Raw genomic sequence first — 144,179 nt, 5'->3', positions numbered from 1 at the left:
GTCTCTTTAACTATCAAGCTACTTCTTATTTCATGTCAACAATGGTAATAAATTTATTTTTATTAACTTTAACTACAAATTAAAAGAAATAATATTAAAAATCAGTATTTTATAAATCAATAGAATAAATAATTTAGAAAATCCACACACACACATACACATATTAAAAAAATGAATTTTGATTTCCAAAATTTATAAAAAAAACAAATTATGGAATAATTATTTTAGTAATTAAAATTTATGAATTTTCATATGATATGCATCTTCAAAATTTTAATCAATTAATATATTTTAAGTTAAGATTAGATAGTTTTTTTATAAATTATTAATTTATATTTTAATTTACATTTTAAAATAACATATTTATTGTTTAAAAAAATAAAAATATTGTTTACCAAACATTTGAGAATTGATTTTTTTTTTGTTGATTTTTTTTGTTAATGTTGAAAATAAAAAAATAGGAAAATAGAAAATTTGTTATAATAATTCAAATATAATAGTTGCAAATGTTTTATGCTTTGTACTTTAATAGATATATAACAAAATAATATTGAATTTTTACATGTATTAATTTGTAAAAATCTATATAATATGTGCATTGGACTCTTGATTGATGCATTATTAATACAATTGTATAATGCCTATGTGTCTTACTATATTAGTTATGATATATTTCTTCATATATATCATTTAAATATACAAATCCTATGTATTTATACATTATTTATAGTTATTTTGACATTAAACTTACTGCTATCAAAATATTTAAAGAATTTGTATGCATTTTTTTAACATATCTGAGTGTTTTCATATTTTTTATCCGTATCCATGAGTTTAAAAAACGTATTTGTATTTATATCTGTCCGATACGACACCCGATACCGATACTTTAATTCTTATTTGAAGCCCAATACCTAAATATAATGGAGGACTATGAGGCCTATAGTTGCATTTGCCTCAAGTCAAGACCAACACATACATGCACACACAAAAATATATAGCTAGCGGAGTCGTTTAATACATGGGAAATATTGGGGTTGAAGAAAGTCTTTATGTGTATGGTAAGGTTTGTATATTCAGAATCGAGTGGTGGTTCAATTGACATGTTGGCTGGGTAGTCCCAGTGGATATGCAGAACCAAGTCTTGCTATTACCATCTACCTTCAAGAGTTATGTGTGCGTTAAATACCAAAAAAAAAGTTTGTATATTCAAAGCGGGGAGGAGGCATGCATCATTTATGTAATATATTCCATCGTATCTATTACATTAGATTGAAATAGGGAAGAAAATATGTAGCAAATATTCCTTCTATTTATTAGCCTAAAGGCCATTATCCATGATGGTGTTTGGCATTGATGTCATTTTTTGAAAAATTATGTCTTAGAAATCGGGGGAGTGTGGTTTGAAGAAACGTCAAATTCAATGTCTTCTTAGAAAACAACTCGTTACTACTAGTGGTGCAATAACATGGCATCAATGTGGCATCGCCTTGGGCATTCAATAATGTAGATCCATGCTTAAAATGGTTATGCCGCACTGATATCAAACAAAACTAGTACTGTTTTCCCACAAAACAGTTTATGTGGTAGCATCAATACTAAACTAAAAAAAGGAACCATTTTTTAAGAAAATTGTACAACAAACCCTCATGCATACAACACATTGTTCAACAGTTTATGTGGCAGCATCATACAACATTGTTTTCTCATAAAACATCTCTGAAGCAACGGCATCGATGCCAAATGCATACCATGTTGTTCCATATGGTACGGTCTTGGGAATTATATGGACTTGTACAGATCTAATATTTAGGGTTGTTCGCGAGTCGGGTTGGGTCAATTTATTGAGGTTTTTCCAACCGACCCGATTTGGTCGAGTTACCTAAGATGGAAACCGAAACCGACCCAGTGTAAAGCAAAACCGACTTGGTCGATTTGAGTCAGTTTGGGTCGGTTTCGGCTCTAAGTTCATCCATGCCCCCCATGGCCACCTAGTTTTCTAGAAATATATTTAAAACTGAAATATGTATTTTAGAAATATATATATATATATATATATAAACAAAAATATACATACAAATATATTAGAATATATATTTTTAGATATTTCAGTTTTTAGTTAAGTAGGAACTAAGTCGGTTCGGTTCGGGTTGGTTTCGATTTTCACACAAAAAAGTTGAAACCGACCCAAACCATCGGTTTATGAATTTGTACAACCTGAAACCAACTGATACTGATGAAAACCCGATCGACTCGGGTTGGGTTGGTCCGGGTTGGTCGGTTTGGTCGGGTTGGGCCTTCTTGTCAACAGCCCTACTAATATTTTACATCTTTTTGCACTTGTCTGCCGTGGCCCAGGATTTTATCATTCACGTTTCTTACTTTTTTCAGGGTACAACAAGAAGGAAAGTAATAATATAAATGGTGTAGTGCATCCTATGATCCTAACAAATCCTCAAACCCAATTCTCTAATTACCACAAAAAAATAAATAAATAAAAGGATCCGGATTCAAGTCTCCTTAGGGGCAAGGAGGTGCGCCGTAGTGGGTCGAGCATGGCCCTAGCCGTTGGAGTCTTGGAGACCCCCCAATGGCCAGTTTAAACTTTGGGGGTACCCCTAATAAGCAGTTAGACCTGAGACCTGTTCATGGGCCAGGTTGGGTTTGGGCCGGTTTTTGCCTCTTTATCAATAGAAAATGTGTAGGCTTGAGCCTAAGCCGAAAGCCCGACCTATATATAAAATGTCTTATTTTTTAGTGTATTTTTATAAATTATTGTTATATCAATTTAGTAACAATTTAATAAATTAATAAACTAATTTATATTTCTTATTAATAAATTAATATTTATCAATAATTTAAGAAACAAGTATATATTATATAGTTATTATATATAACATAAATGTTTTTTTATTATATATAGTAGTGTCGGGCCAAGCTTAGGCTTGGGCCGAGCTTATTTGTGAAAGCCCAAGCCCGAGCCTACGAGCCTAAAGTTTTGTCTAAGCCCAAAAATAACGAGCCAGGTTGAGCTGGGCCATCGAGCTACCTGGCCCATGAATAGGTCTATGAGCAACTATATAGGGGGTATTTATGTATTTTGGCTTAAGGGAGATAAAATGATAGTAGTGCCCTCTCCAACAACTATACAATAGCTACTTTAGAGGGGAATTTAGATAAAGTGATAATTGAATTTATAATGACCAAAATACCCCTCCCATCAACTGAAAATCGACTAGTTTTTAGGGTATTTGGGGAATTAAATTATTTTCAACTCCTATAAATAGCCTTATCTAGTTATTCTCCACCATTCCCATCACTAATTATCATACTCAGGGGTGGAGCCAAGAATTTTTTATGAGGGGGGCCAACCACTGGGTGAAAAGTGAGGGAAAGGAATAAACTTATATAGAAAAAATGTATTGAGTGTGCAAATTTCTGGACCGTGGGGGGGGGGGGGGGGGTGGGGGGGCTCCCCTGGGTCCTCCCCTAGCTCCACCCCTACTCATACTCTGTTATACTCTTATAGTCTCATACATCATACTCTCAGATGTACTCTCATAGTCTTATACTCTCTCTATTCTCCAATTCTCAACATGATTCAAGTTTCAACAAGAAGAAGGATTGCTCGGGTATCTCAAGTTAGCAATTTGAGAGACTTTAACTATTGAAGCCTGAAGTAGATGATGAAAATCAAGGAGATGAAGATGTAGGTGGAGGTGGAATTTGAAGAAAAAAGATGAAGTCAATATTTTTTATTTTTTGTATACTCAATATTTCAATTATTATATTTTTTTCACTTTTTAAAATTATTGTATTTTTAAATCTTATTTAAATTAGTTGTTATTTTTCAACAATATAAATTTTTATTTTCAATTTATAATTGTATTATATTTTATTCCATTTTCTATATTTCATTCATCCATTTTCCATTGTATTGTTCAAATTCAAGAAATAAAATTTCTATTTTTTCCAATTTGGTGTCTCATTTTGTATTTTTTAAGTATTTTTTTCATTTCTTTGTTGGACTTTTTTTTTTCCAATTTGTTCCCAAAGCTCAAAGGAAAGTGAAGTATTTTAGTTTTAGTGTTTACTTAGCAAAACAATGATATGTAAAAAAAAAAACAGTTTGGCCCAGTTTGGCCCAAGCCAAAAGCCCGACCCGTAACCTAGCCTGACATGGGCCACACCCACAGCATGACCTACAACCCACTTGGACCAAGCATGTGGCATGGACCGGCTCAGCCCGGGCCCGGATGGGCTCAGGCCGTGGGCCATGCTAGGCTAACCCCACGAAGTATCCCAAGGGAGGGGCCTGGCTCGGCCCATGGGCTAGTATGGCACGGCTTGCACTTTGCATGGGCCACATGTGAACCATACTGTGTCGGCCCATCACTGCCCGGTTTTCACCTCTGGCCTTACACCAGCCTCATAGTTCATCACATTTGTTGTGCATTTGGAACATCTTCCCATGTGTGACAATATCAAGTACAAGCGATATTCTCAATGTATTGTTGAAATTGTTGTGAGGTTGGTGTAAGGTTTGCTCTCTGAGGAGCAAATCTTGATTCTTTCGGAACATTACATGTTATTAAGGGTGTCAATGAATCGGTTTTGGCTTGAATTCTGTCCAGTCCAAAATCAATTTGGATGGATTGGATGGACCAACAAGATATATTGGATTGGACCAATCTGGTCCAAAATATTTATTAGATTGGATTGGACCTGGTCTGTCTGTAACAAATTTATATTGGATTGGGTTGGATTAAGCCAATATCTAGTCCATAAATATAAGATAAGAATATATCCATCAATGGTTTGGATTGAAGCCAATCTAAATTAAAATAAATTCGAAAATAATAAACAATCCAAATATTGAATTGGACCAGTCCAAATTAGTCCAAAACATTCATTGGATTGGATTAGACCTGATCCATTTATAATAAACTCACACTAGACGAAATCCAGTCCAATTCACATGATATAATGAAAACATATTTTTAGAATCAGAAAATTCATAAAGATACTTTTGATTTTAATGTCGATAACAAAAAACACGTACACAATTAAAAAGTTTTTTTATATTTCTATTACGAAAAATCGTCCACTCCCAAAAGTGGCCCAAGTTAGCTATAAAATCAGCCAGCTAAACATGATGTCTCTACACATGCTTGAACATGATGTCTTTTTTTCTGTAATTATAGACTAGGTGCCAAGAAAATGTCCTTCGTTATATTGCCTATGTTACAAAGTGGATTGGAATTTCCGTTTTGATGAAATCGAAATCAAATATAAATATTTCAAGCTGCGGGACCCACAAATAGCTGTATGCCTGTACATAACTGTGCATGACTTGATTACGGAACCCACAACAGAACAGAGCCTTTTTGAAGGCGAAAATAAATGTCCATCCACCCATAATTAGACCCAATAAATGGCCCAACTTCAAAACTAACAAGCAGGCCCATAATTTAGTCCTCATCTTAGCATATATGGACAATTCTTAGGGATGGTAAAAGAGCGGTTTCGGGAGGGTTTTGTAAATTCTAGATCTATCTATCTTGAATTCGTTATAAAATCCGTGGTGTATTGGATTTTGAGAATTCTAAATCTTTTGTACATAAAAATGCAAAATTCTTTCTGATTTTACCTTTTCTGTATCCAATTTCCTATTGTTTCTTGTCATATATAATCAATAAATAAGTATAATGTAGAATCCCCAAACCCGTCTTACCCTAAAACACATTCTTCAATAAAAAAACCGCCCTATTGGGGAGGTAGGGATGGGTACCCACCGGGTAGGGTAGAAATTGCCATCCCTAACAATTCTTAAATACAATTCCTTGCTTACCCCAATGGAAAATAGATATATGTACAGCTCAGTGAGCTTTTCAATAATTCAATTTATTTGTCATTTTCTTTCTTTTTTGTTTCGATGAGAAAATTGATCTAACCAGGTGGTGTGATTAACCATTAAAACCATGATCCTGATTTTCTATTTTGTCGAATTCGTTCGAAAGGAATCAAACAAATCAAACTGAAAATTCCAGTTAACCGAACCGAAAAATCCAATTAACTTGCTTCGTTCGGTTCGGACTTGGCCCAGTCCACATCTTCAAATTAAAATATATACCCAACCCTCCATAGGACCCAGCTGGATACCTGAGCTTTTTTTTGGGCCTACAAGCGCATACTCAAAAATGAAACCGGATTCAGTCAATTCAAAGCCCATTCGAATAGTCATTATAGCCTTGCATTGAGAATATCTCCCCATGAAATAAAGCATAGAAGCATGGAGATGTTACCAATGCAAGGCTATGATGGCTGTTGGAACAGCATTCGAATGCGCTTTAAAACTGACTGAAGCCGATCTCCTAAAAAATTCATACGCAAAGTCTTCAACAGACGATGCACATCGCATATATAGAAGTAGACTCACATAAGGCGCCTCACACGCACATCCTAGCTATTTACCATTCAATTATTTCCAACCAGGGCAACCCAACCCAATTCTACCTCACAAACAGTTCTACTTGCTATAGAATTTGTATCTTTCGTGAGAAAGAAGCAAATATCTTTAATATCATATTTGCCTTGGATTCTTGAATGGCCTCGTCTTCTTCCCATAAGGAGGAGGAATTGAGGAAAGGAACCGTATTAACACTGTAACAAGCTAGTTTTCTAAAATGCTGGACTGATGTTACTCATCGATTACCGTGAAAGGAAAAGCACAACAAAAGTGAGAGTAGAGAGAAGAGAGTACAATAAAGATGAAATAGTAGGGTATGATTTCCATCAAGTGATTTGGTCAGGTCAGGTCAAGATTCAAGGAAGCCAGTAAAATTAAAGTTCAGAAAGGAATTGCTTTATAGCGTATGGGGCCCTACAGAGGTAAATGTTAGTTATGGTTGAATAAATGGAGTCCTCTTCGTCGGCGACCATGAAAGGCCATCAAATTGTTAACCTCAACAATACACGAAAATGTTAACAATAAGTTTTGGTGATAACTACTATAACCATTAAAATATTGATACAATCATACAATATTTATATTACTCTATTCAAGATCAAAATGTTAATACATATCGACATTTTTTTTATGTTTTATTTTTTTTTTAAATTAGTTCAGAGGGATAGGTTTAAGTCCCGACTATCCTTTGAATCATAGACAAACTCAATACAAATACAATTTTTATAGGGGTGTATCAGAAAACGATCCATAAAACATATATTGACCGATATGTATCGATACTTTAAAATTTTATAATAATAGATGTATATCCAGTTAAAAATACTAGATGTATCAATCAATATTTTAATCCAGGGACTGACCATTTCGCATCTTCTTTCTTTGCATTTCAAAGCACAAGCCATTGATATCTCTAAACAGATTTGCACTCTTAAAAGTCCTTACTTTTTCTAAATGGGCTTGCTTTTTTCCATTTCTTTTTTTAATTTGTAACTCTTCAATAATCACCACGGGAGACAGATTAGCTCGGCCTAAAAGTTTGATTGAGGGAGAAAATTTTTTATTTTTTAAAAGTTGAAAAAAATAAAGATGTTCACAAATAATTCACAAATCATATGGTTATAGTTAAAGTCTTTCGGCCACTATTTAGGCCCCACAGTGTTTTTTGGCAGGCAGGTCCCACAGAGTACAGTTAGGACCTATGCAACAATGGGTCAAGAATCAAGATGAGGTCTTCCTTCAGTTCTTGTCCCACTGTCCCACACTACTTAAAACCCTTTCAATTGTTAGGCACTTGGGCATAAAAGGATCCAAGACTCTTGTCAGTCTTGTGCCCACTATCTACTAAATGCAATGAAGACAGGCAAAATTAATGTTCAGTACTTTCTTTTTTCTTTTTTGATTTAGTTTAAAGGAAAGAAACTACAAACGACCATTACTACATAGGACTAAAACCAAAAATATTCTCTCAGATAATAGAGAGCACCTCAATAGGAAGCCGGAGATTCAAAATACTTCGAACGACAATTCTAATCGAATCGAATTCGAATTAGATATTTGACAGCATATTCAAATTCGAATTATATTCTTTAAAATCTGATGGATATTTGTTGGATTCAGATCAATCAGATTTTTTATTGGGTTGGATAATCCTTTACGCAATTTGATCCAATCCTTTTGCAACTCTATCCTCAGACCTGTTATAAATAAAGAATCTAATTCAATAATAAGAACACTAAATCCATGTTTCTAAGACCTTCATACCATCTTCCCCTAGTGATCCCCGAAAACACTAGTTGCTTAGCTGTTTGAAGATAGCATTTATTTTAATTTGTTATTTAGGTTGTGTTTGGAAACGATGCAAATGGATTGTAAATCTCGGTTCAGGGTAAATTTACATTCTGGTTCATTTTTGCCTGTGTTTGACATAAGAAGATAAATTTATTAGTACAAAACTAATTCAATTTTGTAATTTATGTGAACTGTTTTACACTTTTACATATTTGCATTCACACTTATTTGCATCGTTTCCAAACGCAATTGTGAGGAATATGAGGCTCAAAGTATCGGTACGATATATTCAAATGCATCGTATCATATCAGTCACTTGCTAATATGCCTTTTCTAAAATTAATTCCAAAACCGGCTGTTTTAAATGTTAAATAATACTTAAACCTACACCTCTCCCTATTTTTTTTTTAAACCCAAAAAAAAAGATGTGCCTGTGATGCAAAATACCGATGCATCTAGGGGTGTCCACGGTTCGGTTAAAACTAAACCATGTGCAATTTTTGCAAATCGAACCGGTGGTACTGGTTTTCCATTTCTCCAAACCGAAACCAAACCAATACTAGCAATCCACCGATTTCTGTTTTTAACTAGTTTGATTCTTTGGTTTTTATATTTATAATATGTATTATATAAATATACATATATATATAATATTATATTATAAATAATAAATGATATATAATATATTATAAATATTTTAAAAATATATGATATATTTATAAATAGATTATTATAAATATAATATAACTATATATTTATATATATATAATGAATATATATTTATATATAATATATAGAAAGTATGTAATATATATATATATATATATATATAACTGGTCGGTTCGGTTAACCACTAATTTTTTTTTGTAGGTTAACCGAAAACCAAATCAATCCTTCGATTTTTCAAAAATTTCAAACCGAAATCGAACCGATCAATTCGGTTAACCATATTTTGCAATTTGATTTTCCCAGTTTAATTCATTTTTTCTGTTTTTTATGAACAACTCTAAATGCATCCTTCTGCCGTATCAGAGTGTATCAATACTTTAAACCCTTAACTTAGTCTAAATTTTTTAATTGAAATAACAATTAAAAAAATGTCAGTCCCAAATGCAAGCAGCCAATCCTAATAACGAATGGAAATATTTTACACGATAGGAACATATATGGGACTCTCCAACACATATGAAAGGTAATATTTTTCTATAAAACGAAAGATATAAACAGATTTCATTTTGGATAATAATATTTAATGGAAAAATAAAATTGTTTCCAGAATTTTCAATACTCTGTTTCTGTTCTTTTAACTCAAATATAAAAAGGTCGTTAATTTCTTATAATTAGTATTATTTAATAATTAAAAAAAAATTAACGAAGCCTTAACCAAGAAGTAGTAAAGGAAGCTTCTCAATTTCCACAATTCCAAGTTTGCTTCTTTCTCCTGACATGCATCGATGAAACAGTGTCAAAAGCTAAAAGCACAAATAACATAAAGAGGCAAAGATTACTTAGATGGCACAGAATGTATATAGCAAATCCAAAAAGGTTTTCTTTATCCGATTGACCATCTTCCATCTCTAGTTCTCTACCCTCCCAAATAACAAGAATCAATGTTTTAAAAACTGATTTAGAATTGGAACTGTTTTCACCACCGATTGTTGGTTAGATTATCTGGTTTGAATTATGGATGGTTAATTTTAATTAAAAAAATAAAAAAATAATAAAAATCGTTATTTGGGTTAAATGAATCGATGGTTCATCAATAAATTGTTAATTAAATTAATGATTTTTGGGCAAAGAATAAATTAAGGATGAAACAGAATCAGTTGCTTGAATGAATTTGGGGCTAAATGGTCCGACCATTGGAATTAAAGATGATTCGAAAACACTGATAAGACCAATACAGTGATAGACCCTCTTTATTCTTTCTTATCGTGAGATGTGTCGTCGCCCTTGGGGTTTCGGTTTTGGTATGTTGGGAATTTAAACGCCCCTATGTCTCCTACTATTCTATGAGCTAGATTTGACTTGACCGTATTGATTTTCTTGCCTGTAGAAACGCAGGCAATATCTTCTTCTTCCTTTGTTTCGTCACAAAATATGTACTCAACGGTGGAGTTTGGATTCATTCTACATGTTCTCCTAATACACAACACATGCATTTGACAGAAAGTCAGAAAAGCTGAAGCTAATAAAGTAAAGACAGAAAGTCAGAAAATCCGAAGCTAAGAAGTAAAGACTTTAGAACCGACAAGGCATCTTCTTCTTGCGTTTGATCTCTTTTACCCAGTGTTGTAAGAATCGGATAGGAGTAAAAACCGCAATGCTCTCCAGGTCCTGATTTATGAGTTTATCGGTTAATCGGATGGTTTGTCCATTTAATTCGCTAAAACTGTTATTTAATTAGGACCCGTGGATTCTCGATTTTCACGGTCTGACCGTCTGGTCTGAATAGAGTCTTAAGTTAAAACCAACGTTTTAAAAGACGACTCGGAAATGGAAGTGTTATGGGCATCAGTTTTTAAATCAACGGTTTGATCGTTTGGTTCAAAGATGGTCTGTTTTAATAAAAAAATAAAAAAAATTGATCAAAACCGTTGAATGGGTCAATGATTCAACTGCCCGGGTCAACAGTTTATTAATTTTTTTAATAATTTTTTACCATATTCTGGGTTTTAAATAAAATGGAACTGATTGCCTAGACTATTCTCGGGCCAAACGGTCCAACCACCCAAATCAACGGCAGTTCAAAAACGTTGGTTAAAACACTGCTTTACCCTTTTAATTTTGATACACATCACCAATATTCAATATTGAATATTCCATTTTAACGTTGGTGAGTGGCGAGGGCAACTTTAATTATGTTGCATTGCGTAGGATCAAACTCAATGTGTGAAACTCCCTTTTTTTTATATGGAACCCAAATTTCTTACAAGTAAAAACTCTGCGTATACAGCATCTAATCACATATTTAAAATATCACTCATAGGTATAGGTTAGTTCGGTTCGGTTCTATGATAGAACTTGGAATCTCCCCAGTGAAGGTTAGTTCTGGTCTTAGTGGTTTTAGAGTCGATTCCAGGGAGATCGAATCAGCCCCCCACAATGTCTCACAGCACCTCCTGTCGTGTATTGAAAACATTTTCCCATTATAATACCAGAAATGATGATGTCATCATCAGGAGATGTTCCCAATACACAGCGGGGATGTGCTGTGGGATGTTGTGGGGGGCTGATTTGAACTTGATTCTAGGGTATATTTGTGGAATATGTTCTTTGTTTATTCTCCCTCTTGAAAAAAAAAACATGTTCTTTAAAACGTGATTTTTGATAAATATGATATATATAGTTTAAAACTTATATTATCTTTAATTTTTTTATTGATTAAATTGAGTAAGTTAATATGTAGGTTATCATTATATGGTTCAAAACTTATAATTTAAATTTAAATTTAATGAATATTGCCTTTTACATTACTTATTATACACATTCAAATATTAACATGAAGACAAATGATCAAATCACTTAGGCTATGCTTAGTTTGAAGGAAAAGGTAGGGAAAGGAAGGGAAATGCAGGGAAACCCCTACCTTTTTCCTTCAAACCAAACATAACCATAAAGTAGCTCAATGTTCAAGTGAGATCATGGCCTTTATAAACTTGAGTGCTAGGGTTCAAATCTTCACATCCTCAAAAGTATTTCGATATTTATTTCAAGTCAAATTCGGTTCTAAGGCAGGTTTCACCAACATCGGTTCCACCAAGGCCAATCAAGTTGATTCATCAGGTCTATTCAGGTAAGGTATCCCTAAACCTTGAAATTGGCCCGAATGGGAATCTGTTCCAAGAATTTGAAACCAGACCCTATCCTATAACAAATCATATAGGGTCGATTCAATATCAATTCCATATCATTCTAGGTAAAATCTACCCAAAATTTATGGAGAGATCCTTTCAATGTGCAGCTGGAGGCCCATTTGCAGTGTGGGACAGGCACAATGGCAGTACACGAAACCAACACCACTACATGAGAATTATATCTGGCATAATGCAAATCTTTTGGTGGGGCCCTACATGAATGTCTCTGGGCTTGTTCATCTTACGTTAATTAGTCTTGTTCATACTCTTAATAATCTATATTAAGTTATTAAATATTAACTCATATTCTTAATAATCCATGTTAAGTTGTTAAATATTAACCCCTTACATGAACACAAAAGAATCCGGATGTAATAAAATACCCTTATAAATATGGTTTTTAAAATCGACCTGGAAATCGAATTGGTCAGGGGTCTGATCATTCTAGTTGAATGATCGGCTCGTTCTAACAAAAAAATAAAAATACTATTAAAACTGTTTAAACAGTTTGAACGGTTCAAATGATTAATTGTCTGATTCAGTGGTTTACTGATTAAAAGCAACGATTTTTAGAGAAAATCCGATCTTAAGGAAAAAAAAGAACCGATTTTCAGTCTGACTGATCTATCCGATCCGGTTTTAAAAACCATGATTATAAGTACATTTAGTGATCAATTGATAAATATTCTGACATCTGTTTTAAAATTTGCTTAAAATCTTTTAAAAATTAGGTGAAGAATATTTAGTGGACGGGTATCAAAAATTCACTGAATGCTTATTCAGTATTCATCGTGTATGTCTATTGATCCAGCACTGCAGTACTAAAAATCATGAGACAAATGATATTACTGTGCCCGGACAAACATCAGTATAGTACATGTGATATGATGAATTTCTGGATGTTACCGGTTGGTTTAATGTTTTATGTTCCAAAATCGTATGGTTGTACTATAATAAAAAGACGGTTAAGAAAAACTTGTGGTTGGGAATTGGTATGGATCATCTATATGTATTTTTGCTTATGATTTGGAGTTATTTATAAAGCTGTAAAACAGGTCGTGCAGCTTTCCTTCAGAGATAATTTGGGGGTCGCCCAGCATGGCCCATGTGGTCTAAGTTTGTGCGGGTTCATGCCGTGCCGTGTTGTATTGCGGGCATGTGTTGGGCAGACTGCAGGTCATGCCTGGCTAGGACATAAGCCGGTTCTTGGACGTGGGTTGAATCAGGTCAGATTAGTTTTTTTTATAATTTTAATTTTTTTTACTTTTTTGTCAAATAAAACTAAAATATTTATCTTTTTTTTGGAAACTATTTGAATAAGAAATCTAACAAAGAAATGAAAAAAAATACTTAACCAAATAAGAAGTCAAAGAGACAAAGATTCAAAGTGAATAATAAATTGGAAGAAAAGTAAGAATTTTATTTCATTTAAATTTAAACGATCAAAAGCATACGAGGTTTGGGTGAATGGAATATGAAAATTGAAAAATGGAATAAATTAATAAAATATAAAAAATTCAATATAGTTACAACTTGAAAATAAAAAATTATGTTATTAAAAATATCAAATAAATTAAATAAAATAAAAACTAATTTTACAATAATTTGCAAAAATGCTATACAACTATTGAGTATACAAAGAATATTGGCTTCATCATTTGCTCCTATTGTTATTGACTTTGATCATTTTAGGAATTGAAAATGGTGGAGGATAGGGTTATTTATAAGAATTGAAAATAATTCGATTACCCAAAATACCTTAAAAAATAATCATTTTTAATTGTTAAGAGGGGTATTTTGGTTATTATAAAGTTATTTATCACTTTACCCAAAATGCCCCTAAACTAGTTATTATATAACTACTGGGGGGCATTTGTATCATTCTTTCTCCCCCTCAAAACCAAAATTCATAAATATCCCTTCTATTTAGTTGTTTGTAGTTGTTTAGGGTATTTTTGTAAAAAGTAAACCCAAAACCCCAATGGCTAGTTCATCGAGTAGGCTGAACGTGGCCCGCTATGGGCCCATGATGAGTCGTGCCAATATTTGGGCTGCAGATGGCACGACATGCACAGTTGTGTCATGTTGTGCTAGCCTATGGACCTAGAACCCCAGGCCCAACATAGCCCGAACAATCATGCCAGGCTTGTCATGACCTGTGTGCCATGTTGTGCCGCCTGCAACCCACCCAATTTACACCTCTAGTTATTTAAAAGCTTTCTCATGAATTGAATGGAAGAATCCAAGACAAGTCAGAAAGGAAATAAGCACATACTGAATAAGTACACAATTTTGGTTTCTCCAATAAATGCTTATTTCAGATTTATTTTCCAAACAAAGTAAGTGCTTATTGATAATAAAAACCAATTTTTTGCATGCCAGACTTAGTCTTATTTCAATTAAAAACAGCAAATTATATTAATCAATCAACTCAAAACATTTCAGTTTGGAAATAGCATTAGTAACAAACACAATCTTATATATGTGGCCTTGAGGCCTTATACACCCATGGTCGAGCCTTATGAATTGTAGAAACAAAACCCGGGGCCAGGGCTAAAATACCATTATAGTAAAAAGACAACTTTGCACTTTTATTTTTTTGCAGTAATTTCATTCAAATCTGTGACAAGTATTATATTGCATGTCAAGTATTTACACACGTACTCCTCTTTAATAAAAGGACAGGTAAATGCAGTGAAATGGTCAGACACATACATTCATATTCTCAAACACGAGAACCAGAAATCTTATTATCATGAAACAGAGAATTTTGCACGGCTCCAAATGGGATAATGTTGCTAAGAGCACTTCCAAAATAAAGTCAATTGCGAGATTTCTTAAAATCCCATATTTTGAGACGGGGTGTTGATGTTAGGTGGGGCTTCACTCACAATACAAGTGGTTAGGGATAGAGATATTATGGTTATGATAAAGGTAATTGTAAGATCACAAGTGCACTCTCTCTAAGGTGTTGTACTGCAAATGAATAAGATTGAATTAGGATAAAGGGCATATCCAAATAAAACATGGATTTGAATTTTATTCATATATACTAGTATAACCTTCTATAGTACCCCAAAAAACTTATATGATATATTATTTAAAAAAAAAAGGCTAAATTATAAGGACCCCTCTACTATGACTCAATGAGAATTACCTCCTGAACTTTCATTTGTCATAAAGACCTCCTCGGACTTTCACTTTGCAACAACTCTGTAAGGTTAGGTCATTACTAGAGAAGAAAAAAAAAAATCCTTAAGGTTGTGTTTCGTTGTAATGCAAATAAATTTGCATTGATGTAAAATTATGATAATGCAAATGATTTGATTGTAAATTCTGACTTATTTATGTATCAAATTTTAGCCTATTTTGTTTGATTGCAATACAAATGAAGTAATTTGAGACATGAAGCAGAATAAAGTAAAACCCAAAACAAAATTATAAGAGAATTTGCATTCTCATTTATTTGTATTAGTTCAAATAAAATTGCACTGCAACCAAATGCAACCTAAAGAGAACAATCTCCCTTTCATATGTTTTTATTAGGGGTGGCAACGAGACAAGCTTTTCACGAGCTAACCAAGCTGAGCCGAGCTCGAGCCCAATTTACAGACTCGATTAATAAATGAGTCAAGCTTGAGCCTAATAGAGCTCGGCTCATGAGGCTCGCGAGTTGAGTTCAAATATATATTTATATATAATAAATATAATAAAAATATTATAATTCTTATTTTTTAAAATATCAAATAAAAAATATTTTTTATATATATAATATATTTTATTTTTATAAAATATTTTTCCTCAAATTGAACTCGAGCTGAGCTTGAGCTCAATGTTCTAGCTCAAACCAAGCTCGAGCCTTGTACAACCTTGGCGAATTGAGCTCGAGCCTCATACTATTTGGCTCGGCTCGGATCGAATCCACCCCTAGTTTTTATTATGTTGCCTTACACTCTAGAGTCTATTCTCATATAGTAGTAGGATATTTGTCTCTTTGGCACCATAGTTGATCCCAATTGTGTTTCATCTCATCTTGGCTCTATAGCTTTTGGTGTTGCAATCATTTTTGTTTGGCTACTTTGGTATGCATCGCCATCATTTTTTGTAGCTGGTGTTGCAATCACGTGCTTTGTTTCAGGGTGGTACTTGTACTCCCTCTTCTAGTTTGAGTGGTTGAATAGCTTGATTTGCGGGTTCCTACGATAATGTAGTGTCCCATTTTTTTTTCAATTAAATTAGTATTTTTAATTGTTCTAAAATTGTGAGTGAAAGGGTAAAATCGTTCAAATCTATACTACTTTAAAAAGCACGAATAGCCTCAAGAATATTTCTGAATTTTTTTAAGGACAAAAGTTACCTCTCTATATTTAAATTTGTTGATAAAAAATGAGGGCAAATAGGATAATCAGTTATTGATATTAAATGAGTTGAAAAGATGTAATTTTAAGATATTCAATGCATTTAATTACCTCTCATTAAATCCAACATTTAAGGAATTAACTTACATTCACCTTCATTAAATCATATATTTAAAACATTTTTGTTTCTTCTCATCATTAAGTTATATTAATTAAATCCATACATAATAAATTAATAATTTCAATAAAATAAAAACTTATACTTTTAAAATCTACCTTGGAAAAAAATACTATTTTCATCTAGGTGGTGGTAAGAAATTAAACCATTTTTATATAAAAATATAAAAATAAAAAATAATTGGGAACATTTTAGCATCATATATTCGACATATTAAACAATAATAAGTATGATAAATAAGGAATGTTTTTATTAATGATAGAAATTGAATGTAAAATTTAAAACTAATCGGATATATTCTGTCATTAAATCCTATGTTTAAGAAATATTTTTTTCATCATTAAATTCAGTGGATTAAAGACACAACACTAATTTTAATTGTATGTAAATAAATATTTTGAAAAGTAATTTGAAACCCATGTTTATCAAATACTTTTTAACGATATGAAACCCATGTTTTTTAAGGGGTAAAATTCTAAAACCTTCCCTAAAGTTGGGTAGTTGCAATTAGGGGTGAATTCGAGCCAAGTCGAATACTTGGCTATTTGAGCTTGGCTTGTAAGAATAGTATCAAGCTCAAGCTCAATTCGAGCTAGAGACTTGAGCTCTAGCTTGGCTTGGTTCATAGCTCGGAAGTTCATGCTCGACTCGGCTCGAGCTTGACTATATGCCATGTTTTTTTAAAATAAAAATTATATGTATAAAATTAATTTTTATTTTTTAGAAAAAAAATTAAGAATTTTAAAAATTAATTATTGTTATACATAAAAAATATTATTATATATAATAAAATTATTTGTTATATATTTATGTATGTATATATACAATAGGAATTATTTATTTAATACTAGGCTCACGATCCTCACAAGTCAAGCTTCATTGGGCTCGAGCTCAGCTCGATTAGCAAACGAGCCTAAATACCAACCTCAAATTTGGCTCAAAGCTTGGTTTAAACTAAGCAGAGCCGAGCTTTTCATGAGCCGAACTCAAATAGCTCATGAAAGGCTCGGCTCGTGGCCACCCCTAATTGCAATCACCTCCTCTAAACATTGTAACACAGTTGCAAATAAACCCCTTGTCTTATAATCCTCAAACAAGAGGCATGAACATGTCCAAAATAACCATGTAGTTAATTTGACTAAAATGTTTATTTTCCAAATTTTCCCTTTATATCAATCACTACCTCAAACCCTTCCAATCTCTTTTTTGAAATTGAATTATTTTACAAATTTTCCCTTCATACGAATCCCTCGAAGTTGCAATTTAAACTTTTTTTTTTTTGTTGTTGTTCATAAAATTTGTATCGTTTGTTATGCAAAAAATAGCCTCAATAGTAACTGCATGGGTATTTTGGACATTTGAATGCCTCTTGCTAGAGGATTTTAATAGAGGGAGTCTACTTGCAATTGTATTAGAAAGTTCAAGGGAGGCGATTGCAATTACCAAACTTTAGGGGAGATTTCAACAATGGTCAAAAACTTTAGGGGAGGTTTCAACAATTTATCCTTTTTAAAATTAACAATAAAAACGAAAGTTTTCTTCCATCCAAGTGGTGTGTAAGCCAATTCAACCATCCCGATTAATTAGGTGAATCCATGATATCGTAATTAATAAAAAAATATTTAAAATAGTAACAATTCACAAAATAAAAAATGGGCCATTTTTCTAATATTTTATTAATCATATTAAAGAAAAATAAGTGTCATAAATAAGAATTGCTTTTAATGATAATGGAAATGAAATACAAATTCAAAACCAACCAAAAAATGAAATTGATTTTCTATTTGGCCCAGGTCAACAATTCAACTCTTAGGTCAAATGTGTCAATATTTGATGTCATAATTAAATAATAAAAATTAAAAATGAAAAATACATATATTTTCCCAAAAAAATCTGAGCGCATCTCTAATAATTGTATATTCATGCTATTAAATAAAAACAAGTTCCATAAATAAGAACTACTTTTATACACATGAAAATATAAAAAATGTAATTTGAATTTAGTCCCTTTGTAATTGTGATGCCAAAACTTGTAATTTTAACTATTATTTTTCACCTCATTCAAATCCCTCTCATTAAGTCATATATTTAAGGTGTTAACTCCCATATGGTGGAATAGGGTGTCGATTCCCATTATTGGGGGAATAGCCATTCCAGGCTTTCCCCTAGGAATGGGATTCCCATACAAGAGTCTATCAAGAAATAAAGAACTCATGAGAAAAGGCCCCTAAACCCTAATGTTAATAAAATAATAAGTTAATAGTAACAAAAATAGCAATAATATATTAGTAATAAAATAACAAAATATTAAAATATTAATATAATATAACTTAAGTAATAATAATAAAAATAAATGCATAATTAAACAATAAATTATTATGATAGTAATAATAAGATGACGATGATGATGATGATGATGATAATAATAATAATAATAATAATAATAATAATAATAATAATAATATCATATTAGTAAAATGTTTATAAAATAATCATACTATAATAAAATATTAATAAACCAATAAGAAAATAAGAATAAAATATAATAATAAAAATATTTTTCAAGTAATAATAATATAATGATATTTTAATAAAATATTCATAAATAAATGATAAAACTAAAAATAATAAAAACAAAGTAATAATAAAAAGCTAAAATATTATTTATTAAATAATAATAATAATTAAGTACAAATCATATATAATATAATTAAAGTAATAATAAAATAATAACATATTAATTATTCAATAATAATAATTTAATTCTAAAACAATAATCAAAATGATAAAAATTAATAAACTAATAAGAAAGTAATAATAAAATGTAATAAATTAATAATAAATACTAAGGTATTAATTATTAAATATTAATAAAATAATAATAACAAAGTACTAATAAAATCATAATTATATATTCATGAAATATTAATAAAGTAATAAGAAAATAATAAATAAACTAATAGAACTACTTTTGGTCATGTCAATCAAATGGACCCTAAATCTCTTTTTTTTTTCAACATTAAACCAAATAATGAAATTGTCCTTCTGTCTAGGTAATTGTTAAGCAATTCAACCATCTAGGTCAAATGGGTCAAGCCATTATGTCATAACTAAATAATAAAAAATAAAGAAAGATAAAAATGCAAAATATACAAAAAAAAATACATAATAGTTGTAGAAAACATTTAAGACATCTCTAATATAGAATTATTTTAAAGACATAGTATTACTCTCTTTGGGACATAATATTTGACTGTATATTACTATTTTCATCATCTAAAATTGCAACGTGAAAAGCACATGCAACTTTACTAGTAAATAGAAAAGGTAGTTTGAGGATTTAGATAAATTGAAACATCCCAATAAGAATATTTTTCCAAGCTAACTAACAGAAGCTTAATGGAGAGGATATTTGTTGCAAAGTGAAAATTCAGGGGGTAATTGTCATTAACCCCATAATATTGGGGGATCCTTGCAATTTACCTATAAAAGCTTCATAGGATATACAGTAGTTTAACTTACACATATGGCATAACCAAGGAAGTATTAATATTATATAGTACTTGTGTAAGAGAACGTGCTATGCACTGGTGCAAGCAAGTATTAATCATATATATAAATATAGGGACAATGACCAATCAGCCCAGATCAGTATTTTATAGCCCCAAAGTATAGGAGGAATGCATCCTGACCGTGAATTGATGTCAAATTCGCGGGCAGGATGTGGTTTATAGGGGGGGGGAGGGAGGGCTAGTAGTAGCGGGGGTGGAATTCAGAATTCTGTATCGCATGTATCTGTACTTCTCCGTATAAATATAAGAGATAATGGAAGTTGGATTCAAACTTTTATGACCTGCATGGATCCCAAGACAAATATCCACTTTATATATAGATAGATAAATACCAAATTAAATAGAAAAAAAGAATAGCATGGAATTTGGGGGGGGTGTCTAATTAAAGATTTGCTAAATTTTGAAAGGTCCTGGTTGAAGGGCTTAAGCCTCATTTGATGTAAATAAATCAGGTACCCAACTTGCATCCCTGGATTACAATATGAAGCGACCAGCATAAATCTATCCTATTAAACAGAAAATATGAAATCACATGTTGTAAATTGACAAAAATAGTTTTTTTTTTTTTGTAATTTCAAATCATTCTTAATTTAAAGATTTTAAATTAAAATTATGAAGGTCCATAAAGGATTGAATCAAATGATATCCGAATTCAATCTAATCAATAAATGGATTAAACTCTTCAAACCTGATATAAATGGTCTTTCAAATCTTGAAATTAAATTTGAATGAGATTAATTCAATGAATTTATAGCCCTACTTGAGTGGATGTGGGAGGATCTTTCTCCTAAAGCCAAAATAATATTGATAGTTTTGTTCTAGATTTTTAGTACAACTTTTTTCGGTTTGTTGTTATCATAACATGTTTTTTGTGAATCGAGATATAAATTTTAGGGGTTTTAACAGTTCAATCCACCCAATCAGGACCGTGGATTGATGCTAAATCCACGGGTAAGATGCGATTTGGGGGGGTCTACTAATAGATCAGGAGGTGGCTGTAATTTCAGATTTTTAAGGACGAGTACAGTCTACTTATCCCTAGATTTTGTGCCACAACGTACAATTTTCAATGTAAATTGTAAATATTCCATAAAGAACGGTATAATACTAGTGTTAGGGCCATACCCTAGCTAGTCGAATTGCCATGTGGCTGTTGTCGCATTATGGAATCGCCTGAATTTCTCGGCATTGTTAGTAAGTCAGCATGTCGCACATCGGAGTTGGCGGATGTACCTACAAGTGAAAGCCTCAAATAGGAGCAGGACACACAATGTCCCCACCTCATCAATAAGCATCCCTGGCAAGGATCATGGGATCATTTGAAGACCACATTGCTTGGTTTGAACTAGCTTGCCCTCTACAACTTAGTCCAACCGACCTTTTCGTCTCTTGCTGATTTGAGCATCAGAGTGCTTTCCTCGAAGATCTCATCTTCGAGACCTTTGATTGCACTTTAGTTGTAGGTTTAGTTCAATGCATCTCATCCTTCCACCTAGGCTCATCTAAATTTGTTGAATTTCATTTTTATCAACTAGTTAAAAAGTAACAATAAAAAATGGGTAAATTTTTTAAATTACCCTTATGATTTAGTTAATTGACTAAGCATACCTCTACTATTTCACTATTGTCTAATGATACTCCTATTGTTTTCGAAATTTTGACTAGCTCTAACTTAACATCCATTAATATTCTGTCAAATCCAATATTACCCTCGTCCCTTCCTCTCAACCACATAAGTTACTCTTAATAACTTGATAGCATCATCAATATCACCAATTTAGCTTACAACAACTCGATTATTACTGCACAACATCCCTGTTTCGAGTTTGCATATTCTGCCATTTTTAACTCCTCTGCAACATTGCTTTCTACAGTCTCGATAACGAGAGATCGACAAGAGAAACGGTTGGACTTCTTGAGACTGATGAGAATTATGGGAGAGGGAAGTGGAAGGGAAAAACAAATGGAGAGGCCAGGAAAGAATTGCAGAGGGTTGCCTTCGTCATGTTACTCTTTGCCTCTCACCTCTCTTTATCTCCTTTGTTCTCTCTTCCTCTCCTTCCCGTTCTGAACCATCAAAACCCAGTCATAAATTCTTTCTTACAAGCCCGGCAAGCACACGATTTGACCTACATTCCCCAAGCCCAAGAGTGGTTTGTATTGTACACATCTGGATAAAGCTAAGAAAGGATTTATCCCATTTGCGATGGTAAGTTTGTACTTCACTTAAGACTTAACCCACCGAACCCCAAGACCTAGAGATTCATTAAAACCAACCCAGATCTCCCCTTTTACCTTTTGAAAGAGGCAATGGTGTTTTTGGTCGTGGGAGACCCAAATCCAGAGAGAGAACTCCTTGAAACCGTTGCTTCCTCAAGAAGATTTTCCGTTATTAATATTCCATCACCAAATTCAAAGATATCTTCTATGATTCCTGGCTTATTCTCACTGCAACTCCCATATCTGCTACTAGAATACAAAACCCGCTCCTTCTACTGCGGCCGATTCCTTCTTTTCTACGGAACTAATCTAGACAGCGGAACCAATTCGAAACTGCAGAACCAATCCGAACTGATGGTGCACAATCCGGTCGGTCCTATCTGTCAATGGCCTTGCTTCTGAATGGAGCTACAGGGAACCTGAAACGGGGAAGATGAGGGAACTCCAGGGGAAACCCGGTGAGATTGCTCCGAAGCTGAAGTTAGTATTCTCTCAAAGGCAAGATAAATCCAGATGGCATAAAGTTCACATACCTTGTTGTTGAGGGTAGGGGGCCTTTTATAGCCACTTCACACACTCACTCTGAACCTTCTATTAGGTCGAGTATGATTATTTCTGTGTTTCTGCCAGTTCGGGTGTCATCCACTCTGTTGGGACAGAACCGCCACTGCTCATTGTCAAGCGTCAGATCCCAAGTCAGTCAGATGCACCGCCCCTGAATACGAACTTCCTCGGTGTCAGTCATGGTACGGCTGTTCAGTTCAGCGTCCTGAGGCGAAGTGCTGGAGTGGTGAGCAAGGTGAAGTCTTGAGTTCGGATAGAGGTGTGTCCCGAACTGCCATGGGGTAGGCCAGTTCGGGTTATTCGGGTTATTGCCCTTTATGTTTGGCTCGGGGCCTAAGGGAGAGTTCGGGCTCCTTGTAGGGAGTTTGGGCTCCTAGTAGGGAGTTCGGACTGTTGGTAGGGAGTTCAGACCGTTGGTAGAGAGTTCGGACCACTGGTTCCTCCCTTTGGTGCTCGCGCCTTGGACGCGTTGTTGTGCCGAGCTATTGCCTTTGTCACGTGTTGCTTAATTATGAGGTCGAGCCAAATCTTCCTTCATTAATTGCCCCCCACTCCTTGTGCTAAGGGTCTTGCCCTGGCGCGGGGAGTTCGTGAGGTGGCATGTGGATTTATCCCGTACTTCGAATTTCGATAGCGCGATGTGCGTTGTCAGGGTTCTTTGGGTTTCTCGAGCACCCAAAAGGCGGGAGACACGTCGACCTGCCTACAAATGCTGACAGACGTGGCAGTACGCACTTATTTCAAATTTCAAAAAAGCGTGCCACTAAGAGAAGTGACAGCGGGTCTTTTCGAATTTGAAAAAATGCGCCGCTACCGTTTGTAAGGCGAGGAGACGTGCCCTGGCGTTCTGTCAGTTTCAGAAAGACGTGCGTTGTCGTCTTGTCAGTTTCAAAAAGACGTGCGCCGGCGTTTTGTCAGTTTCAGAAAGATGTGCGCCAATCACGTCTCGGTCTCAGGGGACGTGCGGTCAGCGTGAATGCGGGCCGTTGGATTGGCTTTGATCTGCACTGTTGGTTCTCGGTTACTATGGGTATAAATAGTGGGGGACCCTAATCGCTTTGTCACTTCTGCGTTTTGTTTCTTGAGCTCGTGTCCAAGTTTCAGCTTGTTTCCAGGCTTTTTTTCCAGGCTTTTAGTTCACCTTCAACGACGAAGGGAGACCGGAGGTAGGAGATAGGTTGGAGGCTAAGGCAAATGAGAATGATAAGATGATAGGATAGAATGATAATTCCCTTATGAGATGGACCATCGTTTATAGGAAGTGGTCTCGAGGTCCCGAAAGGGAGGAGTCAAAAGTGTTTGATTCCCACTAGGAAAGGGAAAATTAGATTTATTGTCGATTATTAAGGAGCACTGCTAGGGTTTCGCCACATGTCTTATGAGATCTCTTAATGACAAACTTTCATTTCTTTCGAGGATTCTCATAATTCACGTGTGCTACTTCCTTTTGTGACCCATTTAACAAACGTGGCACGGATGACATCATCATTTAGCGGGTGCGCTTCTATTAAATGCCCGAGGCGCCTTGTCACGCGCATAATTTAAAGATGCACGAGTAACCGATATTTATTCTCGGTTTATAGTGATTCTATGGTTCTGTAATGGTCTCGAGTTTATCGCAACTCCGTACGCGTCTAAGGTTCATCGCAAATCCATGCACGTCTAAGCTTTATCACAAGTTTGTGCATGTCTAAAGTTAATCGCAAATTTGCGTTAACCGAAATTCATCGTGACCCGTCTCGAGTACGAGTTTGTCACAATCATGTGATAAATCATATACTCATTGTAGTCATAAGCAATTGATGAATTATAAACACATCTCAAGCATCCATGTGATATCAATTCGGTATCCTCTATACTTTGATGGTCTGAGATATCACTATGTACCTATAATGCCAAATAGACGTTTTGGCATTTCCTGAGCCACAATTCGTTGCCATCAGCAAAAAAACATAACGTGGCACTGGATAATAGGTAGTAACACTAAAAAGGTTTCGTAGAGCATTAATACCAAACAAAAATCGTTACTGCTCCGACAAACGTCCTACCTAACAATAACATTTTCAAATAAAAAAATTTCAGCCTATAAAATCATGACCTTCTGCTACCCGTTCAAGTTGTATTGACAGCACATCCGGACCGGGAACATGCTAGATTTTTCTAATGCACTGATATGATCTCAAGTTATGGGTAGTCTTCGCTGAAGAGTTCTTTACGATGTGACGTGAGTATCCTCCGTGTCCTCCTGGCTCCCATAAAGACACTCTACTCCATTTCCATGTCCCTCTTTCCTATAACTTAAGACACTCTATTTTATTCTTGCCTTGACGCAGTTGCGGAGAAGACATTTATTCCTCATCAGAATGGGGGATTTTTTATTTTTTTTACCTTTAGGCAATTATTTAAAAAAATTAATTTATTGATATTTTATAAATAGGATTATGAGAATTTAGGGATATTTTAAAATTTAGATTTGATAATTTGAGAGTATTTTATAAATAAAATTATAGGATCATAGGATTATAAGAATATGAGAAAAACTTAAAGATACTTTAAAAAATAATATTAAATCTATGGATATTTACTAATTTATCATCATATTCAAGGAATAATATGTAAACCCCATCCCTAATTTGAAGCAAAAATATTTTCTCTGTCCCCATCTTGTCTTTGCCTCATTCATTTAAGATTTGAGAAAACTTATCCCATTTGGGGTGGGGCAGGGTAGGGCCCCAGTTTTATAGGGAAAATTGCCATCCCTACAATTCTAATAATTTTTTTTTTATAATTAATTAACTACCAATAAATTAAATAACTATAAATTACAACATTTTATGATAATTTCTAAAAAAATATTGAAATTGCTATTGATTAGTAAGTAATGTATAGAGTGCTATGTAGACGACATGGTCGTCAAAACTCAGTTTTCACAAGAGTTAATACAAGACTTAGATTCTGTTTTCCAAATCCTGCGACACTTTAGCATGAAGTTGAATTCCAACAAGTGTATCTTCGGCGTCACCTCGGGCAAGTTCCTAGGCTACATTGACAATCGGCGCGGTATTGAGGCCAACCCGGACAAAATAAAAGCCATTCTAGATATGAAACCACCTCGGAAAGTAAAAGAGGTCCAGAGGCTAAACGGCTGCATAGCCGCTCTAAGCCGCTTCTTATCTAAGTCAGCAGACCGCTGCCTACCCTTCTTCAAGGCAGTCAAAGGCAAAGGGTTCGAATGGACCCATGACTGCCAGTTCGCATTCGACAAACTAAAAGTTTACCTCGCTAGTATACCAACCTTAGCCCGGCCCGAGGTGGGCGAGGTTTTACAACTGTACCTCTCGGCGAGCGACGAGGTGGTCATTTCGGTACTAATAAAGGAAACAGACCGGGTCCAACGACCCATATATTATGTTAGTAAAATTTTGCAGGGAGCAGAGGCAAGGTACCTGAAGATAGAAAAACTAGCATACGCCCTAGTAATAGCAGCTCGGAAACTCCGCCTGTACTTCTAGGCTCATACAATCATCGTCCTAACTGACAAACCTCTCAGACAAGTTTTACTCAAATCCGAAGTCTCCGGTCGACTGACGAAATGGGCCATTGAACTCAGCGAGTACGATCTCCAGTACAAACCGAGAACCGCTATCAAGGCCCAAACTTTGGCAGATTTTATCGCCGAATGCACTTTCAGCCACGAAGCCCCACAGGTCGAGCCCGAGGTCCCCATTTGCGGCGAACCCGGAGCTCCTGAGCCCATAGAGTTCGAACCCCGTGAAGTAGCATCCAGTGTGGCATCTCTCCTGATCAGGTGGAGAGCGAATTGAGATGAGGAGCCCTGGATCCTTCACGTGGATGGTTCCTCGAACCGGTAGGGTAGCGGAGCTGGAATAGTCTTGTGCGGCCCGAGCGGCACAAAAGTAGAGCACGCGCTACGCTTTGAGTTCGCGGCATCCAACAACGAGGCAGAGTACGAAGCGCTAATCGCCGGGCTGGACCTAGCGCGAAAGTTTAAGGCAAAACACTTGGTCATCTACAGCGATTCTCAGCTCGTGGTAAACCAAGTTACCGGCGAGTACGAAGCACGCGATCTCTCCATGATCGCATATTTGGCCAAAGTAAAAGAAGCCCTGCTCAACTTCTGGTCACACATCATCAGTAAAATCCCGAGGTCCGAAAACACTGAGGCCGACGCCCTGTCCCGGTTAGCCAGCACGAGTCACAACAATATGAGAACTGTGTACATAGAGGACTTACCTCGACCTAGTATTCTTGGGGGGACAGAGGAGGTCGCTCCCATCTTAGAAGCAGAGCCGAGCTGGATCGATCCACTCGCGAGCTTCCTGATAGACGGAACCCTCCCTGTAGAACGCAATGCCGCCAAAAGGGTGCAGCGCCAGGCGGCCAAATATGTCATAATAGACGAACGGTTATACCGACGGTCATACACGCTCCCCTATTTGCGGTGCCTGCGACCTACCGAAGCCGAGTTTGTACTCGCGACACTCATGAAGGCCTGTGCGGCGGACACTTGGGGGGCAGAGCACTCGCCCAAAAGGCACTTCGACAAGGATACTACTGGCCAACGATGAAGGCAGAAGCTGTTGAGCTCGTCAGAAAATGCGACAAGTGTCGGAAGCATGCTAACATCCACCATCAACCTGCCTCCGACCTCAAATACCTCGCCAGCCCATGGCCCTTTGCACAATGGGGCATCGACCTCCTTGGGCCATTCCCACCAGCAACAGGCGGGAGAATATTCTTAGTTGTTGCGGTAGATTATTTTACGAAGTGGATAGAAGCCGAACCTCTGGCAACTGTTACGGCCCGAAACATACAGAACTTCTTTTCGAAGAACATAGTATGTCAGTTCGGATTACCTCGGGTTCTAATTTCCGACAACGGCAAACAGTTTGAGGATATCAAGTTCCAAGAGTGGTGCCAGGACATGGGGATTCGGCAAAATTTCACGTCAGTCGCGCACCCACAGGCAAACGGTCAGACGGAAGTAATGAACAGAGCCATCCTGCGCGGACTGAAAGCACGTCTGGATCGAGCTAAGGGATTATGGGCCGAAGAGCTACCAAGTGTCTTATGGGCTGACCGAATGACCGAAAAAGTAGCCACGGGAGAAACCCCCTTCAACCTCACCTACGGCACTGAAGCGGTGATCCCGGCGGAAATCAAAATACCAACGTTGCGATTAGAAACATACGACGATCGGACGAACGGAGACGAGTTACGCACCAACCTCGACCTACTGGACGAGGTAAGGGACCTCGCGCACATCCGAACAGCGGCATACCAGCAGCAGGTAGCTCGCTACTACAATAGCAGAGTAAAGCAACGAAGCTTCCGAGTCGGCGACCTGGTCCTCCGGAAAATTATGGTGCCCGAACCCGGCATCGGCAAGCTTGGACCTAATTGGGAAGGGCCCTATAAAGTAAAAACAGCGCTCGGGGGCGCATATGAACTCGAAACCTTGGAAGGCAAACGAGTACCACGAACGTGGAACATCGTGAACTTGAGGCGATACTACCTATAAACCACCTAGCGAAGTGGACGAAATCAGGCCATGTGCCACAAGGCAAGCCGAGGAACTTCAGCACATTATCAGCTCGGCAAAAAAATCAGTTCGCGGCATAAAAAGACCACGGAAATTTAAAAACCCGGCAAAGAAACAGATCGGGGAAGATGAGCAAGGGGAAAAAGACACTCCATTGCAAGAAAGAGTACACTGGCAAAAAAAAAAAAAAATTACATGCCCAGAGCCACTTCTTTGCCATCGGAAGGCACTTCAACAACACCCAAAGGCCCTGCCTCTCCTTCAGAGTCCGGCTCGCCATCGGCAGCATTGGCCATCTCCTGAGTTATGCGTGAAGTGGTTATGGCACTTACATCGAGGTCGGGGTATGTATTCCGGATCATCCACCGGCTCAACTTGAACCCCCTCCTGTAAGAGTCCACCATCAGATCGTCAAAACGCGGGGAGGCAATGTAGTCTTCAACTGCCTTCTTTTTGGCGTCTTCAATGCCTTGGGAGAAAATCTGTGTTCTCTCCCTAATGTCCTCCTGAAGATACTCGACTTGATGCTGCAAATCCAACTTCAAGTCCGCCATGTGCTTGACAACTACCCCCATGGCCTCGGCGTCACGCTGAGACCTCGCCTGTCTGGCCATCGCGACGCGAGCAGCCTTTTCAGCAGCATGAGCAGCAGCCTCAGCAGCTCGCTCCTGTCGCGAGCTCCTCTCCACTTGGGCCGCCAAGGCATGAATCGAAGAATTCACCTACCAAAAGAAACAAGTGAGCAAAAAGACAACAGAAGCAACGGAAATAAAAAAAAATCACTTACCACCATGGCATGTGTTACGGCGCGGCAAGCGACCTGATTCAAGGGAAGATCGGTCCACGCCGCGACCTCCTCGGGGAAAGTAGCATCCCTACTCTTTTGAAGAGCGTAGTTCGGCATCAACATGCTCCTAAACTCCCCTTGAGCTCCCGAGCCTGAGGGCCCAGCCCGCGTATGAGCAGACCCGGAGTGAGGAGCACTTGAGTACGCAGGAGCGCCCGTATGAGTGGTTTCAGCGAAAGGCGCCCCGGCAGTCTCGTGCACCGGTGGAGTCACTTCGGGCTCCCTGGGCAGATCCTCTGTCGTATGGTCTGGGGCTTGGGGCTCCTCATCCAGGGGCAGCTCGTTACGAGTTCGCTTGGCGACCTGCTTCCTCCTCTTCATACCTTGGAACAAACGCCCGCCGCGAGTTCTCTCCGCATCCATCACACCTGCAGAACGAGTTCGACATCAGAAAAAATGAAGGAACAGAGCAAGCAAGAAACCGCATAGCCAGAAACCTACCCGAACTCAGGCCGGGTGCAAAAAGCTTAGCCTCCGTTAAGTAGTGGTGGCACTTTAAGCCTTGCCGTGCCCACTGCCGAAGACCCTTCACCGTCTCTTTATCAAGAGTTACGCCCGAGTCGGGAGCGGCCTCACCCCACCCAGTCTGAAAGGGCCATCCTTGTGCACTTCGCACGCCGAAGTAGTCCCGCTTCCACGCCGGGACCTTGTTAGGGAGATCATGCAGAAGCTTAAAACCCTGGCGAGGTGTAAGGTAATACACCCGTCTCCCCCCAGGAAGAGGACCCGCCTGTCTCTTGAGCATCAAGATAGAGGAGAATATCTCTAAGTCCAAGGGGAAGTTCTGCTCGCAAAAAAGGGATATCGTCCCCACCAGGTTCCGAATAGAGTTCGGATGAAGCTGGCCATTGGTGACACCGAAGTGGTTTATGACTTCGACGAGAAGGGGATGGAAAGGAAGTCGCAACCCTGCGGCGAGCTGCTCTCGAAAAATCACGATCTCGTCGGGACCGTGTTCCCAAGGAAAGCTACCCGAAGGAATGAAATATGTGTACCCCCCAGGAAGATTGTAGGACAGAAGTATGGATTGAAGCCCCTCAGACGTCATGGTCGAAGGACCAAACCTGTCTAGCATCCGACCTCGGCGGGAGGTAGACGCCAAACTGCCCGAAGCAACTCGGCCCACTAGTTCATAGTCTTCAAGCTCCACCTCAGGATCACTGAGGCAGTCTGGGGACATGGCTCGGTTGGTGGAACCTATGTCGGCCCTACTCGAAGAATCGTCTGAGCTATCAAAGCTAGACATTGGGGAAAAGATAGATTCAAGAAAGTACTCACCGGAAAGTTTGAAGAACAAGCTAAAGAACCGTGAAGACTGTATAACCAGCCTTGACGCGAGCTGGAAGAGACTCAGACGCGAGTTGGAAGGTTGGACGCGAACTCGATAGACAACCGCAGAAGTGACAAACCAACCGGGGTCCCCCACTATTCATAGCTATAGTAACCAAGAATCGATCGTGCAGACTGAAGATGATCTGACGGCCCACGTTCTTACCAACCGCACAACCCTTAAAGTCGAGACGTGATTGGCGCACGTCTTTCCGAAAAAAGTGAAACGTCAGCACGTCTTTTTGAAACCGACGTCGCTTCGACATGCGTCTTTTCGAATCTGACGCACCGCACGTCTCCCTAACAGTCGACGGCGTACGTACAGCAATGGTGTGCCTTTTTGAAATGACCCGCTGTCACGTCCCAGCGGCGCGAGTTGGTTTGAAATTTAAAATGCACGGTCACAACCACCAGCGTTCTTGAGTAAGTCACATTTCCAGCCTTCTCGAAAACCGAAAAAACCCTAGCAAAAGCGTCTCATACAGTGAATGTTTGAAAGACGGGACAAATCTACAACCACCTCGTGAAAACTCCCTGCACCATGGCAAGGCCCTCGGCGCAAGGAGTGGGGGGCAATTAATGAAGGAAGATTTGGCCCGACCTCTTTATTATGAGACACGTGGCAGAAACGACAGCTCGGCAAAAGGGGTCAAGCCTAGGCGGGAACAAGGGGACACTTCGCCGAACTAACCCACCTTGTAACAGCTCGGGATGGACTTCGCCGAACTGACCACCTTGTAATAGCTCGGGGTAGACTTCGTCGAACTGCCACCTTGTAACAGCTCGGGACACACTTCGCCGAACTGACCCACCTTGTTACAGTTCAGGATACCTCCGAGCTCAAGACCGCCTCGCTCAGCACTTCACATCATCTTCTAGGCACCAAAGCCATACAAGTCGTACCATGCCTAGCACCAGGGAAGTCCGTGCCCGAGGGTGCCACGCCTGACTGACTTGGGATCTGACGTTTTGGCAGCAGCACTCTAAACGGCCACCTGCCACCGCCACTGACGCCGCCATCTCCAGTTAGACGGTTAGGCAGTGACGGTTCTGTCTCAGCAAAAGGGACGACGGCCGAGTTGACAAGCGCAAGGGTAATCATACCCGATCTGACAAGGGCCTCGGGACGAGTACGCGAAGCGACTATAAGAGCCCCCTGCCCCCCGACAACGGAGGTATGCAAACTTTGCGCTATCTGGTATTACCTTGCTTTTGAAAGATTCTAACTTGAGCTTCGGAGCCTCTACACCGGGTTCCTCCCAGAGCTTTCCCATCTCTCCCGTTTCAGTATCCCTGCTACCCCGTTCGAAAGCAAGGCATCGGACAGCTAAGACCAACCGGATCGCGCTCCATCAAATAATAATAAATTAATGTAAATTATTTACTTTTTAAGCCTAAATTATTTACTATTAATTAAAGTAAATGTAATTATAATAAATTAATATAATTATGGTAAATTACATTATTTTTAATTAAAAGTAAACCATTTGTTGTTAATTAATGTAAAACCAAGTATGGTTGAAGTCAACCAAGTGGTATAGATTGGTGTGGATAGATTTTGCCTTAATTATTTATTGAAATAATAATCATAATGGATTGCTATTTAAATAATTATGAAACAAGTTCTGATAGATTAATTTCCTGATTTAATTTTCCTAAAATGTTTAATAATTATGGTTTTTTAATAGATTAATTTCTTAATTTTTTTAATTACTTATTTAAAAAATAATTATGGATTATTGGTTAAAGAGTTTCCCTAAATTATTTGTTAACTATAATTATTGATTTATAGAAATTAGTGGTAATTAGTAATATCTTTTATCAATAAATTGTTATTGTGAAGATTTAATAAAGATTTATTAAATTATGATGATTATTGTAAATTACACTAAATGTTGAAATTTTGAACATTTATTAACAACCAAAAGTTATTAAATAATGGATTGCTTATTAATGTTTTGTAGATTATTAAATTATTTAATATTTGTTAAATAATGGTTTATTTCCAAAATAATTATTTCATAATTTTTGGTAGAATATTTTCCAGAAATTTTTAATAATTTTCATAAGGTAATGGATTATTTAACAATAGATTATTATTTTAAGAATAGGTTATTTAACAATAATGGAAGATGCCATGCATGAATATATAGGAAACATGAATTCCCCCTATTCCATCAATTTGCTTGAAATCACATCTATAGATTTGAATATTGTTTGACTTGAAAATTCCAATATTAATAAATTATGATCATATTTTTATGGGAAAGTGGAGAGAAGAGGAGAATACCATTTAAATGTTAGCAGGCTGTGGAACCAATGATAAGGTTCAATGCTAGTATTAAATGCATGGGATTCGCATCTTTTACAGTTGTGCTTATGAATTTAGTACTAGTGTGGAAGTGGAACCTCATCGTTGGTTTCACACTCCTTTGAAAAACTAAACCGTTAAGCTAATTCGAATTCCAAGTAAGGGAGAGAATAAAAAAAAAAAGTAAGAGAGGTGAATTATAGGGAAGAGAAAAAATCCAATGAAAAGAGAGAAATAAAGAGAGAGGATGTTGAGATGAAAAATTAGGAGTTGATGAAAAGGACGAGAAAAAGAGAGAGTCAGAGAGAATTGAAAATTGGGGTAATTAAAGACGGAGAAACAAGGTAAGTCATTATCATGAACAGGCAGAACGTTCAACTAATCCCGATTCTCTCTGCGTGGTTTCTTGAAAACACACAGTGAAAAGCAACTGAAATCAAACACCCAGCCGTCTGCCTTCCCAATTCCCAAGCGGGCCCAAGTTAGTAAAATTGAGCGCTGAATGAATCTCTAATACGAAGAAGTGAGAGAGATAATCTGATAATGCGACAACATTCATTCACCCTGGGTCTGGCCTGCCATACTGTTTTCTCTGTGAGTGAGTCAGGACCGAGACTGAACTCTGTTTAATGTCCAATCTATTGCGGAATTAAATATTTTTTGACGGACAGAGAGTTGAGACAGAGGCAATTGTGAAGGAGCAGCTGTCAAGGCTTCCCTAAAACCAAACAATTCTTTACTACTCCCATATATATATATATATATGTTCAGGCAAAATTTTATTTTTTTGGTAAAATGTTCAGACAATAGCACTGATATCTCAATAGACGGGATTAGAAATTCCAATCGAACACTTTTAGAGCAAGGAGGATGATGGAGGCTGTCCTCCCGAGGACACGACATCACAACCCAGTCTATTCTACCGTACCGATATGCCTGGAGGACGACGGAGAAATGAATTCTACTTTTGACGCCACTACTGGTGGTTCATCGGGAACCGGATCTCCTACCTATGACAACTCTGCTCATTCTTATCCACAATATACTACCTCCCGTGAATTGGGAATATCTTTCTCTATTTGTACTATTGCAGATGACGAGATGTTGTACTGGGATAAACGCTAGTGGGCAGGTGATCCGGCCTCCTGGTGCAGTGGTGCTGCCGACTGCCAAGAAAAGTCAGAGTTTCCCAATTTAATTTTTTTTTTGTGGTTAATAAATATTGAATTCACGGGCGGCGGCTCAGCTGCGTTGGCTTGTGGAGTGTTGGAGCGGGCGAGGGGCCCACTCCAAAGATGCAAGTGCCTTATGCATATATAATTACAAAAATGACCTTTGCTTAGTTAGAACTAGAAGAAGTTCAAGTTCTCTGGCTGATGATGAGTTGACTCTCGTGCCCCTTTTAATTATTTTACAATTAAATTAATGGTATAGGCATGCAATGGATTGGCGTTGGCCCGGGCTCTGCTGCTGCTGTTGGCTTTAATGTGGATCCCCATCCTAACCATCTCACTGATCCAACGGTCTAAATCATTCACGCCAACCAGATTTTTGGAAAGTTATTAATATTTTCCTTCTTTATTGCTGCGCTCACGGTCGTTATCATCAGACATAGGCTCTGTTTTTATTTTTAAGGAAAATTATCTAAAATTCATCGTGAATTTTCAGTATTTCTCTTAAATTCGTGACAATTTTTTAAAATGTTTAAAACTCATCATGTTATTAATTTAATGTTAAAGTATAAAATATTATCATTTTACCTTTCGTAGAAAAAGATAAAATATATAGAAAATAAATTAATGAGTATTGATATATTAATATTTTAATATTTAGACTTAAAAAAGGAAAAGTTCAAAAAAATATTTTTAAATATAAACTACATTAAAACATAGAAATTATAAAAAATATAAAAAAATTGCAAACAAACTAAAAAATTATTTTCAAATTATAGAAACTATAGAAATTGAAACACACAATCAGAAAATAAAAATTGTAGAAAAAACACAAAAAGTTATAGAAAAACACAGAAATTGTAAATAAATAACAAAAATATAGTAAAGTTTATAGATTGTAAAAAATAGAAAAATGTAAAAAAACAGAAATTATAAAAAACTTTGGAAATTATAACAAAAACACTAAAAATATAAAAAATAAGAAAATTAAAAACTAAAAAAACCATTTTTCCTTTCACTCACTATTTAAGGGTAATTTGGTCTATTTGTGCTGACATGAACACAAGAAACATTAACGATGAAAGTTGGATTTTGAAAAATAAAAACTTAGTGATGACTTAAATCTTGAAAAGTTGTGATGAGTGTAAGAGAAATCTTAAAAATAATGGTGAGTTTTACACATTTTCCCTATTTTTAATAATCACATCGGGTAGAGCCACGAAATTTCCTAAATGCATACTTTATTTATTAACAATCATAATTATTTAATTATGCTGAATCAATGGTTCCATTTTTAGGTTGTGGTTTGTGGAGTGGAGAACCGGGAAAAACCCAGAGACAGCGAGAGAGGTTTTCTCACTTTAGTCAGTCCATCCTTCGTGAAGAGAGGAAGAGAAAGAGAAGAAGTTGCATAGCGTATTCTAAGTTCTAATTTTTCTGCTAACATAAATCCTACAATTGTTTCAGTTGCGCTACAAATCTTTAGTTCTTTCTGTATTTCATTTGTCATTTTCGTGGATTGGAAGCTGGGATTTCTTCATGAATCACACCCCTGGTTCTTTGATTTGATTCTTAATTAGGGTTTCATGCTTTTGTTTCTGGGTCGGCAGATTACGAGATTTCTGCGTTGATTAATCCATCGGTTCCCGGTCAATTTAACGCGGAAGTCTGCCCCTTTTTCTCTGTTAACATTTTCTCTGACTCTTCTATTGTCGATCCCAACTCTTATCGAGTGCTATTTTATCAAATCTCGATGGGGAAAGGAGGACAAGATCATAGAAATCAGAATAGTAGTGGATCCATATCCTCCGACATCCCGGCGTGGGCGAAAGACGTCCAAGAGTGTTTGAAGGTGTACAACGTCGACAAAGACCGGGGGTTGACGACTGAGGAAGTCGAGGAGCGGCGTCGGATCTACGGTTGGAACGAGTTGGAGAAGCATGAGGGCCCGTCAATCTGGAGTCTGATTATCGAACAGTTCAACGACACCCTGGTGCGCATTCTACTCGTCGCCGCAGTGGTGTCGTTTGTCCTCGCTTGGGATGACGGCGATGAGGGGGGCGAGATGGGAATTACAGCATTCGTGGAGCCTCTCGTGATCTTTTTGATATTGATCGTAAATGCCATTGTTGGAGTATGGCAAGAGAACAACGCCGAGAAAGCCCTAGAAGCCCTCAAGGACATTCAATCCAAGCACGCCAGCGTGATACGTGAAGGGAAAAAGATATCCGGTCTGCCAGCCAGGGAACTCGTTCCGGGTGATATCGTTGAACTCAGGGTAGGCGACAAGGTTCCAGCTGATATGCGGGTTTTGCATCTGATAAGCTCCACTGCGAGGGTCGAGCAGGGTTCACTGACGGGGGAAAGCGAAGCGGTTAATAAGAGCAATAAGGTTGTTCCTCAGGACAGTGACATTCAAGGAAAGAATTGTATGGTTTTTGCCGGGACCACGGTTGTGAATGGAAATATCATCTGCTTGGTTACCCAGACGGGTATGAACACGGAAATCGGGAAGGTGCATTCTCAGATTCATGCGGCCGCGCAAATGGATGAAGACACCCCATTGAAAAAGAAGCTTAACGAATTCGGAAAGACCCTCACTGCCATAATCGGAGTGATCTGTGCGCTGGTCTGGCTCATCAACGTGAAGTACTTCTTTACCTGGGATTATGTGAACGGGTGGCCATCGAATTTCAAGTTTTCTTTCGAGAAGTGCACTTACTACTTCGAGATTGCAGTGGCATTGGCAGTGGCGGCCATTCCAGAAGGTTTACCGACAGTTATTACAACTTGCTTGGCACTTGGTACACGAAAGATGGCTCAGAAGAATGCGCTTGTACGGAAGTTGCCTAGCGTGGAAACTCTGGGTTGTACTACAGTCATTTGTTCTGATAAGACAGGTACCTTGACTACCAATCAAATGGCAGTGGCAAAGCTTGTGGCTATGGGTCCTCGTGCAGATTCCGTTAGAACTTTCAAAGTCGATGGAACCACCTACAGTCCTTTTGATGGCAAGATACATGAATGGCCAACTGGTTGTATGGATGCAAACCTTGCTATGATTGCAAAGATTGCTGCTGTTTGCAATGATTCAGGTGTTGCACAAGCTGGGAATCACTATGTCGCCAATGGAATGCCAACCGAGGCAGCATTGAAAGTAAGATCTCTACATTTGAGATTCTTCCTGTTCATTCTTAATTTCTATGGTCACCAATTATATCCTTTCATTCCAGAAATCTAATCTTTCAATGAACTCTTAAGCTGAGGCACAAATTCCCAAACCATAGAATTTTGTCTACAAGTCCTTCCCGTTCTATAAAAGAAAAGAATTGTCTATGAAAACATTATTAAAAACATTATTGATAATTGAATTCTATCTCTTGTAGAAAGATTGCTTAGCCAGTGTTAGCTATGATCATCTTTGAACAATCTCTGGCAATCCATCTTGGGCCTGCTTGTCTTTTGGTGGTGGGATGTTTCTCACTTGACTGTGCAAATATACAAACAATATCATTTAGATTAGGTTTTTTCCTTGTTCAGAAAGGGGTTTATACTTTATATATACATTTCCAGTGGAGAATGATCTTAGCTGGTGGTAGCCTATAACTATGATGACTTTGAAGTTTGAATAAGCTTTGTCAATTTGGTGAGAGTTTCTCACTTCACAATGTATATAAACTGATAACATCATTGAGATTAGGTCTTCTCTTTGACTGGGGAAAGAGTTTACAGAACATTCTTCCATGACGAAACATAAAAGGGGTTGGACTGGTCTTCCAGCATATCATGATTCTGTGTCACTGCATGCTAGACATTTGGCATTTTATCTTTATTGAAGCATGTGCAAGTAGGGTTTCTGTGTTGCTTTGTCAACTCAAGTCCTTAAGATTGTTTAAGCAAGTTAATGTGGTTGAAATTCTTCTATGAAGTCTGAACGATTTCTTTTTCTTCTTTCAGGTCCTAGTTGAGAAAATGGGTCCTCCTCAAGGGTTTGATACCTCATCTTCAGGCACCGCAGATGTGCTACGTATGTTGACACTTATTGTTACAGTATCTGTATTTTATTTTGATATATTAACATACTTGATCACATTTTTTCCTTCTGTTTTATAAAAAAGGTTGTTGCCAGAGATGGAGTGAAATTGGACGTCGTATTGCAACTCTTGAGTTTGACCGTGATCGGAAATCAATGGGAGTTATTGTGAGGTCGGAATCAGGAAGAAATTCATTATTAGTGAAGGTATGCTCTCTGGTTGTGGCTGGAAGGCTGGAGTTTCCATTTATTTTTAGTGCTTGCTAATCTAAGTAGTACCAATTACCTAGTTTCACTTTGTGACATGATAAGTTTCACGTTAGGACACAGGAAGATGGAGAACTAAGGTATTTTGTCCTATAAGAGGCAAAATACAAATCAATTTAATTTCTGGTTTATTGTTCTTCATGGTCCATCTCCCTAGTGAACTAGAATATAAGTATGATTAACATCCCTATGGTTCCCTGTGCAATGACTATACTGTTTCAACTTGTTTTGGTTTTTCCACACCAATTCAAATATCTATATGCTTTCTATTCTTTGAAGGTTCTATTTCAATAATTAAATTTGGATCATATTTGTTTTTTCATCTGTTTTACTCATTTTTGCTACCAATAAGATTGTTTTTCAGTTTATTTACTATTTTTTACTGCTTGTAATTTGGGAAAGAAGCATTCCTAATAGACCTGTTACATTATGGCAGGGAGCAGTAGAGAATGTATTGGATAGAAGCTCCCATGTTCAACTGCTTGATGGTTCTGTTGTGACATTGGATCATAGTTCAAGAGATCTTATTTTACGATCCCTTCATGAGATGTCAACCACTGCACTTCGCTGCTTGGGTTTTGCATACAAGGATGAACTTGCTGAATTTGTGACTTATGATGGTGATGAAAATCATCCGGCTCATGATCGCTTACTTAAACCATCTAATTATTCAGCTATTGAGAGTGACCTTATCTTTGTCGGGTTGGTTGGGCTAAGGGTGAGTAGACATGTGCTATTTATTCTCATTGTTTGGTTATGTTGATGTTCTGATCTGTTGGTGGATTCTCTTGGACTTACGATTTATTCTTTAACATTATAGGATCCTCCTCGAGAAGAGGTTCACAAAGCAATTGAGGACTGCAGAGCAGCTGGTATCCGTGTTATGGTTATCACAGGAGATAACAAGGAGACAGCAGAAGCAATTTGTTGTGAAATTGGTGTATTTGGTCCTAACGAGGATATTACTTCAAAAAGCTTAACAGGAAAAGAGTTTATGGATCTTGCTAATAAAAGAGATCATTTAAGGCAAAGTGGTGGGCTTCTATTCTCTAGAGCTGAACCAAGGCATAAACAAGAGATAGTGAAGTTGCTGAAAGAAGATGGAGAAGTGGTTGCAATGACTGGTGATGGGGTCAATGATGCTCCTGCTTTGAAATTGGCTGACATTGGAGTTGCAATGGGCATCACTGGAACTGAGGTATTCTTTTTCATTGATTCTCATGTCTGTAAATATCTTATGGATTTCTCACCTTTTTACTGTTGAAAGGTGATTTTCCCTGGTCCATGTTTGGTTGTGTGGGGTACATGTGTTGGGCTCCATTGATATTTTATGGTTTTTTTGGGCCTCTATTGACATTTCCTTCTCTTCAGATTAGCTTCCAATTGTGATAGTATGATAACATCAGTTTCTAGAAAATTAGCTAACCTGCTTTCCAGTATGAGTGTATGAGACTATGAGCTTCACGGACAAATAAAATGCAATTTATTCTGTATAGAAACATCTATATAATTTTTGAAGACATTCTAGTTTGCAAGCGCTCATGCAATATTCCTGGGTTTATGAGAAGATTTGTACAAGTGTTGCATTGCGTTCAAAGTGCACTTTTTATTTTTCTCTTGAGCCAGTGCATGTGTGTGTTTATGCTTTTGGTATACTGGAGGATTTACCAGGCTATTGATGAATCTTTTAAGCAATACAATCATCTGAATCACTAAACTTGTTGAGCTTTTTGTTGTCTGATTAGTGTATTTTTCATGGATTTGCTTTCTTACCAAATAATGTGTTGCTATGTCAATTTTCACCTCTCCCCAATTTTCTATTACCTGTGTGTCATTTATAAATCCTTTATTATTTTTTGAATGCCATCCTAATGCATGTTTTTTTTTTTTCTTTTTCTTTTCCTTCTTTTTTCTTTTTTGCAGGTTGCAAAGGAAGCTTCTGACATGGTGTTAGCAGATGATAATTTCAGAACAATAGTTGCTGCTGTGGGTGAAGGTAGATCTATCTATGACAATATGAAGGCTTTTATCAGGTTTATTTCTCTTTCTCTATTCCCTCTTATCTTTTTCAGTTCAGAATTGGTTTGACAATTCACTTGTTTTCCAAGGGTCACAAACTGTGGAGATACTTAAAAGAAGTTTCTACAGGGACTAGAACTAGAACATAATTTATAATTGGGGAATTTCTAGATATACGTTTTTAAATTCATCATACTTTGATGTCCTGAAATTTTCTTTTTTCAATTCTGAGATTGAAAGAATGGGTAGAAGTGGATTGAGAAACATACATATGGAAAGAACCCTCAATCAGTCATCCCAAAAGAGGTTCTCTTTCTATCCCTTGTCTGCCAGCCCATTTGCAGATCTGTACACCCACTGAACTGCAACTATTGTTCCTTTTTAGCTCATCGATCTCTAAGGGTAAGGCACTTTCCTTCATTTTTAATCCACCCTACAATCACTTTTGACTCCTCTTCAACAATGACATTTGTGTAATTATTTCTCTTTGCCAACTTTAACCCCTGTAGAACTGCTAGGGTTTCTGCTCTTATCACATTGCTATCACATGGCCTGCAGGTCCTGAGTAAGAGAAAGTATACTTCCATGCTCATTTCTGGTTTATAAAGACTGCCCTAATTCCAGAGGAGCCTGGGTTGCCTCCCATCAAAGTTAAAGCTTGATTAACTTGTCTAGGGGTGGTATATATAGGTTACACAGTCACCCTAATGGCCCCAGTTTCTAGTATCATTGGTAGTGAAGGAACTGAACAAACCCTAACCCAATCCGCACTCACTGTTATGAGGTCAATGAGAACTCTTCTATCTTGGGACTTTTCCTTGAATAATCTTCCATTTCTTTCCTCCCAAACAGCCTATAAAATTGCAGCTCTGGAGCATCTCCATAGAATATTTCCACTTGTGGGTTGGTTAATGAAAGTGCTGCTGAAAATGAATTGCAAATCTGAAGGAGTCATCCCCCTGCACGTAAAGAGAAAAAAAAAACCACTCCCAAATACCATAGACAAATTAATAGGAGATTAGTAGATAGTAGAAAATTTCCCCGCTCACATTGCAGAGAAGGCAGACATGAGGACATAAACACCAATGTGGGTAGAACTAATTTATAAGGTTAAACTTGTTTTCCATTTTGCTTCTTTTAACCTTGGGCCAGGCCTTTTCAAAGTTTAATAAAAGCTCTAGTTGAGCCTGCCCAAGTTGCAACCCTGTTGAATTTTTGTCATAGTGGTCCCAGTTGTCACATTAAGAAATATGTTTATATAATTATGAAATTATTGCAGGTATATGATCTCCTCGAATATTGGTGAGGTTGCTTCTATATTTTTCACAGCAGCTTTAGGTATTCCAGAAGGGTTGATCCCTGTCCAACTTCTGTGGGTCAACCTTGTCACTGATGGACCCCCTGCAACAGCCTTGGGATTCAATCCACCGGACAAGGATATAATGAAGAAACCCCCTCGAAGAAGCGACGACTCATTGATTACTGCTTGGATTTTATTTCGCTACCTGGTATGCCAGTTATCTTTTTTTATTCACTTTTTTTTTTTTTTTTTCTCTCAAAGCCAAGAATATCTCATGCCAACTTTTGGATTCTGACCTCTTCCCAAGTGCCCTTTGAAATTTAGATTTCATTCTTAAACTTTTGCAGGTTATTGGGTTCTATGTTGGGATAGCAACCGTTGGAGTTTTCATTATATGGTATACACACGGCTCCTTCTTTGGTATTGACCTGAGCCAGGATGGCCACACTCTTGTCACATATTCGCAACTGTCCAACTGGGAGAAGTGTCCTTCTTGGGAAGGATTCACAGTTTCTCCTTTCACAGCAGGGGCACAGGTGTTCTCCTTTGATGCCAAACCCTGTGACTATTTCCAGGCTGGCAAAGTGAAAGCTATGACTCTCTCCCTCACCGTCCTGGTTGCCATTGAAATGTTCAACTCCCTTAATGCATTGTCTGAAGATGGGAGTCTCTTGACAATGCCCCCATGGGTTAACCCGTGGCTCCTTCTGGCCATGTCACTATCTTTCGGTCTACATTTCTTGATCCTTTATATCCCATTCCTTGCCCAAGTGTTCGGCATTGTACCCCTCAGCCTAAATGAGTGGCTCTTGGTGTTGGCGGTGGCATTCCCAGTGGTCCTGATTGACGAGATTCTTAAGTTTATTGGGAGGTGTACAAGTGGGTTGCGCACATCTTGCAGAAGGAAATCAGTCAAGACCAAGGCAGAGTGAGAAGCGAATGAGTTAAACTTCTCGAATAGAATCATTAGTCTTGGTCCACCTTGAATTTGCCTTTGTTCTAAATTGAGGCTTCGCTTGGACCCTGAAGATCTAAGTAGATTGTGAACAAGGGTTTGGGACTTCCTAGTGCATTTGGAGGGGAGATTCACTTAAATCACTGTTTATTTTGCTCTAGTTTATCTTTTCTAATTATTCCTGAATTAATTTTTGATGTCAAAAGGTGCAAAAAACGGAAGCACTTGTTACACTTCTAACCTTAGATGTTCACACTTCACACTTAACTACCTCAGGGCTTGTACCAATTTTTTTTGCGGGAGAAGCTACTTTCATTTTCCCTGTGGATGCGAATGATGCGCAAATTGAGGAACTAAAACGTAGACCATTACAGTGGTTAAAGATATCTTGTTTTCCTTAACACGTTCACCTGTTCATGTACTTATGAGTTGGGCCAAGATGCAAAGTATTGGGCGTATATCTCTGGATCATTGATAAGCTGTTTTATGAGAGTTAAGAGAGAGAGAGAGAGAGAGAGAGAGAGAGAGAGAGTATTAGCCTTTTTTTATGCTTCAAAGGTGATGTGATAAGATATTAAGATCTCTGCTAGAAGATGACACCAAAATGATAGAAAAAACTCAAAAAAGAGTCTCAATCATTAACCAGCGGTGGCTCGGCTTGTAAGTTTTCTCGCGGGTTGTAGCGGAGACTTGCGATCAAATTGTAGCCCCCCGGTTGTGTATGGACTCTTGACTTTCCAGTACGAATGAATGATCCGTTGCAATTAAAAGAAAAAAAAAATGTTAAAAGAGAAAGGCCACAACCGTTGCCTGGATTGAATGAGTTGATGGTTCGACCACCCAGGTTAGTGGATTGTTAATTAAATCAATGGTTTTTGGCAAGCTTCTGATTCAGGGGTGGCACGAAACTGGTTGACTGGACAGTTTTTTGGCTGAACAGTCTACTGTCTACGTCAATAATGGTTTGAAAACCATGCCAGAAAATGTTTATTTTGTTATTCTTAAAGCCATTAAAAATCGTAGAAATTTTATAAACTTGAAACCAAAACAGGATTACCAACTAATAGATGCCTATATGAACAAAATGTTGTCAATATCACCAGTCCACTTAAGATTCCAGTGTTGGCATAGCGAAAGAGTTTCAATAAGCACTCTATGATATCAGGATATGCTATGGGAACACTCGGAAGTGAAATAACAAGATGCAAGAATATGATAGGAAACCCAAATCTCACATATACATCAATAACATTAACTCCACTGCTCAATTTGCTGTAAATATTAGAAACATAGTTTCTGTTTAATTATAATGTACACTTGTATACAAAACATACATGAGCTTGTAACATTTATTAAATTTATGTAGCTTACTACTCAAGTTAATTGATATACAATTCCACATGATCTGCTATTACCAAGGTTTTAAAAGGCCAAAAGACATAATTGAAGCATAATGGCCCAAAAAAGGTGTGATGTAAGCCTCAAAGGCGTTCTGAGGCATAAGCCTCAAAGCTTAAAAAAAAATTGATAAAAGTAATAAATAATATACCAAGATAGAATCATAGAAGATACAAATATCTATAAGACAAAAGTTTATAAACAATAGGTTTTAGCATTTAATCATTAAATAAAATAAAAAATCAACTAATAATTATAAACATTTTATATTTCATGTTTCAAAATGCAAAATTCTCGAATTATTCAAATGACCAATTTAGAAGAAAGGAAACATATGAAAAATCACCCATATAATTGATATTAGATTTATATGGTCATCCAATAGTTTAGAAGAAAGGAAATAACTTAATTAATTTGATTTATGCACCAAAATCAATAAAAAGAAAATGAATCCATTAACAAAGGAAATGATAAAAATAACAAATTTATGATGTTAGATTTAGAATAATAAGAAAAAAATATCACTTGATTTATCCAAGAGAAACTAAGAATTTGATGGTCCTTCTTGCAACAAACTCTCCTAAAACACTAAGAGAAACTAATAAGTATGTATTTGGTTCCGAGGGCATTTATTGAAAAAACGCTACCACATCAGTGCCACATAGGCGTTGGCGTTTATTGCATATTAAGCAAAATGAAACAATTGTTTAGTTTCACCATTTATCAAATAAACGGTAAAAAACTGAAATGCTTTGATTTTTGTGCGTGGAGAATTTGGGGAAATGCCAAATTCTTATTTCCCCCAACGCCCCAATGTTTCTTGAAACCAAATGCTGATGTGCCACACTGTAATGGGTATTAATCTGAAGTGGAGAATAAAAAACGTTTAAAGTGAAACCCAACCAAACAACAAAAACAAAAAGCGTTTAAAATGAAAAAGTATAAATAAACATTTAAAATGAAAAAGCACAAATAAATGACACCCATAAATGTAAACGGAACCAAACACCCTCTAAAACATGATTTGCCCTATTTGTTTTTCATTTTTACTCCTTTTTTATCTGGCTTATAATTATTGAAACACTTCTACATCTCATTCCGACAAAGACTTAAGCTTTGAAGCAAAATTTGTGCATTTTGAATCAAGGTGTACACCTTATGCCTCAAGGCTTGCGTTTTATAAAACAATGACTACTGTAAATTAATAATTTAATATGAATTATGCATCTAAAACTAAATAATATATCAGATACACAAATGTATGACCTGTTGTAGTTTAATAATATAAATGGTTGGACTATGATACCTGAAAGACATGAGATCAGAAAAACTAACAGCCAATCAACCGGTATCATGGTATTCATCAACATTTAGGAGGTGATTTGATTGGTAAAAGTTCTTCTGGTATCATGTATACTAAATAATTATTATAAGTTTATTTTTTACACTGGATCCAGAAACCCACTAATAGTGGCATGCACCTCAGCCCCAAAATGAATGAATATAAAATCGATATGAATCAAAACGTAAGAACCTTCAACCTACCATGCTTAATTATTATTATGCAAAACCGAAACAAGTTTGCACATAGATTCAGTTTGAAGCCATTTGGCAAGAATACATTTTTGTGTTAAAAAATGAAAGTAATATTTTTTCAACTGCTTTTACACTTAAAGTTGGTCAATGTAAAAGATAATTTGATTCTAGCCTTTAAATTTGTATTTGGACCTATCACAACTAAACAAGAGCCTAAATTTATGAGTGCAAAACTATACTGGGTTTGCATCCTTTCTATTTGAACAAATTTGCATTCATATCAGTGCATTCACTTTTGCACTCTTAAGTCTCAAGTCCTACCCAATGCAGCCTTTGGAATTTTGGGGAGAGAGGGAGTGAGGGGTGATTGACGTATGGATCCTGAGTTCCAATTTGCATGTGATTATATGAATCTAACTGATACATATTACGACATGAAATAACTGGAGAATATCTGAATCCATCACCCCATCGATCTCCTAATCACGCTCTATCTGTATGGTCACATGGCTGATATTATATTTCCTCCTTATATAGTCTATCACTTTATCCAGCACCATATCTGCATCTGCATCTTTCTTGATCTTGACATGGCAAGCCAACAGGATTTTCCCTACAGTGATGGCCCATATGTGCAGCTCATGAATTGCCACCACCTCCTCCATCTCACAGAGACCCTTTTCAAGCATCGTTGCGTCAATCTCTCTTGGCGTGCTCTCCATCAAAACCTCCAGAACATTACGCAGCATCTTGATTGTTGTACCGAGCACAATTACTGAGAACAGGAGGGTGCATATTAAATCAATGATCTTCCACTGAGGTTTGTACCAGATGATTTCTCCTCCTACCATCACCCCAATACTCTGGATGGAGTCCCCTAGTACGTGAAGATAAGCCCCCTGGACATTGATATTCTGCCGCTTCTGTTTCTGACCTGTGTTGGCTCTATGTACATCCACATTATAATTATCAACAATCAGAGGTTCAGAGTCATCAACTTCATGAGGGTGGTTATGCTCACTTTGATGTATGTCTTGCCCCCCGTGTCGGCAATTTGCAATACTGCTTATCGCATGGCCATGACCATGACTATGAATATGTTCACCGTGGCCATGATCATCCATAGAATAATTATCAAGCAGAGGTTCGGAATCATCCACTTCATGAAAGTGACCATGTTCGCTTTGATGTATGCCTTGTCCCGCACGTTGGTGATTTGTAATAATGCTTACCGCATGGCCATGACCATGACCATGTTCACCATGGCCATGATCATGCCCTCCATGGCTATGATCATGATCATGACCCAACAAAATAGCCATGATAATGTTAACCAGCAAACCAAAAGCAGCAACAAAGAACATTAGGGAGCCCCGAACTTCACCAGTGTCATGTATGATCCTAGCAATGGCTTCATAAACTAGTATCCCGGTAAGAAGCCATATCAACTGGATGGAAACTAAAGCACCAAGGATTTCAATCCTGAAGAAGCCATAAGATTGACGTGGATTTGCTTCCCAACCTGATGCCCACAATGAAAACAAAGATATGGCAAAAGCTGCAACATCCGAAAGCAGATGTGCTGCATCAGTTAAGATTGCTAGACTGTTAGCTTTAATACCACCAACTACTTCTGCACTCATAAAGATGACGCAGAGTATAACTGCTATGAAAAGCTTTTTCATGGAAGCAGATCTCTCTCTGGCATCCTTGGAGCTGGTTCTAGCATCAGAGAATCCACATGCTGCTGCCCCACAATTCTTACTCCCTCCTAAGCTTGGCTCTCTAGCAGGCATGGCTCTACAAATATCAAGAATCTGGTTGTGTTGTGGATTTTTTACTTCCATCTGAAAATTTACACCATCAATGTAAAGTAAAAAACGTGAATATATATTGATGCTCTTATGCACGTGATAGAAAACATACGAGTCTATGCCAGGTACTGCACGGTGATATCTCAGAACAAGTTTTCTATTTCATCATAGGTAAGACTGTCAATTGTGTTCTAACAATAGAATCAAACAACAACAATTGATCAATAATATACCAGTCAAGAAACTAAATAACAACATAACATATTAGGAACCACCAGTAGAGAAAAGGTAAAAGTTCAGAACGTGCAGACAATTATTATATTTAAAATGTTCAAAACCAACATATAGCAACCAATCTTGCATCAAAAACTTGGTCCCAAGTTATTTCTTTAATTGATTTTTTTCATTAGATACATTTATTTCTTCTAAAGCTCTTCAAACTTTAAACAAGAATTAGTAGGGCTGTAGTGGCATTTAGATAAAACTCTGCCGTTTTTGGTAAATAGTATGATTCTGTTTCTCAATGAAAGAATTGGAAGGATTGTACTCTCTTTTGTTCTCTTTAATATCTTTAATAAAACTACTTATTCATTCATCAAAAAAATAAAAAATAAATAAAGAATTGGAAGGATGAGGGAGCAAATATGATTCTTTTATAAAGCTAGACTCTTTTTGTCTCTGCAAAGTGCAAATCACCCAAGGATGAAGACCCCATCCCACACACAAAAGAAGGGAGAAAGACAAGAAAAAGAAAAGAAAATGATTCTGCTGATTCTTCCATATTGTAACTTGATTCTCATTAGCAGAGCCACGGGAACCAATCACTGGAATCATTCCATAGAAGTTGCAATAATGTGTCCTATTACAGAGATTAATTCAAATCTCTAAAGTTTGTTAAACTAAAAACTTGATTGCAGGAAGAAACTTATATTTCCTCAATTTTCTTGGAGGATTCATGCTAGTAAGCCAAACATCTACATCTTAGCCATTAAATGTCTAGATTACAAACATACAAGTAATCCAAGAAAGAGAAGGGCTGAGAATTATCATCTGTAAAAGACAACTGTAGCATGCTGACCAGGATCTGTTTCAATATGTACCTGGGAGATTCTAGATAAATAGTGGATCTAAGCAAGCAAAGTGAGGAATAGGTACATACTTTGAAAAGAAACCACTATCTATACCTAGAGAAATCTTGGATCTTTCCATGCAAAACAAGTTTACTAGTTGAGTCATCTAAGAAAAAAGTCTACCATGTAGCAAAACTGTTGGGCCCCAAAACCCCACATGACCCCTTTTCTACCCTCTACTCATGGGGCAAATTCCAGTCCAAGAGATTGATAAACCCAGTCCAGGAGCCCTTGACAATGTCTAAAATAAGCCCATTTTTTACAGGTATTTTGTAATTTAAATTAATAAATACCTAGTTAAAATACTCATCTGGTGGCACCCCTCTGTAGGCTAAATTAGAATTTTATGGAAACGTTATTAGTTACTAAACTTTGACCTATGTAGTCTGGGCAACAGAGGACCATCAGGAGTGTTAAGTGTTTAGAAATGAAATGGGAACACTTCTAAACATTTTCCCTGGACCATTGGGAGATGGGGACTAGATGAGCTGAGTTAGTAACCGTGCTACATGCCTTGAGGCAGGGAAAATCATTGAACTACAGGAATCTAGTGGTTGAAGGGGATTTTAAGGTGGGGGTTAGTTGGATGAAGCACAATAAACAAGGGGCAATTAGGGAACAACTCTTTTGGGGTCAAATATAAGGGAAAGAAAATGGGAAAGTGGTAGGCAGCTAGCTGAAAGCCTAAGCTAAGGGTTGTATTGGTTTTCTGGAAAACAGTGTGCATACATATCATTCTTTTATATAATCAAGAAAGCCTCTTTTTTTTTTTTTTTCTGTAAAACCCCATGTTACCGATCAACAACAAAAAAAAAAAAAAAATCTAATCTCTTTAAGCATGTAAGATAATCTCCATAGACCTCTTAAAAAGACTTTGCCCCATCTGATTGTATTTGAAGATTTTCCTTCAATTGAACGGAATGAAGTTTTTTTGCAAGGTGGCACTATAACAATGGAAAGAATCTGCAATTCATACTCTAATCTTCACCCATACACTATAGTCAACCAAATGTATTGCTAAAAGTGCAGCCGTCATAATTGCAGATTCTTTTTCTTTTTGCGTAGTAAAAGGTAGAGAGAAATTTATTAGAAAAAAAAGAAAAGGTAAATCATTATAGTAAAAAGAGGGTATTGAGATAATACTAAAGCAAAATTAGAAGTCCCACCCACAGTGAGACTTCTACAAATGCACAAGACCGTAGACAGCTTATGCATAAGTTTCAATAATGTCCAAGGCATTCAACAAAACTGCTACCGAAAGATGATCTATCAACATCTTGAAAGTCTGATGATGTTGATATCCATTTTGGGATAAGAGGTCCAATATCTGCATATAATATAACATCCAAGAAGGCATCTCTTCCTATCAAAGATTTGTCTACTCCATTCCCTCCAAATCCCCAAGCAAACAACAAAAAAGGATCACGCTGTAGAATATCTTTGTCCTAGGATCTCTTCAGAAGCCACCAACAGCAAATTTCATAAGGGAAAGAGGGGCTGAACATTTGTTGGTGAACTAGAACAAAGAAATATGTTCAACAAAAACCACCTTGCTACAGTGTAAGGACTAAGAAGAGGTGGGTAACTGACACCTTATTGAAATCACAAGTATGGGTTTGCTGCCAAGTGAGAAATTAAATTCTGGATGTGGGCAATGCAGCCAACTGATTTTTTTTTTTTTTAGTAATGCCTTCATAAAATGTTTTACCATGAACCTCCCATTGGAACACATCTTCCACCAATAACATACAGATCTGAAAAGGTCAATTATAGTAGCTCCAAACTTAAGAGGGAACCATATTCCTCTATCTTAACTTCAAAACATCGTATTACCATAATGTCTTTGGAGTTGAGTCTGCATAATCATGGACACGGATCACATAGTTTATCCCCTCCCTCATCCACCATCCTCCCAAAATCAAACGTAAGATCCCTCCCCATCTATAAATTTTGTGAAACTAGTAAATTCTCAATGAAAATTCATTACTTCCTTCTGAAGACCCACCTTATAAAGTAGACAAGGATTTCACTCCCAATGGGGAAACCCACTGTCCAGAAAAATTCAGGGGCCGTTTGGCAAGTCTTTTGGAAGATCTTCTGGTAGCTCTGACGGTCAAAATACGCATTGAGCTTTTGCATGAAGATCTGAGCAGCCCAAAGCTAGTTTGGCTACCGCGCATCTTTTCCTGAAATCAGCCCAAAATGGGCTTCTCGCGTCTTTTCGGCGCACCGACTTCTGGCAGCTAGATATGTTATGAACCAAACAGAAAAAAAGACCGCGGTGCGGTCTGCCAGGCTTTTAAACAGCCAAAAGACGGGAAAGATGTGCTAAACGGGGCCTCATAGTATTGTTGATGTATCAGTTTTCCAGGTATAGAAAACATGTAAATATGATGAAGTGTGGCAATCTAAAACATTGAAGTCTGTAAAGACAGTAAATAACAGAGATCAAAGATATGCAAGAACCAACTCAAAGCAAAAACATCACTTTGGATCAGATTACAGAATGCAACTAATCTGATTTAGACTTGAACAACTAACACTATTAGAAAGGGCCGAATTCCATATGGAACAAATGGAGCTAAAATACAATATATGCAAGAGAAACCCAGCCCTATCAATCTATTGAAGGAATGAATAGGGCATATGTAGCTAAATATGAGGTTGCTGATTTTGCAATAAGAACTCTCCAGTTTGCAAATTGTAAGCAGTGGCAATTAAGGGAAGAATTATACTTTTCTAAAAATCATCAAATTTAGTGATTAAATACCAGTAACTCAACCAAAACTCAAATTCAGTGCCACTTTTAAACAGTGAACTGAAATATTTGTTGGTTCTCTTTGTTTAGTAAATCAAATCACAAAAGTACATATATTAAAGACCGAAGACTGTAAAATAACTGAACTTGGGTTTAGGAATGGGTAGACCAAATTAGTGAGGTAACGGATGAGGAAATGACTGATAAATATACAGATAAGAGGGAACTTCCGAAACTTTGCAACATAAGTTTTATCAATTGAAATCCAACTTTACACAGTAGAATAGAGTAGATTTTTTTTTTTTTTGATGAATAACCGAAACCGGTTTATTAGATTAATATAGAGAGAGTACAAAGGTGATAAAGGGAGAGATAAACTCTCTTAACTCTCCCAAAGACAGAAAACATAATTACAATACAGCCCAAAATAAACGATCCCTTCCCACCCCCTGCTTTGGTAGTGTTGATAAAAAATAAGTGTCTCAAGAAACACTATAAACGCATATGGTAAACTAAGCAACAAACAACAGTCCACAAGGAGCTAATTCATAATAATTACAACTAGACAAGTATTTAATGATAAAACAGTATATATATATATACACCCTGAGATGAAAATTGATAAACCTGTTTAGTGAAGTAAGTGTGCTAATGGACTCTCAAATTGATGAAGTGGATTGTTTTATTACGCCAAGTGGGTCAAACAAATTTTCCAAACTTGCATAGTGTTACTATACATTTTCTACCAACTTACCTATAACAAATTGCAGTCTCTAAGTTTTGCATTTACATGCTTATGCCTAGAAAAGAAAATAACCCCTTCAACTGTTCAGTCTTGATCCAAAATGTCCAATAGCTTAATATACAGGCTGAAGCTATTGTCGTTTACCTGGATTCAATCCCTTCGGGATAAGATATGACCAAAGGTGAGGTTGTTTCAGATTCAGGCGCAACTAAGACCTAATTCATCACTTTTGTACCCGATTTTACTGTTCAACTTAGCCAATATTATAATAAACAAGGAAATTTATTAACTACCCGAAAAACAAAACTGACATGTCACAAGGAAACAATAGAGAATAAAATACATACAAACCCTAGCAGACCAGTGATAATAATAATAATAATAATAATATATAGACTGAATTGAAGATAGACTCAGAATAAAAAAAAAAAAAAAAAACAAAGGAAAAGGAAAAGGATGAATATGGCATACATACCTGAAGACTGGTTTTATTATCCTCTTTCTTAATGTTATATTATAATAACTGCAAGAACAATGATCTTTGAGATGGAACATAATTGCAAGAACAACTTGGCATACATACCAAGTTGAAGATTTTCTCTATGATCAGACATTCAGAAATTCAGACACTCACTCTCTCCCTATCTCTCTGAATCAGTGTCAGACCATCGCGGATGATAACATATTGAGATATAAGGCAACGCAGGAGCGGAATCTGATTTTGGAGTCGGAGATGAATAGATGATCTTTAAATCAGAACCGGAGACCATGGAACGTCCAAAATCGTCGGAAGCGTTTGGGACTTGGTGCGAATTATTTCCTGCTTTAGATAACACGAAAGCAAAATCTTTTTTGTCATTTACTAAAATACATCAATCGATTTGGTAAAACGTACCTTATAGTTTTTATTTTATTAAAACATTTTTATAGTTGCAATCAATTTACTTAATCTTTCATTAAATAAAAATAGAAGATGATAATTTTAGCCCTAATATCCATTTAAATAAATTTAATAAAAAAAATTAAAAACAAAAATCTCATTTTTGTTGCTAGTAAAACATGGACAATCATTCTATTTTTCTCTATTTGGTCAATTTTGTTTTCAATTCAAAAAGTGTTGAACTTTTGGAATAAACCATGGTTTTGAAAAACGAATCAGTGATTGAGAACCGGTTAGGGGTCTGGTTATCAGTTCGAATGGTCTGATCGTTCGACCCAAACGACCTGCTCGTTTTGACAAAAAAAATAAAAAATTGGAAAATGGTCAAAACCGTTCGAACGGTTAACTGGTCAATTCAGCGGTTTGTTGACCAAAATCAACAGTTTTGAGGGAAAAAGCAATTTTGGAGGAAAACAAAATCGATCAGGTGACCTATTCCCGGTTTTTCTGGTCCGTCCGTCTAGTGCAGTCCGATTTTGAAAATAGTGGAATAAACAACCATGAATCCATACTCTTAAACATTTTTCACTCAGTTTAGGAGTATTTTGGAATAAACAACCATGGGTCCATGCCCATAAACATTTTCAAATGGAAAAAACAAATAGTTCTTAATGAAAGGTTGATTAAATAAATGGGTTGCATAATATAAGAGATATTTTAATAAAATGCAAACTATAAAATAGGTTTAAATAAATCTGTAGAACTATAGGGTGTGTTCTAGTAAATGGCCTTTTTTATGGATAAAAATAATTCTTATTTGATAGTCGACCTAAAGCCCTAACTCTTTTTTGAGATTCTTTTAATATAGAGGGGTACCTATTATGATAATCTTCTACAAACCCTTGGTTGATTGACACGAGGGGTCTCTAGATGCATCTAAAATGTAAAAAGTAAGGGTAAAATTGAGAATCCGGGAAAAGTGCATGAGAGTGAGTTTCAGATAAAAACCAAAGTAAAATTCTTGTTTTTTTTTTACCAATTTTGTTTTTTAAGCATAAAAACCATTTTTTAAATAATCATCAAATTTATTCAAATGCTAATAAAAACTAGCAACTAAATTCATGCAATGCATGCGGTTAAATAAAAATTTGGTAGGAGATTCTAGACAATGGTTTTATGTGCATATTAATTCATAAAAGATGTAGTCATAAAATGTTATTCAACAATTTTTATACTATTCAGGTAATTATGAATATTATAAATATAAACATCATGTTATTGTTGCTCCAATCATTAAGCATCTTTTTTCACTATCTTATTAAATAGCTTGGGTATTCTTCTTATGACTAATCAAGCTATTTAATAAGATGACGAAAGAAAGAAAAATGTCTGATGATTAGAGAAATAATATGGTGCCTATTGTTAGGAATAAGGGTGATATACAAAGTTCTAATAATTATCAATGGATTAAACTTATAAGTTATACTATAAAACTCTAGGAGAAAATAATTGAATAAAAAATATGGTTTGAAACAAATGTATCAAAGAACCAATTTGACTGTATGCTAGGGTGACCAACCATGGAAGCTATATTTTTTTTGAGACGATTGATAGAAAATTTAGAGAGGAGAAGAAAGATCCTCATATGATGTTCGTTGATATAGAAAGGGGGTCCAAAATAGGTATATAGATTTTTATTATATACAAAAATGTGAATGTAGTGTGAAAGGTTTTTGGACCAAAATTACCCTCTATTTCTTTGTTTGAGAAAGAGTATACAAGTCACTTTATTATAACTTTAATGTTAGCTTCAATGGCTACTAAAATACCCATATTTGTGTATTTAATTCATCTCTAATTGTAAGAGTTGAAAATGTAACTTTAATTATTACTTTCCACCTCATTTAATTTCATGTAGTTAAGTCTTATACTTAACTACTTGAGGTATTAAATCCCATTTTCTCTTATATATTTTTAAGTTATTTTTCACTAATAAATGCTATTAATTAGATCTATGTTAATATTTTTAACAGTATAAATCCATAGATTCAAATTTGACTCAAAAACAAAACCATTCTTTATCTAAGTGGTGATTAAGCAATTCAACCATCCAAATCAAATTGATCAATCCAAGAAGTCATAGTTAGGTAATAAAATTTTTAAAATATAAATAAATATGAATAAGATTGCAGAATTTTCTTTTGATTAAAATACTCATTTCTGAATTAATTTCCAATTTAATTGTGAGGTTTAAATTGTAAATTGAACTATTACTTTTCACCACATTCAATTCACTCTATTTAAATCTTACACTTTTTTTGATAAATGAACAAAAAAAAAGATGCACCAAAAAATAAAACATTACAAAATGAAGAATCTATCAAAGCAGTATGTGTGCAAATGGATTGGATCATGATCTGATCCTTTTTGTTGAATTCGGATATCCCTAGTCCAAATCTTCGAATTAGATCAGGTTGGATAATAAGGTTCGATAAAAAAATTGGATCAAATTTGGATCACTCCCTATCATATATAAGTATGCTATTTATTTATTTATAAACATATTATTTATGTTGCATGTTTGTAATTTTGTTATATTATTTATTTTTTATAACAAATGTATATATATGATGAAAATAGTTGAAAAAATACTTGCATTTTTTTCTTTATTTAAATTGTTATATTTTAATTTTCTTTTAATATTTTATTATTTTTTAAAATTAAATTGGAACACATCAGATCCAAATATCTGATTTTCTCATCAAATTTGTATTCAAATCCATTTTTATGAGATGTGATCGAATATGCTATTAATAGTATTGGATCAGATTCGGATATACCTTGATTCAAATCTCATCCAATCTATTTGTATCCCTACCAAGTAGGTAGTTTTGTCAATGATACTTGAAACTTTACAACTCAATTCGATTATCACATATTTAGATGAGGTGTTTATGTAATCAGATTTGGATTTTGCAATGCACATCCAATTAATAATAAAAATTATAAAATATAAAAACAAAAAAGATGCATACAAGTTTATAGAAAATTTTGGATATATTCTACTATTATTATCATCATCTAGAATTTTTGCATGTGCATGCTTACTAGTTTAATTAAGGATATGTATGAGAGAACACAGATGGGAAAGATTTCAAATTTTACTGTTTGCCCTTATCTATTTGCACTAATCTTAGATGAATTAATTAAATATATTCAAGAGGAAGTTCCACGATGCATGTTGTTTCTGGATGACATTATTTTAATTGATGAAACTAATGAAGGACTAAATGTAAAATTAAGTTTATGAACAAATGCTTTAGAAACAAGAGGTTTTAAAATAAGACTAAAACAAAGTATATGCCATGTAAATTTAGTATTAAAAGGAGTGTAAATTAACATACACTTATGATTGGAAACCAAGAGATAACTCAATGTAACTATTTTCTATACCTTGATTTAGTAATTCATAACAAGGGAGAGATTAAGGAGGATATCACCCAAAGAATTAGAGAATGATGGACAAAATGGAGGGGTGCATTTGGACTTTAATGTGATAGTGTGAATACCACTTAGACTAAAAGGGAAATTCTATAAAACAGTTGTGAGGCCAGATATGTTGTATGGAGCATAATTTCAGGCAGCCAAGAAACAATTTGTCTAGAGAATGAATGTGGCAGAAATACGAAAAGCAAGATGGATGAGTGGAAAAACTAAAAAGGGTAGCATTAAGAATGAAGTTATCCATAAGAACCTAGGAGTAGCTCTAATAGGTGATAAAAAGAATAGACTAAAATGGTTTAGGCACGTGCATAAAAGACCACCAACTCCATCAGTTAAAAGAAGTGTTTTGTTACACATTGAAAGGGCTAGAAGAGCTCGGATAGACAAAAAAGGACATAAGTAGAAATAGTAAAAAATGATTTAAGCACTAATAGTTTAACTTCAAATATGGATTTAAATAGAATGGATTGGTGAATTAGGATTGATTCATGTAGCCCGCCCACCCCATATAGTTAGGATAAGGCATGGATGATGCTGATGATTTAGGTAATTATGATATGAGAGGAAAAGGTGAAATAAACAAAGAGTTGAAGAATCGTATCTCACAAATAAAAATATAAAAAGATAAATAAAAAAAAGGATAAAAGGATTTTCAAACCTGAACAACCCACCTAAGCCTAGGTTGAAAAGCTTGGCATTTAACCTTGGTTTAGGTTTGGACTTGAGGTCAATGTTTATAATTAGTCTTGGGTAGATCCAACCATCTAAATTATATAGAGGTGGCAATCTTACTTGTCCTTGTTGGGGCTCCAACTTGCATTGCCCCAATTGGAGTGGGTCTTTGTTTGTTGATCGAGTTTGATGTGGGTTTGGCACCCCACCTGATCACAAATCATAGAGGGGAGGGGAGGGGTCCTCTCACCATAATGGTCACACAAACCTCTTCCTCCTTTCATTTCTCATACATGTGTTTAGTTATTTTTTAAATTAAATCATCGAAAATATAAGAGGTTAAAATAGAAAAAAAAAACATCTATAGTCTTAATTGTTTGTAATAAATTTATTATTGCTCTCACCAATAAGATCTCTCTCCCCCCTCTCTCTCTCTAATAGTCAATATTTGTAACATCTTCTCTCATCCCATTAAATTCCAAAACTAAGCAAGGTTGCCATACATATATAGTTCTTTTTACTTTTTTTTTTAATTTTTCTTTTTTTCTAAATGCTATAAACTCCGGCCATTACAATAAATGACAACAGTCTCGGGTGCTCATGAAAATGAAATTTACTAATATGTGGCATTCTTGGGCAGTTGCAAATCAACGAGAAGCTTTATTAGAAATTTCTTATTGAAATCTTCCCATAGAAGGTATTATGGTAATAGCTAGTTCTAACATATACAGGCTAAGTAAGTAAGAAACTGTGAGAGGCTGGTTGAAATTGAAATGAACCTAAGTTCTAACGTTAGAATTAGAGAGCGTAAACATTCTTATATAACTAACCATAATAAGAATGGTCCTTCTCGTCACTATAATATATTCTCTTGGCATAAATTCCAATAAAAGGTAGATAAAAAGGATGGTCCACCATAACAACAACAACCAAGAAAGAAAGGAAGGAAACCCACTCAGTCCTTGTAAGGCAAATTTTGTCATTACACATATTGTTGTACGGCACACTTGCAACCTATTCTTCCATTTGGTATGATTAAAGGGAAAAACTATGATGCAAAAAACATATGGTATGGAAAGAATTTTGATTAATCAAAAACCCACTCATGAATTTTGATAAATAATATCTGATTGGCTACCACGTTTATGATTCCAGTTGATTGGTCAAAAGTTTTTCAGATATCATATCTTTTTCATATCATAGTCAAAACCATGATTAAAATGATCACGTGATTTAAATTACATCATACCTGAGATGTATTTGGAACTTTTAGGTTGATCGATATAAATTGTTATTTCTATTTAAAATTTCAATTATAAATCTCATGATTAATCCTACGCATGCATTTTATAGTTAAAGTGTTCATCATTTTGTACTGATTAACTCAAAATATTTCAAGTACAAACAAGAATGGTACTAAAAACAATCTCCATTGATTGTTTTTCAAATGTGGTGTGGCTTGTCATCAACAAATGTGATATTTTGTGGATCACAACCATCTGTGGATGGTCTAAAACTGTGGAATAAAACCCTCAAATGAATAACCCATAGCCATAGGTGTGGTGTGTTCTGAACAAATTGATAAAAAAAAAAAATTACATTACAAAACTGTGGAACATACTTGACCTTAGGGTCTAGATGTAAAACTTTAACCTAAACTCAGGTTGGGCTTGGGTTAAGAACCTGCCTTGAATTAAATCGACTATGAAGCAAAAATAAAATAAAATAAATTAAAATAACCTAAGCATACTTGACCTTCCTTACGTGATATTTTTACACCATATATATGCATACTCCTGGGTTCGATCCCTAGTGATGACAAGTTAATAATAGCAGTAGGACAGTGTCAGATCTGATCGGATTTGATAGGACTTGATTTGAATTTGAATCTTATTGGTAAATCGGATTTTCATATTTGATTCGATATCTGACTTATTTTCTTTAAAAATAATAAATTATTAAAAGAAAAATAAAATATACTAATTTATATAAAGTAAAAACAAAAAATACAAGTATTTTTAATTATTTTCATATATACATATTTTTATAAAAAAATAAATAATATAACAAATTTATAAAAATATAATATAAAAAATATTTATAAATAAAAAACTAGCATATATATGCATTATATATATTTATATTTATAAGTATATAGTATATATCGGATTGGATCTTCACGGATCGGATAGGGGTGATCTGAATCTAATTCAAAGATCCAAACAAGAGTGATCCAAATTCGACCAAATAGGATTGGATCATAATCTAATACATTTGTACTCCAAAATAGCAAAAACAAAAATAATACTAAGTTCAATCATACAAACGGATGGACTTTAAAGGCTTGATATGTTGGTCCCTTGTATCTAAACCGTCCAAATATGTAGGCCTCTTGATAAGTTTGAACATTAAAGCTTTTGAAGGTTAGATCCATTCACTTGTAGAGGTTCATATCAACCACTGATTTAAGTATGTATATGTTTGGTTCCGTTTACATTTATTGACGGTGCCACATAGGTGCCATGTCAGCAAATGTCTCATTAATTGCATTTGTGTGCCGAAGTTTGCAAAACTGTGCACCTTTCCCATTTCAGGAAGCTTCATTTTGGAGCTTCCTAAAACGAGTAGGCATTTATTGGCATTTTGCTGATGCGGTGCCTAATGATGCTTATGTGTCATAAATGCCCTCATTAAATGTGTTTCTCGGTTTTATAGTCACACAAGTACAAAATATTTACTGAATAAATGTAAATGGAACCAAACACCCTGTGTGGTTAGCTGTGTTGGGTTTGATAAAAGATAAGCTCGCTCAACTTTCTGTTTCTCTCTTACTAGAAATAGCCTGAAGTTACAGTTCTGGAGATATCATCCATTCTAAATAGCACCATGTTTGTGCTTGGGCCTGTTGGCAAGGTAGATTGTTTATTGTGAGTTTGTGACATGTTAGTATGTTACATGAGATTAGGGTGACAAAGAAAAACCGAATAAAAAATTTTGGTTAATCAAATTGATTGGATCGATATTTTGGAAAAATCGAAGGTATTGATTTGGTTTCAACTAATTAACGGTTAACTAAATCAACCGATACACACGTATACACACACATATATATATATATATTTATATTATAAATGAGTATATATGTATTATGTATTATAAATATATATTTATAATACATAATATATATTATATTTATAATATATAATATAATATTTTATATTTATTATATATTAATTATACATAATATTGTGAAAATCGAAAAACCAAAAAATGATAAATCGAACCACTGGTTAACTAAACCGATTGACCAGTTAACCAATCGGCTTTAATTCAATTTTGGTTACCGGTGGAAAACCGATACCACTGGTTTGATTTGAAAAAAAGCCCAACTGGACCATGAGCACCCCAACATAATATGAAAGTAACCACTAAACCAAATGTACAAGTGGCCAAGTTAAGAGTTTCAGAAACAAATCAAAACTATCTGACTTGAAAACAAATTAGTTCTTAAAAGAAAAAATTGAAAATATGTTTTTGATATATGTGTTATTTATTTCAAAACTCATATAAGAAAAAGAGGTGTTATCATGTTTCATAAATCATATAATAGCGTTTTAAGAATCATTATTAATTTGGATGATTTCAGAAAACATAAATAGTTTTTTAAAATAAAACCAACTTGTTTTCTGCTTCTCAAAATAAAAATACCATTTAAGAGCAAATTTCATTTTTTTTTACTGATATGGCAAATTAAAAAATAAATGAAAATAAAAACATTAATAACGTAAAACGCCACCTTAGATTTATTTTCCCAATATTTCCAGTCCTGGGTGTGATTTCACGCACGCCTAACGGTCCAAGTCCTAACACACATTTGATTTGAGGGTCAAGTGGTCAACGAACTCCATGTTCGACGGCTACTCTGCAATAAATTTGTTTCCAATGACTTTGGTTAGTCATCGCACGATTCCTCTAATCTGCATAACTTGTATTTGCAGCTAGCTAGCCAGGTTAGAATATTATGTCGATCCATTGAATTAACTTTGAACGGGCAAAGTGAGTAAGCGACAGCGAGGGGTGCAACGTACAAATAGACAACAAACTACAGAAGGCTGATACTGATACTGAGAGTCGTCCTTGTGTCCACTTTTCACGCAATGTGAACATGGCCATATCGTTCACAAACCCATATCCAAATCCAAATCCAAATCTACCAGTAGTGTTATCGAAAGTTCACATACACTGTTACTAGTAGTACAAAAAAGAAAAAGCTTCTTCCGATAAAACGGAGAACTTGAAAAAAAATAACAACCATATCACTGTAGAAATGGATAGCCTCAATCACATCACAAGTGTAGCTAATTATTTTTCTTTACGATAATAATTGGTTTGGTGGAACCAGGAATGGACAATAGAGGCTTGGTGAAATTTTCTATAATGCACTTATGGAAAGTATTGTTCATCTCAAATGCAATCCAAAAGAAAATTTGGTTTGAATTTAAAATTAAGATTGAAAACATGAATCCTATTTAACTTCGGATTGGGTTAAGATTGTCCAATATTCCCACCCTACAAAATAAATGAAGTAAATAAGTTATTCCAATTCGAATCCAACCAAACAAATTGGATTGACCCGAATTGGACTTTCAACAAGTCAAATCGGGTCAGAGTTGAGATCAAGTATTAATATTAGGAATGGCAACGGTGCGGGGGTCATATTCTCTGTCCCTAATCCCGATTTTGAAATTAACCCCATCTTTGTTTCTGATCTCCATCGGGAATAAAATTTATCTTCTATCTCCGATTTCCGATGGGGATTTTATGGAAACCCGAATCTCCAAAATGTTTTTAGATAACAACATTTTAATATAAATTTACTTAAAATAAATATAATTTATAAATTATAAATAATATTTTGATATATATATATATATATATATATATAGATAAAATAAATAATATAATAGTATGTTTAATATGGGGTGGGGACCTCAATCTCCATCCCCAACCCCGACCCCGACCGAAAATTCCTATTAATCTCCATTCCCGTTCCCACCTTGCCAAAACAATCCTCATTCCCAGCTCTTAATATGATTCCGCCCCCACCCAAATAACATTTTCTTTGAAAAGTTGTGGGGTGGGGCTGGGGAAGCAAGTATTAGTCCAACCTAACTGTTTTGTGTTTTCTCTTTTAGCATATATCTTGTTAAGTAACACCTTTTTGACTTTTCCACAAACAGGGGTATTGTAGTATCACCCATTGAAAAGTAAGCTCCAGAACACTTCTTTCATCTGTACATCTTAATTGCAGCAAGATTTTTATACGCCAGAAGTGATTGTTACCAAACAGCCCTTTACTAAAGCATTACCACAAAGCTTATAATGTTACAATATTACGATGTACCTAGTATCGTTTGTTACTAGCAGATCTAAACTCAACAGCAACACCATAAATGATAGTCATGCCAAACACTACCTAACTGTAATGAGGTGATCTCTTGGGAATCTTGAGCTGTTCAAGGATATTCCTTACATCAGCAGCAGTTTTGACAATAATTTCAGTGATGTAACCTCCTACCAGACGATTAGATTGGTTCCAATTGTTGTATTTGAGTTTTGGAGGCATTTGTTCTTCATTCCACAAATTCAGTACTTCATTTTCAGAGATTGGAATGTGAGACTTGGGTCTACCAATCTCTCTCTCTCTCTCTCTCTCTCTCTCTCTCTCTCTCTCTCTCTCCATTTTGATCTTGAGTCTCAATCAAGCGGAAAACTGATCAAATGTACAAAGTTGCTAATGTTTATAATTACAGAGTAAGGATACTTTAGGATTCGAGTTATGGATGTGGTGGTCGTTGAGAATTATGTATATAAGGCATAGTTTGTTTCGGTGCAATTTCATTTGCATTGGTGCAGAAGTACGGAAATGCAAATGAGTTAAGGTCCAATTTTATCTTAATTTTGTTATAGGTTTCGTGTTATTTGTTTGGAGCGCATTAAAAAGCAAAATAAAAATTAAAGTAGAACAATTTAAAAGCCAAAGCAAAAATTTGGTGGTGCAAATTAAAGTAGAACAATTTGGTGGCTGTGTTTGGTTGCAATGTGAATTTATTTGCACCAATGCAAAATCATGGTAGTGTAAATGATTTTGGTGCAAATTGTGATTTATTTTTAATTTAAAATTTACCTTATTTTGCTTGATTACAGTAAAAATGAAGTAAAATAAGACCTGAAACAGAATAAAGTAAAACCCAAAATAAAATTAAGCCTAAATTTATATTCTTTTCATTTGCACTCCCATGCATCTATACTAGTACAAATAAAATTACACTGCAATCAAGCATAGCCTATGGCTCAATTTAGAAGGAGTACAACTACAAATATACACAGTGCAAATATATAAAAAATAATACAAAATATAAGGTTTGCGCTCTACAAATTTGTATTTATACTCCTTCCAAACTGAGCCTATTGTGCAAAATTTTCGTTTGCAATTTGCACTCCCATCCATTTATAATAGTGGCTCATTTTGAAAAGAGTGCATATACAAATATATATAGAGTAAAACCTTATATACAGAAATGAAATTGCATTGTAAACAAAGACAACCTAATACCCTATTTCAGTTCAGTACAAAAGAATTCATCAATCATGGGACATTTCATGGGTTTCTGCTTAACAAGAATTACAACTTTATAAGATATTCAAAACTCAAATTTACAGAATATGTACACGTGAAGTATAAGTGAGATCACGTAACTATTTGTTTACTCTTTTTGGGCCAGAAGACATTGTTTCGATGTAATCATGTGCGTGGCCGTGACAGCGCTTGCATGGGCCCAAGCCCACACTGTGCTTGCCAAATAATCGCCCCAATAGGCCTAACTCATTCTAGCTAAAATTTTCTGAATTGGTATGTTCAAATTGGTTTTTTTGACGGGTATGTTGAAATTAATTGTGTTTGTGAGATTTTAATATTTCGTAAAAGGCCAAATAGGGTGTCTTATTATGCCTCTAGGCTGGGCCAAACTTATGAGGATCAGGGCTGCGCTTGTCTGGCCCATTTAATTATTTGGCGTTCAGGATTGACCTCGAGCTTTGACCCACTTTCCTGTGCATAAAATCAGTTAACCATGTAAATGTAAACTCTAGTCTCTAGGCCTATATGACTGTACCTAATAGTGAGGAAAACCTTAGGGAATCCTTCCAACACTATTAACATAATGACACCCTAGCTTTGGATTCAACCTGGCATACTGTATTTTTTTGTTTTTATTTGCACCAGCACAAATGCATAGTGGTTTAAATGAAAAAATTGCAAATTCTGGTTGTTTTTTGCTCCAAGTTTCAGTTAATTTTGAAGTTCCATACATTTTATACTGTTATGCTAAGAAACGAAGCCCTAGTTTACTTCCAGCTAAATGGGAATGGGGTTCGATTCAGTCTTTGGCTTATTCAAGATTATACTGAAATTCAATCTAACCTTATTGAAGTTCAACAAACTCCTGCTTTGGTTTGCCTATGGAAAGGTTAAATTTATGATGCATCCACTGTATTGTATAGTAAAAGATGTGGTTAGTTGAATATAATGGTAAGTAGGGGTGTGTCCAATGTGAGTCCATTACTAATGGACCAGGTCCAATCTATACTTTAGACCATTCAGTCTGAACTATTCTAGTTCAATATGTCTTGTTGGTCCATTCAATTCAACCAAATTGATTTTGATTTAAATGAATCCAGTCCAAAACCAGTCTATTGACACCCTAATGGTAAATACATTTTGTTAAACATGAAAATATCCTTTTCAAAATGCAACCTTTTTCCTTGGCCTTAAACTACATTCCTTTTCCTTTGTTCTTTGTGAAACATCAAAGCCTGAAAAGGAACCGTTCCTTTTCCAGTTTTCCTATTCACGTATATAATAAAGAAGTTGTTGAAAGACAAAAAGACAAACAGGTTCAATTCATGCCAAGGTATGTGACCGACATGTGCAAATGGGGGGGGGGTGTTTCTTGTCATTTACATAGTATGTATTTGGTTACCATTTATGTTTATTAAATAAATGTTTATTTGTTGGAAAAATCAAGAAATGCAATAATTGCAATCGTTTATGACAACTGGGCGTCACTAACCTCTATTAGGCGCCACTAGGCACCACTTCATCCAAACAGTGAATAAACGTATGACTGTTCGTTTATGAAAGTTTCAAAAAATAACTTTTACAAATGACTAATATGCATATAAACCAAAATTCATTTTTTACATTTTGGATGTATATAAAATATTTAAAAAAGAAAATGCTGAGATGAGAAACCTTTACTGAATAAAAACATAAATGATACCAAACATCACCCTAAAAACAAGTTAGAAGAGTAAGCGACGAGGATTTCAGTTGTAAAAAAGAAAAAAAATGTCGTCAATTTATCAAAAGCAACCGCAGCCAAATGCGGAAGTAGGTTAGAAGCAGGCAACAAGGTACATGGCCTAATCCTCTAATATGCTTTGAAATTAGACATTTCAGGTTCAGTCACGACATGTACATGATTACGCATATTTCAGTCTACATCCATCAATTTGACCAAAAGCCTCCATAAAATAAGCTTTTTGTATAGGTGTTTGTCAGCTCCATATTTGGTAAACTCTGGCTCAGCTAAACTAACTACCCGCGTAACAAATTAGATAGACGCAGGATTAATTTCCTATTTCTCATGCTGTTTGTTTATACTTTCTAGTATTCTGATTGGGATGAGTAACGGGCAAGGTCGAATTTTAGAGACCCACCTCCCTCCAACCTGCCCAAACCTTCCTTCTCCTTCAAGAAGGGAAACGATTCACGTAAGCTTGAAGCCGACATTGACCCAGCTGACTCATATGCTTCAGTGGTTGAACCGTCTGATATTCTACTTGGGTTCCATATTTACACAGATCTGATCAAAGGGCCGAACCTTAGTTGAACAATACTCCAATCCAAATGTATGATTGGGTCACAGAGACCCTTATAAGTAATAATTCACATAGGAATCCAAATGGAAATTGAAATGACATTTTCTTCCCAAAGGAGGGGGCCATTTCCTCATCAAATGGGGAAATGCCATTACAGCCGGATTGAGAACCCTGGACGCACTTAGCCGTAGGTCCTGATTTAATGAAGAGTGAGGAAGGTTCTCAGTTCTCACATAACCAATGTGATCGTGATTGGGTGCGACTCTTATGAGTTATTGCAGCCTTCGTACGTCTGATGTTAAAAGTCATACGCCCAAGCCATTACTACATATTTGATAATTCCACCCAGATGCAATTGGAAGTTAAAATATTTCTCGGAGTAGGAAGTATTGACAACAATTTTCTTCACACAAGACCTTCAGTCCACAGTAGATAACCACCCATACCTAATCGGCCATTTCCATCGTCCAATTAGTCCAAGAGGACTGGAAAGAGGAAACAGAATAGGGAGGCAGAGTTGAGAGTTGAGAGTTCAAACCCCACCCCCACCCCCTCGAAAAGGACCATTTGCCACGTGTCAACATCCTAACCGAACACAACAAGCCACGTGTCTACTCGTGCTTTCGTGAAGAGAAGAAGACGTGTAGACATGAAATTAGGAGGTGTAGGTCACCATTAATTCGCCACCCTTTAATATTATGCATGTTGTATTCTTTATATTTAGAAAAAGAAGAGATTTAATTAAAACATAACCATAACACACGACACGCATCATGTGATATGATGGTTATCGGATTCGGAGTTTAGTAATAAACTTTGTTAAAAATAAAAATTAAGAAAAAATTATAGGTGAAAATGAAGTCAGAAGGTCTTGTGATTTTAGTTGAAGGTGCAGCCGCAACCTCTCACCTACTTGGCGCCCAAAAATGGTTAAATGGGTCTCCTACTCTCCGCTCGAGAACGGTGCCTTAAAACGGCGAAGAAGGAAAATAGTTAAAGGCCGTTTGGTAGTCGTCATTACTGGGGTCATCCTTCTCTCTCCTTCTACTAGTCTGGTCTGGTCCTTCTCGAGTCGAGTACAGTTGTATTCGTTCGTCGGCCAACTTGGAGCTTGGAGGGAGAGTTCACAATTTAACCTTGGGGTTTGGGATGGGTTTAGTCTGGTCTAGTCTTTCTGTGACTGGTAGTGTGAGGTTCGTTTCGTTAAAACCCTAAATAACCCCATAAGCTACCCGTTAACGTTAACCATTTACCAATCTCCTCCTCCTTGGCAGTCGTACTCGTTCGCTTCCTCCCCCCTATAAAACCAGATTATATAGAGTTGGTTTTGGGTAATAGAAAGTTAATACCAGGCCTTCTCTCTGCGTCCAATGTCTCGCGTCGGAACCGACGAGAATATCCCGGCGAGGTTGTTCGTCGATGATAAACCTGGTTTGGAGACAAAACATGCCTTGGAGCTCCAGGGTCCTGCTGGGACACCACGCACCAGGTCCTCTCCCACTCTAGGTGAACTGCTGAGGCGGGTGGGAGACACGCGGTGTGAAGCCTCCGGTAATGAGACTCCGCCGCACCAGGCGGTCGACATGAGCGACACCAGCCTCGACCCAAGGTCTCTACCTTTTGTTCTCTCCTTCACCAATCTGACGTACAGCGTCAAGATTCGCCGTAAGATTTCCTTCTCAACGTGTTTTCACCGAACCAATAGACTCGGAACTACAACGGAGCCTATCGATAACGAGCCTAGTAGGTTCACTAACACAAAGATCCTGTTGAATGATATCTCCGGCGAAGCCAGGGACGGAGAAATCATGGCTGTTCTTGGCGCCAGTGGATCGGGGAAATCGACTTTGATTGATGCTCTTGCCAATCGCATCGCCAAGGGGAGCTTGAAAGGGTGTATAACCTTGAACAATGAAGCTGTTCCTTCTCGTCTACTCAAAGTGATCTCTGCGTACGTCATGCAAGACGACCTTCTCTTCCCGATGCTAACCGTCCAAGAGACCCTCATGTTCTCGGCGGAGTTCAGGTTGCCCCGCACGCTCGATAAATCGAAGAAGAAAGCCAGAGTTCAAGCCCTGATCGATCAGCTAGGGCTCAGAAACGCCGCCAACACGGTGATTGGCGACGAAGGCCACAGAGGTGTCTCAGGCGGAGAACGCCGTCGGGTTTCCATTGGAATCGACATAATTCACGACCCCATCGTATTGTTCCTGGACGAGCCAACGTCTGGACTAGACTCGACGAGCGCTTTCATGGTGGTGAACGTCTTGAAGCGAATCGCTCAGAGCGGGAGCATAGTTCTCATGTCCATACATCAGCCGAGTTACAGAATCATAGGCCTGCTCGACCGTCTAATATTTCTGTCACGTGGACAAACGGTGTACAGTGGCTCGCCGGCGAATTTGCCGAATTTCTTTCGCGATTTCGGGCACCCGATTCCGGAGCACGAAAACCGGACCGAGTTTGCGCTCGACTTGATCCGGCAACTCGAGGGATCGCCGGGTGGAACCAAGAGCTTGGTTGAATTCAACAAGTCGTGGCAGCAAAACGTGAAGCATCCAACGATCCCTGAACACAACCAACATGAGCACTCGCTCAAGGACGCAATCAGTGCAAGCATTTCAAAGGGGAAACTGGTTTCCGGGGCGACGAATGATGCGAGCCCGATGTCGTCGTCGATGCCAACGTACGCAAATCCGTTCTGGACCGAGATCGCTGTTCTATCGAATCGATCGGTGACGAATTCGAAACGGATGCCGGAGCTGGTGGGGATCCGTTTTGCAGCAGTCATGGTGACTGGTTTCATATTGGCTACCATATTCTGGCATGTGGACAATTCACCCAAAGGAGTTCAAGAGCGACTGGGGTTCTTCGCCTTTGCCATGTCCACCACATTCTACACCTGCGCCGAGGCGCTCCCCGTGTTCCTGCAGGAGCGGTACATATTCATGAGAGAGACGGCTTATAACGCTTATCGTCGTTCTTCTTACGTTCTATCTCACTCTATAGTGGCCATACCTTCTCTGATCTTCCTGTCCTTGGCATTCGCGGCGATAACGTTCTGGTCGGTGGGTCTGGCCGGGGGGTTTTCTGGGTTTCTGTTCTATTTCCTGATAATCTTCGCTTCCTTCTGGGCTGGGAGCTCGTTCGTGACCTTCCTCTCGGGAGTGGTGTCTCATGTGATGTTGGGGTACACGGTGGTGGTGGCCATTCTTGCATACTTCCTCCTGTTCAGTGGCTTCTTCATCACCAGAGACCGGATCCCGGCATACTGGATATGGTTCCATTACATATCGTTGGTGAAGTACCCATACGAGGCGGTGCTGCAGAATGAATTCTTGGACCCGACAAAATGCTTTGTGAGAGGTGTGCAGATATTCGACAACACGCCTCTTGGGGTGGTTCCGGAAGCTCTCAAGTTACGGTTGCTGAAGACGTTGAGCAATTCGTTAGGAATGAACATCGGCAGCGACACCTGCGTGACGACGGGGGTCGACATATTGAGGATGCAAGGGATTACTGATCTGAGCAAGTGGAATTGCTTGTGGATCACAGTGGCCTGGGGCTTCTTTTTTAGGATTCTATTTTACTTTGCATTGTTATTGGGGAGCAAGAACAAGAGGAGATGATGAGATTCAAGTTACAAATTACAACATCAACAACAACAAACAAAACTGCCATTACTACTCTAAACTGAATCAACACTTCGGCGGGCGAGGGATTTTTTTTTTTTCTTTTTACTGTACTCTTTTTTGGGTTTTCCTTATTGGGTGGCTGAGCTAGGTACTTTTGTGTAAGTTACATAAGACTTTCTTTCCTTTTTTTTTCCTCCCTCTGTTGCTCAGTATTTATTTGTGAAGTTTGTGCTTAAATCAATGAAAATTCTTAATAATTGGACAACTTCAAACTCTCTGACATTCTATTACAGGAATTACAGGCTTTTTCTTCTCCCATTCTGAGGGAGAATTGCATCTTCTCTGCATATTATGTCCATAAAAAGAAGCAGAGTTTAAACCAACTGTTAGAATGGAAATTAATGGTCTGTAATTTCTAGTACGTTATCTCGAGTCACATTGTTTTACGTAACGCACTTTGATTAAAAACCACGGTTTGTAACGTACAGTCGCAAGTCGCACTCGCACATTGATTTTTCTTTTTTTAAAGAAGAGTTATCATCCGACTCCAACGAAAAACGGGAGAAGTACGGATACACACGATGCAGAATTCTGAATTCCTGCCCTTACTACTGGCCCTCTCGCCCCTATAGACCACATCTTACCCGTAAATTTGGTATCGATTTACGGTCAGATGCATTTCCCGTATTTTGGGCTTTGATTGATCTATCCGAGGAGCAAATTTCTTGAAGTATCCCTAAGGTTTAGTTAATTGACTATCTACCTCTACTGTTTTCTTATCCTTATGACAATTGACTATTATCTTAAACTATCCTTATGAAAATTGATTAGCGTCCTTAATATTCTGTCAAAATCCTTACACACGTGGCACCATCTAATGTCCATCCCTCTTCTCTTCACTTCCTCTGTTCTTCTCTTCAACCTCGTTTCTTTTGACAGCAACACCACCGTCTGAGTTTTTCTGTCTCTCTGATGCCATTTTTAACGTTTGAAGCAAGGGGGTTCAGCAATGGAAATCCCACAATTAATTCCAGTGTTAGTCACCCTTTTCGCTCTCTACCTCGTTGAGCAATAACAAACTGGCAAGCCCTTCGAAATCAAGAAAACCGCCATTACCGAACTCATCAACAACAGAACAGCGAAGTTGACAGGTTACGAATAACTGGAAGAGAAGAACACAAGAAACCTATGAAGAATAGAAGAAAAATGTAGCTCTAGCATCCCACCACACTCCCCTTGTTCCTTGCCATTTAGAAAGCCGTTAGCAGTTCCCTGAAACATCGATCTGACACAGAGATGGATTCCATCTGCTCGGTAACCAGGACTGTTGATTATCCTCCAATGGGTCTTGAATCTGGGTTCTGGCACTGGCATTGTCATTTGGCCCAGAACATAGTGAGTGAGAACAAGATGCATTTGGGAACCAAAGCATAAAAACCACCACGGCGCTTGCCAATACCTGGCCGAACTCAAACTAGATCATCCACTGCTATTTCGTGAATCCTCCTTCCCTCCCAAGGTTTCCCCCTTTCGCTTTCGAACTCAAACTCGGATCCACGTCCGCTGTCATCTGCTCCCCAACTCATCCCTCCGAGACCAATTGTTTGAAAACTGACCCAACGACCTGAATCAATTGTGGAGGATGGTGATGGCGAGTAGGGATTGCATGAGCAGAGGCGACGGAAAGAGCCCAAGGAGCCGTTGGAAAGAGATTCCACGTCAGGGTTCGGTTTAGGAGCTCTTGAAGTTGGAGAAGACAGAGGTAGAGATTGCAAAAATGAAGAGCTTAATGCGGTTAAAACTGGCACTCGAGAATATAGAGGACCAGCTTGAGTTCTTCCATGTAAGTTTCTGGAATTTCTACTTCTTATGGCCAATCAGAAAGTGAGGAATCAATGGATGTAGCAACATTCGTCTTCAATCCACCAGATGCGAAGTACAAGGGCAACATTTTTCCTCTTGGGATTGTGAAATTTTTTTAGCAGTTGAGTTTTATTTTGAAAATTGAAGAAACAACGGAGGGCAAAATCGATATTTTATTTTTTCCATTACTATTTAACCACGGCAACAATTATATACGAGAAACAGCAGAACTTTAAAACAATAGGGTACCGTAGAGATGGTTTAAAAAAATTGAACTTTCAAGAATCATCCCTTCTCACACACGAGTCACACTCTCATACATACTATTCTCGTGCACATGTTTTTTGACTCTCTCTCTCTCTCTCTCACACACACACACACTCAAGTCTCAAGTTCTTAATAGTTACTCCACGTCTTTGTCAACTTTGCTTTCACATGCATCTTACGTAAGAGCAGTTTGGGATAATAGTCAGTCGTCGCATCGAGTAAACTTAAAGTGTAAACGTTGCATTCCGAGAAACAATGCATGATGAATACGAGTACATGCATATCGCAAGAGCCCGCATGCAAGTATTCTCGTATCGTCTTCAATTCTACGAATCACCTATATCACGACAATCTATGTATGTACTAGTGGGGCCATTCTTATGCTGATATGGCCACCTGCCGCGGCATGAATTTTCTTATCTTCTTAGCGACGATTTGAAACCCAACATGATAAGCCCCGATATTGAATTGGATTTAAACTAAAATCAGACATTGAATTAGATATTTATATTAAATTAAATCAAATTGAAATAAATCCAATTTAATTGACACCCGTAAATATAACAAATCATGATTGGCGGGTTATCCTCATGATCATGTGGAAGACATCACTCTTTTACACTGACAATAACATCTCAACCAATCCAATCTTTGGTGTACCAAAGGTTATATGAGTATATGTTTTTAGATATACATGTATGTTTAATCATAAAAAGTTGAGTGGAAACGCATTGAGAAAGGAAGCTGAATATCTTATTCTGACATGCATGTACCATTCTTTAACACATTAATTGCTGCAGTAAGTGCAATAAAAGTACAGGAAAACCTAGTGAATATATTATTCACAAGCAAATTAGCATTTAGATAATAATCCTGATTTGAGAACATCCAATTATTGAGTTTTCAAGTCATGCCAAAACCTTGTGATCATGGAACAGATACGCCTCTCATCAAATAAAAAACAGTGCCCCTATATAGCTTATTAGTTGTATAGCAGCGTTGGTATACATGATCTGAGTTTTTCCACGTGGCCTTATCATTTACCATGAAAATTGGACCATTTTCTCTTTTATTAAAGGAGAAAAAGTTTTTTTAGGTATACATCTCGGCCTTTTGGCTAATATCAAGTGAAATAGAGCGAAAGTGATGAACTTTAATTTGGAGAGGGGAATCCCTATGATTATCCCCATCTATCAGGGGTACCCTAATCAACACTTATTTAAATATAAATTTGGAGACAGGATAATTTATGTGGGGATGGGCTTGAAAGCGACTCATTTGAGGCTGCGAATCTCTTATAGCAAAAGGAAAAGGAGAGGAAATTCCAATACATGTTTGAACCTTTTCAATACGGCTGAGTTAAAGTCTTTCTCTATGGTGCTATATTTTTTACCTCCAAATTCGCTACATGTATGTATGTATGTATGCAGGGGCGGAGTCAAGGGGGGACCTAGGGGAGTCATGGCCCCTCTTATGGTTTAAAAACTTCTCACTGAAAAACAGTTTTTCATGTAAATTTTTTCATCTTCCCATTCTCCGTCTCAATGGTTGGCCCCTCTTATGGGCCATCCATATTTCATTTATGTTTTGGCCCCTCTTATAACAATTTCCTGGCTCCGCCCCTGTATATACATATGTATGTATGTAATACATATATGAATTTAATAGGCTATATTTCTCTTACATGGAGTGACCTTGTAATCAATATAGACCATTTAATTCTGTTGTTTGTTGATGTTTTCAACGATTAAGTTTCAATATAAATATACTGCCCCATTTGGGAGTACTTATTAGATAACAATTTATCCTAATAAGTACTTATGAGTATTTGATAAAAAAAAGGGGTTATTTTAAATAAGGATGATATAGGTGTTTTGAAAATTATGTGGTAGGCCAAAATGGGTCATAAATGCAATAAGCACTTATTTCCCTGAAAAAGAACTTATTCAGCTTATTTACCAAATATACATAACAACTTATTGGTGTGCAGGCCCCTGGCCTGAAATAAGTGCTTATTCCAATAACTAAAAATAAGCACTGCCAAACTGGAAAGAAGCGAGTGATTGTTTTTTTTTTTTTCTATAAATACATGTTGAGAGAAGTATAATAGCTAGTTAAGATTCCTTTTGTACTCCAAATTAACTTGCTAGATGTGAAATTTCATGCATCATATGGGTAATTCACTAAAAAAACCCAATTATGCATAGATAATGTTAATTGTTAAGAGTATTGTCTCAATCAAACCACTGGCATCCCACGAACACTAACAAAACCACCAGAAGACAATCCAGCAGGGACCTCAATACTATATCCCTTCAACTTCAAGGCAACCCAAGCAACAGAAACAATACATCTCCGAGTAGAAACCTACTGCTCAAATGACAAAAATTAGTACAGGGACTGATCAGGGTCCTGGATTTACCCAAATCTTGGGAGGTTATTATTTACCCAAATAAATGAAACTTGGAAATCATTATTTTGCCAAAACATGAATATGAGTTTTTTGCTTTCCTTGAGACCCACCGACTTATTTACCCTCATTTATCCAAATCAATACATCCACTCGGGATTTCCTACTCACTTTTCCTGCCCATTCTCTATCTACCGTGAATTAGAGCCACACGTCTCTGTTATGAATTGAGAGATGTGTAGCTGCAATTCAGCACAGGTGAAAAGTGGGTAAGAAAAGTGAATAGAAAATCTGGGCTCGGTATTTGAAAGACTATCCACTTCGGCCTCTTTAAAAAACTTATGCAGAATGTTTCAAAGCAATTGAACCAGCTTAGCTGCAGCTACTCAACCCTCCCAAACAGACACTAAAGTTAATGCGCAGAGATGGTTTTAGGATCCTTTAATTTATTCAAACCTTGTGAAGAAAATGGTTTTTGTTTCTCTTTAATTTGTATGATTTCATAATTCTTTCAGGTTGGCTGTATTGCAGCTAAAATTACGTATTCGCCCTATTTAAGTGAGTTTGGTGTGATAATAGTTGCTAGTGTTTAATGCAAACCGAATCTTCAAGGACAACCATGAAAAATGGAACTATCTTTTCAGGCTTCTAGATGAGAGACTCTAGCTTCTGAAAACAAAGAGATATAAATAAAGCAAGAAGTAATTCAACATATCTGCTAGCTGTGAGGTCCATGCATGTACCATAACTTTGAGTCTGTTCAAGGCTATTTTAACTAAGCCGCATCTCTTAAGCCACGTGAAGGTTTTGCCAATTCTAGATCCAAAGTCCAAACGCCAACTACTCAAAACTGTCCCCGGCTTAACAACTTTGAAATATAAGATGGCCGCCCCTTCATTAATAGGGATAACTATTGTTCAATTTTCTTTTGCTTGCTTTTACGTTTTATTTTAGGATCAAGATTTTCCCATCATTTTCTATTAAAATAACAACAAAAGCCAAATTATAGATAATTGTCTAAAATTTAATAATTAAAATATTGATATGATATGTAATAAAAGGCATATTATATTAGTATCGGTATATTAATTCAGATATACTTGGATACATCAATCAGCAGGTTTTTGAAACACTTAAAAAGGTTTTGTTTATCTTTGCCAATCCCATGATCATTGTAAAATAAAAAAAGAACGTAAAAATAATAAAAACAAAAAGGAAGAATATTGGCCATATCAATGCGCATGGGTATCAATATATAACTGTATTTGGTAAAAAATCTGGAAAGCCAACGCTCCAGTCTTTTTGAATATCTCAAGGTTTTTAAAACCTAATCTGACAACGAATTGGTTAGGGGTCTAGTTCCCGCGTTGAACAGTCCAATCATTCGAATCGAATAAATGATCCATTTTGATAAAAAAACAAAAAATAAAAAAAACCGGTCAAATTCTTGAATGATTCGAATGCCCAGGTCAGTGATTTGTTGACTAAATCGACAGTTTTTGGGGAAATAGCAGTTCTGAGATAAAATGGAACCCGTCATCTAACCGGTTTCCATTTTTCGATCCAACCATCCGGTCTAATCCTGTTTTAAAAACCATGGAATATCTTACAGGGAGAGATTCTGAACCAGCTTACTTGAATCTTTAATCATCCCCCTCAAATGGACCCAAAAACCCCGTGGAATTTATGAATTTCAGCACTTTCTCCCAACCGTTAACATATTATCCTTATTCTATTTTATTAGACCATTTTGCCATTTTAACTTAGGTTTTTAAAATCCTAGTTCTCACACGTTTCTCTTAAACTTTCTTTCAACAAAGTTATCTTAAGAATGCATTGAGAATGATTGATTCATAAAACCCTTGAGAATGATTTATGCTTTAGAAATTTTATCATTTCGACATTTGTTGCTGTCAGTCCATAAAATTTCAAATAGGCAATTAAGCAATTTTACTTTTACCATCAACCCCGGTTATCTATAATTTACTCAAAAGAAAAAAAAAAAAAAGAATTCCAAAGATGACCAGAATTTCGCACAAGTGACATATGATTCAATTTGCCGCCCAGCATGCAGCATCCCAACTATGCAATTACTTGTTGGGTCTAGGGATGTCAATAGATCGGGTTAAATGATAATCATGCAATGACCCAATAGGGTTGGGTCGGCCTTAAGCGGGTTTTAATTTGGGTTTGGGTCGAGGCGTACCCATTCTTGATCGAGTATAGGTGTATTATGTGTGAGGCAGGGTTGTTCAGGTAGGTACTAATCAGGCAAGCCTGTATCGAATCTGACCCGTTGACATCCCTTGTATGGTTCATCCACACAGATATCTGAGTCGTGGCAACCAATCAGGCAATCTAAAGATTCTATACAAGGGACGGGGCATGTTGATGAATGGTTTCTTCATTTAAATCATTTTGAGCCAGTCACTCATAATTTCCTTTCACTTGTCTCATAAGAGTAGGAAATATTGGAGGAAACGGGTTTACATGAAGAGGGTCTCATTTTCCTTACATCTCTCGTTTGAGCAGAATATTTGTCATGAAGAAAAGAAATGAATGCAATTCAACTGCATACGATCTATTACAGATAAAAGAAAAAAAAAAAAAGCATTTAAGATTTTATGTGGCTAGGCGTTTTGTGCCTTTCCATGAAGATCTCTGCAAAATTCATTATCATCAATTCAACTGTATACGATCCTAGCAAGTAGAGTGTCAATTGGACTGGATTTGGTCCAATCTGATCCGGCCCAATGTGAATTCATTATAAATTGACTAGGTCCAATCCAATCCAATAAATGTTTTAGACCAATTTAAACCAGTCCAATTCAATGTCTGGACCATCTAATCTATTCAAATTCTTTTTGATTTAGATTGGTTTCAACCCAAACTCAGTCAACTGATATAAATTTGTTATGGACGGAATATGTTCAATCCAATGTAATAAATATTTTTGATTGGATTGGTCCAATCCAATATATCTTGTTGTTATATCCAATCTGTCCAAATTGATTTTGGATTGGACAGGATCCAATCCAAAACCGGTCCATTGACACCCTTACTAGCAATAGGTAACCCATTCCCTGGCCCTAGTGCAGATAGGATTTGATCTCAGTCTCTGTCATAATCAGCATGAGACCTTACCAACCATAAGGTTTTAGGGGTCTAAAATTGGCACAGTATGGACATGAAACACATTGAGAAAAGTTTTAAAGAAAAGAGCAGAATTCGAACTACAAAAAAAAAAAAAGAATTCTTCATTGAATAATTAAGAGAAATTTTAATATAAAAAATTATCTTAGCTTTTCCCTAACTACTCTTTATATTTGATTACACCCTTATGGCTCTTACAAGAAAGTTTCATAATCTATAAAACACACTCCATAATAGAATCATATTAAAACTCTTCAAAAAAAAGTCCTAATTGAACAAAAATTCGGAAATCATGACCTAATAGTAATTTGGTAATTATGAACTAGAATAGAAATCCTATGCTGACACTACTAGATTGGTAAATTTGAAATAAGATAGAAATTCTATACTGGCGCTATCTTGGTAAATTCAAAATAAGATGGAAATTCTGTGCTGGTGCTATCTTGGTAGATTCGAAATAAGATGGAAATTCTGTATTGGCACTAACTTGGTAAATTCAAAATAGGATAGAAGTTCTACACTTAATCTAACTTGGTAATTGATTACTTGGTTCGACTAGTAACGCCATTTAGCTTTTTTATATATCTTGGAGTGATCCCAACTTACCTATCTTATTAGCCTTCTCTTATAATGCATAGGATTTAGGATTTAGAATTTTAAGATTTTTTTTTTATAAAAGCCAAGAGGTGATTGGACTGTCAAAGCGTTCGACCATGGTAGGAGCGAATATGTGATAATAACTGAAACAAATATCACAATATTCATTATTGATCATTCTCTATGTGAAACAAATAAAACAAAGTCTATAAAACTAAGAAAATGGAGAGGTAAGTGTTCATGGGTTGACTTGTCCTGAACTCATGATTCAGACACCAAGGGTCAGGGCTCCTTTTCAAGTCATAAAGAAGATGGTGAGAGATGTAGGTCTTGACTAATTTTCTAAGGAAGATCCACGTGGTATGGAAAATTAAGAAAGACTAGCCGGCAATGGAGAAATCGGTTTGATTTGATTGAGTTAGGAACGTTTTCTACATTTAATTTAATGAGTTTCTTGGTTGATGGGTGGAACAATCATCCAAAGGAAGAGACTGTGAGGGAGAGAAGGATACCACTATGCATGCAGTTGATTGTTGGGCATGCAGTTGCTGCATCAGTGCTGAAAATGAACAAGTTCGATCCAATATTGGTGTTGACTGTGGAGCAACTGCTCTCTACTCACATTAATGCGAGAGAGTCATGGGTCACATCTCTAAAGAAGGTCAATTGAGTGGGGTCTCCGTTGGTGTGAAAATTGAGTAATCCCGGTGAAGAGATGTAGTTTCAAGCCCGCTTTTTCTGCTCATACTCTTAGAATAGATTAAATGTTTATTAAAAAAGTGTTGTACTTTAACAACAAATAAAAACTCTAGAAAAGAAAGTCATTTAACTCAAACCACTTGTCTGCCGTTACCCTCACTTGTGGTTTGTGGGAATTGGCTTAATTAGGATCTCCTGTCAATAAAATAAGTTCCAACACCCTACCAACTTGATTTGTGGGGACTCTCCCTTTTTGAAGTCTTTATTTTAATTTTAAAATAGAAAAAAAAATATTAAGAGACAAATTAAGAAGGGAAAAAGAGAATGAACGAAGACAAAATCAGCCTTCTTTCTTTATTTATTTTTTTCTTTTGGTATTAATCAATTTCTTAAAAGATGATAATAGCGGGATTGGAAACTTCACCACCTCTGCGACTAATCATGGTATTCTCTTTCTTGTCTGATGCATAAATATGAGGGAGAGGGGATTTGGAAATGGAAATGAAAGAAGGATAAAGATGATACATGGGTACGTGGTAAATTATATTTTAAAATGACAGGGATTTGACAAAGGACGGTTTTAATTTTTTGGATAAATTTATTAAATTGGTTTAGACAATTGATTAAATGTATCTTACTGTTTCAAAATTGACAAATGCTACCTTTACTGTTTTTAACAATTGATTAATACTTCTTTTTCAATTTATTTTTCATTTAATCAATCCTTGTGGTTGCTGGGTGCAAATGCAATATTGTGATCAGTAGCAGTGAGCTGATTTGTATTGTCACAGTGGTCTGATCAAGACTTCATCCATATCAAATAAAGGGTATCCTGGCCAACACCAACCATCGAGAGGAATACATAACATGATGTGGATGGCCGATCAGGTCATCGACCTGTATTCAAAAGTCCACTTCATAAAATATATCTATTGGTTAGGGGCGTTTACGGTTAATCAAACCATGGTGCATTTTCTAGAATCGAACCAATAGTATTGGTTTTTGAAAATCGGCAATTGAAACTAAATCAAAATTGATGAGAGCCGATTTGGCCATCCAGTGAAATTAAGACATATGGCACCTCGTGACAACTAGGCAAACACCTAGGCAACAATTTACCAAGTTGGTGTCCCACCCGGGCACCGGTCTGACTGGCCTGGCACGACCTACACGCGGCCTGGCGCGGCCTGCACGGGGCCTGCGCGGCCTGGCGCGACCTGCACGACCTGGCTGGATCAGCCTAGCACATGATCCGACCTGGCCGACCTGGCAACCCACAAGATGCCCACCGATGAACTAGAACGGCATACCCTACGAGCTCGGTAACTCACCAAGGAGCTCGGTAGCTCACCAAAGAGCTCGCCAAGGAGCTAGGCAGCTCTCCAAGGAGCTCACCACCAAGGAGCCAGGCAACTCAACAAAGCTCTCCAAGGAGTTCAACATAGCTCCCCCGGGCAACTCGCCACTTGTAGGGTGGCTTGGTATAGAAGAGTAGTTTGGCGTATCGTAGGAAGATCTCCTGCCTGACAACCTAGCCCAGACATCGACCTGCTGACTGACATAGGCGCCAACCTGACAACCTGGCCCAGACACCGACCCGCTGACTAACACAGGCGCCGACCTGACAACCTGACCCAGACACTGACCCGCTGACTGACACAGGCGCCGACCTAACAACCTGGCCCAGACACCGACCCGCCGACTGACACAGGCGCCGACCTAACAACCTGGCCCAGACACCGACCCGCCGAATGACACAAGCGCCGACCTGACAACCTGGCCCAGGCGCCGGCCTGGCCGCCTGACACAAGTGCCAGCCTGACGACCTCGAGGAGTTCACCACCGTACCCAGTTCTAACGGGATGTGATGAGTCTTACCATTTGGAGGCTTTTCACCCACCTAACCCGCATGGATTCTGGTATATAAAGACCTCACCCCCCAAAGGGGAGGAGGGATGGAAAAAATGGAGGTAATCCCTGCTCTCTAGCTCTCTCGTTTCTCCAATATCATCTTCAAAGTTCTCTACAATCAGAGTGCTAACTTAAGCATCGGAGATCCCCCGTCGGGAAAATACCCCCGAGTCCTCTGATTCAGTTCTCACAGGTCCCTCAGCTCCCTCCGCCTACAAAGAGGAGGAAAAGATGGAGTTCCTGCAGGTCCCTCAGCTGCCACTACCTACAAAGGAAAGAAGACCACCTCATGCAGAGGACAGTCGGGTTGCGCTGCACCAGGGAGCTCCACCATTCTCTAAGTCATAGGCCGCCTAGTAGGGAGCTCACCACCAGGTAGCTCTCCACTAGGGAGTTCACCACCAGGGAGTTCGCTACCAGGCAATTCGCCACCAAGCAGTTCGCCACCAAGGAGCTCGCCACTAGGCAGTTCGACACCAGGCGGTTCGCTACCAGGGATCTCGCCACCAGGTAGTTCGCCACCCGGCCGTTTGCTACCAGGGAGCTCGCCACCAGGTATTTCGCCACCAGGCAGTTCACCCCCAGGCAGTTCGCCACCAGGGAGCTCGCCCCCAGGTAGTTCTCCACCAGGTAGTTCGCCACCTGGCAATTTGCCACCAAGTAGCCCATCACCAAGGCACGTCACCACCGGGTCAAATAACGAGGTACTTAGCCAAAAAAAAAATTATACATCACAAAAAATTGGTATGTGACCAGAAACGGTTACATAAAAAATCATTTGGTTAATCATTAACCATCGGTTTGATTCATCAATTTTTTAGTTTTTTAGTTTTTACAATATATATTATAAAAAAATATATAAATATATAATAACAAATTATTAATATATATATATATATATATAATATTATATTTTAAATAATAATTAATATATATGTGTGCGTGTGTATGGGGGATTCATGGGATGGGAACCGGGAACAGAGCAGGGTGCACGTTATGATACTGGTACTTCTCACCTGTTTGGATACAACTTGTCTTTGCACTACTTTTTGTTAATTAATTAAAAGCATTTTAACTATAAAAAAAAAAAGGAAAAAAATTGAGAGCCTGTGATTACGCGGGTTTCAGTAGTATGGCACATATGGATAATGGATTGATTGATTGATTGTGGAGTATGGAGATGAAGTAAATGCTAACTGTACCCGTACTTGGAATACGATACCATTGTTTACTCACATTAATGACACCATTTATTTTAGGTGCATACCTAAAATTAGAGCGATCTTTCTGCACAAAGGACAAAAAAACATAATATCTATCGCCAATAATTAATGAAATATCTTTCCACCATAGTTGTTAGATATTAATTATTAGAGAGATTATGTAATGTAATGTAATGTGGGTTGAACTGGTTCAAGAATTTGGATAAAAAGAGATAAGCAAAAATAGTTATTAAGAGCCAAAAAAAATATCTTGTGAATATTCTATATATGTATAATTGATTACCTAATTTTCCTAGCTATTTTGTTGTATTACAGAGATTAGTGTAAGTTCTCATCACAACTCATAAGAGCTAAGAGAATTATATACATTTGTAGAGAATTGGGACCTATCTTTAATGGGTCCCACTAGCCTGATAGGATGATGATGTTATCAATTCAACTGAATCATACTCTATTGGAAAGTGGAACAGTGCCAGTAAAGCTTAAGAGATATTTTAAACAATTAAGTAGTAGTTGAAATCTCTTCAATAAAAATATATAAAATTGCTGATATTTTGGATAGTGATCCATCCGGCATGGGCCAGGCCCATCTGATGGTGATGGTGATGGTGAATCCTAACACAATACCCAGTAACTCGTATGATAAGAGCATTATTCTTCCCATTCTTTTACATGTTTTACTAACAAAGTACCGTCATTTATATGAGCTTGTGAAAGAGCTGCAAAATCCAAAAGGACGTTTCACTAATAAAGGACAAAAATTCCCGACCCACCGGTTTCAACTTGACGACTACTCTCTCTCTCTCTCTCTTTCACTAACTCATATTAGCCACATCACTAGGGATTCTATGGGACCAAAACGGGTATCCTTCATCACCACGGGCCACCCATCTTCCACCCAAGGTCGTGTTAGTCTGCAACATTTTAATTATAGAGAGAGATTCATTTTCTCGACCAATTCTGATAAAACCAATTCATTTGTTTAATAAAGACAGAGAGACGTGATGTTAATACTGGCCCCACTAATAAAAGGCACTATGTATCCATTTTAAATCTAGATCCTTTGCACCACCCGGAAGCTTCAGCTTGGTTCCATTTTCCGAAGAAGCAATCTGCATCCAATGTAGCTGAAAGAACATAACAAAACTCAATAATGGGGCGTTCCCAGACAGTAACCTGTGTCGTTTAATATCTGCGGTGCTAACATTTTCTGTCCTCTAATGGTGGACTTGATCGATACAAATCAAAACTAGAGCATGCAAGATGACAGGAAATTAAGTGCTGACAAAAAAGATGCATTGGGGGTACATTCATCTCAATTGCCTTAATAAGCTTGCTTCCTTAGAGAAGGGATCTTGATCAACCATCCAATGGGTCTCTTCTTTGGCTCCATTTGTTTCAAGTGTAAATAGTCTGAATGCAAACTCTTTACTTACTTTGCGTTTCAAGTATCACTTTGTTTTCTTTGTTTGTAAGGAATAAAATGATATTCACCCTGTTCTATTTCCCATCTCTGTTTCCCTCACAATTCATACCAAAGTGAATGAAGGTTGTCAGGTAGAGAGAAGATGACACAAATTTTGCGTTACTTTTTGGTAGGGGTGGGCACAAGCCCACCGTTTTATGAGTTGTTTGAGCTTGGTTTGGCTCAGTTTTAAATCGAGTTTCAACTTTTAAGTTGAACTCGAGCCTAATACATAGGCTTATTTATTAATCGAGTCGAGTTTGAGCTCGAGCCTAGTAAAGCTTAGTTCGTAAAGCTCGCGAGCCTAATCGAACCATATTATAACCCTCGGCTTGACACCTTAACAACTGAGCAAGGCCTTAACTCGATAACTTAACTGTTGAGAGAGACATGCAATCAAAGACAATTAAACTCAAGTCAAACCAAACTGGAACTTCCAAACTTTTGACTTGAACCAAACTCAAATAACCAGATATTCAATTCGGATCTACCCCTATTTTTTTGGATGCAAAACTTGGATCACTAAGAAATGAGTGCATTGCCGGTTGTTGGTTTAAAAACTTAATTCGAACCACCAAAACGAAATGATCTTCCAAATACGACCACCAAAATCACACCGCTCAATCACGTTAGCTACTTCTTTTCTTTTTAATTTTATTTTTTTTCTTTTGATGGATAGATAATTTACGGTTAATGCTGGTGATGACGGCTTACCTAAACAATAGAAAAGCACTATATGCAAACAATTAATCCATATTTACTACGACCTTAACACTGAGAAATTACAGCCTTTGATGTATTTCTGTGGCCTCCCACCTTGAATTAGATGAAGTGCATGACATCAAGGTGGGGACTGTGTGGAGGAAGATTAATGGTATAGGTACTATATATATATATATATATAATTGAGTGCAAGTCTCATCTCATGAAACACGTCAATTGCTAGCTATTGGTTTGGTTTGGTCATTGGTGGAGTGAAGGAGTGGAGTTCCGATCATGTTATCACCACCACCACGCCAACACTTGAACACGTTCTTTCACTTCCATTGTGCAAATGGGAGGCCCGGCCTAAACTTGATGGTTACTGTGCGACGGAAAGTGCTGGCAATCCAGTAGGATTGAAAGCCGACTCTTTGGACAAAAGACAAAAACAAATCTTTTATTGTAATAAGGTCAACTAAAATATTTTCGTTGGTGTGTGCGTTCAACAATCAATTGAGAGAGGAAAACGAAACCACATTTAATTAGAACAAAAATGTTTAAAAAGAACAGTAAATTTGCATGAAATGGTTTCTTGAATTGCAGCTCTCAAGGCTGACAATTGATGTTGAGCAATATAAGTTGTATTATTTTCTTTTCCAATGTCCTTTCTTTTTTTCTCTCTTTTTTTTTTTTCATTTTACAACTATTACAAGCATAAAATTGAAGGAAATTGATGAAATATAAGGAGGAAAGATGAAATTCTAGGAGACATGTTATACCTAATATCTCTCTATTTTATTTTTGGACGTTTATGTAGCTTTGCCTCATATTAGGGAGGTGCTACATGCTAAACGCCTAAACTTGGTTAACTGGCTTGGGTGGTTTTAATGTATGTGGGGTATTGACCTCTGAATTTCTACTGTGGAACCAAGTTGGGTTTGCACACCAAAGAGGTGCTGGGTCTAGCTTGCTTCAAGCAAGGGACAATTGCTTCATGTAATGCAAAAATAATGTTAGGATGAAAAGCATGACAAAAGTTTCTCATCATTAAGTATGATATTTTGTTCATTAGACGTTTTTTAATAGGTATTTATCAAAATATCGTCACATGGGCATCATTTCAGCATTTCTCCCATTATGCAGATCTGTATGCATAGAGAATTGCAAAATCAAGTCTTGATTTATGTACATATGTTTGGTTGGCAAAAATTTCATTTGAACATTTTACCCAATGAGTAAATATTTATTCACTATTTTATCGATAGGATAACTAAATGTCAATAAACTAATTTATTATATATTATTTTTCTTGATTTTACAAATAAATCAAATACAAACATTTAATGAATAAATATGTACAGTTCAAAAACACATGCTAGGTGGTCAATATAGTCAACCTACCTCTCCGGCTCTCCCACGATCCCGGATTCTGGGGAATTAACATAGAGTAACGATTTATCTTTTTCACTTTCGGAAAGGAGTAACGATCTATCTTCTGATTCGTCAGTGCACGTGGCCTATGCTCTAGCAAGCTAAAACCTGTGGTGCAAAAACGACGAAATTATTTCAATCAAAGCTTATCCAACTGCAAATCTCAGGTTTGGTTGGTTAAATGATCTGGAGTTGACGTTCGATTAGCTCTTGAGATGCAATCGTGACCTCAGGCTCAATTCAGTGAGCTAAGCTCAAATAATGGCAATGCAGCTAGCAGGGTTCATGGTCCCATAGAAGACAGTAAGTTAAGATTAGGTAGGTTTTTCTTGTGTCCTTCACCATGCAACATTTGCACATGGCTGATGGTCGATCAATCATTTTTGTTGATACTGGTTTTGGACTTTCAAAAAATTGTGGAAAACCTCTTCGACCGGTGCTTTCATGCCAGTCAGACACAAAAAAAATTCTAAGTTAACCAAAGATAAGCCAAGTGGATGACGCTGGACAAGACTGATTCAATTGGTGATCGTCTCTTTGATTATTGTGCCCTTAACATGTTTGATTGATAGTTTGGTTGGGATTTACAAACTTTCTTTTCCATCGTCCTATTTACTTTCTTTGTCAGTTTTTGCACTTTTCTCAATCATCAACAAGACGACAGTGAAGATTCGAATTATTCAATTAGTGGGCCATCTTCGAATTGTTCCATTTGTAAGGTCTAGAGGCATGATTACTACCAATCATCAAAATAAAAATGGTGTAACAAATCTGGTTTCATCTAACAGAAATCCAAATTATTAAGAAGAGAAAAGGGAACGGAGCTAATGCAAAACCAATCAATACTCAACTGATTCAAGTAAAACTCTTGAAATCAACGTTGCATCAGTACAAGCAGGCGAATCGATTTGAGAGCAAAATGGGCTGGGTCTGGGCCCAGGCCCAATGTGAAAAATAAAAAATCCTAAAGTCTTGGGCCCAAGCCTAACCCAAGGCCTGTGAAAAATTTTGGACTGGGTCAGTCTGGGCTTAGGTTGGGCTCGCCCAAACTGCACCCCTAGTAACAATACATTAAAAACCTAACATCCTGTTAGCAGTTCGAGGTCAAAAGGTGATGGTTTGAAAAACCATTGGTGGTGAAACGAATCATTCTAAACTGAGATCGGCTTCAGTCAGTGCACGGCCCATTCAAATACCGTTCAAACAGCCTTAAACTGTGAATATTATGTACTTTACTTTATGGGGAGATATTCCCAATGCAATGTGATGAAGGGTGATTTGTCACGACTTAGCAAGAAGAGGACATATAGGAACAATCTGACCAAAGGATGACAACTCAGTCAGGCAAGCCCAGTTTGCAACATTCAGAGTTCGGGTATTCAGCTACCTCGGTGTAATTGCACCCCGACACCCGATCCAGTTCGGAACTAAAGAATCAAAGTTCCATCTCAGAGCTAATGAGCTGAAGCACCGCATAACCGACTCCAAAGGCCTTCCCAACAGATCCCGAATCTCTTGAGGTCACGATGAGCCAATAGATCCCGAATTTCCCGAGATCACGATAAGAACACATCTCGGTTCCGCCTAAATTGGATGTAGATGATAAACCTTATCAATGTACTGCTCTCCTTCAAAAATGGAACCAACCTTATCTCCACAATCCGGAGATCTCAGAGATCTTCCGTAAAGCCCATGACTACTCCAGTATATAAAGATTTGAAATCTCAAGGCAAAGGTGTGCGTGATTATCCTACTCGCTAGTATTCAAGCTCTCAAGCATTCAGCTCGTATTCATAACATAAACACTGATTTAAGCATCGGAGCGACCTCGCTAGATTAGCTGCCCCGGGTTCTTTGATATATTGTTTTGTAGATCAATCCAGCTCGCTGCCCATTTGGAATTCGGATCGCCGTCCAAGTAGGAGTTGCTAGATCGCACACTATCACAACGCGATAAAAGCTGTTCAAACGAGGCTTTGCACCGACTGAAGCCGAGTTCTTCTAAACTTCCTAAGGGTTAAGGCAGCAGGGCTCAGTGCAATTACGTCTTTGTTACACAAAATCTAAGTTGAAGGACACTTATAACCTTTTTAATTGGGCAAAGCCAAATTGATTTCAACTCAAACATTATTTTTGGGTTGTTATTGTTATATAAACTTGTATTGATTTTTCTGTTATTGTATATTAATTTTTATTATGGTTGGATAAATTGCTGTTAATTTTTATTATTCTAAATTGAATTTTATTTCTTATTATTTTATAATATTTTTTACATATTTTATTTTTATTATCTTTTGATCATTTCCATTTATTATAAATGGAATTTAAATATAGGGGAACCATACAAAAAATAGTTTCAAGTTAAATTGCTAATTTAAAACATCTAATGATACACATATACTTGTTAATTTGATTTAATATTGCTTATTAATGATTATTTTAATTTTCCTAGTTTATGTTAGTAATATTTCTGTTTGACTAACTTTATGTGTTGGCATTATATACTATTAATTATTAATTTTTACTACTATTACATATATGCTATTTTATTAATTTAATATATTAACATGGTAGAATTTCTATGTAACTCCCCATCCGGCCCATCCCCGACCTTTGTTAAGGAGAAAATCGAACCTTCATCTCCAATGGGGACGAGTTCTTTATCGGAAACCTGAACCCCGAAGTTCAGTATTTTTAAACTAAAAGCATTCTTTGGGAAAAAAGTGATCTACTTAAAAGAAAGAAAAATTCTTAACTATCATCGTTAATCACCAAGATAACATAGAAATCGAAATTTATCTAATATATGGAACAGCATTATTGTAATTAAACAGAATTATTCTCAAAATTTGTCAAACCATTTCCCCATCAAGGTGGGCACTTCATTCCCCATCCCCTTTGCCTATTATCGATAAGATATCCTAGTTTTTCCTCACCCTTGCCAAAGCAGTCCCCATAACAACCTTATCAAGTTGGGAGGCTAGATACAAAGCGATTATCCTAATTAACTAAATTAACTTGTGTTATGTTTATTAAGTTTGGTTTTGTTAGTTAATTTAAGTTGACTAAGTCAATTTAATTGATTAAATTAAGAATTAATTTATCGCATTAGGCCAATTGAGTTAAATTTAATAAGCTACTAATTTACATAATTGAATTATGTTTAGTAAATTAGATCCACTTAGTATAATATTCAGTTTTGAATACATTACATTTATTAAAAAATTGATAGAAGAGAAAGGTGGAGACAGTAGGAAAAAGAGAGAAGAGGGATAAGTGTAATGACGTGGAGAGAGAGAGAGAGAGAGAGGTGAAAACATTAAAAGTAAAATTAAAAATTTACTTAGTGTTACCAAGTTTTATTAAATATAATTATTTGAAATAAAATTTAAATTGACTTTAATATAATTAAAATTAATTTTAATACTAATATTTTTATAAATTTCATTATTTCGTTAATTAATTTATATTACTTTTAGTTTCTAAATAGAATTTAAATGGATTGGAATTACAACCAAGATTTAAAGTATCGACACGTATTGGCCCATATTGTTTCGGGACCCCTACAGTGGATGTATCGGAGGTCTAACCGATTCAAGGGGTAGAGGAACCCTAAACCCCCCCCCCCCCCCTGAACTGGTTGCGAAAAAAATAAAAAAACAATAAAAATGAGTATTGATTTTTGAACCTTGATTACAACTTTTATTAGTTATAACAATTACCAATTATTTTTAATTATAATAAGACTTTATAATCAATTATTATTTTTTATTACTTTGATTTAATTATTTATCTTATTTTATTGTCTATTTTTTTCTTATTAGTATTTAGTATATTAGATATTTTTTAGTTATCTTATTTTAATATTTAAAGTTTTACTTAAACATGTATATGGAAGGTGGAGGGAAATAGAGAAAGAGAAAATCTATTGGGGATGAGAGATAGTATTTAAGGGATATTTTAATAAAAAGTTTTAGGTGAGAAATTTTATGAAAATGAGATGTTTTAAGAGGAGTGATTCAATAAAATAACATCATTTATAGCAGAATTAAAAGATAAAAAAGTAGAAAAATACAGAGAGAGAGAGAGAGAGAATTAAAATATGGATTTTGGAGTATGATGTGGATCATTTTTTTAATTATATAGTTAGATTCTGCAGTAAAACAAACCTAAAACTGGCTCTAGTTTTTTAGACAGGTTGGTGGCTGAGCAGTCAGACCATCTGGGCCCAACCGGGGTCAGAAAAGGCTGGATTGTGGATTTATATCCGATTTATCCTTATTCAATCATCAAATGAAAATACAAAAGATAAACAATCAAACATGGTACGATGATGCAGTGTTTTGTTTTAAGCAATATTGTCGTATGAAATTGGTATATGGCGCCCATTCCACTGTGGTCCTGGTTCTCTCCAGATGATACTTCAATGCCTTAAACCAAAGTTCTCTGAAGATTCTCACCCAAAAGGGTTAATTGGCTAAACCTCCTCTCTTCAAAATTTAAAAGAGGCCAGTAGGATGTCTATTTCAAATGGAAAAGCGCGTGGTCGCAAACATCAAACGAAGTAGGGTTGTCTTTGGTAACATTATTGTTTCTTCGTGAAATGTTTGGGGTTGATCACTAGAAATTGGTCTTAAAATATGAGTTGTCATATCATATAATAAGAAACATTTTGGGTTGATTAATACAAATTAATGTTTTTATTTGAAACATCAAATTTCTATTTATCAACCCCAAAATGTTTCATAAGAAACGGGAATGGAACCCAACACAATTCTAACAATACAGCCTAGTAATTTTCAATTCAAACTAAAACTAGAAAGAAAGAAGTAATTTTCAATTCAAGTCTATCTTGAGGCATCAGTTGTGAATCACAACTGTTGGGCTGAGATTCTGTTTTTTCTTCTTTCTGTTATTGGTAATTGGAATATCAGCACAAGACTACTTTCAATTTGATGACAAACCTCCATCCTTAGTGAATACCTGCAAACTATACAAGGGATTCCACCGACTATATTGCATAGAAACAAGGTGGATCGAATGTGATGTTATGGATTGATTTTGCTGATTTGGGTCGCATTTGAAGGTGAATTGGTATGATGACAAGTTCTAGGTCCCCCGAGAAATACATATATGACATGAGCCATTCCCATCTATTACACTTACACATACATGCTTATCCAGCATATATACATACAGAATATATAGCAACTTAACATTGTGGTTTGAGAGCAAAAGATGGCTTCCTTTCATCGTTATCAATTCATCATATTTATTATTACCTAAGTCTTGTCCCAACTAGGTGTTAGCTATATGAATCTAATTCCACTGTTCATTCTATATAGTGTTTAATCAATTGTTAAATTATGAGTGCTTAAATCAGTTTTTAGGGTTTGCTTGATTCATAGTTGGAAAGAATATGAATTAAAATCAGTAGGATTGGGACTTCATTCCCAAGGAAGGGCAGGGAAAGGCCATTCCTTCTAATGGGGGAATGCCATTCCAGCAGGAATGAGAATGGGATTCCAATTCCACCCAACCAAACAGTTGGAATCGGAATAGCCCATTCTAATTCCGATTCCAAACCCCTATTCCTGCAAACCAAACGGACCCTTAGTTTCTTACTACTTTCATGTCCTTTTTGGTCTGTCGTAACTCTTCTTCTGATAGTTGCTGGAGCTGGTCATTTTTATTTATTTATTTATTTATTTTTGGTCTTCTATACATGTGATCAAATCATCTTAATCCATTTATTTTTCATTTTATCATCTATTTGAGCTATTCATGACTTCATATCCAATCCTATTTTTCTAGTTTTCTACCCATTGTCTCATCCATCTTGGTGTATGCGTTTCTACTAAACTCGTTGCCGGACTTGCAAATATTTTACAATAATTAGAACATTCTAATTGGTATGGATTGATTTATTGCATTAATTTATCTAAAGAATAATTTAAGATGGAAGATGGATGGAACAACTTGTTGTAATAAGAGCAAACTTAGAATCCAGAATTTTAGAGTGAGGATTACCGTGTTTGATTTAAACCAAGCTTTGAGTTGAACCTGAGCCTAATACGTAGATTCATTTACTAATTTAGTCGAGCTTAAACTTAATGAAGAGGCTCGTGGGCCTAATCATACTTATATTATATAATATTTTTAATTTTTTTATATATAATCACAATAATTATATGTATACTTTTTAATTTTTGTATATGTATAACAAGGAATGATTATGTATAAATTTTTATTTATTTACATGAAGGTTGTCGGTTCACTATTGAGCTCAAACCAAGCTGAGATCGGTTTGAATCTAGCGAAATTCAGGTCCTTGAAATGATGCAGAGTTAGAACTTAGAAGCGGCCATGGCTGCACGCTTCTCCCGGTGGCACCACTCATCAAAAGCATATTAGTAGCCACTAGTCTGGCATCTAGGGGTCCCACCTAATTCATCACAACCGCAAATATAGTTTCTTTTTATAAATATATTTAATTTATCCAGGGCCAAGGGAACGAAGAGTACTAGTGACCAGAGAAAAAGAAAATTTTGGAGGATAAAGGGTGAAGGCGTGAAGCATTGCAAGGACATAAATCCTTCTTCAGAATCCCAAACACAAAACTGAAACGGAGCAAGTGAGCGAGCAGTAGTGAGCAGCAGCCGCAGAGGGATATAATTATAGATAAAAAGAAACAAGAATGGCGATGTTACCGTCATCGTCACCGCCATCGTCGCTGCAGCAATTCTCGAAGCAGTTTCCTGCCGCGTTCTCTCTCATTGTCATCTTCACTGCCAGACAGCAACAATCCAGGCCTCTTCTTTCTTTCTCCACTAGAGCTGTCGACCCCGAAACAAATGCTTCGTCTGATACAACCGAAGAAGCATCGGCAGCCGCAGCAGACGACGATGACAAGTTCGAGAGCCGGTTGGCACAGGTCCGGTACAGGTACAGAAGCGGCACTGGGAAAAAAGCGGAGGTCAGGAAGGGCAAGAGATCCAAGAAGGGCTCCGGTGGCGACGTATTTCTCCCGCCGATTCCTCTGAAAGAGCCAGTGTCAGGGAGACTGAAGGTAGACTTCGGATTCAGCCCTTACACGGAGCGGATAAATGGAAGGCTCGCGGCTCTAGGTCTGGCGGCACTGCTGCTGGTGGAGCTGGCCTCTGGTAAGAGCGTAATCAACTACCATACGCCTGCGATAATCTTCGTTCAGATCTATTTCGTAGCCGCTGTTTCGACGCTCTATATCAAGTACGAGAAGGAAAGAATGAGCATCTGGCCTCAATCCCCCAAAAAATCTTAAACATTTCTTCTTATATAGGATTCAAAGAAGAAGAAACACGTTAATGTAGTTCCTGTTCGTTGATCAGTTCATTCCTTTCCTTCTTGAAACAATTTTTGGTTTTAGTTAATGAAATCTTCCATTTTGACAACTCTCCATACTTGATGCAATGCACGACAACCCATTGCTCTCTTCTTGTTTTGGACATTTGATGCAACGGATGTCTATCTATAATCTATGTTCATTCTGATTATTCCCCATTGCCATAAACAAAAAAGTGGCTCCATCGACTTAGGATCAGGAATTCTTTAAGCACAGCGAGAAGTAGTACTCTTGAGGGTATTATCTCTTTCTTTCTTAAGCTTCTGAGCTTTAGTTGATTTTAATTCCAGTAGAGGTAGAAATTGTTTTTGATGAAACTGTTGAGCATAAGGAAGGTAATAGTAGTAGCCCTGCCAAAAGGGTATTCTACTCGAGATGCATGGTTTCAATTAGATACAGAACAGAACAAAAGATGATAAAACCATTTCCATCTTCCGCCTGAATTAGTAATAGTAGATCTTGAGGCCTTACTTGGATAGCCTGATTCCTGAATCAGCGTAGGACTGCAAAGCAATCAGATGATCCCTGACCAGGTCGGGGTCGGGGATGGGGAATGAGGTCCCCACCCCGCCCCGTCCCCAAATATAACATTACCCAGTGAGGGATGTTAGAGTCGTTTCAAAAAAGTCGGTGTATGAGTAACCAACGGAGGGGTGGCTCGTTGGTATGTTATTAGTGGTGCGTGGCACCAATACCAAAAAAAGAGTTACCTTGTTGGTTTGCTGAGAGACCAAGCCATGGGTACAGATAATTCTAGTTTCATATAACTGAACAATGAGCACATGCCATAAACTCTACTGCTTGATAGGGAATGTCTATAACCATTTACCACAAACAAGGAAAGTAGACCACTTTGCAATTCCTACTTAGTGTCAAAGAACTTTTTTGATAACAAAGAGTCACAAGACATCATCAACAAAAAAAAAAAAAGGAAACAATCAATACATCCATCTCTCTGATTCTCTCCCACACATTAAAACCTCCCCATGCAACTCTAACAAAAAAACTGTATTTAAATTATAATGCCAACCATTAGCCTCCTCACCAATCCCCAGCAACAGACTAAAAGTAAGAACTTTCCAAAATTATACCCGGCAATCAACTTCTTTCCTTCCTCATGAAAAATCTTATCATCTGTAATCACTCTCATCCCCAATACAATGAAACTCCTTACCTCCTATCTTTTACTCAAAGCTTTAAGTAAACTGTCTTTCCCTCCCCCTTATCATACGCAATTTCTACTTCAGAACCCATTTATTCATTGCATTCCCCCTTTTCTTCCTCCTCCCCCTCCCCCTATCCTTATCCCATTTCCCATAGTCTTCTAGTCTCATCCGAACAAACCCTTCACTCCTTTCAGCCCTTTCTTTCTCCTTCTTTTGACTCCCCCTGCTTCAACTTCAATGTAATCAATCATCTGATTCATCTCATTCCAAATTCAAAAGCCCTCTATTCTATTATGTTTTTCCTCCTCTATCATCTTCTTTTCTCTTTCCTCAAGTTTCTCAAAAACTCTTTTGGCTGCCTCTAATCCTCCTAGGTAAAACACAATCATCACCTTTGATATCACAGTCTCTTTATCAATCACCTTCTCAGTATCATCCTTTTATTCACCTTCCTTGTTTCATCTATATAAACCTCCTGATCTTCAATCTCCTTATTATATCTTCTAACACCACCATTTTTCTTTCTATTTTTTGGTCAATTATCTTTTCATACCTCCACTCCCTCCATGCCTTCAGATTTACCACCCCAACAGCCTCACTTCCAACATCGATGTCCCTATTCTTGCAAAAAATTATATCTTCATTAATATTTTGCCTCTCCAGCTCCTCACCATTATCCTTTCTATTAATTATGTAATCTTTACCTGCTTCATGTGGAAACTCAATTCTTGAACTAAATTCCTTCTGGTCATTGTTCAGAAATTCAACTACCTTTGTAAACCAAATACCATCCTTCATTGTCTTCCTCTTGCATACCTTTTAAACGTCTTACAAGGACCAGCCTCACACACACCATCTTTTAATCAATAAAAAACTTCTGTAATATGTACTATTCTCAGTGTTAGGGAATTCCAACACAATCAACTCTATGCATTTCAGCATATACATCCGCATGCATGTAGCAAATCATCAATAAAATGCAGTGAAAAAATGGAAATCCACAGACCCGCAAAGAGGCAATTCAGATGAACCAGATTCTGGTCTCCAAGATGTGGTGCCAGGTGATGGTGGCCGGTTGTTCAAAATTGGATATCCAGCAGTAACACCAAGAATTGGACAATCCAAAGTGATTGTACTGGAAACAGTTACGTTCTCTGTCCCAGGAGCACAGCTAACATCAGTTTGACCATAATAATCTGCCCACTGCTTATAGTGTTGTTGTTGATAATGAAGAGGTGCCACAGCTACAGCAGTGTAACTATGAGCACTTCTCGACTCTGAAGGAATATAATTTGGATACTGTTGGGACTTGGGAAGGATAGCTTGCATAATTCCATTCATTCCACAAGTTAGTCTGACTAGTATAGTTGTTGCTTGGGTAACCTCCAGTTGTCTAATAATCACCAGCATTATAGCAAGTGCCTGAACAACTTGTAGAGCCCACATAAGACCCTGTATTCTGAAGTGAAGTAAGAGGCTGATAAGGAGCACCTGAGTTTCGATACATTCCTGCTTGTTGAGGGTACGGATGGTTGGTTTTCTGTGGATAACTGTAATAATAACCTGGATATCCTGTGTTGCAATAATCATAAGGATCAGTTGAACTTGAGTATGATGAATAGCCAGCATATTCTTAGGACACATTTACTGTTCCAAAACTGGATGAAGTAGAAGCCTGTGACACAGTATTCAGGCTATCCTGTAAATTCTTCAGAAGCATCTTTGCCTGCTGATCATGACAATAACTCGAAGTCGGTTACAGATCTTGTTTCTGAGAGAAGAGGGGTATGCCCAAGCGTAATCAGCCCATATGAAGATGGATGCCCTTCACTGCTGTCCACAATTTGACGTGGCTGGTCAAGAAAGCAATGATGATGGTGTAATGCTTTGCATGCAAATGCAGCAATTGGTGTCAGCCTTTATAAGAGATTGAAAAGTTGAACATACAACATAATAAGATATAACCACCAGAAACCCAAATGTATGTGGAAAATGATTTGGAATATATTCTCATTTCATAAATGCATTCTGGAACATGTTTTTAAGCTGTGTGCCTGCTAAGCTTCTTGATATTTCTGCTTTTTGTATATTCCCATTGTACAGTGCCTAGTCTACACAGGTCATTTTAATGCATGCATATTAATACAATGTACTTTAAAAAAACACCCCCGAACCCAACAAGTTGATCAGATCAGAAAATTAAGAATTTGAATCACATTAAATAATGGTCTCTAAGCTCCTGAGGCCTCGTAATAGTCATAAGAAGTAATCCAAATAGATTAACGTAAGAAAGAGCACGAGATGTTAAGATCCTCTTGTGATTTTGACAAATATACTTCACAACCCAATCATGATTGAACTCCTGTTTTATCCCTCCCCATAAATAAGAGACTAAATGAGTAGTCCATCTAGTAGGGGTGTAAACGGTATTTGAAAATCTGATTTCGAATTCGATATTTAATATAATTGAATTGGATTCAGATAATTTGAATATCTAATTGATCGAATTCGGATATCCTACCATTATCGAATTGTTAATTTGATTCGAATTCGGATATGACTTGATTCGATTCAATAAATATCCAAATTCGATCGATTATTTAATTCTTATATAATATATAAAATATTTTATATAATTTATATATAATAATTAAGTTATATAAATATTTATATATTTATATATTTTATATCAATAAATATTTATTTTATATATTTATTAATTATCTAAAATAATTAATTAATCAAATTCAAATCGAATCGAATATTCGAATATTTAACTGGATTCGAATTTGGATATTAATTTTCAATATCCGTCAGATATCGAATCGAATTTTGATATCGGATTTTCTAATCGGATTCGAATTTGGATATTGCCTAATCCAATTCGAATTCGATCCGTTTACACCCCTAGGAATCAGTAAGGGAATTGATGGTGTGCGATCTGGAAGATGGTGCACGATTTAGAAGTTCCATGATTAAGGATAGCTTGGATGTTGGACTATGTAGGTCGCTTGGTCTACTTATAAAGAAAGAGAAAAGATCTGAGTACCCAGGCTATTTTACCCGATGTGGGCACTCCAATGTTTAAGTTAGCAAATTGGAGTTTCTTGAGAGCTAGAAAGCAAGAGAGAGCTAGAGAGCTTGAGTTCTAAATCGTGCATACCTTATGAGGTTGGAGGTAAGGCCCTTATATAGGCGATTTGTTGTGAGCCTCATGAAACGCATCTGGGATCTCTGGCCTATCTGGTTCAGAGATGGTTTCACACTTGGAAGTGGACTTCGTGTAAGCAGGTAATGTCTATCCAATCCTGTCTAAAGCAGGCAAGGTGATAACCAACTCTTTGTGGCATCGTAATCCTGGGGAATTCAGAGGCAATAATCCACTTAAGGTGGAGGTCACTCAACACGTTAGGTAGCTCACTAACCAGAAACATGTCAGATCGGTAAAATCAAGTCGCCTCTTACGCCGAACTGAGGTCTTGCTTATCTGTTCATAGTTCGGCCTACCAGGGTAGTGCTGAAGTCGCTAATGTAGTTGTGAAGTGTCCGAAATGCTCCTGGGTCTACTTACATTGTGTCGAGATGTCATTATGTTGTTCAACAATGCCTCATGTCATCATATCATTGGAGGACCAAATTACCCCTCATCAATTGCCCCCCATTCCTAAGTCTGGCATGACCAATCCAACGAGGGAGTAGTCTTAACCTGAGGTGATTTGGTCTGATTTTTGTCCTCGTTTGTGGTCCAACCAATGGCTCGAGATCAAGTTAGTTTGGATAATCCAGCCTAGGCACAAGGTAGCATATTGGCAACATGCAAATGCCACGCAACCATTAGGTTGTGCAAACGTCAAAAATGCGCTAAACTGATTTCACCTCAAAATATGAACCTTCGCACCCTTGCGAACCGTTGGATCCAACCGATCTCAACCATCCATAGTTCAGTTCATCCATCTATAAATAGGACCCTCTGGGGCCCATTTCTCTCGTTCCTATCTTTGGAGTTCTAGTGAAACTGCAGAGTTCAGCGTTGTCGGAGTTGTCAGTGTTGCAACGAGGTCGGTTTACTCATCCTAGGTGAGTCATCTCCCTTAGTTATGTTTTGTTCATAATGTTCGATAGTGAATCTAGGGAAGAGAAGGGTTCGTCCTTCCAAGCCAGTTTGGTCCCACTGAGCTCTTTGTTGAGAACACCTACATGCTCATAGCTCGATATAGGATTTTGAATCATTTCGAATATTCCCTTCCCCTTGGGCAGTACTTGTGGGAGCACGAGGAAGACGAGGTCGCTGTCTTTGAGGAGGCCCTAAAAGTGGGTCTTCCAAATTGCCCTAGTGAAGAGCAAGGGGGTCATCTTTCCTGAAGAGGTCGCAAGGCTTCGTGAATCACGTTCTAGTGAGCTTGGTGGAAAGCTTATGCATTGCCTCATGGTGGTATGTTTTCAACCTTCCCATCATATTCATTGCGATCTCTATTTTGGACTTATTTCCCTTTTCCTCTTTTCTAGGCGAACACTTTGGCACACTCCTTGTTGGGGCAAGCTAAGGGAAATTTGGCGAGGACCCAAACTTCTGGGGAGGAAGTGGCAAATTACAGGTCCCAAATTGAGCAGGTTGCCCATTTCATTGACAACCTAAAGGACGAGCTCGTGGTGGAGAAGAGCCACACTACGGACTTGATGAGGGAGATCAAGAAGCTGATTAAGGAGCTCGGGCTCAAAGACCAGATGTTGTAGGAGAAAGAAGTCGAGCTCACCGAGTTTCTCAACGACATCCATGCTGCAAAGGACCGTGCAGTTGAAGAATTCAAGACTTCACCCAACTTCTTAAAGGAAAGGGAGGAGTTTGGGTCTAACACTTCTCGTCAAGGATTCAAGCTATGTTAGAAGCTAGTGGTCTCGATGTGCTCAGAATTTGACCTCAGCAAATTAATGTCTTCGGTGTGCACGAATGAGATGATGGGTCAGGTCAATCAAGAGCTTGACTCTGAGGAGGAGGACGACGAGGTCAATGTGGAGGGCGTGAGGGCAAACGAGCCCCATAAATTCTGACTTTCTTGCCTCTTTTTTTGGACCCCCATGTGTATATATTGTATGTAAAGCCTCTCAGCTCGACTTCCTTAATTTTTTTTAGTAGAGATGTACTATTTGCTTCTTTTGTTTAATGAAATTGATTTTTTACACATCCTGTGTCATTATCTTTTTGCCTTAGAAAGTAGGTTAAGTCTTAGCAACACAATCCGAAGTGTCAGGGTAATGAGGTGCACTAGTTGCCTAGGTGCCAAGCGACTAAGCTTATGATTTTGGTTAAGTCAAAACGATGCCGAATTATCGAACTACCGACGTATTCCAAGGTCGACGTAGGGGGCCTTAGAGTTGAAAGGAATTTGCCTTCCCCTCATAGCGTAGATCAGCTAGACTAGGTCACCAGGACAAGCGGTCTCATTTGTCAACGTTCTACGCATGGGGTACCTACATTCACTCTAACGTTTCGAGCTCGTACGTGCCCTCACTAATCACCTTGAGAATTTTGTAGGGGCCTTCCCAGTTCGCACCTAACTTTCCTACGCCAGGCTCAAGTATCGTAACCTTCCTGAGTACTAGGTCACCAACTTGAAATTGACATCCCTTAACTCAATCATTATAATACCTAGCTACTCGTTGCTGGTATGCAGCGGTCTGAATATAGGATAAGTCACGGACTTCTTCTACCAGGTAGAGGTTGGTCCATCCTCATTAGCCTCCTCATTGTACATCTCAAACCACAAAATCGGCACTTTGATCTCGATTGGGATGACAACCTCCGCCCTGTACTTTAGGTTGAAATGAGTCTTGTCAGTCACCGTCTTGATTATAGTTCTGTAAGCCCAAAGGACATTGGGTAGCTCGTCCACCCACAAACCCATAGCTCGGGATAGTCGATCTTTGAGTCCATGGAGTAACACCTTGTTTGTCACTTCTACCTAACCGTTTGCCAAAGGGTAAGCCACGACAGTGAAATTTTGCTAGATTCCCATCTCGGAACACTAGTTCTAAAATTTTATGTATTCGAATTGCTTCCTATTGTCTGATATCAATACCTTAGGGAGTCTGATTCTGCAGATAATGCTCTTCTAGAAAAAGTTCTGCATGTTTCGAGTTGTGATGGATACCAATGGCTCGGCTTTTACTCACTTCATAAAGTAGTCAACCATAACAATCAAGAACCTCCTCTGCCCGGTCATAGGTGAAAAGGGACCAAGGATATCTACCCCCCACTGTGCAAATGGCTACGGGCTAATAAAGTACCTTAGGTCAGTAGGGGGTTGACGAGGTATGTTGGCATGCCACTGGCACATGTCGCACTTCCAAACTAATTCTAGTGTGTCTTCCTTCATTGTGGACCAGTAGTAGCCTTATCATAGCACTTTCTAGCAAACACTCTACCCCTCAAGTGTCCTCCATAGAGACTTTCGTGGATCTTTCATAGCACCTAGTTTACTTCATTTAGGTGCAAGCAGCACAAGTAGGGGAGTGTGAACGACTTACGATACAGTTGCTCGCCAATGATTGCATAGCAAGCTAATTGTGGCTCTACCATCTAAGTTGCATTACGCTTTGCAAGTAGGGTCCCATGGTGTAGATCGTCAACGAGTGGATCCATTCAGCTTAGTTGTACAAGCAAAACAGGAGCGACCCCTTATGCCACCCTTTCTATGCTAAGTCGAGGCAGGTCTTCAGTGTAGACCATTCTCTTCGTGATGTCGTTGCACCGTCTAGCTTTGAGAGTGCGTCAACCTCAGGACTTGCTAGATGTACCAAGAGTTGAAATTGAGCAGGAGCTCTCTAACCTTGGCCAGGTAGGCCAACATGGTGGGCTTCCAGGCCTCATACTTTCCATTCACTTTATTGACTACCAACTGTAAGTTACTGCAGATGACGATGTGTTTTGTGCTAACCTCCTTTGCTAGGGATAACCCTGCTATCAACGCATCGTACTCAGCTTCATTGTTCGATGCTCAGAACACGAACCAGAGAGCATACTCTAGCTTCACCTTTCTAGGTCCATAGAGTATCAGCCTAGCTTCGCTTTCGCACTGGTTGAATAAGCTATCAACATGGAGGATCTAGAGATCCTTGTCCCAGATCGGGCTGGGTGCCGCATCGGTTGATGCCTTCAAGGTGGTCACAAGCTCAACAACTTCAGGGGTCGGCATGCTGAACGTGCACTTAGTGACAAAATTAGTCAGGACCTTTGCCTTGATCGCTAGGCACGGTTCAAATTGGATATCGTACTCACTAAGCTCGATTACCCATTTTGTTAACCTTCTTGAGACCTTGGGCTTCTAAAGGACTTGCCTCATAGGTCAATTGGTTAGGACTACTATGGTGTGGGCCTAGAAGTAAGGGTGCAATTTTCAGGCTACTAACACCAACGAGAAGGCCAACTTCTTGATATTCGGGTTCCTCATTTCAACGTGCAAAACTTTACTTACGTAGTAGACAAATCGTTGCACCATGTCTACCTCGCGAATTACGACCGAGCTAATTACCTCATCACTCACCTAGAGGTAAAGTTTGAGCTCGTCCCTAGGTTTCGGTCCGGTTAACAAAGGTGGCAAACTGAGGTACTTCTTTAGCCAGTTAAACATGAGCTAACACTCTTTAGTCCACTCGAAGTCTTGGTTCTCCTTGATGGCTTTAAAGAACAGAAGGCATTGCCCAACCGACTTAGACATAAATCGGTTCAAGGCAGTTATTTGACCCGTTAGCCCTTGTACTTTTTTTATTGTTCTAGGAGGACTCAAATCTAGGACAACCTAGATTTTATCCTAGTTGGCTTTGATGCCACGTCGGTTCACTATGTACTTGAGGAACTTGCTCGATGTGATCCAAAAAACACACTTGTTTGGGTTGAGTTTCATGTTATGATTTCTTAGAATGTCAAAAACACAATTAAGATCAGAAATTAAAGAGTGAAAACGGGGTTTTCACAACCATATCATCAACATAAGCCTCAATTTTATTTTTAATTAAACCAGAAAAAACTTTGTTTACAAGGCACTGGTAAGTCGTTCTAGCATATTTTAAACCAAAGGGCATAACTTTATAACAATACAAGCCCATTTCGGTTATAAAAGCAATCTTTTCTTCATCGTCCGAATCCATCTGGATTTGGTTGTAGTTGGAGTAGGCATCCATGAAACTCAACAGCTCAAACCCCAAGGTCGTGTCTACCAGGTGGTCAATCATAGGGAGTGGGAAGTTGTCCTTTGGGTAAGCCCAATTGAGATCGGTGTAGACAATGCACATGCGCCATTTGTCGTTGGTTTTTTTCACGAGCACGGGGTTGGAAATCCAACTTGGGTACTGGACCTCTCTAACAAAGTCTATTGCGAGGAGCTTCCCGACCTCCCCATCTATTATCATCTACCACTCCTGGGTAAGATTCCTCTTGCTCTGCTAGATTGGTTTGATTAAAGGGTCAACATTAAGCTTATGAGTTATGATAGAGGGGTCTATGTCGGGCATTTCCACTGTTGACCAAGCAAAAACATCTATATTTTTAATTAAAAAACTTACCATCTTAGAGCATAGTGGTTTTATGAGATGAGTTCTGATTTGCACCGTTTTCTTGGGGTCGGTATCTGAGACTAGCACTAGGATGGTTCATCCATGGGGCAAGCTTTCTGACCACTGTTCTTCGGAGGTGGCTCCAAGTCGATGTCGATAGCCTGCTTTACCTTCCCCTTCAATGCAGCCATGTAGCACTTGGAAGACTCAAGCTGATCACCTCGCACCACTCCTACTCCATAATTTGTGGGAAACTTCATTGACAGGTAATAGGTCGACACCACTACTAAGAGGGCATGCAAGATAGGTCAGCTTAGAATGGCATTGTAGGGCGAGGGGGTCACGACCACCAGAAAGTTGTGATCAAAGTGTACTGAGTTCGGTGCCGATCCTACTGTTACTAACACTCTCACCCGGCCTAAGGGCTGAACCACTTCTTTGCTAAAGCCGACTAGGGGGATGTCGTCCGGTTGCAGGTCTTTCCTCTCGAGCTCCATCCACTCGAACGCCTCCAAGAAGATGATATTGGTCAAGCTTCCGAAGTCGACCAAAATTCACTTTACCTTGAAGTTGTTTATGACTAACTTGACTATGAGGGTGTCGTTGTGTGGATACTAAACCCCGCGAGCATCATCCTTGGTGAAGTAAATCACTTCCCCCACACGAGGGGACTTCAGTAGGTTCTCATCCTCATGCTCAAGCTCTCAAACTGAGTTATTTCCTATCGAGGTGTTGTATCCTACCACAATGGACCCTCCCGTGATCATGTTGATAACACCATAGATGGGCCGCTCTACTGACGCTGAGTCTCAAAGAGGCTGGTCTTTGTTTTGGTCCCTGTTCGATTGTGGAACTTCTCTTGGTTGGTCAGAAGCTCAGCTTCGGCCCTCCCGCTTGATGAGCTGCTTCAAATAATCTTGGCGAATCAGCTCCTCAATCTCATCCTTGAGGTTACGGAAATTCTCAATGTCATGGCTGATGTCTCGATGGAAGTAGCAATATTTCTTTGGGTTCTTGTTGTCAAGGTTCCTTCTCATCCGAAGTGGCCATCTGACGTACTTAGTCATCTTGATCTGCATCAAAATCGCTCCCCTCTTTGCGTTCAACGCGGTGTAGTTACGGTTCTAGATGGGAGGGGTGTGAGAACGCTAACCCAAGGACATGCTACTTCTGTATGTAGACCTGCTTCTCCACAACAACCCACTACGACTGTTGTGGGGGGGACCTACTGTGCCTTGGTGACTTGCTCATCCAACACTATTTTCTGATCCTCGACTCGTCTTCTGACCTCTTCCACTTGTCGCTCAGCTTCAATCGAGATCCGAGCGCTTCTTCGGCCTTCGTAAACTTGTCTGTTTGTTTGAGGAACTCCTCCATAGTGGTTGGAGGGTTCAACTCAACCTTCTAGCATAAGTCGAGATTGGGAATCTGAAGTTGCTCTAGGTTGAATCATTTGATGTAGTCCCAAAGCATCTTGTTAGGTCCCTAGACGACATTCAACAAACAAGTCATCAACTTCGGGCACCGTTTGCTCATTGCAAAGTGTGTAGTAAATAGGTCAACGAATGGTTCCAACTTTTGATGGAGTCCATGGCCAGCCCCAAATACCACATCCAAGCTGTGCCCCAAAAGGTGGTTGGGAAGGCCATGCAAAGGCTCACGTAATTTGCCTTGTGTAACTGCATTAGGTCCTAGAAGCTGTTGGGATGGACAACTGGGTCAGTTGTCTCATTGTAGGACAGACTAGGGGCCTTGAAGTCTTTCAACCGTGGGGCCATAAGGATCTCAATAGCCAGTGGTGAAGTTTGGGACACTGGATATGTTAACGAGGTGTCGATCTGACCCACCTCCTTTTCTTACTCTTTCCTTTCCGCCTCCTTGTTGTCATTTGGAGCGAGGCGACTCCTTCCTGTGGTGCAATGTGTGCATCTACAACGCCTTCTCCATGACCCCTCGGTTGAGCTAGTGGCCTCAGTCCTGATTGGTAATGTGGGCCTGTGGCCTAGCACAATTCCTCAACCGAGACCTAATTCTAGTCATCGAAATAATGAGGTGGGCCAGGTACTAGGTTTTATTTTTGGTTGTCAAGCCACTGGTTCTGGTTTTGACCGACGTTCTACCCAGCGGCCTGATCTGGTTGATGCTACTGTTGTTGTTGCATCCTTGGTAAGGCGGCAAAGTGTCATTCCCATGTCCTCATCTATAGGTTTATCCCGTGGATGTACTGCATCAACTCATTGAACTAGTGCACATCGATCCCGACGGGGACTACTAAGGGATCAACTGGCGGGAAATGTGCATTCGTGTTGGGCAAAAGGAAGTTGGAATTCTGAATGATGGGGATGCCTGGAAGGGCCAGGGGCACGGTAAACTACCCAATAGTCACAGAGAGTTTTAGGGTGCACAAAGGGTTAACTTGCACCCCTATGACCGAGTTGTTTTTGTTAATAGGGTTGTTGATGGGAGTGTTGCTAGAAGATGCCATTGAGAATATACTTGAAAAGGAAATGTGAGAGTATGGCTTTCGTGTATAGTTCCCATAGACGGTGCCAATTGATGGTGCGCGATCTGGAAGCTCCTTGTTAGAGGACAGCTCGAACGCCAAACTATGCATAGGTCACTTGGTTGAGCTGTAAAGAAAGAGAGAAGATCAGAGTACCCGAGCTACTTTACCTAGTGTGGGCACTTTGATGCTTAAGTTAGCCAACCAGAGTTTTTTGAGAGCTAGAAAGCAAGAGAGCTAGAGAACTTGAGTGCTAAATTGTGCGTACCTTATGAGGTTAGAGGTGAGGCCCTTATATAGGCGAGCTTCGGTGAGCCTCACAAAATGTGTCCAAGATTTCCAACCTGTCTGGTTTGGATGTGGTTTTACGCCTGGAATTGGATTCCATATAAGCAAGTAATGTCTATCCAATCCCGCCTGAAGCAGACAGGGTGATAGCCAGCTCTTCCTCGTGGCATTATGATCCTAGAGAATTCGGAGGTGATAGCTCGATTAAGGGGGAGGTCGCTCGACACATCAAGCAAGTCGCTAATTGGAAACAAGTTAAATCAGTGGAAGCAATTTGCTTTTTACTTCAACTTAAGGTCTTGCCTACCTATTCGCAGTTAGGGGTGGATTCGAGCCAAATACTACCAGGCTCGAGCTCAGTTCGAGCCAAAACCTTGAGCTCGAGCTCGGCTCGAGTAAAAAATTCATATGCTTGAGCTCGACTGGCTTGGGCTCGGCTAGCTCAAGTTCGATTTGAGAAAAAATATTTTATAAAAATAAAAAATTATATATAAAAATATTTTTTATTTGATATTTAAAAAATTAAGAATTATAATAATTAATAATTATAATATTTTTATTATATATTATTTTCCATAACTTTATTATATATATTAAATATCACATATATATGTATGTATTTGAGCTGGCTCGCGAGCCTCACGAACTGAGCTCTAGTAGGCTCGAGCTCGACTCGTTTAATAATCAAGCCAATAAATTAGGCTCAAGCTCAATTAAAACCGAGCCAAACCGAGCTCAAACAGCTCGTGAAAAACTCATCTCGTTATCACCCCTATTCGCAATTCAGCCTGGGATTGTGTCGTTGATGCAGTTATGAATTGTCTGAAATGATATTGGATCGATCTACGTGGTACCGAAGTATCATTCTGCTGTTTACAATGCTACGTGTCAAATTACCCCTCGCAGATGGGATCCAGTGTATTAGTGCTGCCTCTTTGATTCGCCATTACATGAACATCCTAATTCATGAGAAATTCCTCACTAACGAGTTCATAAGACATGGCAAAATAACACGAACCCATTTAATAAAACGACAATACGGAAAAAACAACCAAGAAGACTTATTCTTCCTCATTGAATTTTCCAAAATCCACTAAATTGTAGAAAGACAAACAGAACCCAATACCCATTGACTCGTTAGATGTACGAACAATTCTTAGTTTTCTTACCTCCTAAGAATCTCGATTCTCGAGAGCGCACTTGCTTTTGACCCCAAACAAAATCTCCCTCTTTTTTTGACGCTGCTGATTCGATGGATAGGATGACGATCGGGAAAAAAAAAGACTTCTCTAAGATGTAATGTATAAATCAGCTCTGATATGTAATGTACAAATCAGCTCTGATAACCATGACGTGGCAAATAAGAGTGGTAATGTAGAAATCAGCTCTAAGCTCCTTTTTTTTCCCTTCCCTGATCTCTTGTAAATTTTGTTGCTAAACTAGGGATGATCATGGGCCATAAGCCCATAACCGCATGGGCGGGGTAGCTTTGGGTTGGTTTTACAGCAACATTTTCAATCTACTGTTGACCCAAATTGTTCAACTATCACCCGGTCATTCTAGATCCGGTTTCAGACAACCCAACAACCATCACAGTTAGTCTATTTTAATTTAAGTGCTCATAATGGACGATAAGTATATATTGATAATTGAGGCCCTGGGTAGAAGTAACAAGTGGTTTAAGCACCCATAATCACTGAACAACAGAACGGAATTATGAAACAGAACTTTCAAGTTTCAGCCTTACTTTTAGTAAGATAAAAGCAGATTCATTGCTTTTGCATATAGTTGAATGACCGGATTATAATTTATCATCACTTGGCCTTTACCAGAAAAAAAAAATGAGCTAATTGATTAAATTATCACAAAGGATGTAAAATAAAAAAGATGATACTAGTGATAGGATGTGTCCCCAGTGCACAAAGGAACTTTCAACCTTGTGGCTATGCATTTGCAACCGTTTTAGACAATAACCATATAAAGTAGATGGGTCAGGGGTGTTATAAGTTTCAAATGAATTGACCCCTAAATCAAATTGAAATTGAACGAATAGAATCAAGGGCCCACCTTGCACTAGGTGTACCGAAGAGAACGGTGGGCCTCAACACCCATTGGAGATATCCATAGAGAGATGCTGCAACTTTACAAAATTACAATGTACTGTCTCCCGGCCTTGAACGATTTGGCGTGCTGGCGCTATAAAATAATGCGGATCGAGACATAAGTTCATGTTTTTTTTTTTTAATGAAAAAAATGGATAAATTTGCTATTATTTCTGTCTTCTTAGTTCAGATAACTTGTTTTTAAAATATTCCATATTTTCCCTTCCAATCCCACAAATCAAAACAAAGTATTCATCATAAAAGAGGCAACACATTTACCTTGATGCAGACAGAACCCAGGACTTTTACTTTAAATGCTTTTCATCCCTGGGTTTGGACAACCTACCCCTCGAATCATTTCTTTTTGCCCTTGTGCAGTACGACTCAGTTTGGAAGGCGTACAAATATAAATATGTAGAATGCAAAGCCTTGTATTTTGTATTATTTTGTATAGTGCAAAACCTTGAATTTTATATTATTTTTCATAAATGATTGAATTTTATATATTTTGCATGTATTTGAACTGTACAAATTTGTATTTGAACTCTTTCCAAACTAAGCAGACCACTGATGCGCACAGAAGTGAACCTAGAAACTTTGACGCCTATAGACTTCAGAACCATTACACAACTTCGTTATTGAGGATGATACGTATAGCTAGGTTCGATGTCTTTCAACCCTATTTAAAGTTTATGATCATTTGAATCATAAAAAATGCATAGCTGCGCCTGTAACATCTGAGATCAACCAAGTTCATACTGCCTGCAAATTATCTTAGAAAAGATGGGTGACTGAAAACATAAACAAATTTCACTGGCAATCTAGCTCCCTCTGTAACTGCACTACTTGAGGAATTACCCATCCCAAATCTCACTGCCTAGGTTTATTTGTGCCAATGTCGACTACACGAGTGCTCAAGTTTCAGAGAAATTCATTGATATATATAACTGTGAATTAATCATATAAATATACATGTAACAACACTCTAGACCCAAGCACAAAACCAGATGAGAGGAATTACCCGCTCAAGTGATAAAAGGGGACATAGTTCTGTTTGCATGTTCAGAAACTAGCCATTTTTAGTAAATAGAGGTGCCAACAGATTCAAGCTTCAAAATAGAAGGCATCATCATCTACCTGACTGAGTAATCTTGAACATACATGATTATGAAATGAAGGCCTTGACAAGCTCCGAATAGTTGCACACAAGACCTGTCCTTGGACAGGTCACTTTACCATTGTTCTTCTTGGCCATTTCTTCAAGAGCCTGCCACACAGACAACAGGTAATAATCAAACACAATGTTTGAGAACCTAACCAGATGTCAACTGCTGGGACTTGTGGCCACAGTTTGCCAGTTTAACCATCTTCATTATACTAGAGGAAACTATAAAGGCGAAAGTGAAAGAAATAGACAAAACAAGAGAAATGTGAGGTGGGAGGAAACAGAATAAATTTCTTATATAGCACAGATGGTTAATTTTTAAACATTGTAAAGGAAGCTTTGCACTAAAGGGTGTCTCGGTGATGTTTGACTAATAAATGTCCAAGTTTCACCCAGAGCTATTTGGCAACCATTTCACAGTCTGAATGGTTTAACCATCCACCTGGGCCTGCTTTATAAAACACTAGGTAGACACTAAAATCCACAACCATTTCACCCATTCGCTTAAATGCAGACCTTTGTACTGTAAACATAGCCATTGGGTAGTACAAGTGGTGGGTTCTCTGTATCCATTAGCTCTTTGGTGATATAGCACACAAGCTTTGAGTGATGTTGCTTGGAGAATGGTAATGGCAATGCCAGTTTCCGGAAGCTCTCCTGTGATAGAGGGTCTTCTTTGGTGCAATCATCTTCATAACAGAATCTAAAACATGCTAAGGAAAAGGAAGATCATTCTCATAAAAATCAAGGACGCATGCATGCATGACATCTCTGTATGAATGATTGAAAGAGATGGACATTGATGCCATTGTCCCAGCATTAACCCACAATATGGTTCCAATGCTGGGATGCATCATTCATGATTTTTGTGGCAACACTTTACTCTGAACAATTATCAAAAATAATACATTGAACTCTGAACCTGCTTTGGATGCAAATATTAATTCTAGGCACAAGGGAGCTAAATAAATCTTTCCACAATAAGGAGTGCAGATGCATGAAGCAAAAAATTCCCAATGAGGCACAAAATATGGATACGGAGTCTTGAGAGCCGACAGGCCTGCTTGTAAATAAATATTCAGCAAGGGCTCCAGGGTCATGCCGTATAACTTGCAGAACTCCTGTTTGAACTGTTCCACAAGGTAGTCCCATTGCGTTGGTTCAAACAAAACCTATCAAATACAGAACTGAATTATATTTGATTTAGCAGTAATGGTATAATTATGCAATAAATAGATATAAAGAAAACCATATAGATACATTTACCAATAATTATTAAGATATTATGAACACTGGCAAGATCAGATTACAATTAGATTATCACTAACGCGCAAAGAGTAAAATATTTTAGTGTAGATCCCTTTTACATTCTGTTGGATAATTTGGGGAAAAAGAAAGAAATAGGAGTTAAGGACAAGAAAAAAACTGTTCCCAAGTTTCTGATTGGTTGTTGGTTTATCTGGTCTTTGAAGATGCAGGTAGAGATTCATCTGGAGCTGGAGTTTGTTCTTCTCCTGATACTGTGGTAGAAAATGATTAGTTTATGTTTTGTTTACTGGCTTTTCTGGGGCTTATGCATTGGGTGTTAAAGCCTCACTAGCCTTTTATTTTTACAATAAATTCTTTCTAGAAAAGAAATAGAAGTCTGGTGCAAAGTGCAAAAGAGTTGGCACTGCTGCCAAGTATTGGCATGGTTGATTCATTAGTTCTTTAGTGTAGCACCAGGTGTCATGCATAATTTGTAAATACAGGTATGAGAAAAAATATAGTCTTGAAGTTTAGTTATACTTCATTTAAATAAATAATTGATGTTAGAGAAATTAATTGAAAAAAAAGGAACAGAAAAATGTTGTTGATTTCATTCAAAGAATCAAGTAACATTAAACAAGCAGAATATAGAAAAGAGGAAGAAGAAAGAACGCAAAGGTAAAGAGAAAAATTGAAGGCCAAAAAACATCTGCCAACACCTTACTTTTTTAGGTCTTTTGATAATGAATAAAATTACAAATTTAACCCTGATTGTAGAATGAAAAACTGCTTCTACAAGACATAATAATAAACTAACCAACACTCTTCATCAAACAGAGCATAAATATTATACATGACCAACTTGAATAGGTTATTTTCCAGTTTGGACTTAACAACTCCCTTGGAATATCAGCCAATTATTAGTCACAGTTGATGAACAATAAGCATACATCTCCAGTTTGGACTTAACAACTCCATCATGTGTGTGCTCTTTGCTGGAAGAGCAGGGAAAATACTAACCATCTACTGTTACAATGTCCCTATGCTTCTAGACTATGGCAGCTCTTCCTGTTGCTGTTTGGAAAAACTTGGGTGGCACCAGATGCAGTAGTTGATCCATTCAAATAAGATGTTTTTAGTGGCTCTACTCAAAGACAAAAGATTCTTTGGAAATGCATTCACGGTGAAGTGCTATAGGGTTTATGGTGTGAAAGAAATGTGAGGATTTTTTAAGAAAAATGCAAAACTGCAGGGCTTGAAGTTGTTGGTTAGGCAGGAGTTAAGGAATGTGGAAATTGAAGGTGACTGTCAAATGGTTATAGGCTGGATGACAAGGCAGGACCAAACTCCTTGGAAGTTCAGACCTTTAGTCAGAATGGCTCAAGCTCTAGGTGCTGATTTGAATGCCTCATTCAAATAGGTGCCTAGGAATGTCAATATATTGGCTGATTCTCTGGCTAAGGCTGGGGTTGTAAAATCTTGTTTAGATTGGGGATGCCCACGACTGGCCACTAATGTGCAAATTGTAATCGGTGCTGTTTTGCTTTTTGTATTTTATTTTTTCTCTGTTGTCAGCTGTGGATGGCCTCTTCGGAGGCCCAGCATTGTACGCTTTTTTGGATGTACTTTTTGTGTGCAGCTTGGTGTTTAATGAATATTTTCCCTTTGTTGCTTATAAAAAAATAATAATAATTCTCCATTTGCTACTTGTTCTCTAATGAAATGTCTGTCCACCTCTATAAGTTTGGTGCAATCATGCTGAGTAGGATTTTGTGCAATACTGGTTGCTGCTTTGATGTCATAGTAGAGTTTCATAGGACCATCAAACATAATGTTCAATTCACCTAACAAGGTCCTCAGCCATGATAACTCTGACAGCCCATGAATCAAAGCTCTATACTTAACCTCTGCACTTGACTTGGCAACCACAAGTGCTTATTGTTCCTCTAAGAAACAATATTACCACCTACAAATGCATAATAATTATATGTAGATCACCTATCATCCAGAGAGCATCTTTGCATCTAGATGAACTTCTATCCAATGTTTTAAAACGTGGAGGCGTGAGGCATAGTTCAGAATGTAAGAGGGGCATAAACCTCCCAAACACAAGGAGGCGTAAGCCTCCTTAAGAGGAGGGGGATGAAGAGGAAGGAAGGTCTCATTTTTCTTTATTTTTAATAAAAATCTTTTATATTAAAAAGAATGAAGATGCATAGCACTAGTTGAGGTGTGCATGAGGGGATTTCCTTCCTTTTCCTTTTTTTTTCTTTCTTTTCTCTTTTTTTTCTTCTCTTTCTTTCTATTCTTTCCCTTCCCTTCCCTTTCCTTTCCATTCCTTTTTTTCCTTTTTCTTTCTTTTTTCTTTTTTTGTCTTTTTGTATGAGGTGTGCATGAGGCGCATAAGGCTTACGCCTCTAGCACACCTTATGAAAAAGGCTTATGAGGTGTATGCCTCAGAGGTGTCAGCGCCTCTAGCCTACACCTCAGGGTCAGGGCGATTTGGGGGCACCTCGCCTGGAGGTGCACCTCCAGGCATATGCCTCCCACGCCTTTTAAAACACTTCTTCTATCTTTTGATGACCATAAGAAAGAACAGAGGAGACCTATACCTGGTACCCCCGTTAAGCAATATAGCATTTTGTCTACAACTAAGGCATAAAAGCTTTCCCACTACATAACCCATGTCTATAAACACCTCACCATCATCTACACAACTTTTTTTTAAACTGTAAGGTTAAGTAATTCATTAATATCAAAAGGCCAAAATACAATAAAGCCCCTGAAAAATGAGAAACTGAACAGAGGATGACCAATCTGCCCAATACAGCCACCCCCTCCCCGCCCCCCCCCCAAAAAAAAAAAAAAAGTACTCCTTACAAAAAGGAAATCAAAAAAAAAACAAGTATGTCTATTTCTGAATAAAGGGGTGATTGGCCAAATAAAATCAAGCTAGCACAGAAGTTTTGACAAACAAATTTAAAACACAAGGCAGCAGGCTTGAGATAGTTCTTTATCCTATTTTAGATTGGAGTTGAGTTTTGAATAAATAAATAAATAACCATACAACTTTCAAAGTTAGTTCTTTTCAGTCCCACATCAGGCAGAGCATGGAGTTAACATGGAGCATGGACTGGACTGAAATAAACCATATATGGCCAATCCATGAATGATTTGATTGCTTTGGGGAGCATTATCTTCTCTTTTTTTTTTTTTTTACTTAGTTATTTCCCCCCAAGTTTCCAGTCCCATCCAATCAGGCCATTCCACCAAGCTCCAAATTAAACAACCAACTCTCTAACCATGAAATGTGCTATATGAAGTGACACATCCAGGCAGAGCATGGAGTTACCATGGAGCATGGACTGGTGGACTGAAATAAACCATATATGGCCAATCCATGAATGATTTGAATGCTTTAGGGAGCATTATCTTCTCTTTTTTTTTATAAATTTCTTTTTTTTTTATATTTACTTAGTTATTTCCCCCCAAGTCTCCAGTTCCATCCAATCAGGCCATTACACCAAGCTCCAAATTAAACAACCAACTCTCTAACCATGAAATGTGCTATATGAAGTGACACATCCAGGAAAGCATGAGAAGTAACTAATAAAAAATAGAAGCTTGGGAAGACACCAGTATAAATAGGAAGGGTGAAAATTTATTGAACATACTTCAGGTTCACTTGAATAATGCATAAAAATACAGAGACCAAATCAATGTTCACCTTGTACTTTGGGCATTCAGTATTACTCCTAAAGGCCAGAGTTGCCATGACATGCTGCAGTTCTTTCATATGGGTAGCCCCCCATGGGGATAGGAACTTCCTAGCATATGTGATAGCTCGCAAGTTGTTATCTGCTCGAACCAGCTCTATGAACTCTTGAAGTCTCAGTTGGAACTCAAATATACTCTATCAACAATAGCAAATTTGAGAATTAAACAGGTTTAATTTCAAACATGTGCAAATTGTTGCATAATCAACAATTTCTTAAAAAATCATTATCATATCGCTGTATAGTTTTGTAGGAAAATAGACTGATGTCAGTTTAATAATGGTCATCAAGGAAGAACATTTGCCATCTCACATAGCAGACATTTTTCCCTTTTTTTATTGGATAACAGAACAAATTTATTAAAAGAAGAGATAAAAAAAGAGCACAGCAGCAATAATGAGAAAGGAGAAAACAACCTCAAATGAGGCAAGACAAGATTAAAGCAACAGCAGGCTAGGACAAACAGAAAGTCTTTGCAACCTGAACTTTTTGGATTGGTAGCCTGTAAGATTTTATTAAGTTGTCAAAAATGAATAGCAAAGTACAAAGAAGATATTGTGACAAGCACCTCATATAAAATTTAGGCTAGCCCTAGCTACTTGCCCCAGTATCTAAACATTTAATTTCCTATTAGGGTAGCCTCCAAATAGAATTGACTTCTGATCACGCCCTGCCTTGCCAATCCATCAGGCATGCTATTTATTGGCTGATCTATGGGTACAAATAAAATATGTCTTTGGTTCTCTATCCAGGCTTCTCACTCACTCCCATGACTGAACTTTTGCACTGACAAGTTCCAAGACTTTCTTTTTTGGATTATGATTACCTGAGAGTCCCCTTCTACAACAATCCACTATGTTCAGTTGTTACCCCAATATTAATCCTTGGAACACTGCTAATAAATCAGCTTTGATTGAGCCACCTTGGCTAATAGGTCCTGAGTACATAGCCAAAATTTCCTATTGATGGTTCCTAATTCTTAAAGACACTACCAATACCTAAGGTGCATGGATTGCTCATGATTCACCTATCAAAATTTTCTACCCATTGCTCATCCATACACAGTGCACTCAGTAGCTCAACTTTTCTTGGAAAATGTATCCAAGTTACATGGAATACCAAAAACTATTGTGACTGGGATCCTGTATTCACTAGTAATTTCAGGAGAGAATAAGAAAGTTCCAAGGGACCCTTCATACCACTCACAATCAGAGGGTCAAGACTCAAGCAGAGGTTTTGAACCATTTCTTGGAAAATTACATGTTTTCTAGCACTTCTCCTAGGACATCTTAGAAGTTAGAAGACTACTTAAAGCCTTAAAAGTGTTCTCAAAATGCCTTCTCATGCAGTATATCATAGACAATGGTATATATTTATGTGAAATTCTGTATTGCAGCTATTGCCTTATTTGAAGAACACCAACCTGTTGGCCAACTAACTAGTCTTGAATTCTAGAAACATATTCCAGCCCTTCTCTTTGCTCTTAGCATAATTACATTGTTATAATAAAAGCAGGGGAGGAGAAGGAAAAGAAAAGGACAAATTACCCAAAAAATTAGTCAAGATTCTTCTACCAGTTATACAGGAAAACTCCACACCCCTTGGGTGAAACATAAGAACATCAACAAATGGTTCAAGCCTCCCCCAACTATGAAAAACCTACTTCAAAAACTCAAGGCCCAGCAAGAATATGTTGATGAAAAGAACAATGTTTGCATATACATAACTTGTGGACACAAGCACACCAAAACAAAGAGAGTAACTCTATCTCTCTTACACTATTCATATGAGGCTCTGCAGATTCTGTTCCTTGTACCACCCCCCCCCCAGTTGGAATACCAAGGCAGCTCAAAACCAAAGCACCGGGTTTATCTCTAGATATCGCTCTTCCAAAGCAGTTCCTCCCACAACCTCTTGCACATGGCCCATCCAACCCATCCACTGTTATAACTCCATCTTTCTTACCTTCTTCACATGCCTTCTCTATTTCTTATGCTTCGCAATCATGTTCAACCAACAGAAAGAAGTAATTAATTGCATTTTCAACCCCCTCCAACCCCCCCCCCCAAAAAAAAAAGAAAAGAAAAAAGGAAAATTTTCAATTCCTTATGAACTCAGCAATTAAGTTTAATGGATTCCAAGGTGTTTATTAACCTTGATTCACACTTTCACCTTGTTCATTTATGCAGTACCCACCAACTCAAAGCATCAAAAAGTATTGAAACCATCAGTGCTTTCTTCTATTAAATCACCATCTCAATCACTTGAGATAAGCGTGAGCAAGTTGTATCCTGAGAAGATCAAGCTGGCCCAACATTATTTACCTAAAAATACTCCCACTCTTTTCATCCCCCATTCTCAATGGTGGTTACTTAACTAGGTACCATCGTTTGAACCTCTCCTCTCATTTCCTGAGCCATTACCTCTATCAGTTTATCAGCAAAGTAAAATTTTATTAATGAAACAGAAAATGCATTTACAATTTGTACATTTCTTTTTTTTCGATCAATAACTTCCAAATTTTTATTAATCATAAAAGAATGTAAACATATATACAGATTTTCTTTAGTCGATGAAGCCTCTCATCTCCTACCAACTCACTTTATTTTCATTTATAACTGTACCAAAACATTTTATCTCTCCCCATTGTTTTGTCAGTGAATCACCCATGCTGTTAGCCACCCTTTTAATCCAGTGAAATCTCACTTCCATGTCATTCTCCTTCAATGATCATTTTATTCACATTTATACCCTTTGCACACCCTCCATAAATATTATAGCCATTATCTCCGCCCTTAATGAATCTCAAATACCAAATCCCGAGAATAGCGCAATGATGTGACAAGATTCGTTTCTGAAAATGCCTCCCACTCCTGATTCCTCAAGGCCCAGGGTTTCCCCTATTACTGCCATTCAAACATAGAAAAAGAGTAACTGTGAAATTTGGCTAATTCTTGATCACCAATAATGAAAACAGGGCAAAGGTCAGGATCTTTAAGGCAAGAATTTGATAATGTTACCTTGGACTTCTTCAACCTTGACTTGTTCTCTGCACACCAACCGAGAGCAGGGCCTACCTCCTTGTTCTGAAGAGCATCAATAACCTTTCTCGCTTCATGGAACACATCAATGTCAACAAGATCCTGCTACACAAAAATTTATATGATTAACGGTCATAATGCTAGAAATGTTGGAACATAAAACAAACACCATCTGAAATGTTGATACATACATACATACATACATATATATATAACAGTAAATTTTCATTTCATTAAAAAAGCAACCATAATGCTCAAAAGGAAAGCAGTAGCCAGTAGACCACAGAGTACATCTTAGCTCTTCAGTTACAGCCTTGCCCTGGGCACCCCCATTCTAAAGCTTCTCTCGTCACCCCTTCTCTAACTAAAATCTGCCAGCATGTTAGTACCTAGGGAGTGAGCCAGCCTTCGTCCATAGGATAATAGTTAGCAATCTAATTCCACTTCCACATTCCTCATTCCTTGCATCACCGACAGCTTTAATCCTTTAACTAAAGCCAGTAACTTAGCCCTCAAAGAGTTACCCTGACCAAGCAGGCCTGAGTAGCTGAGAATTAAACTGCCACAGTGATCCCATACCACTCCCCCCACATCCGAAGCCCCTGGATTAACCAAGGCAACATCCATCAAAGTTGAGTAATAACCATCCCATCTGCAGGAGGAATCCATTCTACCACTCTTTGAAGACTGTCAGGTTGGAATCTAGCTAATATATTCCACCCCTTATGTAGATCATTAAGGGTAACACCACTGAATTCTTCACAATTTATAACCCAGTGGGATGCCCTTATCTTTGTGAGTTCAAATAGCTCCCCCACCTGTTTATATTTCTCTTCAAAAATCCCTGTATTTCTCGTACGCCACAAACCCCATAAAACTGCAACATGCACACATTGCCACAAAACCTTTTGCATCTGAGTGCAACCTCCTAAAAAATCATTTTTAAACAAATCAACCACTTCAGATGGAGCCACCCGAGTTTTTCCCAAACAATGAAAAGAAAATCCCCCACAATATAGAAGCGTAAGAGCAGTGCACAAGGAGATGGTTGGTGATTTCCCCACTCTTGAAGCAAAGGACACACACATGAGGTGAGAGAACCCAGTCATTCCACTTACTTTGGAGTCTTTCATAGGTGTACATGATTTGGTTGATAGTCTCCCAACAAAAAATCTTGACTTTTGGGGGAGTAGGACTATAACAAACCTCTTTGACCGGGAAAGGGTGACTCTTATTAGAGGGATAAAAAGGTATTGAAATAGGAAGCACAAGTAAAATTGCCCTTAACAAAGGGAGCCCAAACTCTCTCATCATTCGCCAAGGAAGACAAGTTTACATCTTGAAGATGAGAGAAACCAGCTCGCTAGTTTCATGGTCTCTCAAAGGTCTTCTCAATCCCAAGTCCAAAACCAACTCATTTCCACTCACTGGATGTTGATAAAACTCAAGTAACTAAGCCCTAAAGGGAAACGACCAAAAAGCAAAGCACTAAAGAGATAATCTTTCCGTAAAATAAGACCAGTAACCAAACATTAAATGCAAACCTGCACATTACTGCTTTCAGCAAGTTTAATTGCGGTGTCATAGTATGATAGCCGCAACATGTAGTCCACGAGAATTCGCTTTACTCGGGTGTTGTTCCACTCAGAGAGGCTCTCCGTTTCCGCAGACTCTAAGTGATCCAACCGAGCTCGACATCTCTGAGCTTGCAAGTTTTCTGTCTTGTTCCCCTCTTCCAACTAATTAACCAAAACAAATGAACTTATATTTATAGCAGTTTGGTTAAAACAGACCAAAAAATGATGTTTCTGTGAAGAGAATGAATGTGAGAGAGGTCAGAGGAGTGGTAAACGTGAACCTTTCTTTTAAGGCCTTGTAATCTGGAAACGAGGGATGTAAGGTGATGAACCGCTTCTTCTTTGGACATGTCGCGGTCGGCAGCTTCGGCGACACTGGAGATTACAGCAGACATCTCTTTCTCAACGATCCGGTGGTTCGCTCGCATTGATTTCTTGAAATGCTCGAACGGAACCCTCAAGAATTGGTGCTCCAGCTTGAATGACTCTGCCAGGTGCGTCAGCCTAGACGACGGAATCGAAGCGGCTGTCGCCGCCGCTGCTGCAGCCGTTGAATCGCCGTTGGGCAGCGATTCCATCGCCGTGTATAAAGGAAAGGTGGGAGGAGGAAGGGAAACAGAGAAAGAAACCTCAACGACCAGATCAGGGGTTTACAGAGATTTACAATACAAACTACAAAGTCTTATGTGGAGATAATTTTAAGATCACGAAGGATCGTATTTTCCTGACATTAACGAGACTTCTCCTCGTTTGTCTGAACAGGAACAGAGAAACCGGAATCAGAGAGAAGAGAAGAGAAGATACACGCCTGTCGGTCTCTCTGGGCAAGAGAGGTGCCTTGCTTGGGCTTTTACTTTTCTTGTTTTTCCCCCAAATCTCCAAGTGAGTATTATCTATGTCCATCAACCATCGCTGTGAACTCCATGTTCCTTAACTTTAAATTATGCATAAATAACTAAAATATGATTTTATCATTGAATAAATTACGTAGATTTCCGTAGCTTAAGGTATGTTCTAGTTCTTGAATTTTATTTAAGTCCAACTTTTGATACCGAAAAGGCATGATACCTGAAAGACAGACTGATAACTCATAACCTACGGATCTGAATTTAGCGGGTTTGGATCTTATTTTTAAAGACAATGTGTATATTCCTTTTAGGGTTAAATACTTAAATTACCCTTAATGGATAAAATCTTCTCCTATTAAATATATAAACCTATCTTATCATTTAAAATAATTCCAACTTTTCTGATAATGGATAAAATCTTCCCTTAATGTTATCATTAAGGTGTCATTACAATTACAATCCCTTTGTATGTGATATCATGCGACATATATAAACTTTTTTAATTTAAAAATTATCTTTTTGTGATTGATTTTAAGGGAGAATGATTGTTAGCTCAGGGTTAGAATTCAATTGAGGTAGGTGCCAGTTCAGCTCAAAATTGCTGCTGATTTGCGGGCTCTTTTAATGTTTATAGATTTACAGAAAATTTGAGAAATCTGCATTAGCCTATTCGTACTTTCTGTTTATTTTATCTTTCATTATTATTTTCCTTTTGCATTGATTTTACGTTTCATCTACCCAAGAATAAAATTTATCTAAAAGTTTTATGACAAAGAGTATTGGCTTTGGACGGAGCAACACCTGCTCGTGTATTACAGAGGAATGAACATCGGCAGCAACACCTGCGTGACGATGGGGGTGGACATATTGAGGATGCGAGGATTAGTGATCTGAGCAAGTGGATTTGCTTGTGGATTACAATGGCCTGGGGCTTCTTCTTTAGGATTCTATTTACTTTGCGTTGTTGCCTTGTTGGGGAGCAAGAACAAGATAATGAGATTCAAATTACCAGTTACAACATCGACAACAATAACTTCCACTAATCAACTCTTTGGTGGGGTAGGGCATTTTTCTCTTTTTTATTATACTTTTTTTTTCCCTTATTTTTGAATTTTACATGGTGATGGCGGAGTTAAATGGGGCTGGGTGGCTGAGTTAGGTACTTTTTTGTAAGTTACATAAGAGAATTTCACGTTTTGTATTCAGCATTAAATCCAACTGTTCAATTTGTGAAATTCATTGTTTGGCTTAATTGGGGTTCTGATTGTTAAAATGAGCCAACCCAGATTGCAGACACAATCGTTCAGTATGGGGATGGGGTAAATCCCATGTATCTCAGAGGTGGTAGGTATTCCTTTAGCCCTTTCTTTTGCTGGATTCGTTTATGGAATCATCAGAAAAAGAAAAGACAGTTTCCTTAGAAGAAACTGATAATTCCTTGGAGGAACTTTGTGATGGGGAGAACCTTCATAACCTCAACTTGACGCCTTTACAGTGTAGAGAAGAAGAAGAGCTCAACCCATATACTGAGGTCGATGAATCCATGGAAAGCTCTGTAATTTAAGATAATATTTCAACAAATATTATCCAGTTTTGGGACTTCAGATTTAGAGATGTTAGGGCAGATATAGGCGAAGAAGAAATGTTACATTTTGAAGATTTGAAGAAAAATTTAAAATAAAATAATCCGTTAGGGATTCCGGTTGTCTATTATCTGAAATGTTGTCCGAGGTACTTCAAATAATCTCTTAAAACATTAAGGGTAGGTTTGTGATCATTTACTAAACCATAAGGGTGGTGTAAGAATTGATCCGATTGTATTGGACCGGTTGCGTATAACCGAGTATCTCCGAGATTGTTATTACCCGTATTCGTATTTGAATCTGTCTGGATGTTATTACCCGAGTATCTCCAGCGTGCACATCCACGGTGGGGCCGGAGACCTCGTAGCGCATCATTGGATTCGAATATTCTAATAATGCTACCATGAATGGTTGTGATCATCTGATTACGAATATGTGGTTATTACTTATTTTGTCTTATCCTCCATATGATTAGAGTCAGATGGGCAGAAGAGCATCCGATTAGGTCATGTTTTGACTTTTCAATGGGAATGAACAAAGTTACCTAACGTGTCTACAAGCTCGACAGAGACGGGAAACACGTAATCTTATCTGGTTATCTGGGTACCGTTTGCATAGCGGGAAGACAGAGTAGTCTCCAGCAGTCGTACCGACTACTGACCAGCGAACGACCAGCTCTCTGCCGGCGGTCTGCCTATGTCTCAGGTGGTGGTTGCCATTGCTTCCGTCGGCACCGCTGGTTTGACGACCTGTGGACCGCGCCAGAGAAGGGTAAAGGCCGAAACCAAGGACAAGGGGAGTAGCAGTAGCAATCTCGGCTTTGGCCGAGAGAGGAAGGAGCCATCGTGGCGGTGCGCGCAGGGGTGCGGTGCTTGCTGCAAGCTCGATAAGGGCTCCTCCTTCGCCACTCCTGAAGAGATATTCGAAGACCCAACTGATATTCGGGTTAGTTTGTAAATCCTATTAATTGGTTGTGTTTTTAATTTCTTTATTTTCTCTCCTTTTTTTATTAGTTGGAATCATAGTTACATGGGATCCTTATGCACTTGGAGTTTAATTTTGTCCCACTAGAAATTTTGTTTCCGTAAAGAACCAAAGAAGTGAACACCATGTAATTTGTGTTCTAAGTTCAGATTGTGTTCTTGCTAATTTGTAAATTATGTTTGTTTAGATGCTTCAATAAGTTATATATACATTCTTCTTGTTAGTTTGCTTTATTTTCTTTTATTTATTTTTATGGAAGGCAGGTCTTCTTTGAAAGTAATAATAATTTTTTTCCAATTTATGCCATTATCTGAGTCAAGATGTGTGTATGGAGTTGAGTTCATCTAACTTAATCCGTACTGGAGCTGCTGTTTAAATAAGCTTATTATGACATAACCAGCGTTTTGGGGCTTCTAAAATACTCAGAGGAAAGTTAATATGGAGATAGCCTTCCTAGTTCCCTTTATTGTTTTATGGAAGGGGGGAAATTTACATTCTTTAACCTTGTACTTGTCCTTCTCTATACACTAATTACGAAAATAAAATAAAGCAGTAAACAAACAAGTGGAATTGGATGATTGGTCTCATTGTGGAACTTGATGTTTCTTAATTCTTAATAGGTCGCTAATAAAAAATAAATTGTTTCTTAATAGGTCTATTTATCTTGGTTTTGACCATGTTTTTTTATCCTCGTCCAAGGTTCAACAAAGAAGCATAACATATTACTCCAATCAATCTCCCTGATAACTGACAAATTGAGCTTAGGCATGGCATCCTTTCAGTATCTCTCAATGATTTTGACATACTTACAAATGAAATTGTTCTTCACATATGCCCGTTTGACATGTTTTCTTGTATTTTCTACCTTCTTGATTATCTTCATTTCATAAATTCCAGCTCTATAGGAGCTTGATAGGTACAGATGGATGGTGTATACACTTTGAGAAAATCACACGTACATGTTCTATTTACTCTGGTAAGTTTACTTGGCTCAATGTCTTCTATAGTAGTATTTTGCTCAAGGTGTTTCGATGCTAAAGACCTTAACTTCCAACACTGTTAACCTGTTTTTCTAGATCGTCCATATTTTTGCCGTGTAGAGCCTGATATATTTCAAGCATTATATGGGATTGACAAGAAGAGGTTCAACAAGGAGGCATGCAGGTCCATAACTCCATTTGATACTTCCTATTCTTTCATACATGCTATAATTGAGTACTTTTATACTACCCCATTGCAATTTCTGCTGACTGTTTGTCTTTCTTGCAGCTTTTGCCAGGATACGATAAAAGCAATTTATGGTTCCCATTCTAAAGAGTTGGATAATTTCAACCGTACCATAAGGAACCCAAGTTCTACTTAAATTATTCTGGTAAGCTGAGATATCTCAAATATTGATATAGAAGAGGAGCTGGATGGTGTTTGTTCTGGTTAGGTTGCAACTTCAATCTGGCTAACCCAAAACCAACCTGACCCAACCTAAGAAAAAATGGACCAGTTGGGTTGGGCTCAAAATTGGGTTAGGATTGTGGACTTGACATTGGAAAGGGACACCCCCGTGTGGGCCCACCATTAACTTCTCTTTCTTAGCCCTAGACTCTCACCTTCAATCCTATTCAATAACCTCCAAGGGGAAATATTAGAAGAGGGGAGATAGATCCTATTAGCCAACAAAATGGCACTACTGGAACCAAAATATCTTATAAAGAAAGATGGATTGAGATGATTCTCATTGTATTATGATTGCACACCGATATGTCTCTAAACACACTAAAACACAATAATACCCATAAATAATTGAATTTTTATAAATCCATCAAAAAATGTTCAAATTTTTATAATGTGTATTGTCCTCCTCTTTCTTCAGGGTTAGAATTTCCAACATAAGGAGTGAGTTATGTCTGCTTAGAGAACTAGTTCATATCTTTGAATTCTTTACTTCTCACTCAGATAGGTGGCACTGCACATCAAGTAGTGAACTCTGCTTTGGGTTTATCCAATAAGCACTTATTTTGGGCTTATTTCCCAAACACAAATAAGTGCTTATTGGTGTGGTCTCAACCCAAAATAAGTGTTTATATTCAAATAAGCACTTTTTAAGCACTCCCAAACTTGGCCTTAAACTATTTTTGGCATGATTAGCATTCACCAACCAATCTGCTATTGCATTTCCTTCACTGTAGATGTGTATGTAAGCAACATTGGGGTGGAACCAACCACAAATATCATGACAATCATCAATGATCAACTTGATGCTCTAGATATTTCAACTCTGACCTTGCAAACAATCAATCACTAATCTCGAATCTCCTTCAATAATGACCGTTGCAAACAATCAAGGTTGTCCATGTCACCATGTCTCTGCTTGGTCCAAACCCCTTCCTAATTTCTTTTTATTTTATTTTTTTTATTTTTTAATTCCACATAATTGCTCATTAAACCAATAAGGAAACAACATAGGTTAAATTATCTCTAACAACCAATAGATAAAGAAAGAGGGATTTGTTTTTCTAATGTCTAGCCAAGTGGCACCACTATCCCCCACTTTCTCCTAAATTATCTTTAATTCCTATTTATCCTCTCCCAACTTTTTATTTATATCTATCTAAAGAATGTTCAAATTAATAAATTTAAGAAGTATTTAAATACTATAAAACTCAGAAGGAGTATATAATGTAGTTCCCTTCTTTCTACTGTGTTGCTTCCTTGAATACCTGTTTATTTATTTTACGATCTTGTTACTGATACTGTGTGAAATTCCAGCAACAGTTCAACTAACTGGACTACCCTGCTACAGACACCTAGGGATACGTTAAAAGTTGTATTGTAGTGTGTCTTGTCATAGGTCCAAGGTGTCTGTTGCAGGGTAGAACAGGTAGCTGAATTACCTGCTAGCACTCCTCATTCTGTTTTGCCTGAATCGTTTTTATTTGCAAATATGCATTGTATTCTTGCTTGCAGTTCTATTGCTAGTGGGATTAACGTGGAGCCTTCACTCCCTTCTTGTTCATCTCAAGGGATGATCCCTTTGAATTGAAAAGCAGCCTCACTGAGTATAGAGTGATGCCAATTCCTAGAATGAGGATCATAGAAGGTTGAAATTACTTGGAAAATGTGATGATGCAAAGGATAAAAGTACAATATTCCAAAGTGGGAATGAAAGCAAAATGAAGAATAGAAAGGTTTTATGTTATACTGATATTATTTTGTAATGTTTTTGCTATTTTTTCCTGAAAATCTAGGGTTTTTTCATTGTTAATGAAACCCTTTGATTGTGTTATTGATAGAAAAGCAAAATTAAGAATATATTAGAGTTTGGCTTCTTTTGAGTTCAGAATTCCATTGCTAAAGCTTTTACAAATACTGGAATAGCTAGATGCTCATGGTTATTACAACTTTATTCACAATTGTTATTGATGAAGATCATCCTGTGTTAGTGATAGGAGTTGCACCTTCTGACAGTAACTAATTGTTTACTGGTGGCATACCTGTAGAATTGTCTAATTTAAGCTGGATAACAAAGGATTGCTTTACACAATTCCCCGGGTTTTCAAGGCCATCTATCTAGCCTGGATGCATTTTCTACTCCTTTATTTTTTTTTTTTTTACTTCATAAGAAGTCTCTTCCTGTCTATGAACCATGTCTTCCCAGGATGTGAGGATCACATGTATCACATGTCAATGTTTGAAATATGTCTGCTATCATGTTTATGCCTTTGACTGCCAGCATAACCTATGTTTCATATGTTTACCATGGGAACACTCTGCTGGCAGAGCCTCTCTTCTCATCTTCCTTCTTGCCAAGTATGCATGGAAACTTTTTACCCTGTTTTCTTCAGATATAACTTTTAATATGCACATGTAGGTGATACACTTGAATTCATTGAGCTTTTCAGTTTGCATGGCTGGAAAGGCACACTTAAAGTTTAACTTTGGGATTTGCTGACTAGAAATAATTCTTCTTCCCATACACATATATGCATATAAATTTAAATATCATGTTGTAAATATGAAGAATCACTGTATGCTGGGACTTGGGATGACTCATGAACATGCAAACTGGTTCATAATACATGTGATATTAGTAATTATGTGAACAGCGTGCATTTTGATCTTTGATTAGTTAAATGATTGCTTGCCTACCTAAAATTATATGAAAGATAAGTAGCTCAAAACATATATGAATAAGTAGTGTTAGTACTGAAGAATGTATTTCTTACCACTTCTCAAAAAAAAAAATCACAGTATTAGAGTTGCAGCTTGGTGATATTTTATTACTTTATGCATGATGTTATTTAGTGCTTTAGCTGTTGGAATTTAAAGAACACTAGGTTACTGTATGTTATAATAAGTTATTTGAGTTGTTGATGTTGGTCCTATATGAAGCATACATCAGAATTAGTAGCTGAAGTTTCATGTTTGGAGCTTGCATCATTCACATTCCAATTGATAAAAAAAAAAATCATTCACATTCCACATCATGTCTGGGCTTTAGTTCCCATCAATCTGGATAGCCTGCGAAACCTGGCAGAATAGAATCCTCACCAAGAGAAACTGATAATCCCACAGGACACGAATGTATAATTGATAAATCCAACGTCCACAACTATCTGTTCTAGAGAAGTAAAGGATTTAGTGATTTTTATCCAAAGCTGGCCTTTTCTCATGGTTAATTACATTTTCTTTTTGCGGCACTAATACATCCATAAATGCTGAGGAAAAGAAACCAACCACCATTCGGTTGCATTCCAATCAACTAGTCCTCACAGAATTAATCTGTTCTAACAGAAAAGCAACTACTGGCATAGACAAGGATCACCCATAGACATAGATCATTCATTTCCAGTGAACTATATCATCATTGTCATCTAAGCCTTGTCCCAACTATAATCAGCTACACGAATCCTGTTTCGCTATTCCGTTCTATTCAGTGCCATATCCATCATCCTGGTGAACTATATCTGTGCTTTAGATGGTAGTAGACAACAAAAATTTTCTAAAGTATAATTTTTCTTGGTGCATTTCAAAATAAAATTTGCATACCATAGGTACACCAAAGTCTAGACTCTGCTACTCATTTTACACAAAGCAACTACCAATATAAACAGGGCAATAAAGCCCAAATAATGTCAGACAGGATATGATTTCTTATACCATATCTCTAGACTCTGCTACTCATTTTACACAAGGCAACTACCAATATAAACAGGGCAGTAAAGCCGAAATAATGTCAGACAGGATATGATTTCTCATATCATATCTCCAATACCGATTTCATCTTCAATGTCATCACCCTCGTCAAAGAGCTTTAGAAAGCGTGCCTGATCGTGTTCTCTCTTTTTCCTCCTCCAGTATTTATAAGCAGCTACAGCACCAAGGATGGATGCAACAGAAACCAACACACTGATCATTATCACCCAAACCACATTTATTCCTTTTCCTGCAACAACTTTGTCTGTGAACCAGAAGTATGATTAGAACCTACAATCACATGGTCAACACCAGAAATACAACTACAAGGTATACTCTAAATAAACTGAAATGCAAAGACATGAGTAGAGGAAAATGTCAATGAAATGCTAAACCAACAGAAGACCAATATTTTCGATTCATTCTATTATTTCTGGACTAACTCCTGGATAGGGCTGTCAATGGGTCAGACTCGGATCAGATAAGCCTGGATGGCTGGATTTAATTAGATACTATTTATAATAGGGTTAGACACAACATATAGTGACATCATTAGTAAACTAGAATGGCCAAACCATGATTGATATTTGGAGGGAGGTTAGGACTGTATCCAGTCTACCCCTCCCAAAAACCCCTAGCTAGGACCAACATATAGTGACAGCCTACTCTAGGATGGGCCGCAGCTATAACATCATAAAGATACTGTGATTTTAAGATCCTAAATCCTCCGATTAAAATTGTTTTATACCCCTTTATTTGATAAAGATTTTCCTAAACTAACATATAAGTTGACATTGGTAAATAAATGCACATTTTATAGAACTGCTCACCAGTTTCAACACACTGGCTACATAAAAATGTAGCATTGAATTCTTTGTCTTTGGAATGCACATAATTCCCATCAGGAGCCATAAAATCAGAAGGACAAAGTTCCCACTCATCAAAAATCGCATCTGCTTTTATGATGTCTTTCTCATACAACCCACATCTCTTACATTTCTTTTCTGCAAGTTCAGTCAGAGGCTGCAACAAGAACATCACAATTTCATCATTAGATGCCTTGAATAAAATTCCACAAAAATAAGTAACCAATTTACTGGGTACAGCATCTGCAATATAATGATCTATTGCATGAACTAGGCAAGTTGGAGATACAAATTCCAGTGAGATCTTACAAGCCTATCTGCAAGTAAATTAGCAGATACAACTAGGCTATTTGGAGATACAAACTCCAATGAAATCTGGCAAGCCTATCTGCAAGTAAATTAGTATCTAGCGATTAATCACCTGGATCTTAGTAACAAGAACCATCCTAGGCAGGGACTTCCACACTCGGTGTTTCAAAGAATTAGTAGTGGAATTGGAAATGAAATGCAATTCTTAGGTTTTAGAAACATGCTTCATAACAGTTCCGGGTTCCTAGCAGAAAGAGGGAGGCTTATAAAAACATTTGATTGCTTAAGCACCCTTCCGGCCAAAGCGGGACTCTCCTCACTCAGAGAAAATGTTTTTTGTATCTTCCAACAACAGTTAATTCCTACTAAATTGGAAAGTTACTCCAATGAGCACTGCAAATAAGACATTCTTCCATGTGTCCCACCCAATGGGTCAAATCTCCCACTCTTCCAGTCTTCCCCCCTCTCCCCTATCCATTTGAAAAAGCAAGTGGACAAAAATAAATAAAATATATCCATTTAGCAAAGTGCCCTTGAACTTCATCAACAGGTCAAAAGTCAAAACACTATATCCATTTTCATTCAGCAAGCTCATCACTCTTATTCTTCGGTCTGTCTTAAAAACACATACACATAAACCTTATGTATATATTCATAATCATGCATAAATCCACACACGCACAAGGTCCATATCCAATCTACCCCTCCGAAGACCCCGGATAGCTGGGACCATCATTAGTGACTGCATACATTCCATCATACTCCATGATCTGATTAACTGGCCTGATAGTTACCCTACACCTCAATGTGGTCAAAACCCCAGGAGCAACTCAAACTAAGTCCCTGGAGAAGCACCAGCATTAGGCCATTGCCCAATGGTGGTCCCAGCTATCTGGGGTCTCGGGAGGGGTAGACTGGGCACAGTTTGTGGCCGCCCTCAGACTCAGACCTGTGTTCTCAAGTTTGCCAGCCCAAGATTTTACCATTACACCAAATAATGCCCTTGGAGAAGCACCAGCAACTTGGCTCTAAATTATATTGGAACTGCCATCCCAAATCAGACCAGAAGAAACAATGGTGATCTCTACTGCCATGTTTGAAAACACCTTTTATACAAGGACCTAAACCCCCGATTAAGCAACCCTCAAAATCAAGCTTGACAGATGAGGTATCCACTCCTGCACCAAAACCTGCTGATTGACCGAGGAGGATGGCAATGGCTTAACTGATTTAAGAAATTGAAACCAACCCAGTACTATTATCTGCAACGAGATGGAAAGCTTCCTTTGGATAGGCAAAAGGCGTCTTTTCATATGGAAAAAGCTCTCCAAAAAATTGAAACTAAATACCCAGAAGGCAAATAGCAAGAACTTCCCAAAACTGGAACATCAGTAAAGCAAAATTTATCCCTTGCAAGCTATTTGGACGAATGCCAAATGATTTCCTTTTAGCATACTAAGAAACAAGGGAGAGATGAAATGCGCCACCTTCAGCTTCAATTTAGGAGTCAGCATGATATGGGCATTGATGGTGATGAAAGTTGAACACCCAAGGCAAGATTTGCCTTGCCAAATTCTATGATTTTCAGCCTGCAGAGAAGCAGCGAGAGCTGAGAATGTAAGCAACTTTATCCAGGCTGATGCAATTTCCGCTCCGGATACCTTGATGGTATACAAGCATTATGCAACCCTCGACTTTGTCTTTGTGTTTGATAGTTCTGAAAATGAGCTAGCTATGCTTGATCTTATGCAAGTATTTGTTGAGACAAAGGACAAATGCTTCAAGAATGCATTTGAGATTGACATTGTATAATTGTGTTCAATTTTAGCAAGATGGATGCTATTTTAGATGAGATCATATTTGGAGGTCAAGTGCTTGAAACAAGTTCAGCAGCTGTTGAAGAAATCACCAAGTTGGAGAAGGCCTCAAATGCAATGGCACTTGTTCCCAAATCAGTTTCTGGCTGGCAGAGTCGATGACACCTGTGACATTTGGTTTGCAATGTAACTGTGGATGCATTGTTCTTGCACATTTACAGGAACTTTTGGTGTTTATGCCGATATTTGTATTTGATATTGACATTTTGCATGAAGTAAAATCTTTGAAAGCTGCTACAGAAAAAACGTTTAAAAAAAGTACACTAGGAAACACAATTTAACTATTGTGTCTATGTGGTTGTGCAAAGATCATGCAGAAATTCTATTGTATTTATCTCAGTTCAAATGTTTCTAGAATTTGCATTTAAGGGTGCGTTCGGTTGTAATGCAAACGCAAATATATTTGTATATTATATATTATATATTTATCCTATTTTCGTTTCATGAATGCAAACACGGTTCAGATTTTAAGCCGTTTTTATACTAATCGGTGCTAAGTGTGGTCCCCATCATTAAATGCTCCAACTACCTTATGTTCCAATGCCTTTATCAAAAGAATAGAAAATTGTATCCAAAAAATAGGTATAATAATGCTCTCTTTTCACAGCACAAAATTGTCAGAAAATACATTTTTTATCTGATAATCATTACTTTTTTATATGTCAAACAAACACTTGCAAACCCACAAACAGCAGTATATAAATACCCTGATTCAACATTTGAAAGGAGTACACATACAAATATGTACAGTACAAACACATTCAAACTAATGCAAATTACAATGTTTTGCACTCTACATATTTGTATTCATACTCATTCCAAACTGAGCCTGCACTTATATTTTGTTTGCATTTGCACTGTATATATTTGTATTTATAGTCTTTCCAAATCAAGATTCAAAATATCGTTACGTACTGGTTTGTATTGACCAATACGTATTATATTGTGGCCTTCCTGATACACCCCTACAGGGAGTGTTTCAGGTCAAACCATAGTTACCCCTCTGAACCAGATTCGAAAAATCAGCAGTACCCTCCTAATTCCATCCTAGTGATTGGAATACCTAGCAAGGTCTACCTTTTTCCAATTTCCTATCTTTCTTGCTGCAGACACGGCAGGTTAACGACAATTAACTTGACATGGTAAAATGAGGAGTGAGAATTAAGGCTATGTTTGGTTTGAAGGGAAAGGTAGATAGGAATAAGAATTAAGGCTATGTTTGGTTTCCCTTCCTTTCTCTACCTTTTTCCTTCAAACCAAACACAGCCTAAATGTCATGCGAGGACAAACCATCTTTTCCCAACAGCATTTGCTGTGGAAAGTTGATTGAGTCAATCTGTTTATAATTAAACAGGTAGCTCTCTCATCACCTATCAAACGAATAGTAACTAGAGCTGGGATGTATTTCAAATGCCCACTTAACCATACAAGTAGTTTGGAGAATCACCAGAGTTGAACTTGCGGCAGAATTCTGCAGCATCCAGGAGCAAAAACTAGAGCTGGGATGTTTTTCATAACCTATCAAACGAATAGTAACTAGAGCAGGGATGTTTTTCAAGTGCCCACTTAACCATACAAGTGGTTTAGAGAATCACCAAAAATAATAAACTTGTGGCAGAACTCTGCAGCTTCCAGGAGCAAAAACTGCCTTGTATGTTATGCAATACTATTATCCTGGAAATATTTGCAAGACAAAATAGCATCTAACAAAAAATAAATAAATAAATATTTTGAGTTTTTAAATTGTATTAAGAACCACTACAAACCTGCCAGGATTCTTCACCCTTGAAAACATATATGTGGTGTGCTTCCGTCACATCCGGTAAAATTGTCTTGTTCTCCCCTTGACATCGAAAATAAATTGTTGGCTTTGCACTTAGCCATTCATGAGTTCTAAAAATTTGAATCGACGTCAGTGTAACAGTTCCAGATGAAAAGGCTCCTGCAAATAGACACATCATTGTTTAGGTTTCTGGAAAGAAAACAAATTCCCATTTTCCATTCACATACCACGAGACCAAATCAGCCCCCCACAAGATTGCCCCCCACAACATCCCACAGCACATCCCCACCCTGGATTGAAAACATCTCCTAATGATGACATTATCATTTTTGGGATTATCAATGGGAGATGTTCTCAATATATGACGAGAATGTGCTGTGGGACGTTGTAAGGGGCAATCTTGTGGGGGGCTGATTTGAATTCACAAGCCACAGAGTATTTGAATCTGATGTATGCATTCCTAATTAAGCTACGAGCTGGAAAAAAGTGAGGGAATTACAGAATGCCGGATTTACAAAGCCTCAAATTATGGAGCACCTCCATACGCACATATATCATATATGTATGTGGTGGAAGAGAGAGATGTAGGAGAAAAAGAAGGATGTCAAAGATAGCGAGTCAACAAAGTAAGAAAGCTATGCAGGATACATGTCCCAATCCCACCTTGCATTCAGGAAATTTTCCAAGTAGATAGATTTATGTAGTCACTGCAGGCCACAAAAAATGAAACCACATTATCTGTATTCTGGGAGTGTGTTTTTGGGTGTTTCCATTCCAAAATCATGGAACAGAGGCTTTTCTTTTTCATTTTTTCCCTTTTTGGTTACAAAGGAAAGAGAAGCACTAAACAAGACGGCTAGTGCGGCCCGAACAATCCTTTTTTCAAAATTCTATCAAAGTCTGAGAAATTAAGGTCTTGATCATGATCGATGCTTTCCAGGTTCTCAACTTTGGCTAAGAAATCAGCTATTTGGTTTCCCTCTCTATGTGCATGCTAAATAAATTTGATTTTTTCCTCTGATTTGCATAACACGGGTTTGGATGCCAGCAACAATGTTTCCAATGGTCGAAGGAGGATTGATTCTCTTATTGATGTTATCAATTACAATTCTGGGTAAACGGAAAACGAGAAATGAAGAAAGAAAAGTAAGGGAAGCCAACACGTTAGGACAATCTGAGCCAAACTAACTACTTTACATCCATTCTCCCAAAATATGATCGAGACCCAATAATCAAAATTAACAAAAGAAAACATACAAAAGATCCAAAAAAAAAAAAAAAAAAAGCGTATTCTTTTGTACGTGAAACAGCGTCCTCTGTTCCTACGAAAGATTTAATTTCTGATGTCAAGCTACTAGTAAGATCAGTTTCCTTAATGACTCACGACCCATATGATAAGATCCCCTTCCTTCAATGCAACCAATTTGCTCTTTTTGTCACTGATTATCTGGCCAAAGTCCTTATTGAACGGGTTTTAAATGTCCTCCATGCATAAGATCCCCTCTATCCTAGACAATTCTGAATCTCCTTAATCTGTCTAAAACTCTAACATACCCCATATGATTGATGATCAATCTCCGAGGCGTAACTCGCCATTATGCTAAATTCTTTTTGTGTCGACGATGTTACCCTTGAAACCGGGAAGAAGAACAGAATTTCTCAAATAGAAAATTGTCCTGATCAACAATTTGAAGCACGAAAATTGAAAGAAAAAAGGATTACCTGGAAGAAAGCAAACGAAGACAGGAAAAATGAGAATAACACTACGAACTTCTGAATTCAGCAAAAATCGAACCGTCATAACGCTTGCTCCCAGACAAGATCAAATGGCTGATTGGCTGATTATTCATTCAGAAAGATAACAGCGCAGAAGGGTGGGGAGGGAGTAAAGATTGGTGCAATATGGGAGCTGGTGTTTTCCCGGGAATTCGTAGCATCAGAGAAATGTTTCTCTCCGTATTCCGGGTGATGGGCGGGAACATGGGGAAGCACCTTGCGCTCGCAGAGGACTGGTTCTCCTTAACCGTCCAGTCGAAACGAAAAAGGAAAGAGATCATAGCCGTCAAATAAACTTCAGAATAGTCTGATCCCTAGATCTAAACCGTCCAATAGGCAATCTGGAAGGTAGTTAGATTAAATTTAATTGGAGCCCGGATCTTTGGAATTAAAAGCTCTGTTCGTACATTAACATCCCGCCGCACATCGAAAATATTTCCGTACATATGATTCCTAGAAAACGTCACGAATGTTCTAGGGGTGGATTGAACTGTAAGAACCCCTTTTTATAGTGTTTTTTTTTTATTGTGTTTTTATTATAGTCATTTGTTTAAATTTCGTAAAGTTTTATATTCATTCTATTAAATTGACCAGTCAAATATTAAACTGTAAGCACGACTCATAGCAATTATATATCCTCACGCCTAAAAATTAGTCACTTAAATGTTTTGTTGGAAGTTGAAACAGCTATGACCCCTTTTTTTTTTTTTATTTGACATCAAAATAGTTTAGTTGGAGGGTTATTTTTATGAAAATAATTTAGTTAGAGGGTTATTTTTATTATAGATGGATGGCGGAATGCACATGAAATTAGAAAATCTCTCTATATCTTGTTCCCACTCACACTGTCACACACATCCGGAGCTCCTAAAAGCAAAAATCATACAAACACCATGGTCATGAGGGCACAACATGCAGCGTACATCACATGGGTTTTATCCGTGCTTCACATATGACATATCTATCTCCCTTTTCTTGAGTTGTGACTAAGTCTTCATCCCGTTGGAGGCTTTTCACCCACCTAACCCGCAAGGACTCCGGTATATAAAGACATCACCTCCCAAAGGGGAGGGAGAGGGGAAAAACGATGGTAACCCCTACTCTCTAGCTCTCTCATTTCTCTCCAAGCTCTCATTTCTCTCCAAACTCTCTGTAATCAGAATGCTAACTTAGGCATCGGAGAGTCCCCACCGGGTTTTCTGATTCAATTCTCGCAGGTCCCTCAACTCCCACCGCCTATAAAGGAGAGGAAATCACCTCATGCAGAGGGTAGTCAGGTTGCGTTGCACTAGGGAGCTCTACCATCCTCTGAGTTGCAGGCCGCCTAGGAGCAGGTCAAATGACGAGTCCACCAGGGAGCTCATCACTAGGCAGTTCGCCACCAGGCAGTTCGCCACCAGGCAATTCGCCACCAGGCAGTTCACCACCAAGCAGTTTGCCACCAGGGAGTTCGCCACCAGGCAGTTCACCACCAGGGAGCTCACCACCAAGCAATTCACCACCAGGGAGCTTGCCATCAGGCATTTCTCCACCAGAGAGTTTGCCACCAAGCAATTCGTCACCAAGTAGCTCTCCACCAAGGAGCTCACCACCGAGCAATTCGCCACCAAGCAGTTCGCCACCAGGGAGCTCGCCACCAGGTAGTTCGCCACCAGACAGTTCGCCACTAGGCAGCTCGCCACCTGGCAGTTTGCCACTAGGGAGCTCACCACCAAGCAGTTTGCCACCAGGGAGCTCACCACCAAGCAGTTCACCACCAGGGAGCTCACCACCAAGCAGTTCACCACCAGGGAGCTCGCCACCGGGCAGTTCTCCACTAGGGAGTTTGCCACCAAGCAGTTCGTCACCAAGTAGCTCTCCACCAGGGAGCTCGCCACCAGGCAGTTCTCCACCAAGGAGTTCGCCACCAAGTAGCTCATCACCAAGGCATGTCACCACTGGGTCAAATAACGAGGTACTTAGCCAAAAAAAATTTATACATCACAAAAAATGGTACGTAACCAGAAACGGTTACATCAATTGGCGCCGTCTGTGGGAAAACACTACAAAAAGCTAAGTTCTCATCCTACAAAAGCTAAGTTCTCATCTTACCAAAGCTAAGTCCTCACTTTTTAGAAATTGAAGCTATCGCTTTATAGTTTACATTTTTTATGAACTCAAAGACTATGCAGGGAGCTAACAGACTAAGTAGTTCTACCAACCTTACTTTCAATTCAGATAATGCCTCATCAGTCCTCTCTGCAAGGTCCCTCCTACAAAGATGAGCTCTTCGTGGCTTCCATGGGATTTGGCGGCCAACAGACTACATAGGCGCCTTTACTGGTCGAGCCTTCCAAGGCTCCCATGTGAGCTGGTAACCTAAAGTTAGTAGTGCTGCCCCCGAAGGTCGAGCTCCTAGTAGCTTCTTGTAGGAGTGGGTGACCGACATTACGAAGCTGATGCAGCACAATCATAGCTCGAAACCTCACAGGCAAAGCCTACGGGCCACATTATTGCTTAAGACCCGATTGCCTCTCCGGCATGGGCAAGGTAAAAAAAGAGTAGACTACGAGTCACTCCCAAAGCCTACGGGTCACATTACTGCTTAAGACCCAGTCGCCTCTCCGGCACGGGCAAAGTAAAAAAATAGTAGACTACAAGTCACTCCCAAAGCCTACGGGCCACACTATTGCTAAATATCCAGTCGCTTCCTCAACATGAGCAAAATTAGCAAAAGTTAACTATAAATTGCCCCAGAGCCTAAGGGCTATACTACTGAACTGGCAGAGACCCCCTCAACTTACTGGCAACTCACCACATACAGGCAGCTCCCAAAGCCTAAGGAATTGGATCAGCACTTACTAGCTCGTTGACTTACAGGCCAAAAAAAATCTACTCCCTTCGCTGAGTTACTCTCAGCTCGGGAGTGGAGGGAAATTGATGAGTGCAGATTTGGCCCTCCAATGAAATTGCAACATGTGACACCTCGTGACAACCAGGCAAACACCCAGGCAACAACTTACCAAGTTGTTACCCCACCCGGGCATCGGTCTGGCTGGCCTGGCACGACCTGCACGCGGCCTACGGGCGGCCTACGCGTGACCTGGCGCGGCCTGCGCGACCTGGCCGACCTAGATTGGCCTGGCACATGATCCGACCTAGCCGACCTAGCTGTCCATAAGACGCCCACCGATGAATCATAATGGCGTACCCCGCGAGCTCGGTAGCTCACTAAGGAGCTCGCCAAGGAACTCGATAGCTCGCCAAAGAGCTCGCCAAGGAGCTAGGCAGCTCTCCAAGGAGCTCACCACCAAGGAGTCAGGCAGCTCGGCAAAGCTCGACATAAGCAGTTCGGCATAGCTCTCCCAGGCAGCTCACTACTTGTAGGGTAGCTCGGTACAGGAGTAGTTTGGCGTATCGCAGGAAGATCTCATGCCTGACAACCTGGCCTAGACACTGACCCGCCAACTGACACAGGCGTTGACCTGACAACCTGGCCCAGACACCGACCCACCGACTGACACAGGCGCCGACCTGACAACCTGGCCTAGACACCGACCCGCCGACTGACGCAGGCGCTGCCCTGACAACCTGGCCCAGGCACCGACCTGGCCGCCTGACACAAGTGCTAGCCTAACTACCTCGAGGAGTTCACCACCGTACCCCAGTTCTTGCGGGATGTGACGAGTCTTACCGTTTGGAGGCTTTTCACCCACCTAACCCGCGAGGACTCCGGTATATAAAGACCTCACTCCCCAAAGGGGAGGGAGAGGGGAAAAAAGGATGGTAACCCCTTCTCTCTAGCTTTCTCATTTCTCTCCAAGCTCTTTGTAATCAGAATGCTAACTTAGGCATCGGAGAGTCCCCGCCGGGAAAATACCTCTGGGTCCTCTGATTCAGTTCTCGCAGGTCTCTCAGCTCCCGCCGCCTACAAAGGAGAGGAAATCACCTCATGCAGAGGGTAGTCGGGTTGCGCTGCACCAGGGAGCTCCACCATCCTCTAAGTTGCAAGCCACGTAGGAGCAGGTCAAATGACGAGTCCACCAGGGAGCTCGCCACCAGGCAGTTCGTCACCAGGCAATTCGCCACCAGGCAGTTCGCCACCAGACAGTTCGCCACCAGGCAGCTCGCCACCAGGCAGTTCGCCACCAGGCAGCTCGCCACCAGGGAGCTCACCACCAAGCAATTCGCCACCAAGGAGCTCGCCACCGGGCAGTTCTCCACCAGGGAGTTTGCCATCAGCAGTTCGTCACCAAGTTGCTCTCCACCGGGGAACTCACCACCAAGCAGTTCTCCACCAGGGAGTTTGCCACCAAGTAGCTCATCACCAAGGCACGTCACCACCAGGTCAAATAACGAGATACTTAGCGAAAAAAAAATTTATACATCACAAAAAATAGTACGTGACCAGAAACGGTTACATCAAAAACAAAACCAAATTTTCTAGTATAGAAGTTATATGAACATGATGCAGAAGAAAATGTTTTTCAAATCAAATGAAAGAACATAAAACAACACCAAAAATACACACACAACCAATAACATATTTTTGTGTTTTTATTTTAAGAAACCATCTGTTTTTAAATTAAATAATTTTGATTTATTTTCGAAACGGACAACAAGAAAATCAATTTACATTGCAGAACGCCTCCTAAGATCATGATTTCTCCTCACAGAGGCCCGGAACCAGATTCCGTGGGCCGGAATTGCTCGACGATGAGGCTCGGGAAATTCCAATTCCAACATGATCTCCATCAGCACCAGGTTTGTCTTTGTCCAATCACGCAACGCAAGGAATGGATGCCTCCACAATGAGTGCTCAAGAATCAAGCATTGGTAGATGAATATACCCAAATAAAGCGTAGAGGGGATTCGATATTGCTGGGAAAAGTAGAACTCCCTCTTTTGCAGTAAGGACTAAAGGATGGCCAGCGCCACATAGCAACAGTGAAACTGTCCAAGTACTGGCTCTGTGGCTCACACTGCTCACAACCGAAAATAGATTTCTGGGAGTCTGGGAAGCACCTTTGGAGAAAAAGTCATCAATCGGGTGAGGAAGGAGTAGCCCTGTATTTTACAGTTTGCACAATTCATTCTGGGGGAGGGAGGTTAAGAAGGGCCAAAATACGAAGTCTGACTGAATATTTTATTTTTTTGGTGAGTGGGTGGGTCCATTAATTCATTCCACCAAATCCTGTTTCCACTGCAATAATCCAAAAAGAAACAGCCTGTAGGCTGTAGAGAGTAGAGACGAAGCTATATATTCACCAAACTCCTTGTGGGATTTCCTTCATTAAATGGTTACAAAAATTTAAGAGTTCAGCAAATTTCATTCACAAAATCACAAGTTGGTAGAAAATCAAGCTTCTGTCACTGAACAAAAACTCCCTGCAGTTGCATGCATTAGCTCACATTCAACAAGTTGGCCGTAGGAGATCTGCTATCATCTATATATATGCAAATGCAACACAGCTGGGTGCCTACTCGGAAGCAAAGACCTTGGTCTCCAACTGGTAAGCTTTGGTGAAAAAGGCGGGCCAACAGAGGTAAGTGGACATAATGCTGCTGACAGTTGATGCCCCGACGAGCATGTTCATAACCACGATCTGCAGCTGAATGGCCTCCAGAGGAGACGCGCCTCCCATTATAAGACCAGTCATTGCGCCCGGCAGAGAGATCAGTCCCACTGTCTTGGCATTGTCCAACACAGGAGAGAGAGCAATAACCAGAGATCTTTTCACTTGCTGGAGTGTGGCCTGACGTGGGGTTGCTCCAAGGGCCAATGCTGTCTCAACCTAAACAAAGATTCTCACAATTCTGACCACTATTTCTTACTTATGTTTAAGAAAACCTGGAAATGTAAAATTGATCTACCGCTTTTAACTTCCTTAAACTAAGATGAAATTGTTTAAATTGGAAGTGAGTCAATTTACCAGGCTTTTCTGAACTTTTATGTCGTCTCGGAGTCTTTTCATTGTAACCCCAGTTACAGTCATTGCGTTGCCAACCATCATTCCTGCAACAGGGATGATGTACCGTGGGGTGAAGGGGAAAACATTCAGCACCACCAGCAAGAACATGGTCACTGCAGTTCCGGCCAAAATGGAAGCTCCGGCAACGTACTTCCCACGTGGCACTTGTTTAGCGCGCTGCCCTGCTGTATAACCAGCAACAGAAACCTGAAAGGGCACGAAGACATGTATAATTCGATGAAATTATTATCTTCAACCGCTCAAGGTCTTTGAATCGGGTACTGATCTACTGGAAGAAGCCTTGAGACTTGGGACTATCAAAGATCTGTAACCCCTCCTAGAATTCAGTGTCTTAATTCTAGATCCATCTGCTCATGTGGATGTCCAATGAATGTAGACAAGAAGAAAATTTTAAAGATCAACAGAAGAGTCCTAGAAATAATATCTAGCGCAAAAAGCGATTTCAACTTCATGCGGGCAAAAAAAAAAATGAAGGAATTTGGAGCTAAAATCACCACCAATTCAAATTCCATTGTTTAATTTATCAGTCATATAGAAACCCCACTAACACTCCAATCTCAAGCACCAATCTACATAAGGTAGAACCTAAGCTCGTCTTTAACACAGTGACAGCGCTGATGATTTATACAAACAGAGTACACGCGTTCCCCTGTTTCAACTAGGACCATCTTTGTCTGAGTCCATTACTATAGACCTCTAACTGCATATTGAGAGGGAAACACCCTTTTCTCCCTCTGTCTCGATTTATAAGGATCGAGCTAAGTTCATAGCCATGAATGGTACTAAGTCAACAGATTGCTGTACCATCGTTAAATTTTATGAACCTAAAAAGCCTTGTTTCAATTCAGAACTCAGAAGGTTTCCTGGGTTGTTAATGAAAGCAAATTAAGAAAAAAAAAGGATTCTAACGCCAATTCTCCTGTAATTCATTCCTCATGCAAGTAGCCTGCCCAACTATTTCCCAAAAATCAAACTAAACCCCTGTTCCAGAACTAGAAGAGAAAAAAAAAATGATTGTAAAGAAACGAACCATGAACAAGTAGGCAAGAACAATCCAGCCACCGTTATTCTGACTGAAAATAAACTGAAGGACGAAGCCGATAATAGATAACTGAACAAAGGCCCTAGCAATCGAATAGATCATCTCCTTCTCCAAACCCAGTTTCTGTACCATCGACAGAGCAACCGCCATTAAGACCACGGCAAGTGCTGCAACCGGCTTCAACATGCCTTTGAGGAAGCCAACCCAGTCGAAATCCATGGCGGGTTCTCTGCAAGAACTCTGACTCTGAGCGTACAACCAAACAGCTTACAAGGATGGCCGTGGCCGTGGAATGATAATCCCCTGTTTTGAAGGAATTCAGATCATCTTATGTCCCGCTGCTGACAAGTGAGGAGAGACATCTCGTGGAGTTTTTCTTTTTTGCTTCATAGACATCTCGTGGAGTTGTTTATAGAGGAAAGTCGACCTGGGAAAGGTCGGACCTTGCATCATGCAACGTCAATTCGACTCATTTTTCTTATTTATTAAATAAGGATGAGCGGAATTAGTGGAGCACGGAGAAAGTACGTACGGCGATACGAAAGTGGAGGGTACACAAAACGGAAAAGGAGGGTTCTTTGTCAGCATCTTTTGGAGGTTTTCGATCACAGATAATTAATTCTTGCCACGTTAGACCCAAGTGTCACGACGTAGATGTTGATCCGTCTGTCACCTTGCGCAGAAATGGGATAGGCCAGTCCGTATCCAGTGCGTTTGGACTCTAAGAAATTTTTTCTTTAGACTCAATTGAAGTTTTTACACGTTTTCCGATGCTCGACCAGTCATCACCGGCAAGCGATCGAAACCTTAATGCTAGACTGCTAGTTATGAATGACAAGAATATTTTTATATAAAAATATTGATAAATCTAAGTAAAGCTTTTGTAAATAAAAAAAAAAAAAAAAAAACTAAACAATAAACATTGACAGAAAGGAAGACTCGAAACCCTCATGTTTTCGTACTCAAACCCTTCTCCCCCGACAAAGCCTTCCTCGCCGTTGTGAATTTGGGTATGCAAGACAAATCCTCACGTTCTAGTCCAAAGGCAACTTAAGCCTAAGTTCCAACCATTAATGCGAAGACAAAGTTTTTGTCAAGTAAAATAAGGTGGTTCTGGCTTTGGATTTGCAAGACATGAGGCATATTTTCTTCATCTACGGTAAGCTTTGGAAAGTAAAAATAATAATTTATATTTTCAAAAAAAATATATACAAGCAGTCGCGGGTTTTTTTTCTTGGTAGGTTCTCGAAAATTTCTATTATCAATACATTATTGGGCTTCCGGAAAGTGGTATTATAGGGATTTTCAGACACAAATCAATGAGTCCATTAGCTTGATCAGTGTTGACAGCTTACAAAAATGAGTTAGAGTTTGAGTCTTACAAAGGATTCTTGACACAAATCAGTGGATTCATTAACACTTAATACCGTTGCCGTGGTCGCTAAAATCTGTGATTCGTTTTGAATAGCATTAATAAGGCTTGTTGTCGTTACTGGTTGGGGGAGAAGGTTCGAGTCGCAGAACGCGAGAGCTTTTAGTAGAGCAGTGCTTTGTCGTGTCGACATTGGTTTTTGTTTGCAAAGATTTTAAATCTTTTATCAATTTTTATTTTCTTTAAGCTCCAACCGATTGTTGGTGATAGCCAGTTAAATATCAAATGACGTGTCAAAATTTTAATAGATTTGCGGCAACAGTTAAGATGCACTTCGGATTGGTGCGTTTGGATTTGGAGGGATTTTTTAATATCTTCTCGAGTACGGTTGCTGACATCACCCCTGTTTTATGCCAATAGCAGTGTCCTCCCATGAATTTTATATGAGATTGTTGCATCTACACCCTCTTTGTTTTGAGCTGAGGAAGCAGGAAAATTACCAAAATATCCAACTTAGAGAGATTTTTTTTATAAATTTTATAAATTTTTTATTTTTTTTTATTGAAATATATATGTATATTTTTGAGATTTTTATCATTTTATTTGTTTTCTACAATTTTTTACCATTTTTTACTTGAGATATATTTTTTGAAAACTCGACCATTTATGTATTTTTTTTCTACAATTCTGATTTTTTTGGTTAGAATATATTTTTGAGAAAAAAAAACATATCATTTTTTATATTTCTTTTTGAAAAGTTGGATTTTTTGGTTAGTATAATTTTTTTTTTAATTTTTATCAATTTTTGTGTCTTTTTTTTGTGCTTTGAGAAAAATATTGAGAGTGGTGGATACACCTATCAAAGAGGGTGGATTCTAACCCACTGTTCAAGCAAGATATAGAACTCTTTTTAGGGTATTTTGGTTAGTGTAAAACCACATATTTTCATTTAAGGGAAATCTTGACATTTAAAAAATAATGGGATGATGACACCAGCACTGGTCGTTGCCCAAGTTAGACAGGTTTCATGGCAATGAGAAGGGGAAAACACCAAATGAAATTGGATTAATTGAATACAATAGTTGTTTAATAGGCTGTGGAACCAATGGTAATAATCTACATCAATGATAAAGGACAATCTTCACTTTATCCCACTTTACAAATTTTTATTTATTTTTTTATTTTATTTTCCAAAACTCTCCCTTATGGTACCACATATAGTACCTTCCCTCCCTCTTGTATCGTGCCAGATTCTCCCACCCATCATTATTTCCAACTATACAAACAAATAAGAATTTGTGAGGTGAGGGGAATATGATAATTCCCTAATCATAAATTCATGCGGTTCACAATCCATCAATCTCTCACTTATAGCATTTATGGTTGGCGTGGGGCATTATCATTTAATACACAACCATTGCCATTCAGCTAATCCAAATCAGGTTTTGAAATCCCCATGGATTCCATCAGTGTGGCTTTGTTCTCCTCCTCTAGGGGTGACCATTAGGGGCAGAGCCAAGTATGTTGGTTAAAGTCATAGTTGCCTAGGGAGATTAGGTTAAAAACATAATAAAGTGGGTTCTTACACCCCCTTCCCCCCTAAGGGTGCAAGCTGAATAGATCGAATTCAAATCAAGGTGTATTTGATCCAATCTGACACTGTTAATGTTGGATCCGATTCGATTTGATAGGACTCGATTTCAATTTAAATCCTATTGGTAAGTTGAATCTTTGGATTTGATCCGGTCTTTAAAAATTAATAAATTATTAAAAGAAAAATAAAATATACTAATTTAAATAAAGTAAAAACAAAATTTGCAAGTATTTTTTAATTATTTTCTTCATTTGTTTTTAATAATAAATAAATAATATCACAAATTTATAAAAATATATTTATAAATAAATAAATAAAATAACATATATATATATATATATATGTATTATATATATTTAATATATATCAGATCGGATCTTCTCGGATTGAATCAAATCATGATCTGATCCATTTGCACCCCTAATACCCCCCCCCCCAAATTTTGAATTAAAATTGTAAAGGATCACTCTCTTCCCAAAATAAAATAAACTCATTTATATTTTCTTTACAAAAATCTATAATAAATCCAAACCTTCTCGGGCTATTTTTCCTCAAACCCTACTTCCTCTACTCCTTATCTCATTTTCTTCTTTATCTTGCCCCCCACCCCTCCCCAAAAGAATATTCTTGACTCCACCACTAGTG

The 144,179-nt window shown here is 37.9% G+C and overlaps 8 protein-coding genes and 1 pseudogene across 10 annotated transcripts; 5 read left to right on the top strand and 4 right to left on the bottom strand.

Moving 5' to 3' along the window:
• Positions 1–35,502: 35,502 nt before the first annotated feature.
• On the top strand, positions 35,503–43,093 carry LOC148870103 (calcium-transporting ATPase 4, endoplasmic reticulum-type-like). The gene is made up of 8 exons (XM_088971541.1): positions 35,503–37,388; positions 38,189–38,258; positions 38,350–38,471; positions 38,968–39,249; positions 39,352–39,729; positions 40,455–40,564; positions 41,830–42,058; positions 42,198–43,093. The coding sequence occupies exons 1-8, from the start codon at positions 35,985–35,987 to the stop codon at positions 42,780–42,782; spliced, it is 3,180 nt and encodes a 1,059-aa protein (XP_088827667.1). The 5' UTR covers positions 35,503–35,984; the 3' UTR covers positions 42,783–43,093.
• Positions 43,094–45,730: 2,637 nt separating this feature from the next.
• On the bottom strand, positions 45,731–53,054 carry LOC148870102 (metal tolerance protein A2-like). 3 transcript variants are annotated; one of them, XM_088967360.1, is made up of 3 exons: positions 52,821–53,037; positions 52,662–52,709; positions 45,731–47,586 (listed from the first exon to the last, which is right to left on the bottom strand). In XM_088967360.1, the coding sequence occupies exon 3, from the start codon at positions 47,584–47,586 to the stop codon at positions 46,219–46,221; it is 1,368 nt and encodes a 455-aa protein (XP_088823486.1). In that variant the 5' UTR covers positions 52,662–52,709; positions 52,821–53,037; the 3' UTR covers positions 45,731–46,218. The 3 variants fall into 3 exon arrangements, with proteins under 3 accessions (XP_088823486.1, XP_088823488.1, XP_088823485.1); XM_088967362.1 differs by lacking the exon at positions 52,662–52,709 and having other exon boundaries at positions 52,821–53,054; XM_088967359.1 differs by lacking the exon at positions 52,662–52,709 and having other exon boundaries at positions 52,770–53,028.
• Positions 53,055–66,884: 13,830 nt separating this feature from the next.
• Positions 66,885–70,085, top strand: LOC148870101 (ABC transporter G family member 6-like). Its single transcript, XM_088973921.1, has one exon. It carries the CDS (start codon positions 67,556–67,558, stop codon positions 69,812–69,814), a length of 2,259 nt encoding a protein of 752 aa, XP_088830047.1. The 5' UTR covers positions 66,885–67,555; the 3' UTR covers positions 69,815–70,085.
• A 21,979-nt stretch (positions 70,086–92,064) lies between these two features.
• On the top strand, positions 92,065–92,971 carry LOC148870100 (FKBP-type peptidyl-prolyl cis-trans isomerase). The gene has a single exon (XM_088973266.1). The coding sequence runs from the start codon at positions 92,239–92,241 to the stop codon at positions 92,839–92,841; it is 603 nt and encodes a 200-aa protein (XP_088829392.1). The 5' UTR covers positions 92,065–92,238; the 3' UTR covers positions 92,842–92,971.
• A 15,479-nt stretch (positions 92,972–108,450) lies between these two features.
• On the bottom strand, positions 108,451–119,291 carry LOC148870099 (LisH/CRA/RING-U-box domains-containing protein). Its single transcript, XM_088968183.1, has 7 exons — positions 118,620–119,291; positions 118,306–118,500; positions 116,741–116,863; positions 113,672–113,857; positions 109,735–109,868; positions 109,213–109,399; positions 108,451–108,798 (listed from the first exon to the last, which is right to left on the bottom strand). The coding sequence occupies exons 1-7, from the start codon at positions 118,914–118,916 to the stop codon at positions 108,697–108,699; spliced, it is 1,224 nt and encodes a 407-aa protein (XP_088824309.1). The 5' UTR covers positions 118,917–119,291; the 3' UTR covers positions 108,451–108,696.
• A 1,977-nt stretch (positions 119,292–121,268) lies between these two features.
• On the top strand, positions 121,269–125,090 carry LOC148870098 (zinc/iron-chelating domain protein). The gene is made up of 5 exons (XM_088968185.1): positions 121,269–121,714; positions 122,651–122,729; positions 122,830–122,917; positions 123,023–123,125; positions 124,715–125,090. Exons 1-4 carry the CDS (start codon positions 121,466–121,468, stop codon positions 123,114–123,116), a joined length of 510 nt encoding a protein of 169 aa, XP_088824311.1. The 5' UTR covers positions 121,269–121,465; the 3' UTR covers positions 123,117–123,125; positions 124,715–125,090.
• Positions 125,091–126,745: 1,655 nt separating this feature from the next.
• Positions 126,746–134,034, bottom strand: LOC148870096 (uncharacterized). The gene is made up of 4 exons (XM_088968184.1): positions 133,501–134,034; positions 131,762–131,937; positions 127,774–127,966; positions 126,746–127,208 (listed from the first exon to the last, which is right to left on the bottom strand). Exons 1-4 carry the CDS (start codon positions 133,577–133,579, stop codon positions 127,003–127,005), a joined length of 654 nt encoding a protein of 217 aa, XP_088824310.1. The 5' UTR covers positions 133,580–134,034; the 3' UTR covers positions 126,746–127,002.
• Positions 129,391–130,143, top strand: LOC148870097 (AP-3 complex subunit sigma pseudogene; annotated as a pseudogene).
• Positions 134,035–138,794: 4,760 nt separating the features above from the next.
• ALS3 (aluminum sensitive 3) lies at positions 138,795–141,029 on the bottom strand. Its single transcript, XM_088968182.1, has 3 exons — positions 140,557–141,029; positions 139,467–139,712; positions 138,795–139,328 (listed from the first exon to the last, which is right to left on the bottom strand). Exons 1-3 carry the CDS (start codon positions 140,785–140,787, stop codon positions 139,014–139,016), a joined length of 792 nt encoding a protein of 263 aa, XP_088824308.1. The 5' UTR covers positions 140,788–141,029; the 3' UTR covers positions 138,795–139,013.
• Between the last annotated feature and the right edge of the window lie 3,150 nt (positions 141,030–144,179).

The sequence above is a fragment of the Nelumbo lutea genome, chromosome 2 (genome assembly GCF_056320005.1).
Source record: "Nelumbo lutea isolate HS-2025 chromosome 2, American lotus-T2T, whole genome shotgun sequence".
Lineage (NCBI taxonomy): Eukaryota > Viridiplantae > Streptophyta > Magnoliopsida > Proteales > Nelumbonaceae > Nelumbo > Nelumbo lutea.
The sequence above is the reverse complement of the archived record's forward strand: the minus strand, read 5'-3'. Positions and strand labels throughout refer to the sequence as shown.

Bases quoted from the DNA above. Each gene is read 5' to 3' on its own strand.
- LOC148870103 (XM_088971541.1), top strand. From the start codon at position 35,985: ATGGGGAAAGGAGGACAAGATCATAGAAATCAGAATAGTAGTGGATCC. The intron at 39,250-39,351 runs GTGAGTAGACAT...TTAACATTATAG, and splicing joins TCGGGTTGGTTGGGCTAAGG to GATCCTCCTCGAGAAGAGGT. The intron at 39,730-40,454 runs GTATTCTTTTTC...TCTTTTTTGCAG, and splicing joins TGGGCATCACTGGAACTGAG to GTTGCAAAGGAAGCTTCTGA.
- LOC148870102 (XM_088967362.1), bottom strand. From the start codon at position 47,586: ATGGAAGTAAAAAATCCACAACACAACCAGATTCTTGATATTTGTAGA.
- LOC148870101 (XM_088973921.1), top strand. From the start codon at position 67,556: ATGTCTCGCGTCGGAACCGACGAGAATATCCCGGCGAGGTTGTTCGTC.
- LOC148870100 (XM_088973266.1), top strand. From the start codon at position 92,239: ATGGCGATGTTACCGTCATCGTCACCGCCATCGTCGCTGCAGCAATTC.
- LOC148870099 (XM_088968183.1), bottom strand. From the start codon at position 118,916: ATGGAATCGCTGCCCAACGGCGATTCAACGGCTGCAGCAGCGGCGGCG. The intron at 118,501-118,619 runs GTTCACGTTTAC...TTGGTTAATTAG, and splicing joins TACAAGGCCTTAAAAGAAAG to TTGGAAGAGGGGAACAAGAC. The intron at 109,400-109,734 runs GTATCCATATTT...AGCATGTTTTAG, and splicing joins CTGTCGGCTCTCAAGACTCC to ATTCTGTTATGAAGATGATT.
- LOC148870098 (XM_088968185.1), top strand. From the start codon at position 121,466: ATGTCTCAGGTGGTGGTTGCCATTGCTTCCGTCGGCACCGCTGGTTTG. The intron at 121,715-122,650 runs GTTAGTTTGTAA...CATAAATTCCAG, and splicing joins AAGACCCAACTGATATTCGG to CTCTATAGGAGCTTGATAGG. The intron at 122,730-122,829 runs GTAAGTTTACTT...CTGTTTTTCTAG, and splicing joins TACATGTTCTATTTACTCTG to ATCGTCCATATTTTTGCCGT.
- LOC148870096 (XM_088968184.1), bottom strand. From the start codon at position 133,579: ATGACGGTTCGATTTTTGCTGAATTCAGAAGTTCGTAGTGTTATTCTC. The intron at 131,938-133,500 runs GTAATCCTTTTT...GTCTATTTGCAG, and splicing joins CTTCGTTTGCTTTCTTCCAG to GAGCCTTTTCATCTGGAACT. The intron at 127,967-131,761 runs GTTTGTAGTGGT...TTCTTGTTGCAG, and splicing joins AGGGTGAAGAATCCTGGCAG to CCTCTGACTGAACTTGCAGA.
- ALS3 (XM_088968182.1), bottom strand. From the start codon at position 140,787: ATGGATTTCGACTGGGTTGGCTTCCTCAAAGGCATGTTGAAGCCGGTT. The intron at 139,713-140,556 runs GTTCGTTTCTTT...GTGCCCTTTCAG, and splicing joins TTCTTGCCTACTTGTTCATG to GTTTCTGTTGCTGGTTATAC. The intron at 139,329-139,466 runs GTAAATTGACTC...ATCTTTGTTTAG, and splicing joins TAAAAGTTCAGAAAAGCCTG to GTTGAGACAGCATTGGCCCT.